General features: G+C 45.2%; 1 protein-coding gene across 1 annotated transcript; it reads left to right on the forward strand.

Moving 5' to 3' along the window:
- Positions 1-33,505: 33,505 nt before the first annotated feature.
- On the forward strand, positions 33,506-99,369 carry COL17A1 (collagen type XVII alpha 1 chain). The gene is made up of 57 exons (XM_032786115.2): positions 33,506-33,616; positions 42,749-42,814; positions 44,343-44,387; positions 45,593-45,688; positions 47,664-47,798; positions 48,205-48,252; positions 49,075-49,110; positions 51,257-51,304; positions 52,385-52,528; positions 53,664-53,819; positions 54,649-54,720; positions 55,747-55,818; positions 56,471-56,539; positions 58,174-58,338; positions 58,966-59,055; positions 60,275-60,319; positions 60,873-61,022; positions 62,706-62,921; positions 64,528-64,566; positions 64,831-64,857; positions 67,013-67,039; positions 67,883-67,945; positions 68,169-68,273; positions 70,652-70,714; positions 71,885-71,920; positions 72,063-72,116; positions 72,511-72,546; positions 73,241-73,276; positions 73,753-73,815; positions 74,190-74,225; positions 76,377-76,448; positions 76,752-76,778; positions 78,319-78,354; positions 78,901-78,936; positions 79,175-79,255; positions 80,723-80,758; positions 81,489-81,569; positions 83,932-83,985; positions 84,131-84,172; positions 85,066-85,128; positions 85,309-85,368; positions 86,968-86,994; positions 87,091-87,132; positions 87,314-87,379; positions 87,799-87,849; positions 89,087-89,209; positions 89,790-89,927; positions 90,722-90,811; positions 91,737-91,865; positions 92,834-92,923; positions 93,758-93,895; positions 94,207-94,359; positions 95,164-95,511; positions 96,478-96,609; positions 97,317-97,379; positions 97,646-97,717; positions 98,784-99,369. Exons 2-57 carry the CDS (start codon positions 42,760-42,762, stop codon positions 98,831-98,833), a joined length of 4,527 nt encoding a protein of 1,508 aa, XP_032642006.1. The 5' UTR covers positions 33,506-33,616; positions 42,749-42,759; the 3' UTR covers positions 98,834-99,369.
- The last annotated feature ends 3,691 nt before the right edge of the window (positions 99,370-103,060 follow it).

Below are 103,060 nucleotides of genomic sequence, written 5' to 3' on the forward strand. Positions count from 1 at the left end.
GAATCACCCCATTAACACGGGGTAACCCCCCCATCCCCCTCCCAGACAATAGCAGTGCTGGGAGTGGAGAATCACCCCATTAACATGGGGTAACCCCCCCATCCCCCTCCCAGACAATAGCAGTGCTGGGGGGGGAATCACCCCATTAACACGGGGTAACCCCCCACCCCCTCCCAGACAATAGCAGTGCTGGGGGGGGGGAATCACCCCATTAACACGGGGCCGGGCCCCTCCCACCACCTACACGGAGAGGTGGGACTCGAAGGGGCTGGACTAGCCCCCGGTAGCTGGAGCCTGACCCCCAGGCAATGGAGGGGGTGGCTGAGGTGACCCCCCCCGCTGCAGGGAGGGGGGGCTTTCCCCTCGGTACCTCACGCTCCTCAGCGGGCGCCCGCCTCTGCGGCCCGACGCTCGGTCGCTCGGTCGGGTGAAAATGGCTCCAACCCAGTCTCCCGCTCCCGCTCGAGGGGAGGAGGAGCCGAGTTTGAGGCGGACGCGGAGAGGAAGAAGCGGTCGGGCGCGTGAAGGAAACAGAAACTCCGAGTTCGCCTGCTCCCCAAGGGGAGAGACACGGCGCGCGGTCGGGCGCGCGAAGAAAAACTCACGTGCCGTTCTGTGGAGCGGGCAGCGGATGGGCGCGGCCAGCGGGGAGAAAGATTCCACTGTTGAGCGGGCGGGCGGGAATAAAGAGAGCGGAAGGGGGCAGGGGAAGGTTGTGGAGCTGCCTGGCCCAGGCTGATTGGGGAGACAGGGAGGGGATTTCAAAATACCTAGAGGGCGGATGTAGGGGCTTAATTTTCTAAACCCCACCACCACCTCCTAGCATCATGCAGTGCCCCGCCCCCCCAGCTAGGTAGCTGGTTATTCCATGACATAGTGGCAACAACAAGTCATGCAGCTGGGTGATTAATTATACCCCTCTCACCCCCTTCCACACCTAGATGTGCACTTGCTCAGCTTCTCAGTTGGGCTATTGCCCACCCCAAATGCCAGCAGTGTTCTGGAGGTTTCACTAACAAAACTGGCCCTGGGCATCTCACTGAAACTCGGGGAGCTTCTCCCTCACGCGAGGGAAATGCTGCCTGAAAACAAGTCTCAATGGGAAACCATCTCTGCTCCTTTGGCCTGAGGGCCGATTCTTGGGGCAGAGCTGACAGAACAGACTAGAGTGCTACCACCCCCTACGCACGTAGTGAGTCTAAAAAATATCCCATGGAAAGATGGAGAGAAGTTCAAAAGAAACAAAAGGGCAAAGACAGGAGCAATCAGATTTTCCTAAAGTCAAAACTAAATGAAATCGTATGACAAGTGAAGAAAAGAGAATATGAAAAAAAGCCTGAAAATAAAGCTGCATGATTGGAAAAAAGGGCTTTGAGAAGCAGAAAATCAGAATCATAGGGTTGGAAGAGACCTCAGGAGGTCACGTAGTCTAATCCCCTGCTCAAAGCAGGACCAACACCAACTAAATCATCCCAGCCAAGGCTTTGTCAAGGCAGGCCGTAAAAACCTCTAAGGATGGAGATTCCACCACCTCCTGAGGTAACCCATTCCAGGGCTTCGCCACCCTCCTAGTGAAACAGTATTTTCTAATATCCAACCTAGACCTCCCTCACTGCAACTTGATACCAAAATATGAATAGCTAGGCCATAAAGGGAAAATCAGAGGACCAAATAATTTTTTTAAAGAAGTAAGTGAGAGATGGATGCACATGTCTATTCCTCACACCAAAAATTAATCACAATATTGAAGTGGTCTTCTGTTAAAGAGCAAACAACCCAAAACAGAACTCCACTTGCCCAGTTTAAAATTAGATTTAAGAATGGCTATGCCTCTAGTTCCTAGCATCTAATGGCAGAACTAGCCACTAAACTGTGCATGCTTTTTATATCACTGCACCCTGCATAAAGTTCTCTCTGTTCCATGCTCTTGTATTCTGCTCTCCCCCTTTGGGTGTAGATCTCTCAATGACATCAGAGCAGAATCTTGTATCCCATCAAGTAAAAAAAGTTCAAGTAGGATATGTTATTCTTCAAGCACATGAATTTTTACTTATCATTGAAGGGATCTTGACACATCTGGTAAGCCCAAAATGTGGCCTATGCATCTTGTATCTGCAATAAAAATCATCATTTTTTAAACTATGTTAAAATCTGTCTCTTTAGACCTACACTGAAAGTTGTGTGTCATGTTTTAGCAAAACTCCTAATACAATTGCACTTTTCAAGTGGGTGGAAATTCAAACGTATAGTAACCATATAGCATGTCTCAAAGTTCTCAACAGGTCTTCTTCCACCTTAGTGATAACTTTTTTAGATTACTCACTCTTTGTTATGCAGACATCCTGATATTTCAGTTGCACAAGATGAACGAAGTTTTAGATTGTAGATAATCTTAACTGCTAAGATTCCATTAAGATTTTACAAGAACCTAATGTGAAAAATGTAGATACGCAGCAGAAGCATTATATACTTAATTATTATTACAGTAGTGTAACACGTAGTAACTGCAACTCAAATCAAGATTCTGTTGTGCTAGGTGTCTATGCATGTAGAAAGTAAAACAGCTGTGTGTCCAGAAGAATTTATAATCTAAATAAATAGACAAGACAAAGGGTATGAGAAAAGAAATATTATCCCTATTCACAGACAGAGAGCACAGCTTGGTACTTAAGAACATGCTTAGTTCCCCTGCAGTCAATTGACTTGCCAGGGTCACACAGGAAGTCTGTGGTAAAGCTGGGAACTGAACTGCAATCTTTGTGTATCCCAGTCCAGGGCCTTAATCATAAAACCGCCTGTCCTAATGGCTAGTATGGCTATTCAGTACTTCAGGGTAGCAAGAGGGATAAAACCAAAATCTTCCTGCTTGAAAAGAACATGTACCTATTACTTGAGTTAGAGGAGAATCTTCATGATCCCTTACAGGTATTATAGGGTTTATGGCACATTGTAGAGCACTTCTAATTGCATCCAGTAGAGGGCACTGCAACATATACACAATTAGCCATCTCATTACAATATGCTAGATTATGAATTAATAGTGGCTATTGTTTAATTTTATTTTTTATTTCATAAACAGAATGATTTTGTTTAAGCAAAACAAGACAGAGGAATGAAGTGAATTTGCAGGACATTCCTCACCAGATTATAACAATTTTGAGGTCTAATTGCAGAATATGATATTGTCCCTGGAACCTCTTCATGGATGCTTTGCTGCCTAAAGAACAAAGGACCATATGTAGCTCCAATTTAGTTTCCTCTCTTCCTTGCCACTTTAATACATAAAGTGCCATCTGACTCTTCTCTCTTCAATTTATACCAGTTTACCCCAGAATCTGATTGTACATGTTCAGAGCAGTGTATGACATGATCTCTCTTGTTAATCTTACATTCCTAAGAAAGCACTAACATTCAAACACTGACACTGATTGCACAAAAGCATCACCCATATTCTATTCCAGTATAAGATCTTACATTGTCCATAATAGCAAAACAGTTAATGTTTGTGAGATATGTAGGGCATAAATAATCTAGACCCAGGATTTAGAGGACTCAGATTGAATGTCATGGATCCTGCATTCTAAAAGTTCCTGCACCATTACAAAGCCTATTTTGAAACCAGTTGCAAGGCAGAAAAGCTAGGATCTTCCCCAAAAGTCTTGTTGATGGGTCACGCTGATATTATTCATCATACTGAGCAGCAAGTCCAAATGCATGCATAGGTTAACCCCTGTTCTAATTTTCTGAGATCAGTAAGTCTTATAGAAAGCCATATGATTTATCCTGAGACATAAAGCACCCTGCACACTCTGCGTATTTTCTATAGCTGGAGGCAGTAAGGTAGAGTGTTTTTATGTGCTCAACCACTAGCTGCTGCAGAAATTTCCAACGTACTTCCCATTACAGTGTGGGCCGAAGGCTGTGTTTTCACTGGCTGCACAGATCTGAATAATATTTTCTCCTTGAAAAGTGTTCTGACTTGTTTATACCCATACGAGTGTATTAAAAGATGACTTTATAGGCCACATTCATGGAGTTGTACAAGCTGATACCAAGTCTAAACTTGACTAAGTGGGTCAGAATCTGCTCTCACAATGGCATAAATGGGTAGCAATTCCACAGAGATCAATGGAACGACAGTGTAAGACGAACACAAGAGTAGAAACCTACCTTCTCTGTTTTGGGTTTGAAGTTTGTTTGGGGTGTCTTTTACAATAGTCTTCAATTTCATATGAGATCCTTTCTGGAAAGAAAAACAAGTGTAATTTATTATAGCTGTGAGGCATTGCAACTCCTGATTAGAAAGGATAAGCTAAATGCCAGCTAAAATGAACTTTCTGATTCCTATTACTGCTTTACCTCAGAATACCTAAGTGGGTGATGCCAGGTGGTAATAACAGGGAGTAGCAGCAGACTATGCTTTCTCTTTCTGTGTTTGTGAGATTTTCTCTGGTGTGGTCATGCAAAAAAATGTTTGAAGTCTTTACAAGATTTTAAAGGAAGAGACAATGAAGGGAAACAGTAAAACAGACCTCCAGTGTTTCTGTGCTTGGCAGGGAACTGATTGAGCATCATTTTAGGAAAATTCAAACCTTTCACATTTTAACTTCAACCCCTTGCCCAAACTAGGCACCAAGCTAGAAATGTAGACACTTGTGATGGTCTAAGCATATTCTTGTTGTGTTAAAGCTATTTGGTAGAGGTTGGTTTTATTAAGAAAGATTCAGCTTTTGCATTTTAATTCACAGCCCAGGAAAATGTTAAATCTTAGTTTTGCATTCCACTTTCAAAACTTACTCAAAAACAAAAAGTGGCATTTCTAGGGGATGACCCAATGGATATACCCTGGGGTAACTATGTGAGAAACAAAGCTTTCGCTTTCAAGCTTGACCCATGTTTCTTTACTTCCTTGATCGTAGATTTCAAGGCCAGAGGGAACCATTTGATCATCTACTTCAGCAGTTCTCAAACTGAGGGTCAGGACCCCATTTTAATGAGGTCACCAGGGCTGGTGTTAGACTTGCTGGGGCCCAGGACTGAAGCCTGAGAAGCCCACTGCCCGGGACCAGAGCCAAAGCCTGAGAGCTTCAGCCCTGGGTGGCGGGGCCCATGGTTACAGGCCTCTCACTTAGGGCTGAAGCCCTTGGGCTTCAGCTTTGGCCCACTCGCCCAGAGTGGTGGAGATCAGGCTTTGGCTTTGCCTCTCCCCACCCCCAACCGGGGCAGCTGGGCTTGGGCGGGATCAGGCTTTGATCCCCCATCCTGGGGTGTAGTAATTTTTATTGTCCGAAGGGAGTCACAGTGCAATGAAGTTTGAGAACCCCTGATCTAGTCTGACTTTCTATATAACACAGGTCATAGAATACCCCAGAAATAATTCCTTTTGAACTAGAGCAGATCTTTAAAAAAAAAAAGACATCTAATCTTGATTTTGAAATTGCCAGTGATGGCGAATCCACCATGATCTTAGTAAATTGTTCTAATGATTAGCTAGTCTCATTGCTAAACTCTTTATTTCCAGCCTGACTTTGTCTAGTGTCAACTTCTAGCCTTTGGATTGTGTTATACCTTTCTCTGCTAGATCAAAAAACCCATTATCAAATATTTGTTCCCTGTGTAGATACTTTTAGACTGTGATCCAGTCACCCCTTAACCATCTCTTTATTATGCTAAGTAGATTGAGCTCATTGAGTCTGTCCCTATGCAACAAGTTTTCTAATCCTTTAATCATTCTCATAGCTCTTCTCCGAACCCTCTCCAATTGATCAAAAATCCTTCTTAAATTATGGGCACCAGAACTGGACACAATATTCCAGAAGCAGTCACACCAGCGCCAAATACAGAGGTAAAATAACAGCTCTACTCCTACTTGAGATGCCCCTACTTATGCATCCAAGGATCACATTAGCCCTTTTTGCTACAGTGTTTTATCAGGGTCTGAAAGAAAGACACTTGCAATCTGCTAAACCTCTGTGGGAGGGGCTGCTTTCTATTGCTCTTGATTGATGTAGGAGCAGCATTAATGTGCTCTGAAAGGAGTCCCATCTGACATTCCTCAGCCAACCAAGATCACCATGACACCCTTTGGAGAGGGCTGGGTGAAAAACCAGGAGAACAGAATCCTTCATTGAGGATAAAATAAAGGGACTTGCAGTCTATCTTTGGATTTTCTGTAGCACTATACTATCTAAGCAATGCCCAGATAGATTTGTATGGTGCAGACCCTAATGGATTCCATGGAGTCTTTTGATCTTCTCACATCCCTAGTACATGAGATTGTTATTGGGATTCGTAAAGTCTAAAAAGTCTTGGCTACCCTTCGAAATTCACATCTTGCTGACAACTGGTGTAGCTCAACTACTGCAGGACACGGTTTAACAGCAGTGTAAATAAGAGCAAACCATGTCCACCTTCGGTTCAGCTGCAGTTAGCAAAGCGTAATTTTCATAGTGTATGCAAAGCTATAGAGTGCAGCACCTCCCTACAGTACTGCAGTGTCAGCAGCAAGCACGATTTAAAAATGCACACCCTGTTATTAAAAAATATATATATATTAGATTACTTACCTGAGGCTACAGAAAGACACGTGGTCATAAAACTTAAAAAATGTGTTCTTTGTTTGAGACATACTGAAAATTTGCCAATCAAGGGAGTTTTGTGTCTATGCAGACAGTTGACCAGAAAGGCTCATTTAAAGTAAAAAGGGGCCAAGGTGTCAGATAGTGGCTACTTTGAAATCTTAGGCAAGGCTCACAGTGTTAAATATTCTGGACGAGAACATTAAATACAGACCACTGCCTGGGACTTCTCCCTGTTTTTTCTGTCATCTGTTTCAGGAGTTTCCAAACTGTGGGCCACAACGCAGTCCTGGGTGGTCTGCCTTGGGTGGAGCTGGAGGGGGACATGAGAGGAGTTTCCTCCCCCCAGTGTCTGTTGGCAGAGTAGCAACCAGTGATGACCCCTGCCCAGGGCCGGAGAAGTCCAGCACTGCTGGCAGGTGGCAGAGGGCAAAGTGGAGCCACCAGCCAGTGGGCTGTCCCTGAGCGTTGGCAGCTCCCAGGGTGGCTGCAGGAGGCATTAACTTCCCAGCAACAAATTTAGGGACCAAATCCTACAGAAAAATATCAAAATATTTAAAATCATTTATTTCAATGCTTATTTAAAAGTGAAAGAAAGAACTGTGAAAAATGGCTTCTGAGTTGTTTTATCAATTGAAAACGCTTCCTAATATGTATCGTGAGCCCTGATTGAAGGGTGATAGTCACTACAGAAATGAAGATAGAGATTCAGGGCTGCTTCACTGGATTTAAGTGATTATTTATAAGACTACTAATTTGTATTACTGTCGCACTTGCAGTCTAAAAGGACATATTTTAAGGAGATCCCAACATCACCTATCATTTTTCTGAACCTTAGGAATGATCTTTGTGACACATAAGTCGATGACAAAACTGTTGATTTCAGTGGGAGCAGGGCTGGTCTCCCATTCTGTAAAATAACTGAAATGTAAGTGATTTCATGCAGGGCCATATGCTATACTGATTATTGTCAGAAAGGGTGCGGCATGGGGCATGCAAGTAATGGTACTGTTACTTGTGCTGCTGAGACCCTGGAACTGCATCTTATTTGAGTTAGTATCAGCATTTCACATTGTGTTCAGTGTGTATGAGTGTTTGTCCCTAAAATGTAACCGACCTAGCTATCTCAGGGCATGAAGGAAACTGGAATATGGATAAAGAGTATCTGTCTTAAGTTGAGCTCAGGGAAGCCTGACATGACACTGACAGGAAGAGGGAAATTCTCAGGTAACTGGCAAACACTGCCACATCATCCTTCATTGAAGACATTTTCCCATCATTAGCAAAGGTAGGTACTGCCCAGTCTGGGGATCGTGCTGGGTTGATCAGTGACCCTAGACACTCACATAGGGACAGTCACTCAAAAGCCTTTTGTCTGACTCTTTCTCTCTGCTAATAGTGTGGCCGTAGTACTTCATGTGTACATCACCTCTGGGCTGCTCCAGTGAAGTTCTTAATTTATGGGACTACATAAGAAGTGCACAGAAAATCTACAACTTGTGTGATTCATGTAGCAGCCAACACCCTGAATGAGTTAAGCTGAAGACACCATATTGTGCCAGTGCTTAATAGACTGCACCTACTCGCCACTCACTGTCAAACCCATTTCTGAGTTCTGGTACTGTTCCATCAAGCCTTTAAAATGGGATGGAACCATCAGGGACAGCCTCTCCCTCTACAGCTCATTACAATAGCTCCACATAAAACTGATACTGCTTAGGTATGAACTCAAGGGAACCTGGGCCTAGCTACTACAGGGATAGGTGGTTTAGAAATGCTTAGATCGAAAGCACACTCAGTCTTCTCTCTTCTCCCTTGTCTCTACTTTTCATTTCTCCCTCCCTCGTCTATTATTTCTGCAATTCTGTAAAGCAGTTCAGGATATAATGGGGATGAAAGACGTTATACAACATCGTACAGAAAACCTCAGTGGGTTGTTGAGCTGACACATGTCCCTTTTATTGTGAATATGAGCCCATGTGTTCCACCAAACATGTCAGTCTCGGTGCTTTGTCATATTTCACAAGACGGCCAGATGGGTATAGTCAGCCTGTGATTCAGTCTTAACCCTCGGGTGTGTCTCTAGGAGAGCAACATTTGAGGAAGGCGAAGGAAATAAAGACATTGCTCATGGTTATATCTTTGCTCAGAAATTTCTTGCTTTCTTTTCTAAGCAGGGCTATAAACAAGAACTTTCCTTAGGGCTGGTGATAGAGAAGTTGGAAACCTGCAGCGTCATAACATATTGTATCAATAGTGTTGAGTTTGGAAAGTCACATCCCAGTTACACCCAAAATAAGTTTTACTCAGTGGAAGCTTATTTTGAAAAAGCAGAAAACATTATGGGCCAACTTCATCTCTGATATAACTAAATCTATGGGCATCAGTGAAGTTTCACTAGCCTCACCGATTTGAAGACAGTCCTCTAAACCTTGGAACCTGAGCAGAGAGGAAGGAAGGGAAAGTAAGATATAGGATTCTTCAAATGCTTTTCTGCCATAGGAAAAAGTTAAAGAAGAAATGTAGCTCACTCCAGAAAGCCACAACAGAAATTAAATAACTATAAAATAGTAAGTTATTAGTCATGCGGCAGCCTATAGTTATCAGTATTTGCTAGGTGAGGCATAGATATAAGTTAAGGCAATAATCTTTAACAATCCTCAAGGCCTGTAAAACAATAGTTTAGTTAAACTAATTAAGGCATAAGGCCCCAAAAGCCTTAAACATAAGTAGCTAACCAAGAGTAACCTTGGATCATAAGATTCTTTCCTGGGTGTCTGGCTGGTGAGTCTTGCCCACATGCTCAGGGTTTAGCTGATCATTATATTTGGGGTCGGGAAGGAATTTTCCTCCAGGGCAGATTGGCAGAGGCCCTGTGGGTTTTTCACCTTCCTCTGCAGTGTGGGGCACGTGTCACTTGCTGGAAGATTCTCGGCATCTTGAAGTTCTTAAACCATGATTTGAGGACTTCAATTGCTCAGATACAGGAGTGGGCAGGTGAGATTCTGTGGCCTGCGATGTGCAGGAGGTCAGACTAGATGATCATAATGCTCCCTTCTGACCTTAAAGTCTATGAGTCTATATTACAAAACAGAATGCTGTAATAATTGAAGTGTTGACACACAAACACAAGATGGTAATTTATACCAGCTTGGGATATTTTGAGTTAGGGACATCAGCAGATGTCTGACCACAAGAATACCATGGTAACTGATTCACACTGTGGCAAGACACTCCTTTGCCTTGCAGGCCTTAGCATTTCTCCCTCTGTCAGTGAGGGCCTGGAGTAAATCAGCCCTACTTTGGAGGGGTTTTGTTATTCATTCTAGGTTATTTTTCAGTATTTACGAAGTGGGCCTCAAGGTAGGCCCAAGTAGTATTCCTCAGCCAGAAGAAAGAACCAACCTCATAACACAAAAAGAGAATACCTTTCCCTGCCCTCTGTCTGGGATGTTGCCTTATTATGCCAGCTTCTGGGTGTCAGTCCTTCCCCAGAAAGCAGTTAGCTTGGTTTCATCTCCTACAGGATGGAGTGCAACCTTCCATCCAGGAGAAGAAGCCTTTTCTCCCAGCTGCTACTAACCCTACTACAACTTCTCTCTCCTTCTTCCTTCTCTCTTACCAGAGAGAGTGGGGTATGGATTAAATGACACAGATAGCCCTTATTTGGATTCAGGTGTCTCTAGTTAACCTGAGGTAATCTCTTTTCAGCTCATCAGGAAGAGGGCATTACCATTCTAAGGCTGATATATCTGCCTTTCCTCACACTCTCATTGCTGTCAAGTCTGACTTTGTCACAACATATATTCTAATAAGCTAAAAGGAAAAAAGTTAGTAGCTTACGGGAAAAGGCCACCCCAACTTTAGTAGGGTGAGGAACTACAAATAAGGAAAAGGAGCTAGACACCCCTACTGAATATGCATTAGGCATAGTGGCATCAGTGAAACACATTATAAAAGCTGTAAACCAGCCTGAGTGCCTGGGGAGATGCCAGGATAATGACCACTGGGGAGGATGATAATAATTAGGGGGAGAAGAGGAAGATAATCACAAACACTTCAGATTGTTTTGCAAGGGATGGTGTTAAGTATAGAGACGCTCACCTCATTCTGTTTTATCTTTACCTTTCTGAGCTACAGTGTTTGTAAATTTGCTAAGCATATTAATAAAACTATTATAAATATAGTGTAATTTCATAGAATCAAAGAAGTGAAGTACTGGAAGGGACCTTGAGAGGTCATCAGGTCCAGTCCCCTGCACTCATGGAAAGACTAGGTATTATTTAGACCATCCCTGATAGGTGTTTGTCTAACTTGCTCTTAAAAATCTCCAATGAAGGAGATTCCACAAACTCTCTGGGCAATTTATTCCAGTACTTAAACACCCTAACAGCAAGTTTTCCCTAATGTCCAACCTAAACCGCCCTTGTTGCAATTTAAGTCCATTGCTTTTTGTCCTAACCTCAATGGTTAAGGAGAACAATTTTTCTCCCTCTTTCTTGTAACAACCTTTTATGTACTTGAAAACTGTTATCACGTCCCCTCTCAGTCTACTCTTCTCCAGACTAAACAAACTCAGTTTTTTCAATCTTCCCTCATAGGTCATGTTTTCTAGGCCTTTAATCAATGTTGTTGCTCTTCTCTCGTCTTTTTCCAGTTTGTCCACATCTTTCCTGAAAGCTGGTACCCAGAACTGGATACAATACTCCAGTTGTTCTTATTTAATGTCATCCTGTTTTCTTCAGACCATTTCTCCAGTTTGTCCAGGTCATTTTGAATTTTAATCCTGTCCTCCAAAGCAGTTCAACCCCTCCCAGCTTGGTATTGTCCACAAACTTTATAAGAATACTGTCTATGCCATTTTCTAAATAATTGAAGATATTGAACAGAAAGGACCCAGAATTGATCACTGCAGATCCCCATTCAATATTTAAACCATTTAAACCAGCTTAACGGTGAACCATTGATAACTACTCTCTGGGAATGGTTTTCCAACCAGTTATGCACCCACTGTATAGTAGCTCCATCTAGGTTATACACCGATATAATGTGACCTGATATAACACGAATTCGGATATAACACGGTAAAGCAGTGCTCTGGGGGAGCGGGTGCTGTGCAATTAAGCTGGCCCAGGATGTATTTTCCACCCTATGTAATGCTATGAATTTAGTCTCCAAATCAACAGGGCACTTAAACATGCATATAGCTTTAAGCCCATGAGTGGTCCCCATTATTGCCAAGGGAAGTCCTCAAGTGCTTGAAATTATAGATATACATAAGTCCTGCGCACTCTGGCGGATCAAAGCAAGTTCTATATAACGTGGTTTCACCTATAACGCGATAAGATTTTTTGGCTCCGGAGGACAGTGTTATATCAGGGTAGAGGTGTATTTGCCTTGTTTGTTTATGACAAGGTCATGCAAGATAGTATTAAAAGACTTACTAAAGTCAAGATATACATCTATCGCTTCCCCCATATCCATTTGTTACCCTGTCAAAGTAAAAAAGTAGAGATGAGTGTGAGTGTTGCAACCATGCACACCAGGGCTCCAAACTGAACAGTAATTCTCATAATACTGGGCCTGCTCTTGGGACAAGAATCTACCAAATTTCAGAGTGCTAACTGGGAAAACTAAATCATAATATAATCAGTATTCAAGCAACAGTGCTAAAGCACTGCTTTATGTTTTCGTCCCTTGATTCTCTATTTCTCCTTCCCATTTTACCTATCCCTCCTTTGACCATGTCTGATATTGCATTATTGATATAATAATATACAGTTTGTGCATCTGACTGGAATCATCTCTACTCTTTTACAAGCAGACAGTGACAGTGGCAAGAAATATCTTCTTCAACCTTTAACTACTCAGTGACCGTCCCTCTGAGACAAGGATGCAGCCACAATATTCAGACTTCTATCTGAAATATCTAGGTAGTCGATGCAGAACCTGCCACTCACACAATATTCAGGATCCTGCCTTTTACTCAAGAAAGACTGATGAGAGCACATCACTCCTGTGCTCCACATGCACCACCGGCACTCCTTCAGTTCCTAATCTAATACGAGGCCCTGGTCCTACCAAGGCCATTAATGCTTTGAGAGCTGACCATCAGCTCAGAGTCCTCCTCTCCATCCATGACCCACTGAAACAGCTATGCTCAATATGGATGCTGTGGATGATGGAGCCCTGGCTGAAGCTTTCACAAGCTGAGGCAGAGTGTTCTCAGCAGATGTCTCTGATTATGGAAGCCATTGCAAAGAGACTAAAATGTGCCCAAGCCTTAGTATATTCAGAACATAATCCTCTATTGAGGATCACTGCCTTCCCACACCTGACCAGCTATATGTCTTTGACATTACTTCATGTGAGACATTCAGCAATTCAAAGCAAGTTTATTAAAATAATCTTAACTAGCAAACTTTAGATGAAGCATTGAAGATCTGCATTAAAAGGGCACAAAGTCTTTTTCCTAATTTTAAAAGGCTTTTTTATTCAGTCGCCCATGATAACTCTTGAATAGTTAACTCTGAAATCTGATTGCTCAGTGTAATTGCTTCTCTGTCTCTCTCTCACGTACACCACTCTATTCTACTTGCAAATGTGTTTTTTATTACTGAGTTGCTTATTGCTGGGCTGTCACACTGCTTTGTTATTGCAGATTTGCTCAGAAGTGCCGGGCTCTGTCCAGTGCTTTATTATTGAAGAACTGTTTGTGAATGCTAAGTAGCCGACAGAAAAAGGTATTGGAGAATTTGTTTTGGGACACATTAAAGAATTACATGGATTCTTAAAATAGTTATAAAAATAGGTATACGTCATGTGCAGAACCACCTAATGCTAATAGTGCCCCTTTCAAACTGACTCAGTCACAGCGTACTGCCCTCCTTTAGATGAGCTGATGCCCTCAATTGTATTGATAATTGCTTGGTCTCTGTTTCCAGTCCATCACTTCCCACCTGGTCTCTTTCCTCCTAATATTTCATTATGGTATTTCAAATGCTTGTATTGGTTTGTTGTTTTCTTTGTCTTGTTGTCACTCCCCAATCTTGGCATGTATTAGCTACACCAAGTCTTGTTCTTCCATTCACACAGTGTGTGTGGCGAGGGGGCGGTCTAACTTATCACTGGTACACAGATGGGGGCCATGCAAATTAATTATATATGAGTCAGTTTTAAACATTGGAAATGCCATGTTATCTGGCAAAAGGCACAGCTGGGATGCTGGACACATTAAGAAGACAGGTTTAGCTATTAAAGCATTTGATATTTACGTCCATGCTGTTAAACAAACACTTATGAAGCCATGCACTAAACAGAGTCCATCAGTAAAGTAAATGAGCTCTGCCTCCTGTTGGCACAGCCTGCCTTTCCTCAGCACAACAGAATATCTTGTACCTGCAGTTACAAGTTTAAAGACTCCTGTAAGACTGCCAAATCGTTACTGTCAAACCAATTATTATCATGAAGCGCTGTGCAATTAAGCTGGCCCAGGATGTATTTTCCACCCTATGCAATGCTATGAATTTAGTCTCCAAATCAACAGGGCACTTAAACATGCATATAGCTTTAAGCCCATGAATGGTCCCCATTATTGCCAAGGAAGTCCTCAAGTGCTTGAAATTATAGATATACATAAGTCCTTTGCTAAATCAGGATCTTAGTAGGCAAGTACTGGTCCATTGATTATTTAATTATTGTAAATCCCCATGGTAATGTTTTTGTTCCCAGGTTTTCTGTTTCCCATCAGACCACAGGAGATGACATTCTCCTGGTGCAGATTTCCAATCTGTGAAACTGGGGACAAATATTTATTTTTTATTACTTTAATTTATGCTGTGAAGCAAACTTCTTTATAGGCTGAAGCTACAAACCCTTCAGCTGATTAGTTTAATTATGGACATTAACAAAGAAGGAGCCAGGGAGTTGTTCCTTCACAGGTGCTGGAGAAGTAATACATCCCACAGCAACACAGGGCTGGCAACCCTAAGGATAACAATAAATTCACCCAGCATGATTCATCCCTACAGGACATTTGAAATTTGTAACACGTGGAGCGAGGTGGGGCCCTGGGGTGCCTTGATGTTGATAAGTGGATGCTGCATGTTATCACAGGTTTCAGAGGCTGAGCTTGAGAATAAGATGAATTAATGAGAATCTGCATTATTCTGAAATGAAACGTTTGAATAATAACTAAGTTTCCATCCTTTCGGCTTTCCAAGATGGCAACATATGAGGGGGCTGGCCTTTTGGGAAAGGCTGAGCTTGTTGTGTCCTTGGTAAGAACAGAGATTTTTCAAGGAGAGACATTTAAAAGTAGCTAGAGATGGGTCAAGCCACAAAGTCCAGACCCAGGTCAGAATGTCCCCAAATTTGGGAGTGTTTGAGTCTGGAGTTTGGTTCTGCCTATTATGGAAAGAGGGGACCAGTCACAAAGCTTGGACCTGAGCTTCCTCAAAGTTTTGGGTACTCAGACCCAGACTTTTGACTCAGACCTGTTTGTAAAAATAATCTATATTATGAGCAAGATGCTAAAGTCTTTATTAAGGGTGAAAACAAAAGCTGCTTTGTCCCAAAGTGTCTGTTTTTCCTCTCAGTTGCTGGCTGGAAAGCAGGTACACACAGTGTCACACCTTAGCCATCACTCTTTACCTGGTCTCTCTTTTCCTAGGGTTTTGAAGACACACCTCCTGCCTGGCACTGGATTCAAAATGGAGGGCAGATCATTTGCAAAATTACATCCTGCTATAGGTAAGGTTATGCAAAGAAGATGAATAAGACAGGGTGATTCCAAGTGAGGCGTGTCTTTTACTTGTAATGGTTAGGATTAGGATCTGGAAAATGGCAGAAGCTGATATGAGAGCACTTATCTGCATAGCTCCAGAACCATATGAACCTATCTGCACTCAGCTCTGGTTTATACCAAAAATCGCAGAAGTTGTCAACAGACTTTTCTTATCTTTTTTTCCCCAAGAACCTCCTCTCTCTCTGTTAAATGTAGCCTTTTGGAAATTCTTTTTTACCACTACATTGCTACATGTACACATTTTTTGACACTCTATGTCCTTCCTATCCAGAGGCAATATACTGATGAGAGCAGGACATGGGTGTCATATATGCATTTAGCCAAATTATGCATATAAGTAATATGCACTTACACTGAACGGGAGCACATGTATTGTTCTGGGTCATGAAGCTTCTCTTTGCATACCATTCACCTGAACAGATTGTGTCTGACATTACTGTAGAGTTTGAGGCTACGTATAGCAAAGGTTTATCTGGCTAGGCCTCTACTTGCAGAAGCATGACCTCTGTTTGAAAAAAGGAGAAAAGGTGGGGGTTGCAGGAACATAGAGAAAAAGAAAAACAAATGATACTGAGTACTTCTTTCTTTCAACCCACATGACAGGAAAGCTGGAGACCACTAAACACTTGACAAGAACAAAAGAAGAGCAACTAAAAAGGATTAAAAAACAGACTTAGAAAAAGTTGTTAGCAAGCGGCCAGCTATGAATAAGGAGTATTTTTTAAGAGTTTTCTGACAGTTGCTATGAGATTGTGTTTTCTGTGGCTCTGCACATTGTGAGCCCAGTCTGTAGTTTTTTTGCAAAAAAACCTGTCAAAGCAAATTTTAGCTGATTGGGATCGCTGCACCAATGGTGTAATCAGTGCCTTATGAGGGCTGCTGCATTGACAGCATGATCAAAGTATCGGAAAATCCACATTAGGAGAACCACATGCACTTTAATAATTAAAATGCAAACATGATCTATAACTTGTACATACATTTATAAAGCCTTAGAGATGAAAGGCACTGTGAAAAAATAAGTTACTATTAAAAATAATAATTCTTATACAGCAACAGAAGCTGAACATTATGGAACATGTACAAAGAAAAGGAGGAAGGGCAAACATTTTATATACAATTTAATATGCAGGAATGATGCAAAGTGTCCTTAATGGTATTAGTAATTTACAAGCTTGTCATAATAGACTCTTCTTATTATAAACTTGACTATTTTTCATGGATTTGAGGTCAGCTTTCTAGCTCATAACTAGAGATGGTCTCAAGCCATAAAGTTTAGATTTTTCCAGGTTGAATATTTCATGTGGTTTGGATGGTGTGGTCTACTACAGAGCTGTGGCCCAGCCACTGAATTTACTTGTAATCAAATTATATTTCTGGTCTATATTTCATACCATTCATGTTAATAAGTATGACCTAAAACTACCTACCTGACAAACCTTCCCTATGCTGAATAAGAAAAGCTACTGTCAACATGTTGATGGTGATTGGAGAGAAGGTACTCATGCTAAGTAAAAAATACATTGCTAACCTAATTGTTAAGTAAAACATTTATCTGTCCCTCTTACTCTGGCAACATGTTAAATCTGTAGCCATATCATCTTGACTATAGTTATGTCAAATATCATCAGCTAAGCAGAGCTGAGCCTCATTTGTTTTTGGATGGAAGATTGTTGAAGAAGTCCCAGCTGCTGATGGAGGTAGTGTGTGCCATTTCAGTAGGTGGCACTCTTTTTCTGAATGGGCCATGGAAACTGAGCTGCCTTTTCAGCTACAGAATGAGGAACATTTGTGAGGGAAGCTTGCAATGCCAGGGAGTGGCGGATTAATGATTTTGCCACCCCTAGGCCCTGAAATAATTGCCGCTCCCAGCCCCATATGAACTTATTAAACATCAATATTTTCAATATCAACATCAATATTTTCACTTTTTACTTTATTACTATTTACAACTATTTTTTCTGTCTCACTGTCAGCACTAACTGATACAACAAAGGAATCTATTTTGCGCATTTTTGCTATCATTTCATTTTCCCTTGCTTTCTTTCGTATAGCTTTTTTTTTTAACTGAGAACCACTTAATTTCTTCCTTCTAGTCATATTATTAACATTTAGAATTCTCACGAGTATGTTTACTAAATGGCATCACGCCATCATTGGTGGTTTCAATACGCAGCATGATTGGTAGAATCGCGGCATCACTGCCATCAATTACAAAAATGCTACTATTATAAATTTGCCACCCTACGCCAAGGCCTTGTTGGCCTAGGCAATAATACGCCACTGATGCCAGGCTCCCACTATACCTGTCCTGAGGTTAAACAGCTCACCACATTCTTCTGGGCTCCTCTGTAAATGCTGAATTCATTTAAAATGTCAGAAGAAAAATATGTTCCAGACAAAGAAGCTTATGCATCCCGTATAGGAATTACATCTTAGCAAACACTGACTCACCTTCAGATATGATGTACAGTATGACTTTATTGCCTGTTCTTGATCTGCAGTTGGAGAGTCTGGCATTAATTATCATGCCAATTCCATGATGCTTGGAGTCACTCTTATGACTGATGACAAACAGCACAGAGCCCATTGTCTTGCAGTGCCATCCAGACAGTACCTCCTCCACAATGCTGATCAGAGCGGTGTCTCCTGTATTGTTCATAGATCTGGTATTTAGGGTTCAGGTGAACCTCCCAGCTCAGGCTGGAAAAGAATAGGTGAATGGATTTGATGTGTCTTGAGACCCGAGATTGTTATATGGTCTAAGGAAGGCAGCATAGCCCAGGGGAGAGGTCCGCACGCTAGGACTCAGGGGACCTGGGTCTTGTGACAAGCTTTATCACCAGCTCGCTGCATGAGCTTGGGCATCATGTCAAAATCTGTCTGCTTCCCTCAGTATAACAGGAGCAATGGCATTTTGAGATCTATGAATGAAATGTGCTGTGTAAGTGCTATTGTTATTAGTGAACAAGTATGCACAACGTTGAATGGACCTTCGTGTTCTCCTGCTTTAAGGGGGTGCAGTGCCAGCTTTTTTGTAATTAAAAATGCAGTAAATAAGGGGTTAGTTCAGGATGTCTCACGTGCTGTGTCCCTGCATCGCTGCTAGGTACAATGTTGAAAACAGAGGCTTGGAAGGTTTCATTCTTTTGTAGCATCTGATAAGTACTGAAAACAGCATTTAAATAAAAAGATATTTTAAAACGTTTATGACTCTTTTATTCTGGGGCCAGCTTGTTGTGTGCATGCGATAACACCATAACTCAGTTTTCACAAATGCCTGAGTCTACATTTTATTTATGTTTAATAAGCAGTAAAGGTAAAAAGCCTTTTCTGCAAGATGGGCTGTCCCCTTTGTGATCTCTCCTCATACATCATCTGTGGCACAGTCCAAAGACATTTATTTTATGCTAGGTCTGTCTCATAATTTAACTATGTGCATTTATTTTTTTAAACCATAAAATATAGACAGCAGCTTAAAGAGCACCACATTTTCATACTTTCAGATATACTTCTATTGCAGTTGAGGTCCCTTTGTGCAATACCTGGGATTTTGGATAAAGGAATTTCACTCCTACCAAGAATAAAAGAAAATCACTAAGACTGAAATTTACCCCTGTGTAGAGGTCAATGCCCCACTTAAGGGGTTGAATTTCATTAAGTGATTTTGTTTTATTCTTTGTGGGAGTGAAATTCAGTTATTTCAGCATAGGGCCTATGCGTCACCTAAGGCCTCAAAATAGGTTTTAAGTGGTGCATTAGCTTTGTGCTGGCCCTCTGCACAGAAGAGAATTTCACCCTAACAGACCTGGGTAAATACTGCGAAAAAAAACCAAGTATTTGCAAATGTGAATTCATTTCAACACCTTTTGCTGCTCTTTGTATACATTCTCCATTAACAATTGTACAGCCTTAGTGATTTTTTTGTTTTCAGGAATATTCATGGAAAGTGAAAGTCTCACAATCACTCGGATGTGCAAGTAGTTTCATGAGATCTTGAAATCTCTTGAACTTCCCTCTTGTTTATTAAAGGTTCAATCATCCTACTGTAAACTGCTGACAATGTCGTGTAGCCGATCTGCAACTGCCAGCAGCAAATATCTCCAACGGCCAGTGATGGGACATTAGCAGGGGAGGGCTCTGAATTAGTACAGAGAATTCTTTCCCACATGTCTGGCTGGTGGGTCTTGCCCATGTGCTCAGGGTCTAAGTGATCACCATATTTGAGTTCTCCAGAAGGAATTTTTCTCTAGGTCAGATTGGCAGAGACCCTGAGGGTTTTTCATCTTCCTCTGCAGTATGGGGAATGGGGCACTTACAGGTTTCAACTAATGTAATTGATGGATTCTCTTTAACTTGAAGTCTTTAAATCATGATTTGAGGACTTCAGTAACTCAGCCAGAGGTTTATGGGTCTATTACATGGGTGAGTGAGGTTCACAGTTGCCAACTTTCACGTGGTAAATAAGCACCCTGGCTTTCATAATAAGCCAAAAATCAAGCTAATGCCATTTTAAAACAAGGCCAAAACAAGCCAATCCCTAAGAACCCCAACACTTTATGTGACTAGATCCCCCTCGGCATGCAGTCTGGGACTGTAGTGAGCCTGCTGTGCTCCCCGACTCTCTCCCCCCTTACCCCTGCTTGCCGGGAGCCTATCAAAAAAAAAGAAGCAACAAGCTACAACAAGTAACAATCATCTACAAGCCAAAAACTAGCCAACAAGCAACTCACAAGCCAATTAAGCCAAAAACAAGCCCAATTTCTGTGTTTTTTTCACAGGTTTGGCATGTCTGGTGAGGTTCTGTGGCATGCAACGTGCAGGAGGTCAGACTAGATGATCATGATGGTTTCTTCTGGCCTTAAAGTCTATGCATCTTTCCACTAAGGTAGCTAAAAAAATACCATGTAAATCAGATGTCCAATCATGCTTTAGAAGTTGCAAATAGTCAGACATGGCCGAGTTGAACAGAACACGAAAAAGGACTAAATAACAAATAAATTATTCAACATCAATAGTTCACCCAACTCAGTTAGTAATTATTTGCATTTATCTGTAGCATCTTTCCTCCTATGATCTCAAAATGCATCAATTAATTAAGCTTTAAATCCATCCTCCTATCCCTGCAAGGCGGGGAAGTAGAGAGAGAGAAGATATGTGATGTCAGCTGGAGCAGATCCATGGATGCTCAGATATTTAAAAGAAAACTCAAGAGGTTGAGTGGAAGAGGAGGAAAGAAGAATGGTGATAGCAGTTAGTCCATTATCACAACAAAGCATTCCATATAGAGGAGGCAACATCCAAGTTGTGTTGCTCTCCTCTTATTATTAACTCATTTTTACTGCAAATATTTGTACAGTGGGAGACACCGGTCTCTCTAAGACAAAACTAAGAAGTGTGAGCTTATGCTGAGGAATAAAGTGTCCAGTTATCATGTGAGATGCAGGCACAGATAGGAAATCTGCTGACAATCTCTCATGTCCTGTCTTGGGTGCTGATTGGTGAGGGAGGTTAGCAGTCTGCTCCCAAATATATATTGGGTGATAATATTTTATACCTCTGGAATGTATTGTTTAATAAGGGAGTGCCATTAAGCTAGGGTTTTGCAAGCCTGTACATGGCAGATGAGGCTGAATGCCCCAGGAAAAGCAGGTGCAGCAATGGCAGAAGTCAGCAAGAAAATTTCAAACCTTTCAGCAAACCAAGTAAACTACTACATATGAACAGAAATAAGAAGGAAATCGGTTAGATTATAGAGTGGTTCCACATAATCTCCCAAAGCAGCTAAAACAATAATAGAAAGTGACCAAGCTTAGGTATAACTGTGCACCCTGCACCCAAATTTGAGCTCATTTGTCCCAATGTAAATCCTCCCTTGCTCCACAATCAGTGGAGTTAAACCAGATTTAAGCCATTGTAACTGAGATAAGACTCTGGCTTTACTCTAATGTAACTGAGGTCTGGTCTACGCTAAAGACATATATCGGTATAACCACGTGGCTCAGTGACATCGTTATACTGACCTAACTCCCCTTGTAGAGCTTCTCCCGCTGATATAGCTACCACCTCTCGTGCCAGTGGATTAACTGTGCTGACAGGAGAACTCTCTCTTGTAGGCTTAGAGTGTCTTCATTAAAGTGCTACAGCAGTGCAGCTGTGTCAAAGCAGTATTTAAGTGTCGACTTGCCCTAGATGAGAATCTGTCCCCCTTTACTTAAAACCCTTATTGAATCTTCACATAAAGACTTGCCTGAAAATGACTTTGGTTTGTAATATGAAACATCTGCTGGAATAAGAAGCAGCTCTACGGTGAAATCACCCACAGTGATGGATTTCACCTGTAGTCTCCATGTGACCAGCAGTGAAATCCCAGTAGAAAATGATTCAACGTGACACAACTCTAACAGCCCTTGTAATGCAGCTGGGATTTCTCACTTCCTTACCTGTTCTGGGTGGAGTAGTGAACCCCACCTAAAAGAGAATGAATGTTTTAGCACATAATAACAGGAAATACCCACTCACGGGAGAAAGAGAGAGTCCAACGAAGGATACATCTACACTTAAAACGCTATAGCGACACAGCTGCAGAGCCATAGCACTTCAGTGTAGACACCACCAAGAGAAAGGGGAGGGGTTTTCCAATCAGCACAGGTAATCCACCTCCCCGATGGGTGATAATTAGGTCGATGGGAGATTTCTCCCATTAACCTCACACTGTCTGCACTGGGGGTTACGCTGGCATAGCTCTGTCTCTCGGGCATGTGAATTTCACACCCCTGAGGGACGTTTTAGCCCACAAAAGCTTATGCTCATATAAATGTGTTAGTCTCTAAGGTGCCACCAGGACTCATTGTTTTAGCTATGCCAACGTAAGTTCCCAGTGTAGACCAGTTCTAAATTAACAGGTGACTGACTAGGCTAAGATGGATGGTCTCTGGGACAGAAATCTCACAGTACTCTTTACACCATTATCTTCCAGGGTTCAGTCATAAGAATTGCCGAAAGTGGCTGCTGAGGGCACGCAGGACTTCTCAGGAGGCATGCAGCACATTGCAGGATTGGGTCCCAAGAAATCTGAGCCACTGACCATTTTGAGACCTGGATCCCAAACAATATGGCATACTGGGCGTCTGCAACAAACCATGCCACCTCAAATCCGAGGGTTGTGGTACTTAGAAAAAATGAAATATTTTCTTCTGCAGAGGATCCAGAGCCTTGAGAATGAATTCCGTGGTGATTCCAGTGCAAAATGAGAGGCCTTGGCTAGCCCATCATTGTTAGAGTCCCATCAGTTTTTCAACAGCCTTCCTAAAACTATCCAGCATTTGCATTCAGGCTACCTGTAACAGGGTCATGCTACTCACTGCTCAGCAGTGCTGCCTTGTGACTCCTCCAGGGAATTAGCTCGCCCCTGTCACTGCCCTATCCTGTAGTCATTCAGCCCTTTGCCCCAGTCAGTCGCTCTGCAGCCCCTCTCTCGCTAGTCAGGAGCTAAAGTGCCTCTCCTTCGTGGCTTAGCCTTCCAGCCAAGTCACAAATATTCTCCCCTCCTCGGGTCTCATCAGAGTCTCTTTCCACGAAGTCTCAGGTAGTCTCCCTGTCCTCTGTGCTGTCTGCACCAATCCTGCAGCAGCTGGTAGGGGAACCCGAGCCCACCTTCTGCTCTGAGTTCCAGTCCAGGGACGCTCAACCCAGCAGTTCAGATCTATAATCCCTCCGACTTTACTGCTCCTCCCTGGACTGCTTCCTACACTGCCTTCTTGAGGCTCCTACTGCCAGGGAGTGTGATTTCAGGATAACCTCACTACAGGATAACCCCCTCCATCCTCAACTCCTAGGCTTAAAAGCCCCTGCCTTTTCCTGCCTGGGTGAGCTTCATTCTCACTCCGAATCATTGCCCCTTAGCTCCCAGCAGGTGTGGCTTATAGCTACTTCTCCTCTCTTGCCACCTTAACCCAGTCAGAGCTGGTGTAGGGTGAACACCCCATCAAACTATCACTTTCCATACTGTACCTTTCGACATCAAGCAAAATAGGCTTAAGAAATCATACTCTGCCAATGCCCAGTCAAGTCACCTTATACAACACAGATAATGTGAGAGCACACGCGTGAACGCACACACACACGGTATTGCCTTGTCTCAGTCCAAGTTCTCCAGACTTTAAACTTCAATAGAAAAAATCAGTCTGAGCCCAAAATCTGGGATGGTGGTGGTAGGGGAGAAAAAGGTCCTGATTCTCCACTTTATCATACTAGGTTTACACCAGTAGAATCACAGCGGCATAGACCTGGTGGAGTGGACTGGAGAATAAAGCCCAAAGTCTGTACACCGACTAAATCTCTGTATATTTTTTAATTTTCTTTCTTTGCCTCTCCTAGAAAAGAATGAAACTATGGTATAATGTAGCTTTCTGCCATCATCCTCCCCTTCCTATTCAAAGCAATCCTGAAAAAAATGCTTACTAGGACAAAATTTAGACCTGGAAACTCAACAGAGTTGCATCCACTATACCAGATCTAGGTCTAGCCCCGTGCCCTGTTTCATTTGGGAAAACTAATATGCAAGTGTTCTGCCTAGAACCAGAATTTGGCCTGAAGAAATTAGCTAGTAAAGGTGGTCTAGAATGGTACATATATTTCACCATTTTCAATTAAATGAAAATTTTTAATTTTCTTTGAAATTTTCTGTGAAAGTTTTCATTTTTGAAAAAAAGAATTTTGATTTTTTTTAAATTAAAAAATGGAAAAATCTGTTTCACTGCAGTGGGAAAACCTCACTTACTGTCACTTGCTTACTTTTTTGTTCACTGTCAAAATACAAAGGGGAAGTATAAAAGTCAGAGAAAGTATTTTTTTCCTTTACAAAATGAAAAAAACTTACCTAAAATAAAAGGTGTTTTTTTAAAAATTTTGTTCACAGAGGCATTTTGCAATGAAAGAAAGTGTGACAGAAAATTTTTAACCAGCTAGAAATTTTGTTCCTTCGTTTGGGTTCATATCCTGTTAATACTGGAGAGAATTACTTTGATTCTAGATCTGTCTTTTTGTCCTTTCTTCTGACTGACATAAATTCTCAGTCATAGGATCAAAGCCGCTCATTGGAAGTTGGCTTTTCTGTTACCTAATAATACATGTCAAGGCCCTGCCAAATCTACACTTTCTTGCTTGGATGATCTTCCCTGATGACCTTCCTTATTTTCTTTCCAGGGAGCACTCAGCTCCTTAGCGCTTGTGGATGTCAAACATCTATAGTAATAGAGCAAGGGAATCCCAGAAAAATCTGTCTGGCATGGAGGTTATTTATTTTCTAAAAGGACTGGCATGCCACATAAGGTGGCACAGCTGAGACCTGTGTTAAGAACATACACTCCAGTTTTGGTCACCACTTGCTTTCTACCAGGAATTCAAAAACAGCAGGTACCTTAAGTAGAAGTATTAGAAAGTATCATTGCAGGGTAAAAATAGGACAGGAGTTTAAATGAAAGAGAGGCTGTATGTTCTGTGCATTAGCCATATTATCTCTGAAAAGATGGGATTAGAGTTTTTCCATGATAGGGCCCATAACTCTGAAGTTTGTTTATTTTTTCATTTGAACATATGTTTTTTCTAAATCTCCCTTGGATCTCAGCTACTATACTTTCCAAGAGGATTATTTGTTTCTGTGTTAAGTTAAAATACCCACTTAATCCAGGAAAAGATATTTCCTGGGTGTCCTGCGAAGCCATGTCATTGTGAGACGTCCTCAGTAAGGGGTTCGTTCTGTACACCCCTACCCTGGTGCTGTGGGCCCAGCCTGCAGTGGAACTGGTGCGGTTTTGCTGTACAGGGGTAAGTTCAAGGCCGCTCAGAGGATTCCGGGGGTCTGGGGTCTTCGGCAGCGGGGGGCCCAGTTTCGGTGGTAATTCGGCAGCAGGGGGTCCTTCCGCTCCTGGACCCGCCGCCAAAGTGCCCCGAAGACCCACGGTGGGGGCCTCCCACCACCGAATTACCACCAAAGCGGGACCCACCACCGAAGTGCAGCCGGGTCTTCGACAGTAATTCGGTGGCAGGGGGCCCCCACAGTGGGTCTTCAGGGCACTTCGGCAGCAGATCCCAGAATGGAAGGCCCCCTGCCGCCGAATTACCGCCAAAGACCCGGCTGCACTTCGGTGGTGGGTCCCGCTTCAGCAGTAATTTGGCGGCGGGGGGTCCTTCCGCCCTGGAGAAGAAGGACCCCCCACCACCGAAGACCCAGGGCGGAAGAAGCTCCAGGGGCCCAGGCCCCACGAGAGTTTTCTGGGGCCCCTGGAGCAAGTGAAGGACCCCACTCCAGGGGCCCCGAAAAACTTTCATGGATACCCCTGCAGGACCCAGGGTCTGGGGCAAATTGCCCCACTTGCCCCCCCGCCAGGCAGCCCTGGGTAAGTTTAGGAGAGGCAGTGCATGGGGGTGAGCATTGTATCAAGTATGGCTCTTCAGAGGCTGTGGTGGGGACAAGGAGAGGCTGAGAGTGGGATGGAGATGATGGATCTGCCATAATACAGATCCACTTACTATTGGCCTTCCTCTAAAAGCTGGCTTAGCTCTAAGGCTCTAAGGCTGGAACGGTAGGTATGGAGCAGCTATTACTTATTTTGCACTTTAAAAATGCCTTATAAGGAGAATCCTCCTCCCTTGCCCCAGGGGATTTCCCTGTGTCTAGTCAACTTACCGAGACCGGACATGGGGTATAGGCTTTGTCCTTTATTTGGTGTGCAGGGTCTTGCACAGGCCCTTTTCACTGGGGTGAATTTCATTCTCAATGCACAAGTACCTCAAAGAGTTAATCTTGGATTAAAGATGTTAGGTGCAATTTTCAAATGTGCCTAAATGATTGAATGTCAGTGGGCCCTGTGCTTCTAAAATCTTTTGAAAACCCATCAATTCTAGAAAAGAATCTATGTTATTAATGGAGAAGGGGAGTTTAAAAAAATAATTTTCCATGATGCCCTCCACTTAATGTCATGATTCCCACGCATCTCCCATCCTGCCAATGAGAATCCCCATCAGAACGCAGGAGGTGCATAGCCACTGAATGAGTGTATTTAGCTTTGGCACAAATTATCCATGGCGGGTGTCCCACCAATGTGGATTTTTATTGTTTTCTGATGGTGGTGTAACCCTGGACATTTCTTTAAATCTCAGACACTCAGTATCTTATTTCCCATGGAACCATTCTAAGGGTATGTCTACACTACCTGCCGGATTGGTGGGCAGCGATAGATCCAGCAGGGATCGATTTATCGTGTCTAGTCTAGACGTGTTAAATCAACCCCCAAGCGCTCTCTCGTCGACTCCTGTACTCCACCGCCACGAGAGACGCAGGCAGAGTCGATGAGGGAGTGGCAGCAGTCAACTCACCGCAGTGAAGACACCACGGTAAGTCGATCTAAGTACGTTGACTTCAGCTACTTTATTTATGCAGCTGAAGTTGCGTAACTTAGATTGATTCCCTCCAGGAGTGCCACCAGCTTTTCTGGCGCCCTATGCGGCAGAAGGTCCCACCCCCGAAATGGCACCCCCGACAGAGGCGGTGAAGGTGCCGCCCCTGAAATACCGACAACGACCAGGGCAGCCGAAAATCCAGCCACCACGGTCGCTGCCCCCCAAATGTTAATGCCCTAGGCAACCGCCTAGGGCACCTGATGAGTTGCACTGGCCCTGATCCCCTCCCCCGCAGTGTAGAGCAGGGCTAAGGGATGTACCTTCTCAGGCTGCTGTCCAGCTCTTCTTGTTGGGATTGGCCTATCCATTGCATAGTCTCCGTAATGATTTTTTTAACAACTGTAAGACTTGTAGCATGTGGCTAGGTAGACAGCAGAGCTGGTGAATTTTTCGTTACCAATATATGCTGTGAATTTTGGCCCTTTTTGAACCATTGACAAACTGATCCTGATTTGCTTCAGTCCTGTTAGTTACTTGTAAGTGCTCACCTAAGGATTTGTATGAACAATTTTTCAGACTGCAGGTTCTTTGCAAACTGTTCACTTTGAGTGTTCTCCATTCACTATTTTTATTTGTGTTGTGCAAGTTGGTTGCCTAAGTCACATGGTATTGATTCTGACCACCGACTGGATGACTGAAACATTTTAAACAGGAGAATCACTTTCCGGCACAAATTTGTGAACTAATAACAACTTGTGCTCAAATTTGTGAAACTTTTGGGGTTCACAGGAATTTCAGCAAATTACCGGAAGTTGTCTAAATGCTAATGAAAAATGAGTTATGTGATTCCCTTGAACCAGACATGTACTTTCATTCATGGAAGCATTGGTGGATCCATTTTTTCACTCTTTGACCAGTTCCATTAGGTAGCTTTTGACCATCACGTGTAACTAATGGCATCAGATCAATGTCTTAGCTATAGTGACTGATAAAAGTCATATGCATTCAACACATGTTTTAGGGGGCTCATTTAACACGAAGACAAGGTGAGGGCAGTTACTTATCACTCATGCCCTGCAGTGAAAAGAAGGAAAATTAATCTCAACCTTTATCCATAGCACTTCATTACAGAGACCCAGCAATCAGATTCATTTGTTTCACTGATTCATCCCCAGGCAGCTTCTGTGCTTCACTGGGCTGCAGTGGCAGGTTTCTAACCAGCAAACTCCCATTGGAAGATTGGAACATCATTAGGAATGTCTGAGGTCATGAGGAAAATACTATTTGCCCCACATGCTTAGTTCACTGAGTAGTTCAGAAATAATTAACAATCGAAACTATATGCCGCACTAGGCAACGATGGCACAGGTGATGACGTCTGGCTCTGACAGTCAAATCCCACCATGCAACCTGACACCTGTCAGGGCATAAATGTGCCAGCAGAGGCACAAAGAACAAAGGGCACCAAGAGAGGCACAGATCTATTTTGTCTCCATCACAAAGGCTCATATTATCAGAGCCAGTTCTGTAGGTATGAGACATTGTGCAGCACTTCAGTAGCCAAAGCATCTTTCCCCAGCTAAGGATAAATTGTCTATTATGATGATGATGATTATTATTTAGTATATATTTGTATTGCACTAGTAGCAGTGGTCTCAAACCAGGGTATGTAGCTGTATTGTTATTTATTGGAATTGCAGTGGCAATTTGGAGCCCCAGTCATGGACCAGGAGCCCTTTGTGCTAGGTGCTGTACAAACACAACCCAAAAAAGAAGGTCCCAGCCCCAAGGACCTTACATTCTATAAGAAATGAACATAGAAAGAAGATAAGCAGCATTCCCATTCTTGAAGGTTGAGGTCATGGAGTGCTTTGGCAGCCCACAGCTTCACTGTGTGAATAGTGTTGTTCTTGTATCCTGGCCCTGTGTGTGGAGGTGTTCCCCTCCAGGTACCCCAAAGGCAATGGCTAGTCACCTACAGGCTTCCTGTCATGCCTTGGGTTATTCACGATGAATTTCTCAAGTGATGCATAAGATGTGGACTCCAGGCATTGAGTCAATGAGTGAATAAGTGAGTGAGGTCTGATTGGTTAAGTTGCTGCCATGGCTTGAATGTGCAAAGCAGAGGTACTTTAGGAGCTGTAGTTGCTAACAGAGATAGGTGTGGTCTTCTTCTCCTTTTGTTAACAGTCTTTGTGCGGACATGCAGTGTTATAACCAAAATCCAGTCTGAGTCACTGGCCACAAACCCCATAGAAACATGTCAATAGGAGCAGAATTGCCTGAACATTTTTCTGCAAGCATTACATCTTCATCATGTGATATACATCTCTCTTTCAAGTTGAGGACAACAATAATATTTGGCTCCCAGGCACATTTCCAGCATATGAATGTACCATGTTTTCATTAAGTTATGAGAAGAGAGCTAACAGCACACTGTGACCAGACCAGTTAGTTCAGTGTAAGTGATTTATCTTTGAGCACACATTGTGTATGGAGAAAAAGGATATAGGCATGCCCTGGCAAAGTATGGAAGCCCGTTTACAGATATCGTCGTGAGTTTTACCGTATGTGACGATAACATTCTTTTCCGTGCAGGATATAAATTGCTGTAACTCCACTGACTTTCACTACATCTGTACTCACAACAGATGCAGCGTGACACATTTATTTTATTAACATAAGAACACAAGAACAGCCATACTGGGTCAGACCAAAGGTCCATCTAGCCCAGTATCTGTCTTCCAACAGTGGCCAGTGCCAGATGCCCCAGAGGGAATGAACAGAACAGGGAATCATCAGTTGATCCATCCCCTGTTGCCTATTCCCAGATCCTGGCAAACAGAGGCTAGGGACACCATCCATGTTCATGCTGGCTAATAGCCATTGATGGATCTATCCTCCAGAAACTTATCTAGTTTTTTTTTTAACCCTGTTATAGTCTTGGACTTCACAACATCCTCTGGCAAAGAGTTCCACAGGTTGATCGTGTGTTGTGTGAAGATTGACTGTGCGTTGTGTGAATTATTCTAATTCAGCGGTAGGCTTCGTACTGTTTATGTGCTCATTGATTTATATTTCCAATATATTCGTGCATCTGACGTAGGGCCAGATTACAGGTCCTGCCCCAGTTGCTTCATCACTACTCCAGTGACCTAAAACATCCAAGCCAGTGTATCCTGCCACCCTGTGTAGGGGAGCCTGCACAAAGCATAGGGCTGCCATAGTGGTTCCTATGTCACATCTCCGCCAGCCCCAGCTCTGGTGTCACATACATACCCTGTAGTCCTCAGCTGCTAGAATGAGTCTTTTTCTTCTGCTGCAATCTTGTCAACAAGATCAGCGGAGGACCCAGTAGAACCCCTAGACTGTGAACTTGATTAACAAAAGGCAGGTGTGCTCCCATCATCAAAGGAGTCAATGTCATCTCTGCTTGTTTCATTCTTCCCATTAGCATCACCTGTGTTTTATCTGAACTGATCTTCAACCAATTAACACTCATCTAAGCCCCAGTTTTGGCCAGGTGCTGGGAAAGTTGAAAGGTCAGAGTGTTGTCAGGGGGCACTGGGACCCCCAAACACCTTTCTGTCTCCCTGGTGGCACATTGAACTGAGACATAACAGAACCCTGGAATATTTCCCCCTATTGAGAGACTCTTGAGGCAGATAAGCAATAAGACAACCCCATAGATGCTTTCAGAAATGAAAAGAACCTCTCAAGAGTGATTCCATCTATCCCTGCCAGGATCTGCAAACCTATTGACATGACATAGTCAATGGGATCAACGCAGCTGAGGGAGCTAAAAGAATCAGCGGATGCTTGAGCTTTGTCCAGTCATAGAGGAAGATCAGAGACCAAGAAGTCTAGTGCAATCTGCATCTCACACCCAGGCCTGACACCAGAGTGAAAGCAGAAAAGGAAATCTGAGGATAGTGCCAGAGCTGCTTTGCCTATAACTTCTTCAGTAATTCTCCCCACAACAGAATGGTTAGAGACGGGTCAGTAATGGGTGAGATTGTCAGCACTGACAAGTGCTTCTTGATCATGAATCTAGCAGTCTCTCATCTGAGAATTCTGGCATCTTGCCCTCCCAAAAGGATGCATGAAAAGTCTCCCTCAATGACAGACCCAATGTCCCTCCACTGGATTTTGCCAGTCTGGAGAGGCAAGTCTTTAAATTGGAGATTGCACTCAGGGGAGAAGAAAGCTTTATTCGCATCCATCACAGCCAGAAACTGTTCATATCAGAGCACAGTCTTCTCCTTTCCATCTCATCTTTCTCTGCATCAAGTGGATCTGTGAAGATGGCTCAAAGAAAGGGAATGTTCAGAGGCCACTGTTGGACTATTCAAGGACAAAGACACAGATTGACTGGAATTTCCCCAGGGTAAATTGTCAGGATCATTTTTTTTTTCTGTACTATGGACCAATAAGTGAGAGATACCTGTTAGAAACAGGTACACCCAATTTCCTGCTATTGCAAGGGCAAGGGGTGAGCATTACTAGATCTCAGTCGTTCCAATCTTTTTGGTTTATGTTTGTCCAGCTCCATCAATTATGGCACTCAGAAAAAGCTAACATGGAACACATTCCAGGAAGCAAACTTCAGAAATGTCCCATGTTGTAATAATCACATCGTGAACAGATCTCAGTTACTGAATGCAAGTTGCTCCTCCACTCCAATACAAATGTCTCTTTTCCTTATCCCGAAGGGACCACCTGTATAGGGTGACAGTTGAGTTCAGACTCGAGGACCCACTTAGTCCTTAGGCTCTCTGCTGAGGCAGTCAAACCAGGAGGCAGGTAAGCCCCGATTTTCAGCCGTGCTGATTAGCTATCGTTCCCATTTACTTTAGCTGGAGATGTGAATACTCAGCCCCTCTGTAAATCAGGACCCTGTGCCTATTGTGACCTTGTGATGAGTGATATGAATGGACACCTGCCTGTCCACTAGGAGCTGGACTGAGACCATCAATTTATTTCACTAAGGCCATCAAATAGCCCTCAGATGACAATTTTACCCACCACCTAAGCCACTCAGTTCCTCCCAAATCTTCCCTTTTAAGCCCTGAATCAGCGGTTTCCAACATGTGATTTTTTTTTCTGTTTCCTTTTAAAGAATCTATGTTATCTCCCCCCCACACACACACCTTTTGGAAGTTCAATAAAAAATGGACAAAATGAGTCATCAAATTAGCTCCACAAACAGTCTGTTGCCAAGAAGCATGTATCCGGTTTCTTAGTCATTGTCCTCACCAGATGATCCAAAATATGTACTTTTGTTTTCTTAGTTTGGCAAGATTTTTATCACAGCTCATTTAATTTATTTCTTTTATAAAGTAAAAAATAAAGATTGGGGGAGCGAGGGGGTATTCCAGTCCTGGAACAATTTTAAAATGAAGGCCCAGATCTTCCACTCCAATGCAGTTCCTTTGTGCAGCTCCAGTGACTCAGTGGGGCTGGGGAATCCCTTGGAGTCATAACCCTGGAATAACCAGCTGTATGGTGGGCCCTCTCGCCCTGGGCAGCAGAACTTGGTTAGAGCACACTGCTGTAACTTGTGCTGGAGACTAACACTGAATGAGAAGTTTGAAGAAACAGGGTCAATGTCAGCTCGACAATAAAAGTGAGCAATGAACCGGATGGCTGTAAGGTACCTTCCCTCATCAGGTCCTGTGCTAAGTGCGGTTTGGCCAGACCCAAAGGATTAGGCCTTATGGCTCCTAAATAAATTTAATTACTGTATGCAGTTTATCAGGCCTGTGCACTGGCCATGCTTCTCATGGGATAGGGTGAGTGCTTTGTAATACTCTGCAGTGACCATTCTGAATGATCTAGGACCTGCCTTGATGAACTCCAAAAAGATTTCCACCCAGCTCTCTGAAGCCAAAAGGCAGATGAGCTAGCTTTTGGGGTGGCTGGAAAGCACTGTGTCCCGACCACTATCCTATGCACTGCAGAAAATTTACTGTAAGGAACCAAAGATAATGGACCCCAATCTCCTCTCCATTACACTGGTGCAATTCCATTAAAGTCAGTGGAAAACTAAAGATGCTGGGTTGAGTTCTTCTATTGATTGCACCAGTGCCAATCCCTCACTCAGTTGGGTTGCATAAGTGGAACCTGGCAGAGATGTTTGTCCTCATGCATTTTAGTGCATCTTATCCATTATCAGAACTGCCTCCTGAATACTGGATAAATATTGATGGTGGCTTAAACACAGTACGGGGCCATGATTTCACTGGAGCTATGCCACTTACCCACTAGCAGTGAATCTGGCCCATTGCATACAAGTTGCATAACATTTGGCCTCACTTACCCATGCAGAGATGCCAGCTAGAACTCTACAAACCTTCTGTAAGAAAAAGCTAATGCAGATGAAATTCACACCTAAAATGTGTAGATCATGTATGAGAAAGCAAAGCCATAATAGGACATTTCCTCTGACATCAGCCTTTGTTCCTCATGTATCTAAATGGTTAATCATCTAAGCAGATAGGTAGATGCTTTCTTGCCTTCAGTAAAGTTTGGTTCCTGGAGGCAGACTTTTTTTTTTGCTGAGTGGCAGATAATTAGAAGGGTGGAGCGAAGCAGGAAACCACCGATACACCTTTGTCAGGACTTGTTTGGAAGCGAAGAAATGGGAAAGGACAAGCGGGAGCGAGATAGAATACATTAACTACAAGAAGAAGTGAACATTCCTGGAGGATCACTCAGACTCAACACACCTTTGTAGGGATGTGGTATAAAGAGTAGGTGGCCAATTTTGATAGAAAGGAAACAGTTGAGGAGAAAGAGGGATTTCCAGTCTTTAACTGAAGAACAGTAGGTAAGTAACGTAAAGAAGAAGAAATAAAGTGTCCTGTTTTTTTTCTAGGGGGAAGTCTGTATTCCTACAGGGGAAAAACCTGTATTCTCAAGTAAAATATAGGAAATGTACATTCTGCTATGGGACATACAATGTAAAAAGACTATCAAATCTTTATGTTCTGGGTTACTTTGGTTTATAAATTTGCAAGAGAGGGTTGCTTTTTAAATGGATGCTAAGTGAAAATGGTTGATGTGCTGAGAAGTGGGAAATATAAACCAAGACATAGGTACTTTTCTTTGAATACTAATTGTGAAATCATTATCCAAATAGGATGGTGCATAGATTGATGGTCCATGTTAGGATCTGGAAGAAAGAGTGTCTACACTGCAAAATGCAAGGAGCTTTGTGATTGCTTTAAAAAATAAGTATACTTGAAATGCATCAGAGGATTACGATAGGCTATATACTCTAGTGCTGGATGCAGAATCTGGTTCAGGATATACAAAGGCACCAGGTGCATTGATCTGCAGTTCAGACAGCAACAGGTGCTACTTTAAAATGGTGTTTTGTGCTGGGAGACTCCAACTTTGCTTTAAATAAAGCAGTTCCATAAAAGCAGAATTATTTATCAGTAGTGAGTCATTTAGCGTGAACTTTTGGACACATTTGTTTGCATTTAAGATTACAAGGCCAAGAATTATATCGTACTTTTTAAAGTTAGCTCAGTGAAAATCAGCAAATGTTTGTTTACCAATCACTTTTAATCCTTGGCACTGCATGATCTGCTGATTAGAGCCTAGTACTGTGAGTCAGGAGTCCTGTGTTCTATTTCTGTGTCTGAAACTGATGCTCAGTGGCAAGTCACTTCATCTTTCTGTGTCTCAGTTTCTTCATCTATAAGATGGTGATTACAGCAATTACCCACTTTGAGATTCACTGCTGGAGAGTGCAAAGTATTATTGCATAGGAATTTTTAACTCCCTCTTTACAATAGGAATGAGTGACTTGTGCAGAACAAAATGTTCTTACTTTGAATTTTGGATCTGCTTTTTTTTGAGCAGCGCAAGTTTTGTTTACATTGTAAGTGAAGAATAACTGAAGCTTTTTTGGTTTAAAGTCACTTTCCCCCAATTGGGAATTGAACTCAGGTCATGGTAGTGACAGTACCAAATCTTAACCACTAAACCACCAGGGAGGTTAGCTGGACATCTTATGCACTGCAAAGAAAATCCAAGCAGTGCCCCAAATTCTGCCATCAGAAACAACACACATTGACTTCAACAAGGCTGCTGCTGGGTGTTAGTGAGGAATCTGACCCTTACAACATCTCTAAATCTTGGTCGTGCCCTTCCCCCGATTCATCATTATTATCAACAATTAAATTAATCTGTACAACAAGCAAAAAGAACACAGATAGGGTCTGCTTCTGATCTTGCACTTTTGTAAATGAAGAATAACTTCGCTGAAGTCAATAAAGTTATTCTAGATTCATACTGGTCTGATTGAGAGCAGAATTTGATCTGCATTTCACTTAATTGAGTGATATTATAGTATATAGGCTGGTATATTTATTTTATTCACCAAAGCCTGAGCAGCATACTCACATTATCTGTGAATCAGGCACAGACGGGGAAGTATAATACACACCATGCAGTGGATTATGCTTCCACTGAATGGATGCCATTAGCTAAGGCAAGAGTTCATGATCCTTTTCCCACTTAGACAAACCAGCTGTCTGCAGACTATACACAAATACTGCCTCAGATCCTGGAACCATTGAGATAAAAAATGACTTGACAATCAACTGAAATTGAATGACTTTTAAAGCGGAATAGGATAGTCAGATTCCTAGACTGTTGGGTCAAGGTAAGTATATTGCTGTTTTGTTCTGATAGTAATCCAAGGACAGTGAAACCTGAAAAGGTTTGACTCGCAGTAAGGAAACACCTTGAAGCATGTTAGACATCAGGGAAGGAGTGGCATTTGTTTCTAAATGAAATCCTCAGTGTTGTTTACACAGCCTGTTTTATCCACAATCAGTGAGTTCTGTGAAATTCTTCACGTAGAATAGGATCAAAGGTTTTTGGCTCCATTAAACATTAATCTCACCATTCGATGAGAGTGTATTATTGCAGAAGGAATACAGGTGGGGCTAAACGGATAGTAATAGGATGAAATTTAATAGTGAAAAGTGCAAGGTCATGCATTTAGGGATTAATAACAAGAATTTTTGTTAAAACTGGGGATGCATCACTTGGAAGTAACAGAGGAGGAGAAGGACCTTGGAGTATTGGTTGATCACAGGATGACTATGAACCAGCAATGTGATATGGCTGTGAAAAAAGCTAATGTGGTCTTGGGATGCATCAGGCGAGGTATTTCCAGTAGAAATAAGGAGGTGTTAGTACCATTATACAAGGCACTAGTGAGACCTCATCTGGAATACTGTGTGCAGTTCTGGTCGACCATGTTTAAGAAGGATGAATTCGACCTGGAACAGGTACAGACAAGGGATACTAGGATAATTCGAGGAATGGAAAACCTCTTTTATGAAAGGAGACTCAAAGAGCTTGGCTTGTTTAGCCTAATCAATAGAAGACTGAAGGGAGATATGATTGCTCTCTATAAATATATCAGAGGGATAAATACCAGAGAGGGAGAGGAGTTATTTAAGCTCAGTACCAATGTGGACACAAGATTAAATGGATATAAACTGGCCATCAGGAAGTTTAGACTTGAAATTAGACAAAGGTTTCCAACCATCAAAGGAGTGAAGTTCTGGAATAGCCTTCCACAGGGACCAGTGGAGGCAAAAGACATACCTGGCTTCAAGACTAAGCTTGATAAGTTTATGGAAGGGATGGTATGATGGGATAGCCTAATTCTGGCCTGTGATGGGATGTTAGATGGGGTGGGATCTGAGTTACTACAGAGAATTCTTTCCTGGGTGTCTGGCTGGTGAATCTTGCTCACATGCTCAGGGTTTAGCTGATCGCCATATTTGGGGTTGGGAAGGAATTTTCCTCCCGGGCAGATTGGCAGAGGCCCTGGCGGTATTCAACTTTCCCTTGCAGCATGGATCATGGGTCACTTGCTGGAGTATTCTCTGCACCTTGAAGTCTTTAAACCACAAGTTGAGGACTTCAGTAACTCAGACATAGGTCAGGGGTTTGTTACAGGAGTGGGGAGGGTGAGATTCTGTGGCCTGTGTTGTGCAGGAGGTCAGACTAGAAGATTGTAATGGTCCCTTCTGACCTTGAAGCCTATGAGTTTATGAGATGGTTTCCATCCACCTGACTTGAGAATGCAATAATATCTGATGTGAGAACAGAAATGATCAGTGTAGGAATTAACAGAATGTGCAACATCCATGGCTATTTTAAATTGTTTCCATTACAATATGCTTACATAAATATAAAATAACTTAAGATGTTCCCCTGTTGACAAGAAGTATGGGACAATGATTGTTAATGTTGCATGCAAGTAATATCTAGTTCCTAAAATAAGCAGAGGGATTGGAATATCCATCTAATCAAGGCACCTGAGATTGGCTGGACATACCTAGGTGCTTTATCATTTGAACTGTAAAGTAAGCATAAGGGCCAGCTGCCGTGGAACTTTTCTAATGTTGATGAGTGTACATCGCATACAAAGACCAGTTAAATAGCTTATAAAACTGTATATAAAATATCAAAGAGAAAGCGTGAGAGAGTGATTATCTGCAATATATTTGCATGGACACCCAGTATGGCTCAACCATTATAATAATAATTTGCACACTAAGGTTATATCTACACTGCAAAGAAAAACCTGTGGCACCAAGTCTCAGAGCCCAGGGCAATTGAGTTGGCATCCCAGGACTCAGGCTGTGGGGCTGGAAATAGCAGTGTAGATGTTCCTGCTTAGCCTAGAGCCCAGGCTCTGAAATTAGGGTGACTAGACAGCAAATATTAAAAATCGGGACAGAGGGTGGGGGGTAATAGAAGCCTATCTAAGAAAAAGACCCAAAAATCAGGACATCTGGTCACCCTATCTGAAACCCTCCCCGATCCCTGGGTTTCAGAGTGTGTCTCCATCCTGAGCAGGAATGTCTACACTGTTACTTTTAACCCCGCAGCCTGAGCCTGGGTCAATTGACTGTGGTTCAATGCCATGGGTTTTTCTTTACCATGTAGACATACCCTTAGGTATGTAGAGCACCCTCAGTTCCCACTGAAATCAAATTGAGCTGAAGGGTTGCCTCTCAGAGAGCACTCAACCGCTCACATGATGGGACTCGTACATTGATGTCAACGCATTTTACAAAGGTGGGCAACTATCAACATCCCCATTTTTACAGATGCACGGAGGTGAAATGTCTTGCATGGGGCTCATACTGTAAGCCAATGACAGAGTCAGTGAGAGAACTCCCAGTCCCATGTCTCTTCTTCACTTGCCAGATCCCTGGGACTGCTAGGGGCCAGTACAGTCTCCACCATAAGCCAAAGCATTCTTAGGGCCATTACGTGAGAACTGTGATGTTTCACAAGTCTCTTCTTGTAGCTCAGAGATAGCTGCAGATGGTTTCTCTGATTTAACAGAGCTATTCCATTTTGTCTCATACATTGCCCGCAGCTATATTAATGTGAATCCAGACAGAACGAGTTGGTGCAGGAAGTCAGCCCTGGCAGCACCTGAAGGTCAAGTTCTGTAGCTGTGCTGGAGAGAGGGCTGGTAATTATGTTAGTGCCACTATTTGGGGGATAAACCTGGTATATGAAGCAAAATGCTCCTTCTGGTATTAGGAATTTATGAGTTATCTGCAAGGATATATTTTAATGTGTTCTCCTTATTCTACCTGTACAGTGTTAAAGCAGCATGTTCCCAATTCTTGAGAGGAGGGGTGGCTAACTTACCCCATGTTTATGTTGTTTTCTGCCATTGTTAAACTCTGGGGCAGATTATGGGTGGTGGAAAAGGCTAAGATGTTGGAAAGCCAGGGACAACAGTCTCCAAAAGTCAGTGGTGCTGGCCAGAAAGCTGGCCGAGCCAGGAAGTGAGCTCAATGAGCACATCCACAGCTTCCACCCGCTGAGCTGAGTGCGGTGACATTTAAAGCTACCCGCAAATGTTGGTGGAAATTCAAAGGAAGGAGGGCGGTGGAGACACCAGCCTCTCCTTGTGGTGAATGGTCAAGGGCTTCCCTGGTGCAGAAAGGTGTAAGTCACACCCTGGAGAAGGAATAAGTCTTTTTTTCCAAATGTAGGCCCCAATCCCACTAAACTTAACGGGAGTAATTTTACTTATGTGAGTCAGCCCACTGAAGTCTCAGCTCCTGGTGATTTCAATGGGAGTGGTGAGCCGTTGTGTGGAGTGGATGTAGTTGTTGTGTAACGACTTGAGTGTGGTGGTGGAATGGCTCACATCTGTACAGGTATGCACATGCTAAAATGAATGTCCTGGGTTCTAGAACAGAATGCCAAACTTTTGAGATTCCAGATCCATTTCTTTCTGGGAAAATGTGAACTGCCTTTAATTCCCCTCCACCCTACCCCTGCTAGATCTAGAACTAGAGGCTGAGCCATTCATAGCCACATAGGTGATTTCCAATTCCCCAGGCAGCTGGAAATCTCAGCGTGAATATTTATTTATTTGGTAGCACAAATTTCCATTTCATGTGAAAAATATCTTGTTTCAAAATTAAATTTCCATTGGAGACAAAATAGTTTAAATTAGATGATAGAGGAAAATTATTTCACCAAACCCTGAACTCAAACTAACGTCATAGGGGTTTGCAGAAACCAAAATCCCCCTGAGCTTTCTCTAGCCACGATACACAAGAGGCCTGATGCTGCGAGGTACTGGCCCCATGTGACTCCCACTGAAATTGCTAAGGGTTGTGTGCCCACTGCAGTTGACAGGATCAGGCCAATGGTTTGGTTGTTGGTTTATTTGTAAGAACAAAGCAGACAAGGGGATTTCAGTGGGAGGTACACCTCTACCTTGATATAACGCTGTCCTCGGGAGCCAAAAAATCTTACCGCGTTATAGGTGAAACTGCATTATATTGAACTTGCTTTGATCCGCCAAAGTGCGCAACCCCACCCCACTGGAGCACTGCTTTACCGCGTTATATCCGAATTCGTGTTATATCTGGTCGCGTTATATCGGGGTAGAGGTATATGTGCCTAAACAACTTTAAAAATCTGGCCCAGGTTAACTGATGATTGAAAGAGGGCACATTCTCCATGAACATGCTATCATTTAAATTGAGCTGTGTAAGGCCATTCCTAAGATCTGTTCCGAACAATTACATAAAGTATAAGGTAGAGGAATAACTACCCTGTTTCTAATCAGAGTGACTGATCGATATTTTCCTTTCTAAACCCATCCTGTCTGTTTTCCTAGGCAGGAGTTATTTAAAGACAAGCTATATCAAATGAGAAAGGTGAAATTTGTCAGTGACATTACAGCACCTTCTCCGTTCAGGTATTGTGTCTGATTCTCCACTGCCTTTTGCACAGTGGCATCATTTACATGTGGGCAAAGTGAGGATAACATGCTCTCCTGTCGAGGTGGTGGGTTTCACCCTCGCTTTTCAAAGGTGGAAGTAAAGACACCATGTGCAAGGCACTGAAGAATCCACCCATAAAATGTAAAGCGAACCACATCTGTGCTTGAGGGCCTCATCCTGAGCTCTCGCTCAAACCAAACACCTGTGAGCTTGGTGTCGAATTTTGCCTGAATCTTGTGCAGAATCAGCCCTTAAATATGGTGCTTTCTATACATCCAAGTCTTCAGATAAGATGGAGTCCCTGGCAGCAGTGGGGAGAGTTCACCTGCAGATTTGGCTCCCATACTTTTCACAGCTTAAAATTTCATTTCTAGCATTTGAGACTGCTCCTCAGACGCAGTGGAACCTCTTCTGAGTAAGACGGGGACTGAATAACTGCATTGTTCTTCTTCACAGGGGGATTTTTCTCCCGCTGATGTTTGTTTTCCTACCAGCTGCAGTATTCTTGATAGTACCGGTGTGTTATGAAACCTAGGCAGACAGTACTATGGCTGCCTGGGATTATATTTTTGACTAGAGAAGGATACAAGGCATTAAGTTGGGGTGGTATTTCAGTAATGAATACAGCTGTCTCTGCACTTCAGTTATTTGGCAACGAGTTCCAGTGGTAATAAGGGTGGAATCAGTAGGGTAGACAAAACTTCTGCAGCTGCCTGTGTTTTTAACCCTGCTCAGAGCAGATAAGTGTGGCTGGGGTCTGGATTTTGTGTTTTGATTTAAGCCAGTGGCTCTCAAACTTTTGTACTGGGGACCCCTTTCACACAGCAAGCCTCTAAGTGCAACCCCCATTATAAATTAAAAACACTTTTTTATATATATTTAACACCATTATAAATGCTGGAGGCAAAGCGGAGTTTGGGGTGAAGACTGACAGCTCACGACCACCCATGTACTAACCTCACAACCCCCTGAGGGGTTCTGACCCCCAGTTTGAGAACCTCTGATTTAAGCTTACCTCAGAGACAGGGCTGGAGATAAGCAATTACAGAGATACGTTAAAGTCATGAGATTTGGATTTGATCCAGATCTAAACTCTCCCTATGTTTCAAGCCAGTTCACTCGCATCTCTGTTGTTGGCTTTATCATTCTATCCTTCTCAGTGTGCCTTCCCGGCATCCTCCTGGAACGTCAGGGCTTGTTGTGTGTGAACTGCCCAGGATGGCTCATGAAGTCATCCCTGAGCTTTCTGGAACACCGTGGGCTCCTACTGTTTCAGAGGGAGGATGATGCCAAGCAAGCCAGTAATACTCACATGGCACTGTTAAATGGGGGGGAAAGAGCGGGGACCAGCTGGAATGCCCTCTGACTGTGATGATCTCTCTGTGGCTAAAGTGACCAGCCATTAGATGTCCCTGGCACTTCACACACTGAAAGACTGTCTATAGGGCAGGAAGAAAATAACCCCACTCTTTCACCCTTAGGCCATGCAATTGTAAATACCACTAAACTTCCTTAATTCATGCCATTAATTTCCACTGGATGCCAAGACACATGGGATGCATTCATAGGGACCACACAGGCACATCTAGAGAGCCACGGCGCCGTATGGGCATCAGTTTGGTGGACATACTTGCGATGCTGCCTGGCTCTGGATAGATATAGCTTATATAGACATACCCTGTGCTTCTATATAGGGTCCTGCATGAGCTACATTACTGAACCTACACTGTGTATCCATAGAGCTATGCATGTAATGGTCAGAGGCTGGATTTCTGTAGGGTCATATGGATGGATCTACATTGTACATAGGATGAACTGTACAGGGTGGATCTATATTATACAGTGTGGATCCACTATTGTACATGGTCCATAGAGCAGTTAACAAAAACCTAATATCTCCAGATGTTCCCATTTCCATGGAGATGTTGAGTGACAAGTGAGAAAACAGAAAAAAATGAATTATGCTGGCTTTTAAATATTATGGGCTGCAAAATCTTCAGCTGGCAAAGATGTAAGCTGGTAGAGGGGGTGAGTGAGCGCATCAGATAAAGTCCCCCAGCAAGTCCTTGAGCACTAAGCGGTATAGGTAATGACAAAAGAAACAGAGATTTGAAAAAAGTAAAGACTCCCAGTCAGGCTCCAGCCCTTTCAACAACTAGATGGGGTGGTCGGCACTAAGGTCCTTTGAGTGTCTGAACAAGCCATCATCACTGCTTCATTACCCACTTGGATATGTTTGGAGCTCTCTGATAGCATGACCAGGCCTCTACTTGCAGCGGGGTAGGCAACCTATGACACATGTGCCAAAGGTCGCATGCGAGCTGATTTTCAGTGGCACTCACACTGCCTGGGTCCTGGCCACCAGTCCAGGGGGCTCTGCATTTTAATTTAATTTTAAATTTTTCTTAAACATCTTAAAAATCTTATTTACTTTACATACAACAATAGTTTAGTTGTATATTATAGACTTATAGAAAGAGATCTTCTAAAAACATTAAAATGTATTACCGGCACACAAATTAGAGTGAATAAATAAAGACTTGGCACACTACTTCTGCAAGGTTGCCGACCCCTGACCTACAGCATGTCCTAGTGCTGATATTGAATGACTACAAAACAGGGTCCCTTTCAATGAGGTCTCTGTGCTTTCCCCTCAGGCAGTGATGGTATGGACTCAGTAACGAAGAAAACCAAACGGGATGGAACAGAAGTCACCGAAAGACGTAAGAAAAGCTTTTAAAACAAAATCTCATCATCAGAGAGGGACCCCAACCACAAAACCCAGATCCGAACACCCTGAACTTTAGAGGGAGTTAGAATCCAAACCTGGATCCAGAATTGAATTGTGCAGCTATTTCAGGTCTCAAAGCCTGATTCTTCCCACAATATGGAACAGCATGAAATTCTCAGAGGCCACATCGTACATTCTGGAGTGTAACCCATGCCTGCTTGGTGTGGCTCTCTGTCCCCCTCTAGTGGCAGCTAGACCAGCTAGAGATTTATGAGTCTGCCACACCCTTAGCTAAAAGAGAGGTCTCTTTTAGCTTATGCAGTAGACAGGGGCAGCTCCAGGCCCCAGCACGCCAAGCACATGCCTGGGGCAGCAAGCCACGGGGGGTGCTCTGTCGGTTGCCATGAGGGCAGCAGGCAGGCTGCCTTCGGCAGCTTGCTTGCGGAGGGTCCACTAGTCCCACGCTTCGGCGGACCTCCCGCAGGCAAGCTGCTGAAGGCAGCCTGCCTGCTGTACCTGGGGCGGCAAAATGCCTAGAGCCGCCCCTGGCAGTAGAGATGGGGTAGATCACGGCCAAATCTGGGCCTCCAGATGCTTTTGAACAGATCCAGAAATCTTTTTATTTACTTATTATTATCATTATTGTTGTTATTATTTTTTCATTATTTTCTCTGGAGTCTGGACCTTGACTATACCTTGTCCAAGAAATGTTGGACCTTGAAAAAAAATAGTTGAGTACCCCTGCAGTAGAGGCTAGTATGTTAAGCTTCAGAAATGCCAGGTTTGATCCCAGCCAACAACGACCGGGGTCTAGCAGCATTACAAGTGAGGGCTTGTCAAGGATATCAACTGGGAAGTCTCTGAAGCTTGGGCTGCACTTCCTCAACTACGAGAAGTACGTAACCCATGTGTGCTTGGTGTGGCACTCTGTCCCCCTCTAGAGGGAATGAGACCAGCTAGAGATTGGTGAGTTGGCTACAGCCTTGGTTAAGAGAAAAGTGTCTTTTAGCCCATGCAGTAGAGGGTCATGCATTAAGCTCCAAAGGTCCCAGCTTTGATCCTGGCCGAAGACCACCAGGGTCTGTTGGCATTACAAGAGCATTTAGAGGGCCCTTTATAATTCACCACAGAGATAGCCTTGTGATTAAGGCACTAGCATGGAACTCTGGAGACCTGAGTGCTGATTCTGTCACAGACATTTTGTGTGACATGAGGCTTAGATGTGTCAGTGCTATATCTGTAAAATTAACATAATAATCCTTCCCTTTTTCACAAGGTGTTGTTGTGAGGCCAAGTTGATTAATGTCTGTGAGGAATTCAGCTACTACAATGACAAGCACCAGAGCAAAACCTACAAACAGAGTGTGTGCTACCACAAAGCTGGCTGGAAAGCCATTTGGCTCTATGGTCTTAGAAGATTTTTCTTTATTCAAGTCCCATTATTCCATAGACATGAAATAAAACTTGCACCTCGCTTGGCTAGATTTCAGGGCCATAACCTCACCATTTTCTTTCCCCAGTTATTACAGAGTCAGTAACCACAAGACTGACGTCCTTACCACCAAGTAAGTAGACATTTTACATTGTGCTGTCCATCCTCAGTGGTGTGTGTGTGTGTGTGCAAATGCATGAAATTTGTGTGTGTTGGTGCGGTTTTCACAAGTCCTCACGTATCAGTGCATCAGCCTCAGAGAAGCACTGTGCAGGTCTGAGAACCCCCGCCTCCCAGAAAAAGTGCTTCTTGATCATTAGAATAGACAGGGGTCCCATTTGAGTGGGAAAGAAAGGAGCAAGGGATGATCTGTGAAGGCTCCTAGACCAGATCTATCCAGAGATTACGCCAGGGTGCGGGGTTCCAGAGAAGGAGTGGCTCCTAGGGATGAGGCTGAGAAATGTTAGGCCCATGGGAAACTAAGGACGCCCAAAAAAGAAAACCAAAAAAGGGTGCCCCTGGCTGCGAATGGGACAAAGACAGAGTGGCTATGGGGTGTGCTGATTTAGCTCATCTCCACAGCAGCTGCCGCAGGCAGGGCTCCTGTATCTCCCCCAGCTTCTCTTCCGCCAGCAGAAAAATGTCTACACTACAGCCTATGTCAGCAAAACTTACGTCGCTCAGGGCGGTGACACTTCCACCTCTCTGAGTGACATCAGTTATACTGACATAAGTGCTCATGGGCACGTTGCTATGTTGGCAGAAGAGCTTCTCCTACCGACACACCTTCTGCTGCTCGCAGAGATTGGGTTTCTATGCCGATGGGAGAGCTCTTCAGAACATGCGCTGTCTCGGCACAGCTGCACTGCTGCAGTGCTGTACATATAGACACGGCCTTAGGGAGCGCAGCAACAGCAAAACCTGCCTTCCCTCAAAATGAATCCCCTCGGGCCACATAAAGGGTCAGTTATTCCTCCCTTTACCATCCTGGGTGAATCTTGTGTGCTTTTGGCACCAGCGTGCAATTGATTGATAAGAGACTTGCTGAAACCAGGATGGAAAGTGAAGATGATCTGAGCACTTTTCTTGCTGTGGCAGCTGGATTGTCAGAGCCAGGAGAAAGAGAAGAGGTTCTGGCTGGCTGGCTTCCCCACCACTGATAACTCCTTCCAACTACTGTACATGGTTCCAAAGACACCTCCTCAGCCACAGCCCTGGCTCTGTAACAGAGTATAACACCAGCTGTGGGTGCCTGGTGCCTCATCCTGCAGCTTCTTTTGCTCTTGTCCTCATCTCTTCTGGCCACAGAAAGTCTCACTGTGTGCTTGTCTCTCACAGAAGGAGGGAGCGGCACTGGGCACAAAACAGCCCATGGCGGAGGGAGTGGAATGGAAAAGAGGACTTTCACCCATGGCAGCAGCTACGTGACTTCAAGTAGGTCATGATGAACTGGAGAGTGAATGAACATAAAGCAAAGGCAGCTTCACGGGGGTGGGGCAAAGGGGTCCGAGCCAAGGGAAAACACAGAAAATATTCATGGGGAAGTGGCGAGGGCACTTTCTGTGCAAGAGCCCCATCCCAGCAAGGTGCTGAGAACTTTCTGTTCCCACTGCAGTCAGTAGTACAGGTGCGGCACCTTGTAGGATTGGGTCATGCAATTTTTACACATAAAAATTTCCCATCAGAAAATGTGGCTTTGTCAAAATTGACATTTTCCATGGGGAAAATGTTGTTTTCCATGAAATTTTTCAATTTTCCTCTCAGAAGGATCAAGAGAAGTGTCATTTCCACATGTCGGAGTTTTGTTTCATTCGCAAACCAGTATTGTCCTTTCTGATGTTTCAGTTCTAACCTTTGGGGAATTTTTTGTTTGGCGAACATTTCCAGCATTTAGACTTTTTGTTCTGGTTCAAAACAGAAAATCACCTCAAAATTTCCCATGAAAGGCAGATTCCGTCTTTCGAACTGCTCGAGCACTTCAAAAGGTTGGGCACCAATTATCTGGAGATTTGCTTTCTGTGCCACAATCACATTTTCTAAAGGCAATTGTGCAGTATGTGGAGGGACTGGGAGGAATAGAGGAGAAAGTGAGTACTCCTGTCCTGGCCCTTGCTCATTCTCTATTGAGATCCCTAGGACAAATTCTCTATGAGCTAATGAAAAGATGACGTCCACTGTCACCCTCACTGATCCCCATGAATATATCATGCTCAATCACAGCTGACACTCTGTTCTCGGTTCTGACTCGAATGCCAATGTTAGAATTCACACAGGGGTCAGGTCCTTCCACACACCACAGTCAGTGAAAGAGATGCAGGCCTGTCTCCCTTCTGCTGCAACTCCGATGTGAGTAGGAAAGGAGCCCTCTCCTAAGCCTGGATTTAACAGCATCCAAGTTCCAGATTCCTTGTTGATGACTCATGTTCACCCCATGCTAGTTCTCCAGGAAGCAGAGTAACTGAGCAATGGCAGAGTAAGGACACAGGTCCTCATTCTGTCAGGGGAGCAGTCTCACAAATATACACACCGTCTCTTGGATTTATGGATGTTTTCATTTTCATTGCCCCCATTTCATGGAGCTTCTGTTCCATCAGCATCCCCTACTTGCTGAGATCAACTTAACAATTTTTGTGGTCTGTGTCACACTGACCCTTAAATTTACAAAAAGAACAGGAGTAGTTGTGGCACTTTAGAGACTAACAAATTTATTTGAGCATAAGCCTTCGTGGGCTACAGCCGACTTCATCAGATGCATAGAATGGAACATATAGTAAGTTTTTTTTCTCCTGCTGATAATAGCTCATCTTAATTAATTAACCTCTTACAGTTGGCATGGCTACTTCCACCTTTTTGTATTCTCTGTATGTATATATATTTCTTACTATATGTTCCATTTTATGCACCTGATGAAGTGAGCTGTAGCCCACAAAAGCTTATGCTCAAATAAATTTGTTAGTCTCTAAGGTGCCACAAGTACTCCTGTTCTTTTTGCGAATACAGACTAACACGGCTGCTACTCTGAAACCTTACATTTACAGGTGGGCCTGAACCCAAACCAACCCACAACCCTAGCCAGATTCCAAGATCTCCCATCTATGGGGATGTATCTGGTTCCTCAAACCTGGGCACAAACCTGCTCCTATTGATGTCCATTGCAAAACTCCCATTGGCTTCAAAGGTAGCAGGGTGTGTCTCTCTACAAAACCACAGATATAAGCATCCCCTGAACTTTGGAGAAGCTCAACAGAGCCAGATCCAAACTTTGTGGCTTTAGCCCATCACTAGCCCTAACCTACCTCTGTAACTCAGTGTGAGGTCCATCCATGCCAACACAGAAGAGTATAGGGCACCACTTTACATGTATGAGGCATTATCTTTACTTTCTATGGGGCTTTTGTTTTACCTATAGGTGGAAGTGGTCGAATGAATTCGTCCTCCTCCTCCGGCTACAGGCAAACCCCTTCTCCCTGCTCTACTCTCCCCAAATCACCTGGCTCAACCTTCGAAAGAAAAACCTATGTCACCCGCAATGCAACATATGAAGGTATCGTAGAATCTGTCATAGAGATGGAGAATTAGAGGTGCCCTGCTAAGTTGTCTTGTCAGTTCCAACCTGCTAATGCAGGATTGTCCCCTGGAGCATAAATCTCTATATGGGACAATTATGGAATAGACCACAAGGATGCACATTAATGAAAATTACCCACAGAGTCCTATTTATAATTATGTTCATCCAAATAACATTCATATATTATTGTGGTTGGAGGATGACAGCAGCTCATCGGTATAATACTCAGTAGTTCTTTTTAAATGGAAATCTTTGTTACCCCGTCGCTGCCAATACTTAAGATTTGGTAGATACGGACATGATATATTAAACAATCTCTTAATGACTTTGGGGCATAAATATTTGGCAAAACTTTAACATGGAATCTTTTCTTCTTCTGCAGGGAGCTCCAGTGCAAATTCTTCTCCTGAATTCCCTAGAAAAGAGTTCGGTATGTTCTTATATTACTGTTACTGTGAATGTCAGGCTAAGGGCATGCATGCTGGCTGCTCTATGGCCTCTGGCATGACACATTACTGGAATACATTAACCAATAAAAATAATGCCATGCACTTGATGAATTGTGGGGAATAATGACTCTGGAAAGTCTGCCCATTGGGAAGGGGTTCGCAATGTCTTATTATGCCCACAACTTCTCCTCTGCTTGGGGCTTCTCATGCAGCCAGTACAGACATATACGTCTCTATGACATGAGTGGAGTTACTCCAAATTTATATTAATGTAACTGAGAGCAGAATTTGATCAGTGTTTGTCTTTAAAGACCATTTCTATAGATGCTCTATTGTAAATCTGCTATCCCCAACTTTGTGCTGGTGATCTCCACTTTAAGGGGAGATCTCATTGAGTTTCCTGCCCCCTAGCTGAGTATTAGCACCCGTCAGTGCAATTCAGGCATTATTATTATTCAGTGAGATATTGTTGTATGCACACATCCCCTGGTTCTTTTCCAAGTTGGCTTCTGATTTACCATCAAGTTTCTTGATAGGTCATTAGGGGCATTTGCCAACCATGGATGTGTTGAGGGAATTATTAGATGATCCAGAAGTACTAAGAACTGTATATTTTCAGTTAAACATGCAGTGACCTAAGTGATGGTGGCCAAAATATTTGGGGTTTAGTGTCTCCATGCCATGCCCCAGCTAAACAGAGCAAGTGTACAACTCACATAAGAAGCTTCATCCCTTGCATGACTTTTCAAATGTGTTTCAGTTGATGGAGTCCAAAATTGCTTTTCTCTGATTGGTTTTCACAGCATCGTCCAACACCAGAGGGCGGAGTCAAAGCCGAGGTGAGTTGGAATGTGCTTTTTGGTGACCCCTTGTTCCTCCTCCTGCTTCTCTGGACCAGTCCCTCATCTGATGTATATCAGTTTGGCTCCAGGGAAGTCAATGAAGCTACATATATTTATACCAGCTGAGGGTCTGGACCCCTGAGATTTGGGCAGTTGTACAAACAAGTGCAATGAGCAAAATGGAAAAATCAACAAGGTGAAGAAGTCAGGATTGGAGGATGTGTGGAGTTCTTCATAAGGATGAGTTGGAGAGTTGGACAGCTGAGGGTGTGAGAAATAGGTCAAAGAGATTTTCATCTTTAGTTCAAAGTTGGGCCAAGGTCATGATCCGGGTTTTGTGTCCAAAATCTGTCCGCACTCTCTTTGTCTTATGTACACATCACCTTTAATAAGTATCAGAGGGGTAGCCGTGTTAGTCTGGATCTGTAAAAGCAGCAAAGAATCCTGTGGCACCTTACAGACTAACAGACGTATTGGAGCACGAGCTTTCGTGAGTGAATGTAGCCAACGAAGTGGGTATTCACCCACGAAAGCTCATGCTCCAAAACGTCTGTTAGTCTATAAGGTGCCACAGGATTCTTTGCTGCCTTTATACCTTTAATAAATCTATCTATCCATCTATCTATCTAGCCATTCATCCATCTATATATGACCCCATCACTATAATAGCTCCAAAGTATTTAAATATGGAAATAACAATAACCCCCTTCATCTTCCTTTCACTGAGATCTGTTATATGAGACAGTAACTACATTCCCCTAAGAGGTATGCCCTAGTGGATGGGATGGCTAGGAAATCACTGAAGCAGTGTGGTCCATTTAGACACCTTCTTGTAAAAACTTGATTTGCTTAAGCTGCTAAATAGAATTTCCCTCCTTTTCTTTCACTAATTAATCAGCCGTTTGGGGAAAAGTTGGATATAATTGATACCGAAGAGCTTGATTTATATTCCCAGCCAGTGAGAAAGCAACAGTACAAATCATTTTACCAAATTCATATGAGCTGTGGCTATAAATCAAAGGGCATTGTTATAGCTCCTCCAGGAGAGCTTAGCAATTGCCAATTACTTGTACCTGAGATCTTTGTAGTCTCTCCCAGCATTCTAGAAACCTGAGATCTCTGGGGAATCTTCCCACACATAATAAAGCGGACACAGTAGGATCATGCTCCAGCTTTTCATATTGCTTCAAAAAAATAGCCCCAATCTATCATCTTCTCCACACAACTGCCAAAAGAAATGTTTCTTTCTAGTACACATACTGTTAGGTTTCATCTGGAGGAACATGTGTCAGGCACTCCAGCTGGCCAGTTGGCTCCTGGACCACCAGATTTAAAGTTTGTTTCAACTCAGTCAGTTTAACCCTATATTCTCTCATGCTGGAGAGTAAAATCCAGTAATAAACTATCTTTTGCAACCTGGCTATTTTATTTCAAAGCACTTTTGGATCAAGCAGAACCCAATAAAAAATTGCACGGGAAAGTCTACACGAAATGAGCCAACAGAGAAGTCATCAAATAGTAACAGACCAGTCCTTACAGAGGTAAATCTCCAAGTGAAGAAAATGGGAGTTTTGTCTGAGTGACAGCTGGAAGGACTAGAGGCCCAATGCAACTAGTAATCTTTAAAATTCAGAAGTCCCTTATGACTCTGTTTGTTCTCACATTAGGATAATATAAGAAACTAATTATAAACTATAACATAAACTAAACTAAATATAAGAAATTAACTAATAGATGTCAATGAGAATATTCATGTGACTAAGGAATCCAAGATTGGGCCTTATATTAATGTCACACCTCCCTAATGAGGTACATAAGATGCTATGCAATGTAACAAAAATCAGTCCATTATGATTATTTATTAATATATTTATATGGTACCAAGAATGTCTAACAAAACATTGTGAAAACTTAAAAGGCAATATTTCTCAGTGGGAGTGAAAGTATCAGAATCTGGCCCAAAAGTCAAAAGCCACTTCTAAAAATTCAGATCGATAAAACCAATCCATCAAGTTGTGCAAGCTGCCCAAAGCTAACGATTAATAATGTGTATAGACAGGAGAAGTGGGGAATTAGCTTTTGCAGCCTGCTCATGGCACCAGTTCATCTCGCTCTGTATTCATGACCCTCTTTTCTTGTGCAGAGAGTGAAATCCGAGTACGACTCCAGAGCGCTTCTCCTTCGACCAGATGTAAGTGTCCCTGCTGTTGTTTTAGAGTGAACGTGGGACCTGGTTTTCCCCTCCTAAGGGGTAGCCCTCAAAAGCCAACTCCAATGCCAATTTTGGCCTTGAGGATATTTCTGCTCTAACTGTGCAGTGGCTTCTCTGGGGCTGAGCACTCAGGGTGTCACATGGGGTGTCATAAAATGTCTGTGCGGTGATGAGAAACTGCCTTCCTTCACTCTCTGCAAGTAATTTTAATTTAAAGTGTGAAGAGTGAGGAAGTTTTCTGGGGGCTAGACTTGTATTTTGCCAGGGCAGTTTTATTTAGCCTGAATGAGTCGCTCTTGGGTAGAATCATTTTGCCAGTTGCTTCTCTCTTCACTAAGACCCCAATCCTGTTCCCATTGGAGTGGCTCGCAAACCTCCTATTGAGGTCAATGATGAAGGACCCTAGCTCCTCACTGCTGCCTTCAGTTGCCTCCCTATGAAAGAGAGGGACTTTACAAGAGTTCTTTGGTCTTTGGTGTTAGTGCTGTGCTGTTACTAGCGTGAGCCTGCACTCTTGTGGGTGGCTCTGTACCCTGCTGAAAAGTGCATTCGATTTAGATAGGAATTTGTGCATTAACAACAAAAGAGCGCTTCATAAGCAGGTTCAGCGCCTTGCACATCCTGAAGGGTCACCAGTGTTCAGTGATACCCCAGCTGGAGTCCCAGAGATATCCGTACCTCCTTCCAGGAATTGGGGGCAGCGCTAGGCCCAGAAACTACCCCTCTCACAAGACAATCAGACACGATTAGATGATAATTTCATGGAAAAAGATGGGAAAGTCCTACTGAGGATTCCGCTACCCCCCAGCCAGTTTAGGATTTTGCCCTGGTGTATATCCTCTGGCATTTTATCCCACCTAATCCACTTTCAGGGGGAAGTGCTGGAGATGGGACAGCCGTTGGCCAAATGCAGAGTTCTAAAGAGCTTTGGGAAATGGCCCTGTTTCCCGCTGGACACCACTTCTCTTACACATGTTAAAGTATTAAGAGTATCTCTGGTTGCAGGCTATATTGGGTGGTGGCTTTGGGCTGAGTCTGGACATCTGTTTTCTCTGCCAGGGACCGAGCTGGATGATGTGAAGCGTTTGCTGAAGGGGAGTCGATCAGCCAGCGTCAGCCCCACACGATCGTCATCCAGCACTCTCCCCATCCCCAAGAAAGCTGTAGTGGAAACGAAGATGGTGACTGAGAGTTCCCAGTCAGGTGCTTTGGAGAGGGGTGTTTGCGATGCCGGCTGCGCAGGGAGCGAGGAATGATTCATTTAAAGCATGTGGCTTGTGACATAGAAATTCCAGCCAATGCTTATAAAACTAAAGAACAATGTCAGGAACAATCCAGGTTAAAAACATTTGCTGTCTTTTCCAGAGTGTATTAACAATACAAAAAGGGGAGTTACAGGGATGCCCAGATACTGCCCAAAGCAGGGCCATAATTGCCAGGGCCCCTTTAATTTTCATAAAACAGAGCAGATTCCAGCTGCCATCGTCTTTAATTCAGAGTTGAGGCTGATGGAGACTAAAGGCCCAAGCAATCCATTCTCTGTCTTGCTCTAAGCAGCAAGATGGAAGTTACCACAGGCCACCCTGTAGAATGTCCTACATGTGGCCCAATAGTCTGCACCTCACAAACCCAACATGTTCATTGGTCAATGGAGCTATGAGAGGAATGAAAATGGGCCAATACGTCATCTTTCATTCGTGTACCCATCCCTGCTATAGTGCTTTAGGCATCGTGGGTCAAATTCACCCGATGTAAGACTACTGAACTCTACTAGTGTTTAACAGAACAAATAATGGCTCAACTCTCATATTTATCTGGGTGCAGTGGTTCAAATACCCTACTGAGAAGCTGAGTCACCTGGTGTCTTTCGTAGTCGTTCATTAACAATTCAATAGTTGCCCATGTGTGGAGGTGTCATAGAAGAATCCGGGGATCCACATCCAATGTTGATTTTCTCTCCAGGATGTGGACTGAAATGCGTTTAGTTTGTATTCCGGTATCATCATATGTGCCTGTGGCCTGTGATTAAACCCTTGAGGTGCTTTGCAAGTGGTTACAGTGAAGTGACACAAATTCAGGCAATCTCTGTACTTGTCCAGTGGGTTCAAAATTGGCTTGGCTATAGTGGGCCAGGTGCTAATCTCAATTACACAGGTGTGAATCTGGAGTCACTCCACTGAAACTGAGGGAGTGACTCCAGATTTGCACTGGAGATCAGGACCTGATCAGAAACTGAGATCGAAACCTGGCTTTGTGTGTCCTCTGCCTCTGAGTAGGTAGTCTGATTTCTGTTACCAGAGCCTGCTCTCACTCAACCTCATTACTGTTTCCTCTCCAGTGTCAGGGACATACGACACAACCATACTGAATGCCGCCCTCCCTCCATACATGTGGTCCTCCACCCTGCCTGCAGGGTCTTCCCTTGGCAGTTACCACAACAACATGGCCCAGGGCTCTTCCCTGCTCAACACCATGTCCCATTCAACAGGATCAGGTACAGTAACTGCTCCACTGCATTGGCCACTTGTGCTGACAGGGCACGGACTGTGGGACTGTCTTTGTCCTGCTGCTGGTGTTTTGTGCATGGGATGAGGAGATGTTGAGGGTAGGGGAGGGATAGTGGAGGTTGGAGCAAATGCACTTGATTGTTCTCCATAGATTTCTGCCTCTCTGTGCCCCCGGAATTACTTCTGCATTGATTATGCTTTGAATCCCTTATTCATGAAGATCAAACGTCCACAGTGCCTGATCCTGTGCTGCTGAGCTTTACCACTGACTTCAATGAGCTCAGGATCAAGCCTCTTAGACAACATTGGATTGGAATATGGACAGTGTTTGCGTTATTACAGGGTTTGGATTCCACATTAGGACTATTGGGTGTAGTCCTGCATTCCTTGCACATCCAGAACTCCCACTTAAGTCAGTGAATGCTGGGACTGAATGTTGTGTCTCAGGCCCATTTCTGAATGTCAGGAAGTGTCCTCCTCAATGCCACTGTTTCCTAGCTGCGAATGGAACGGTGAAGGATATTCTGAGGCTTAAAGGACTTGGCTTCCTAACCGTGTCCAGTCACTGTAACTTTTTTGAGATCAAAACCTTCTCCCTTTTTTAAAATAGAGTAAAACAGAGTGTTTTGTGCCATGGTTTTAGATTTTCCCCAGTGTGTTTATTGTACAGTTTCTAGCAGAATCTGTTTTTCATGAAGGAATGAAATTTCCTACTGACCTATTCACTCTCAGGCTTTAGGGGGTAAGCCATCTGCCTGGATGTTCTGGGATCTCATTTCTCTGCTGTGCCAAATCATCTTTTTCCTCCTCTTGCAGTGTTTGGCGTCCCAAATAACCTGGCTCCCGGCTCTTCCACTCTGAACACAGGGCTGAGCAGTTCCTCAACAGGTCAGACTTCTCTCTTCTTCCCTTCTTTGTTTCATGGAGCTCAGCGCATCAGCTGAAATGTATAACAAAAAGACGCCTAGATTACCCCCTCTGTTCATTCTTTGTGCCGTGTCCTGATCTCAGTTACGTCAGCATGTCCTCCTGGAGTAACTCTCTTGGCTGAAGTGGAGTTACTTAAGCCTTTGCCTTGTGTCATTGGCATTAGAAAGTAGCGATGGAATATTTGGGGGGATGGAATATTTAGGGTCTCAGAAGAAATGTCATTTATTTGGAAAGTATCTGTTAGGCCAACTTGTCTGTCCTTGTGAGACAAATTCAGGATTGTGTCCTATAGGAAACTCTCAAATGTTTCATTTCAAATAATTTGAACTTCCACTGCTTCCCAAGGGAGTAAAAATGAGTGTCTGTCAGACCTTGTGTTTCCTGATGTTCAGCCCAGTACAGTTCCCTTTGCTCAATCCCATCCCATTACTCCTGACTAGACCCTCCTACATAACCCTAAACATTTCTCTCCTTTCATGGTGTCTACACCTTTCACATACTCAGTGTGGCTATCACATTGCTCCTCGGCTCACCCTTAGCCAGTCAGTGAATTTAACCCTTTCTTTACAAATCGGTCCCTCCAGAAATGCATACACAGCACAGGGACAACAGCAGGTCTCTTCACAGTCTGTTTAAGCCTAATGTTCCAAAATGGCCACCTTTATTTATCTTGAGCTGACCATGGCTTCCAGGACAGGATGATATTGGGGGCGATGGGGTGGTGGGGCAGTTGTGGAAGGGAAAGTGACAGGTATGCAAAATTCCTATTGAAAGTAATGAACACAAATATGAAAGAAACATTCAGCTGGCCAGCTGAGTTCATTTAGAGTCCCCAGGAGGGTCATCTCAGGCCTGTTATGCCACCTTTGCAAGCAGCAATCACTGTAATTAATATTATTTTCATTGGTCCTAGTTTTTGTTTGTCCAAATGCCAGTTGCAATGCCGACTTCTTGTTATTCACCTCAGAGCATTTTTCTTTGCAGTGTTTGGTGTTCAAAACAACCTGGCTCCAAGCTCTGCAGCCATGACTCATAGTGCAACCACAGCCTCCACAGGTCAGTGACATTTTAATCATAGAGAGGAGAGGCTGGGTAACTGATCTGCAGGGCTTTGTTATGCAGTAGCACTTCCCAGGTCCCAGTAACTTCTTAATGATCAAATAATTCACATCAGTGACCTTTCCCAGGATGCACAGTCTAAAAGACAGGACAGTGCAAAGAACAGAATCAGTGCTTTACATGAAATGGAATTGGGATTGGAATCGAGAAGAAAATGTGTTCAATTCTAATTGCTCCTATTAAAGAAATATGAACACTGGTTCCCTCTGGCAGTTTTTCTGGTGTGTCATATGGGATGGGATGGGGTGTTCCCTTCAGCCCTGCAAATGTGAGGTCCAACTGTCAGCACACAAGGCAAACAATGAGCCCACTCCTGCACGCCCTTAGTCACTGGGGAAGCTCTTAGCTGAGCAAGTTGTCTCATACACTTTGCAAAAGAACTTTTCAGATGGGCAAAGTTGCAGGACCAAGTCCAAGGTGAGTTTGGGTCAGTAGCTCAGGATCCCTGGCCTCTTTCCTTTCGGGAACCATTCTATTTTTTCCCCTTCGCTCAGCCTGCTTCTTTAGCATCTGCAATTGTGCGGCTCTTCCTCTGGCTAGGAATGCTCAAGCTCTGTGGTTTTAGTCTCTGCTGATTTCTGTCTTGCAGTATACGGAGTGAAGAAAAACACTTCCCAAAGCACTGGTATGGCTGGTAGTGGAGTGTGCACTTCAACTGGTGAGTCTGCAACTCATGGAAGTCCAGGGCTGACAGTATATAGCTGATGATTTGTGTGGGCAGTTGTCCTCATGCAGGCAGATCATGGTTTGAAAGTATCGGAAGGTATGGTTGCAGCTGGTGTGGACATACCCAGCAGATTGCAGCCCATGTAGACATACCCAAAGGCACTTTAATCTAGCTAGCTCAGGTGCTGCATGTAACTGCAACAGTGTGTGCTTCGGCATTGACTGTACGAGCCGAGCCCACCTGGAACTCTGGGTTATCACACAGCTGCCCATGCTGAAGCTCGCACCGCTGCGGCTTCACTGCTCTAGTTAAATTAAAGCTCACGACAGTATGTCTACTCCAGTTGCATCCCCACCCCATGATTACGGTGTAGACATAGTCTCGGATTCACCCTCTTGGTCCACTGTAACACATGGAATAGCCTCAGAACAAATAAACACAGATCACTAACCAAAGTGTCCACTAGAGGTCACTCTGGTTGTTCACAAATAATGAAAATAAAGGCGCAGCAAGTTCAGTGCTAGGAAATCAGAGGCCCGAGTCTGACCTTCCCCATGCCAAGGTCATGTTGATGTAACTCAGTTGGCCTCACTGGCATTAATCCTGATTTAAACCAGAGTAACTGGAAGCAAAATCAGGCCCATTATCTTTAATATGGAACCTGAAATTTTGCAACGTTAGTTTTGAACATAATTTTGCAGCACTACTAGCCCCAAGAATTCAAAATTTATGAGATTTTAACAAATAAATTCTGGGTTCTTTTGTTTTGCCTTCTTGTTTTTGAGCCTTTAGGATTCATGTTTTCTCCCCCAACTTTGAGCGCTAGAAACTTTTTTTTAATTACAGCCCAGCTTGTGCTGTAATCACAGGACTCCAGAAGGTGGGGCTTTAAGAAAGCAATAAAATATTGCAAAACTCACAGGCAGGCAGCAATAACTACTCCAGATTCACACCAGATAACAGAGTAAAAGCAGGCCTATTATCTTCAAACTGAACTTTGTGCCGGTACATTTGCAAGTTTAGTTTTGTACTCCGTTTTGTTAGAAGACCAAGCAATTCAGTGGATCTACTTTCCATTTGCATGTGAATGTATTATACGCCTATACCAAATCGTATATATAGTTCTCAGCAGCAATCAGCATAAAGCTAGCATAAACAGAAAACCTGCTCAACACTCCTGCTCTTCTGCTAGCCAGGGGACTGATTGTTCCATAGTTCAGTGCTTATGGTATCCATATCCCCATCACCAAAGGAGCCTGGGCTTTACCAGACGGTTTCATTTCAGCAAAAGCTTCCTCAGCAAAAGTACACTCTGTGTCTTAGCTGATATGGCTGCCTTACTGGAATATCGGAGTGCCTCACAATCCTAAATGTAGTTATCCTCACAACACCACCATGAGGTAGGGCACCACTGTGATCCCTATTTTCCACATGGGGAACTGTGGTATAGAGAGGCAAAGTGACTTGCCAAAGGTCACACAGGAAGCCTGTGGCAGAGCAGAGAATTGAATCCAGGTTTCCCAAGTCCTAGGATAGCATCCTAACCACTGGACCATCCTTTCTTCCCACTAACCAATCTCTCTCTCCCCCCTTCCCCTCACCCCTCTCTCCTTCGCACACCCCAGTTGGCAGCACTGTGAACTCCCAGAGCGACGACATCCTGCGTAAAGACTGCAAGTTCCTGCTGCTGGAGAAAGAGAACGTCCCTGCCAAGAAGGAGATGGAGCTCTTGATCATGACGAAGGACAGCGGCAAGGTCTTCAGTGCTTCCAGCACGGGGCTCAGTGGAAGTATGTTCTCCTCCAACCATCTCCCATGACATGCATGCTGGAAGCTTAGAAATTAATATTAATTACTGGGAAATAGTCCCAAAGGTGAGAGTCTGGCAGGTTCTGGGAACCTGCTATTGCAACCTATCTGGTTGTGGAGCAGTCTGCCCAGGGGAGTGGCGAAACCCCTACCCCTTGGGCACATTTAAAATGACACTGAACAAAACCCTGGTACCACAGGGACTAAACCTGTGTGAGCAGTGAGATGGACTCAGTGACCAAAAGAGGATTTTCCGTCTCTAGTGTTTTCGGCTCTATAACTTTATAAGCCACGGGAATGCAGAGTAGACATTTGGGCGGCCATGTCATCTGTTAACCACTTGAGAGCAGCCTCCCACACCAGGTACATAGGGACAAAGTTCATACTCTCCCTTTGAAACTCCATGGAGAGCTTTACAAGGCATGCCCATTAGCCAGCTTGCTTGTAAGACTCAAGGGCTTAAAAACCAAGGGCCAGAACTATAGTTGGTGTAAATCCGCATGGCCCCATTGACTTCCATGGAGCTATGCCAGCTTACACACGCTGAGGATCTGGCCCAGTCTGACTTCTCGTAAGACCTATTTGACTCCTCTTTGGACTCCACACAGCGTCCTTTGCGGAAGACACCTTGAAGAAAGAAAAGCAGGGCTTCTCTTCCTCTTATGCTGCAGACTCCTACCTGAAATCTGAAACAAATGGTAAGAGATGGTCATTCTGGCACCAATCGCCTGTTTGTCCCAGCACACGTTCTCCTCACTATGTGTCAGAGCTTCCTCATCTGCATGATCTAGGACAGCCTGCCTAGCTCTCTCCGCCTCACCTGCCCTCCACATCTCCTTTCCAGTCCCATCTGAACATATCCCTTGCCTGTGCCTCTTTAATTTCCTCTCACTGTGTGTTAGCCTGGTGGCTGAATGCATTGATTCACAAACCAGAAAGGGACCTATTCCATGTTGATGTTAGTTACAAAGTTAGTGGTAAACTAGGGATCGGGAATACTGTACGACCTATTTAAAAAAAAAAAAAAGAACAGTGTCATATTATTAAGACAAAGTCAATCACATGCTTGACCTCTCTGTTTATATGTTGTATTCCCTTCCCCCATCCTCTGTCTGTTTGTCTGTCTTTAGATTTTAAGCCCTTGGGGCAAGGACTGGAACATCTTCTCTTCCTGGAAAAAGCGTAGCACATTAGGGCGCTACTGGAAAGACATGCTAAATAATAATAATTAATAATAAATAATAAATGCCTTGTGCTGGCTTGTCACATAAGACTTGATTCAATGGTATCAGAGGAGTTACACTACTGGAGTGACACGGTGTTGAATCAGACCCTTGGTGTGTAAAATGAGGGTGAATTATATGCACTGGGGTAAAGACATGTGCATGTAGCAAGAAGCTACTAATGGGGGTAAACTGACCCCTACTTACACTTTCCGATTAATTGCTTTTCCTGCTACACCATTCTCAGGGTGTGTAAATTTCACTTGTTTTTCAGACTCCAGGAATGCGAGATCAGTACACGTGACACTACATCACTTTCCTGCTTGCACCCATGTTCAGCTCAGCTTACCTGCAATATGCAATTTGCACTAATTTTGTTCCACTATTTCCTGTAGTTTATATTATTACCTGCTCATGGCCTAGCATGATTTCATTCTATTATGGGAGAACATACTGCAAGCAAGTACAGTCTTAGAATTCTGTCTGTAATGGAAGTAACAGAGGGATTAGATCTACCCAATTTATCCAAGAGATGGATATCAAGGTGGTTAGCATAAAGCGTTGTGGAACACAGCTTGCACTAAAGACACAGTGGTAAACAGAATTGTATTTTAGCTGTGTCCATATTCTCCTGGGTGTGGTTGACCACTGTAAAGAAAGATAATTAAAATCTCTTTTGTTGGTGTAACAACAGGAGGTCTAAAATCCGTGTCAACAAAGGACAAAGCAACTTATGCAGGTCAGTAGCACTTTGAAGGTTCTTTAGTAGGAGGGGATATATTAAAGCATAGTTTACTTTCAATGGAAAAAATAGTTACCCAGCTGTCACATAAATAATCCATATGTGATCAATGAAGCGGGGAGGCCATTTTCATAAGGGTTGCTGTTTTAGGATGAGCACAGTCTGCACCTGCAAAATTTGCACCCATAATTCAGTTGTGGGTGCAAATCTGGGTAGATGTGCTTCTTGACTGCAGAGACGAAACAAGTAGTTAGCAGAACAACTATACAGAGCTATGGCTGCAACTCGTGTCGTCGCTGTGCAAGCACAGAAATGTAGGGGCAACCAGCACCTGCGAACTGGAAGTCAGCAGTTTAAAAAAACATTAGCCCTGTTGAAGTCACGGGGAGTTTTGCCATTGAGATCAGGATGGTCTGAATTTCACCCATTGTATGCAAACTGAAACGGAAAGGTTTTTCCGTAGCGCTGTATTTAATGGGCCTGCCCCTGCAGGCCTTATTCTCATATTGAAGTTGTTTATTAACCTTGCTGTTGTCCTTTCCCACTTTAGAAATTGGAGGCGATCATGGAGGGGGAGGGATAGGGGCAGCCCCAGCTTGGTGTCCCTGTGGTTCCTGCTGTAGCTGGTGGAAATGGCTCCTGGGTTTGCTCCTGGCCTGGCTGTTCCTCCTTGGATTGCTCTTCGGACTCATCGCTTTGGGTAAGAGATCACAGCAAGAGCAGGCCAAAGGATGGACTATATAGTCAGATAGTAGATGGTTCAGTGAATTCCAGATGTAATTAGTGATTGGCCTGAACCAAACCCCAAATCTAAATACCCCCCAAACGTTGAGGAAGTTCAGATCCAAATCGATAATGAAGGAAAGCAAAACCCTCCATCCAAACCCCCTTTAGAGGGGACAACACAGAGGGAAACAAAATAATGGATGGTAGAGAAAATGTAGTAATATCTGTCCCATGCAATACCTTTTTGCAGAGCACATAATTAGCCTGTGAAGTTACTTTCACTGAGTGCTTAGCAGGGGTAAGTAAAAGATAAGACAAAGATTAGGATAATGAGAACAACAGATATATCAGATAGGATAAAAATAATTTGTAAGGGATAGAAACCCTCTTGCTTCAGGGCAAAAGCCAACCTCTAAGTGACCAGGGCTAGGAAACTTCTCCTCTGGGCTGCATAGGTGCGGGAACTACGAGTGCAGGGGGTGCTGCAATACCCCCAGGTTTAGCATAGGGTTCCACTCCCAGCCCCGCACCTGCGCCTGGCTATGGCCCCAGCCTCAGCCCCCTTACTTCTGTCCAGGTCCCCCACTCCTGGAGATACGGCCCTGCTTCCAGCCCCAAACAGTGCTGCTGGGGTCCGTCACCATCTGTGATGTGATCTGTGTCACCTCCCATAAAGAACTGAACAGCGTTTGACACAAATGCAGCAGGAGGATACTTGGGAGTCCATCGGCTCTCCCATGCTGTACCAACATGGGTGCATGCTATCCCCAGAAGCAGCCATGTTTGATCAACTTAGCTTTCAAATTTTCTTGGGTCTAGTATCGTTCAGTTGTGTGGATTTAGCTACTAAATGCGCATTTCTTTGTCTGTGCCTTTAAGTGATAATTAGAGAGCCCTGCACTTCTCTTGTGCTGTCCATCAAGGATCTCAAGGCACTTGACCAGCATTAGCAGATTAGGCTTCACAACAGCCGTGAGAGGGATAGAAATCAGTATTGTTCCTGTTTTACAGATGTGAGGAATGAGGCAAACAGTGTGCATCTTCACTAGGAAAACAGTTGGGTCTTAACTCAAGGTAACTAATGCAAGGTAAAATCCTAGTGAAGACAAGGCAGTGTGTCGTTTCCACGTGTATAAATAGGTTGAATTAAAGACTATGAATTAAAACCTTAGGCTTTGCCTCAACCAACTAACTTGTGTAAATGCTGCAAACTGTCTTTTCCACCTTAGGATTTTATCTCGTGTTAGTTAACTTGGGTTAGGAAAACCCCTTTTTTCCCTAGTGTAGATGAGACCAGATAGGGGGTATAACTTGTTCAAGATCACTCAGGAAATCAGTGACAGAGCTGGGAGATGAATTTAGCTCTGACTCTCACTCCTATGCTCTGACCACAAGATAATTCTTCCCCTTAGAGGCTGATAGGTTCAAAAGATGTCTTTTCAGTCCAGTGGAAATCCCTGGTAAAAAGTTACCAGTTACAAGGAGCTACAAGGTACACAGAGTAACCCTACCCTATCCTCCCATCCCCTGCCAAATTCAGTAGCAACTGTTAGTTGACAAAGAACTTTCCCCTGCTTCTCCCTTTAGAAATAAATGTTATGGGGATCAACCCACCACTCCTTCCCCTTTCATGGTTTACTTTAATTTAACCTTTCAGCGGAAGAAGTGAAGAAGCTAAAATCTCGTGTGGAAAACCTGGAGAAAACCCAAGCTAACTACCTGATAATTAATCCACACGATGGGGATATTAACCAACAGTACCGATTTTCTGATGTCGGGAAAAGTCCAGACTATGCTACAGGTTTCAGTCATAAAGATCAAGAGGCTCTCTGGCTGTTTATGAGGAGCAAAATGGCTTTGGAAAGAGGACAAGGTAAGAAGGGCAAGACTCCAAGAAATTCCATGAGACTGGATTGCTAAAAGATGCTTCACCAGGAAAAAAAGGCAGATCTGCCATTTGCACTGTCCACACTGCTGTGCGACTTAAGATTGCAATTAGGTAGCAAGGAATGTCAGGGTCACCCGGGGGAAGGCAAGTGAGGCAATTTGCCCCGGGCCCCACAGGGGCCCCCACAAGAATATAGTATTCTATAGTATTGCAACTTTTTTTTATGGAAGGGGCCCCTGAAATTGCTTTGCCCCAGGCCCCCTGAATCCTCTGGGCAGCCCTGAGAAAAGTGGAACATGGTGTTACCAGATTCCATATATATTATTGAAGAAGAGGTAGATTCTGATCTCATTTACACTACTGTAAACCTGGAATAACTTCACTGGCTTTAGCGGAGTTACTCCAGATTTACCTTGGTGTAACTGAGATCTGATCTTACTTCATTTCAGCCCCACCCTTGTCCCTGCAGTCAGATTGCACTGACAAATGTAAACCCTTGAGCCATTATCTTTCTCTTGTTTCAGATTTTCCAAATTCACTATCTAACTTGCTCATGTATCAGAGGGGTAGCCATGTTAGTCTGGATCTGTAAAAGCAGCAAACAGTCCTGTGGCACCTTATAGACTAACGGACGTATTGGAGCATGAGCTTTCGCGGGTGAATGCATCCGACGAAGTGGGTATTCACCCACGAAAGCTCATGCTCTAATACGTCCGTTAGTCTATAAGGTGCCACAGGACTCTTTGCTGCTTTAACTTGCTCATGTAAAATTTGCATTCACGCAATCTACTCTTACATTCGGAAAACAGAGAGATGCATGCACTGCCCATGCAAAAATAGATTTGCTTGCACAGATGAATAGTTTGAACATGCAAATGTTCCATATGCAAGTTTTGCAGGAGCAGTTCAGGGGGCCATTTTTTGAAAACATGCCCTGTTCACTGTCCCAGATAAGTGGAAAGATTTGCAGAATAGTCTTTCTTCCCAGGTAAGGCGTGTGACTCCATATCTGAGTTGGCAGAGGCCTTCAAAGTGCAGCACACTATAGCCAAATTATGAACCCTTCCTATTATGGGAGAGCATGTTGCAAGCAAGTACAGGTCTTAGAAAACTGCCTGCAATGGAAGTAGCAGAGGGATTAAATCTACCCTACTTATTCAAGAGAGAGATATCAAGTGGTTGTAAAGTAATGTTCCGTGTAATTATGAATCATACTTACAGCACTGATAAGACTTATCATTTTTAAAGCACTGCACAAAAAGTAACTGATCATTCCTTACAGAACCCCTGTCAGTATTTTACAGATGGAGAAAATAAGGTTACATGATTTGCCCAAGGTCAGAGAGATTGACACTCAGAAAGCCTTATTCTCCTTCCTCTGCAGGAGATGAGTGCTGCTGATTTCAAAAGGAGTCACTCCTGACAGTCTCGGGAGCTTCTACTTTCCAAATCCATGCTCTGCCCACTAGACTATGCTGTCTTAGCCTTGAAATCGAGTCAAAAGCAGCCTTGTGTCTTCAGAGAGAAAGAGAAATTGTTTTACTTGAAATCATGTAATTAAATCTAACAACCATTTTACTTCCCATTGCAGGTTTCTTCCGAGGGGAGAAAGGGGAACCTGGTCTGAAAGGTACAGGAGAGTTGTGTTTCCCTTTCTTTGTTCTGTGTCTCAGGTTCTTCTAATAATTTGCACGATGAATCCAGGGAATTGACTAGCACAACTAGTTAAAATGGGAAAGGACCGATCCTGCATTCCACATTCACCCCAAACTCCCGGGGGGTCTCACTGAGAGTTTGGAGTGCAATAAGGAAGAAAGGATGGTCCCAAAATGAGCAATCACTGGGAATACCTCTTGGATCTCTCTTGACTTGATTTTTTTTTCTCCTTTCTCAGGCGATATGGGAATGAAAGGTCCCAAAGGTGAGTCTGAAATTAGCCATTTTCTCATATACCTGGGCAATGTGCTGTGAGAACTCTGAATTTAGAAGCCCTTAGCTGAAGAAAGGCCTTTTGTCTTGAAACATGAGAGACTGATTTAGAAAGATTGGAGAAAACCTGGGTGTACGTCTGGTCTCTCTTAGCCCCAAGAGCGAACAACCCCCAAAACGAAAAGCACAAACGAAGACTTCCCTCCACTGAGATTTGAAAGTATCTTGTCCCCTGACTGGTCCTCTGGTCAGGTGTCAGCCAGGTTCACTGAGATTCTTAACCCTTTACAGGTAAAAGAGACATTAACCCTTAACCATCTGTTTATGACAGAGACTCAAAGAAGTTAGTTCTGTTGAGAGGCTGATGAAGTGGTGCCTGCTTCTCACTTTCTAAATGGTTCCCTGGGACAAGTATGATAATGACAGAGTTGGCTGTTCTCATGGGCGGTGGGTGAAACTTCCCCTGGGAGAGGCGAGCTCCTTGTCCTGCCTCTTCTGCCCACAGCCCCGCCCACACTCCACCCGTGCTCTGCCCCAGGCCCCACCTCTACCCACCGGTGACTCGCCACTCACCTCTTCACTCCCTCCCGAGATCCCCTCCCTCTGCTCCCCTCCTCCCCTTTGCCTGCCGCTCACCCACCTGCTGCTCCCCTCCCCCCGCCAGACCCTTTCCACGCCCGCCACAAGATCCCCACCACCACCTGCTATGCAGCTGGCTCACCGCTCGCCTCCTTACCCTGCTATTGCCCCCTCCCCCCAGTGGCCCTCTCCCCTTTTCACCTTCAAGCACAAATAACATTCCCCAAGGGAACTGAACAGGCAACAGGTGTAGCTACATTGCCAGATAAATTCTCCTGTGCATGGCCAGGAGTTCAGTGTACGCTGGACAGAGAGAGATGAAAAGCCAGGCTACCTACACCAACCGGAAGCCTAATCTCTCCTTTTGAAAAAGCGCTTGTCAGTGAGAGCCTGCATTGAGGCAGTAGTTAGATCACCTTACCCAGAATTCCCTGCCAGACTCATTTACTTAAACTAGGTTTGAATAAAACGACTAGATCAAGAAATAAACTCACTGGCTAGGTCAGCTCCTCCTTGAGCCAGGTTAACAGTTACTTCTGCTGGGTACAGAGAATAACTGAAAGGTCGTCATTTGGAAACTGGTTTTATCCCCAATAAACACATTTTCCTACAACATAAAGCCAGCTGAATGTTGCCAAAGGCTTCCTGGGGGTTGGCAAATGCCTGTCAAATGGCTTCATTACCACTTCGATGGCCGTTTAACAGTTTCAGTTATCTCTGCTAGTAAGTCTCTGGAAGGCTTTTTCACTGCCCATGTTACAGCACAGTGACATGGGCAATGTAGTCATGCTTTATCGCCAAGGGAGAGCTCTTCCGGTGATAAAAAATAACCACCCTGAACGAGCGCAGGAGTGCGGCTCCCTATGATAAAGTGGTGTCTATACTGGCTCTTTTCAGCACTAAAACTTTTGTGGTTCCACTTTTAGCGCTGAAAGTGGCAGTGTAGACACAACCTTACTCAGGGATCCCCTCCACTCTCCTCCTCACTCCCCCAATCTGCCACAGACTCCTTGCTCTCATTCTTACACACACACACACAGCCCATGCCCCGTGGGGAGGGGGGCATGAGGAGAGACGCAGCCAGCAGCTGCGGGAACTCGGAAGGGAGGAGAGGATGGGGTGAAGGAAAAGAGAGGAGCAAGATTCACCCCAGACAGCAGCAGCAAGCCGTGGGAACCTCGGGGAAGGCTTAGAGCAGGGAGGGGAAGAGGTGGGGGGCACCACGGCCCAGGTGTCAGGAGGTTGGGTAGTTGTGCCAGGGGAGGGACCCTCACATGGCTGTTCACTTGTCAATATTATCCCCTGGCTAAGATCTGAGTTTAGAGAGCATTGTAGAGGGGATCACAGGTATTGCTTTGTATCCAGAAATACACTCACCTGTTTGAAAAGCAAGACAGAAATTGTACAGTATCTGATTTAATCAAAATGTGCGTTAGAGGAATGTTGGGGTCTTTGATTTGTCAAAGGCAAGGCACCTACCTTTCTATGTTTTGGCAGAAGGGTAATAACTAGCAAAAAGATGAAGGATGAAGGTTTCCCATTAATGGTCTGTTTCTTTGTTCTAACAGGAGATCAAGGACTTCCTGGTGCACCAGGTAGGCTGAGTTCAACAAGTTGCCAGCCTCCTTGGCGCTTCGACTGAACCTTGCGCGCAGTGACATTGCAGTCAGCTAGGATTAATTTTGTGCATCAAACCCCTCCAGGCTGGCTTTCCATGGAGTTTAACTCTTGTGCCATTGCAAATGTCTTATACTGCTTGAAGTTTTTATACCCTTGGTGTTTAAATACAGGCAGAACCACTGCCCTATAGCTCAAATGCCTAATTTGCCGCAAGGCCTCATCCTGTCCTGGCTTGTGTGTAAGCACATGTTTCCCTGCATGATCTTGGTGTACTGAGGCCCGTGGGCACGTTTGAAAGATTCTGCCCAATAATTGCAAACTGGGTTTTGCCTGGGACAATTCTATCAGCTGCCTGCATGAGTGATCATGCCCTAACAATGTGTGTGCAAAGGGTGTGTGCATGCAAAGCTGTGTGCGTTACAAGTCGGTGTTCATCATGCAGCTGTTACCACTGTGTTAAATAATAGTGCAGCACTCACACTCAGCTGGTATGTGGCCTCCAGACCCTACATGTTAAATATTTAGAACTATTTTATAGACAAATCATGCATCTTTCAGTATCAGCCATATTGGACAGGAATAGTCTCAGAGTCAGAGAATATTTATTGTCACACCCTACCGTACCATGCCTGCCATATGCTGCTAAAGAGACCCCTGCACACATACAGTGCTTAGCAAACAATATATTTTTTCAGCCCGGCCACCCTAAATCTGCAGTCCTGGATTTCCAAATCCCTTATTTTCATATTTCCTAGGCACCCACCCTTGGTCCATAGTCAGGGAAACTGCAGATTTACTACATTGTGTTTTGCTTACAGGCATCCCAGGTTCGATTGGGCACCCAGGACCCGAGGGACCAAAAGGACAGAAAGGCAGCATGGGTAAGCAGCACTGACCCATCTTGCAGATTACTCTGAGCGTATCACAGTTCAGTTACAGGGGGAGACTCACCTACTATGTGCATACCCTCGACGTGCATGTGTGAACACAGGTCTTCAGCGTGGCCCTTGTTGTCCTGCTGCAGGGAGTGGGGTGTAGGGGAGACACAGAATTTCACCGCATGGAACGTATAAAGTTGTATTACAAGCCATTTGCTTTCCACAGGTGATCATGGCATGGAGGGACCCACGGGCCAAAGAGGGCGAGAAGGGCCACCAGGACCTCGTGGGGAACCTGGGCTACCTGGATTTGGGGAGAAAGGAGACAGAGGTAGGAGACTGTCCTGTCCCCAGTGCATAAAGAGATGAGCCATGAAGGATGGGTCTTGGTTCTGGTTTTGCAAAAGCCTCAGTGGTCAGGATTTAATTTTGATAGTTCAGATCCAGGTTTCCTTTTATCTGCCTCTCCACTTGGAATAGGGCTGAAAGGGCCACTTCGACAGTGGCCAAACCAGATGGCTTTTGTTTTGCCAAAGCTTATCAGTCAGGGTTGGGTTTTGCAGAACCCGAAGTGGTTTGGCTCTCAGCTCATTTTTACTTTATCCACACTGACCACGGTGAGCCAAGAGTCAAATGAAAGGCTCTGGCCCAAAGCTTCTACAGAGTTGAATAAATAGACTAAACCAGAAAACTGCTGAGTGTGTGCAAAAAGGCAAAAGGGTTGGTGCTGGATGACGATTCTGATTGTGTGTCCTACCAAAAAGAATCTTTTAATTTCTGTAGCTTCTGCAATTAATTACAAAGATCTGTCTGTTGCATTGGATTCATTCATCTTTTAGCACAGAAATGACTGATAGATTTTTTTCACACTAAAATATTCACTGACAACAGAAGACAATGACCCCAGGTGGTGTTGTGAGATAAGTCCTGGGATATTAGAAGGATTCAAACCTCAGTGTGTCATAATGCCCAATGAGATGGGCTCGTTTCTGGATAATGCGTTCTCGGTTGTCTTAATTACTAATTAATCATGACACTGAGCGACGGGGAATCAGAGCCGTATACCACAATCAGATCCTTACTAAATTGGCTGCTAACCCTCAGTCATTCAAAGTGACTCCGAGAAGAAAATAGACTAGAGGTGGCTGGTGGTTTGGTTTGTAGCTGTGTAAACATGCAATACCTGTCTGCAAAGCAGCATTTTCATGGGTGCGCATGGAGCTGGGGGTAGGAAGGTGAAAGAGATGGCTGGATCTTTAAACAGGGAGCCCAGTTTAGGTTCATGGAGACAATTGGTTTATAGCAAGTGGATCCCACAGGAGCAATTTTGTCTTGCTGCCCAGGAGGACAAGAGAAGCTTAGTGTGGTGCAGGTGATCCCCATGTTGTGGACACATCTCTTTGAATCTTAGAGTTCCTTCTTGCAGTGGAGGATGGCAGCTGGCAGGCTTGTAAGTCCCTACTCCATGGGTGCTGTGGGGCTGGAGCACCCATGGGGAAAAATTAGTGGGTGCTCTGTACCCACTGTCAGCCAAGTTCCCCACCTCTTCCTCCTCTGAGCATGCCGCATCCCTGCTCCTCCACCTACCTCCCAGCGCTTCCCACCCGGCTGCCGCCAAACAGCTGTTTGGCAGCGTTAGCATGCTCCGGAGGGAAAGAGTGGAGTGGGAACATGGCACATGATGCTTCCGGTGTGGTGCTCTGCTCTTGTTCGATGATGATAACAGTTGGCTGCATGCGTGTTCCCTCTGTATGCTGTCCCGGCTCTGTGCAGATCGCTGACCCAGCAGGCCCTGAGAGAACCCCAGTGACCACAGACTCTAGTAAGGTATAAAGGCACCCGGGCCAGGTTTATTGTCAAAGAGAAACAGTCTCCAACTCCCCAGCATAGAAATCCAAGATGCTGCTAGCTAGTAATTATGTGCTCCCTGACAATGGACCAGCTCAGTCAGTGGCAAGACTTTCCACTGCCCCCTAGGCTGGCCAAAGACATTCACTCGGGGTGTGTTCTTATACACAGGTACAAACAAGTTATACATCACTCCTGACATATTGAGGTGCAACCCCTGTACGCAGTAAGGGGCCGCCTCTCACCTTGTACATGTTGATTCGAACAAAACAACTCTATCCATCATATTCCCCTTTTGGCCCTGTCATTGGGATGGGTCAGCCTGTTCCTTGTTATCTGTGTGGAGTGTACAATATGCAAATATTCTGATATCTGATGTCCAGCACCTTTAGGTGTGTCTCTTTTTGCAGCATCAGCCCTTTCCTTGCCAGCTTCTGTGAGCAGGGCCTGCCTCTGGCTCACAGCTTAACTTTGCTTTGTGTTAGCAAAGTCTTGACCATTACTTTAGTTCAGGCCTTAGGCCTCATACTGGGCCTCCGATAACGGTTTACGTTTCAGGGCCTCCTCTTACTACAGCGGGCTCAGGGGAGGATGCAGGGAAGAGGCGGGGCCAGGGCGGGGATTTGGGGAAGGAGTTGGAATAGGGGCAGGTAAGGGGCGGAGTTGGGGCAGGGACTTTGGGGAAAGGGTTGGAATGGGGGCGGGGCAGGGGTGGGAAGTGGTGGGGTAGGGGCAAGGCCTCATAGAAGCAGTGGAGTGGGGGCAGGGGGCAAAAGGGGCTTGAGCACCCACGGGAAAGAGGGGAAGTTGGCGCCTATGGGCAGGCTGGTTAATGACGTGCTCTGATGCTTTACTATCTAGGTGCTGTTGGTGATCAGGGACCTGCAGGACCGCCTGGGCCACCAGGGTCTGTTGGCCTCAAAGGTAAATACAGCACTGAACAGAAAATGACAGCCAGGTTGCATTGGCAATAGCCCTGATTAGGAGCTATGGGAGGATGTGTGGAAGGTTGTGGGTCCCACTGTTTTGATTTGTGCCACTCCACAGACACCAGCAGGAGCTGACCCATGTAACTGAGAGGAAAAATTTTGCCCATAAAGAACAGCTCCCCATTGAAACAAGCTGGAACTCTGTTCCTCCTGCCTTGGGCAAGGAGGAGAGGACATGGCTTGGACCACCAGGAAAAGCTGTTTCCTATAGATTGCAACAATCCCAGCTCAAGACTAAATTGCTCTGATATATAGGATGTGTGACAAAGTTCCTCCTCTACCTTGGTGGGTCCTGCACTTATTGGCAGATTTGCTCACCTCACAGATTCACCCTGTGGATCAGGAAACAGCCCAGAGACCTTCCCCTCTGGTAGAAGCCACAGTCCAGGTCAATTCCTCCTGAGTTTGATCAGGAGTTGGGAGGTTTGGGGGGAGCCCGGGCCCGCCCTCTACTCCGGGTTCCAGCCCAGGGCCCTGTGAATTGCAGCTGTCTATAGTGCCTCCTGGTACAGTTGCACGACAGCTACAACTCCCTGGGCTACTTCCCCATGGCCTCCTCCCAACACCTTCTTTGTCCTCACCACTGGACCTTCCTCCTGATGTCTGATAACACTTGTACTTCTCAGTCCTCCAGCAGTATGCCTACTCACTCTCAGTTCTTGCACGCCTCTTGCTCCCAATTCCTCACACACATACACACTTCCTCTCCTCTGGCTCCCTGGTTCCCCCTGGCCTGATTGGACTGAGCCCTTTTATAGCATCAGAGGGCCTTAATTAGAGTCAGGTGCTTAACTGCCTCACCTGACTCTTAGCAGGTTAATTGGAGTCAGGTGTTCTCATTAGCCTGGAGCAGCCCCTGCTCTGGTCACTCAGGGAACAGAAAACTGCTTATCCAGCGGCCAGTATATCTCCCTTCTACTACTCTGCTGTTCCCAACTGGCCTGGGTCTATCACAGTTGAAAATTATGTGAGATCATCTACTGGCTGGAGGACCTGGTTTAGTTAGGGGCACTCTGGAATCTAGTCACCTGTTGGCAAACCCAAGGAGATGGGTTCTCCTTCCCATTACAATATAGCTGAAATATGGTGCACTTCTTATTTACAGGCATGACAGGTTCTCCTGGCCCACAAGGTCCACCTGGTGAGTGCCACATTCTCCTTTTATAACATACAGGAAACAAAAAGACAGAGTGACAACACTCTGTGTGCTTGGCTTCCTTAGAAAACTTGCTCAGCAGTGGAGTAGACTGGACATGATTAAATTATTTCATTTTTTCTTGCAGGTTCTCCTGGTCTTCAAGGATTTAGAGGTGAAGCAGGTCTCCCAGGGGCCAAAGGTAAGACTTAGAGCCCAGTTTCTGCTACACTGACCAGTTATGGTGGCTCTAACAGATGTTGGTGTTTTTCCACTACTGCCCAGAAGAGAACACCCAGCTGTGAATCAGAGACATATCTGAGAAAGGTTCTGACCCTGGGACCCGAGGATAATAGGAGAAAGATAGGAGGACAAAGAATATACTCAGTGATGGTGATAGATACCCTGGAAATACCATAGATAGGTAAGAGCATGATGGATTAGATTAGATTAGATTAGATTAGATTAGATTAGATTAGAAGAAGCATCAAAAGAAGAGGTGGGTCATGTTCTGTCTCTAGAGAAGAATGATGGAGGAAGACCTGCCCCCCCTCTACAATATTTATTCTTTAAGTCTTTGCCTTTATATATTTTAGGTGAGAAAGGAGCTTTGGGAGCACCTGGACCCAAAGGTATGCTAATCAATTAAATTACTTTTGTCAGTACTTTCTTCCTGTTGGATTACTCAGGATATTTTGTCCTGGTTCCCCCAGTGTCAGATTGGGATCAATTACATACCTCATTGGCTTTGGTTATTTGATGCTTTTGTCATCAGGTTTCCCTTTTCTTTGACAGTAAAAGGATGTTGATAAATTGGACATGGTCCAGAGAAGAGCCATGAGACTGATTAAAGCATTAGAAAACATGCCTCATAGTAATAGACTCAAAGAGCTCAATCTCTTTATCTGAACAAAAAGAAGGTTAAGAGGTTACTTGATCACAGTCTGTAAGTATCTACATGAGAGAAGAATGTTTAACAATGGACTCTTCAGTCTAGCAGAGAAAGATATCACAAAATCCAATGACTGGAAATTGAAGACAGACAAATTCATTCTGGAAATAAGGCATAAATGTTGAATGGTGAAAGTAATTAACCATTGGAACAATTTACCAACAATGGATTCTCCATCACTGAAACTTTTAAATCAAAATTAATATTTTTTCTAAAAGATCTGCTCTAGGAATTATTCTGGGGAAGTTCTACGGCCTGTATTATACAGGAGATCAGACTAGATGATCACAATGGTCCTTTCTGGTCTTGGAATCTATAACTCTTAAGAATCTGTGAATTACATGAAGTTATATTTCCTCTTGTGTTTGCTTTAGGTGACCATGGAGAGAAAGGACCTCGTGGTCTGACAGGTCAGTATATAAACATTTGTTATCTGGGGTCCTGGAATTAATACTGTCTATAAAATATGAAGTGAATTATTATAAAAATGTGCATGCAGGAATATAGTCTGCCATCCAAACTTGCTCCGCTTATTTTTTAAAGATAAAAATATTGTTATTGTTGACATTATTTTTGTTCATTAGAATATAAGGTGTGCCATATCTGATCGTATTCTTGATTCATATAATCAGATATCCCTGGGTAGGGATCCATACCTATTACTTCAGAGAGATTCCCCCTCACTTGGAATGCACTCGGTTAATTTGTACGTTTTGGAAAACTCCCTCCCAGTTCCCAAAGGTGATCACGTGGCACCATGAATCACGAGGCCTGAATGTCCTATCAATACAATCTTTAGCATGCAAAGCTGCAAATGTTGTTGATCGTCATGAAATCTATCGTCACCAACATTATTTTTATTCACTTTAATTTAATTTGATTGCAGGCGAGCCAGGCTCAAGAGGATTGCCTGGTCTTCCAGGGGAGCCAGGAGCTAAAGGATCTGTAGGTAAATAACAAAGAACTGATGCAACATTTCTAGAGAACACACATAGGTGTTGTTTCTACTCGCGGATATTCCATTTCTGTGAGGACTGGAATGGAGATAACTGTGCAGTGGAATTGTACTGTATGTATTGCCAGGTCTTTCCCACAAATCTCTTTCTGGTTAGATTATATTTGCATAAAAGTGGTCCTTACCTTTAAGCTTTTGGTGAAAGTTACCGAACCATCAATGATCCCAGTCAAGGTCTTATTCAAACATAATATAATAGAAAGCCGTAGTCTTGTGTTCAGCTATACACTATACAGGGAATATCCACGATACCGGGTATACTGTGGGACCATTCCAGCATTCCCTAATGAGCTCTTATCTTTGGGTAGGTCCAGCTGGCCCCGACGGACACCAAGGCCCAAGAGGTAGGTGACTATTTTTTTCCTTTTTCTCCCCCATTACCCCTCATCAGAGACAAAAGATCAACTACATCATGACTTGACTGCAGCTTGAGATGGTGGCTGATGATGTAGTAGCAGAGTCAGTGGAGCGATGGACTTGGGGCCCTGGCCTCTCAACATAGTAGTAAAGGAGTGTGCCATCAAACATCTAACACTGAACTGAGAGATGTTTACAGGAAGCTAAATGTCCTTGTGCCCCAGTTCTCCATCATGCTGACCTCACCTGAGATGGGCCGTGTGTGTGTCAAAGGCACTAGAATGAAGTTAACAATGAACTATCATATTCATTCTGTAGCATGAGCACCAGGTAAAAGTGTCAGGTTTCAGTGGTAGCCATGTTAGTCTGTATCAGAAAAGAAAAAAAAAACCAAGGAGTCCTTGTGGCACCTTAGAGACTAACAGATTTATTTGGACATAAGCTTTCATGAGCTAGAACCCACTTCATCAGATGTATGAAGTAAAAAATACAGGAGCAGGTATAAACACATTAAAGGATGGGGGTGCTTTACCAAGTGTTAGGTCAGTCTAACGAGATAAATCAGTTAACAGCAGTGTAAGCCGGTCAGGCTGGGGCTCGTCCCCCTCAGGCACGGCGGTGAGCCAGGGCGCCTCCTTACACACAGCAGTCCGCGTCTACGCCTGGCCCTTGGGCAGAGCGGGGCAGCGAATAGTTCAGGCTCAGCTCAGGGGCTGAGCAAACACCGTCTATAGCCCAAGCCCTTGGTCAGGGCGAGGCAGCGAATAGTTCAGGCTCAGCTCAGGGGCTGAGCAAACAGTCTCTAGCCCAAGCCCTTGGTCAGGGAGGGGCAGCAAATACAACACAGTACAAGCAGTGAGTCTATACAGAGGGTCTCCTCAGGTCCCGGAGCGGGGGAATCTGCCACCCTTGGACGGGTGGCAGGGGGGACGCAGGCCCTCCCACTCCACTGCGTCCCAGCCCGGGGCCCTAGCAGCAACAAGGGTTCGCTGCAGTCAGTGGGGAATCCAGGCCGCAACACACTGACATGGGTTCACAGTCCCCAGGAGCCAGACTGGGGTTGGCTACCCCCGGGCTACTTCCAATTCCCCCCTCTCCCTGGACCTGGCCTCCGCTGGCGTCGTTCGGGGGGTCCCAGACCATGGGTTCCTCTGGATGCTGGGAGGCAGGACACTCCAACGGCTCCTCCGGATAGTGAGCGCAGGGCAGGGCAGGTTCGGGGTCCTCCGGATACCAGGCACGAGGCAGGTCCGGCTGGGGATCCTCCGGATACCGGGCACGAGGCAGGTCTGGCCAGCGCTCCTCCGGATACCGGGCACGGGACAGGTTGGGCCCAGTGGGAGCTTGGGCCTCAGCATCTGTCCTCTTCGGCGGCCGGGCCGCAACTGAGCTCTGGGGCCGGGCTTTTATACTTCCTGTCCCGCCCCTTGACTTCCGGGGGGTGGGGACAGGCGGCGTCGGCTCCGCCCAAGGAGGTGCCTGCTCTGGCTCGTCCCCCTCAGGCGCGGCGGGGAGCCAGGGCGCCTCCTTACAAGCAGGAAACCAAGGGAGGAAAAATAACTTTTGAAGTGGTAAGAGAGAGACCCATTACAGACAATTGACAAGAAAGTGTGAGTAACAGTAGGGAGAAATTAGTATTGGAGAAATTAAGTTCTCCCAGTCTTTATTCAGGCCTAATCTGATGGTATCTAATTTGAAAATTAATTCCAGTTCTGCAGCTTCATGTTGGAGTCTGGTTTTGAAGTTTTTTTGTTGAAGAATGCAAGTGTATTTTCCTTATTGTCGCACAGTCACCTCCCCATTTCAAGCAAAAGCCCGAGTGACTAGACATACCTTATGTGATCTCCTTGAGATCACCTAACTCGTGCTGTGTCACAGCAGTGGCCTTATATCTTACATTTGAAATAAGAAAATTATGGCACTTCAAACTTGGTTGCCCGCCTCCTAACTCTGGATGCTAAAATTGGGCATTTAGGCATGAAAGTACCTGCTTAATGTGCCAGCATGCCCACTGACTTATGGGTGGTGCCTACAATTGAAACATTGGCTCTTTTCACATCGACAGTCTCTAGACTGTAAATGGTTATTGTGCTACATTAATCTGAGTATGTTTATGTTGTCTTGATAATCATTCCTAGGGGAACAAGGTCTCATGGGAATGCCAGGATTGCAAGGACCGCCTGGGCCCACTGGAGATGCAGGACAGCCAGGTAAAAGCAGAAAGGAAAAAATGACTATTGTTAGACAATGCCATTGAGTTACACATCCCATCTGGAGGGATTGCCTGCTTGCCAATGCTACATGGCTCTGTGGCAGATAGTCATGCTGGGACTTTGTGCTGAAATGCGAAGCTATGTGGATGTTGGGCCTTTTGCAATCTGCAGATTACACACACATATATGGATGCTGATTTGCACAGCTGAAGATCTGCCCATAATTATAAACAAAATTATTATTTTTCCCCCCAAGACATTTTCCCAAATCCCTTAGAATTTTTGCCTTTATTTTTCCAGGTCTCACAGGACCGCAGGGACCCCCAGGTAAGTCATTTAGCCATGTTCTGATTTATCACCAACACATTGTAGCACCCTAACTTTCCTATTAGCCTCACATTTGTGAGCCTATTATCCTTACATGAAACACAGGTGCAGGGACCACTAAAAGAGCCAAGATATGAGACTGACAGCATATATTCGCACATGCCCAAGTCTCATTTATGAAGTTAGGACAGCTCATCTGACCACAGTTTTTAGGTTAACACAGATATTTTTTTAAATGCTAGGAAAGCCCAGTTTGAAATGCGCTATAGTAATGAGGAATGGGCCTTCATGAGAGACAGTTTTTCTTTAGTACAGTTTAAATCCACATTACCTCTTCACTAGTCTGGTAGCTGTCCCAACCGCACAGCATTTCACACATGGAATCCTAGGCAAGACAAGGATACATCAGCAGGCTGGAATGTCCTCTCCCAAATGCTAGGATCCACTTCCAGCCCAGTTTTGTAGTGACCAAGCCTTGTTATCATTTGGTGACTGCCCAATGGTCTTTGTGAAATCCGTCGATTGTTTCAGTCTAATTCCATATCACCAGATATCCACATCACCAAAGCTACCATCACAAATGTCTTTAGCTAGCCCAACTGTTTACATTTCCAGCCAAGGGGTGAATTATCATGGTATGAGTTACTGTCTGAATCTTAGAGGCTGCACCTCCAGAACAGGGTTCAGTCACATTGGTGGGGTGCTAAGGGGAAGAACTTTGCATTTCCTATCCCCATAATGTAGCTGTCCTGTGAATAAATGAAGGATTTCAACCTCCAGGGCTGTCAGCCTAGAAATTTTCATCAGAACTAAGCTCACTTACTTTCCTTTTTGTAAAACGTTGGAAAAATGACCTAATGCTAATCAGCTGGTGAGGAGATGATAAGAGCTACAAAAGGCCATGCAATCTCAAAGAGGGAGTGTGTCCCACCGAGTAAAGCAGAATACTGTGAGCTAGGGAAAACTTTGGGCAGTGCTATGGGTAGGTCACTTGGAGAAGCACCTGGGCTGAGATGTCCTGAGTCAATAAACAACACCCATATGATAGAAAATATATTTCTGCTGGATGATAGTTCAGGAACTCCTTGGAATCTTCACCCTCATCAGGTCGAAATAGGGATTTTAAAATGGCGATTCACAGGTTTCTGAATCAAAGTGGATGTTGAGATAATTACTGCGGATGGGATTTTCACAAGCTATTTAGCAGCACAATGTCCCACAAGGCTTCTGAAAATCCCACCTTGAGTTACTAGGAAGGCATTCCAGGTCCTTGTGCCTAATTGCACATCCCTAGAAATCTGGGGTTTTCAGATAATGCGGCACTCCTCAGTGCACCATCCTGCAATGGTATCAAGGGTCCTCTGATAAAGCAAAGGAGTTGCAATCAACAGCAAGAAATCTTTTTAAATGCACCCACTACAAATATTGGAGAATAAATGGTTGGATCAAGTGACTGCATGGGGTTTTTTTCTCACTAGCTGGGAATTACCTGGAAAAAAAATATTTACATTCATAATTTTGAATTATTTCTTCATACCAGGACTCCCAGGCAACCCTGGTCCACCAGGGACTAAAGGTAAGTTGGGATTCAAACCAGATATTCATTTATTCTCTAGGTACTTTGCTTTAGTGAGGATTTTCTTGTCTCCTGACCAGTGCCTGGATCAACAGTGGCACCTAGTGGTTTCAGAAAAGAAAAAAGAAAAATGGATATAACAAAAGTCTCCTGAAGCACATAGAAACAGGGTGTTCTCCAGAGAAGTCATCAGCGTAGCTCTCCCTCTGAAATGTATATATTGGACCCAACTCTGCCCCTAGATACATGATCACAAGTCCCAGTGACTTCAGTGCAAGCTGCACACTTGTATGTAGGATCAGAACTCAGCCCGTTATGCATTTTGACAAATGTAGCATTTGGACATTCGATTAAAGAATCTTTTGGAGTTAGCTGAGTTCTCTCTTTTCTGACTCTTTCTTCCCTCATTTTCTCCTATCCTTATAATTTCGCTAACAAAAGATTGAGGGGAACGAGAACAGAAGCCAAAATGCCATCAGAAACTTATTCAAAATGTTTTGTTGATCTATTAATTGATCCCTCTTCTTTTGTCCCTCTCTCTCCTAGGTGAACCTGGTGCTCCCGGCCGAGTTATAACTGCTGGTACGTATGATTTCAAACAGCCCCAGTTTTTGATGATTTCCTCTAATTTCTATTATCCCTTCTATTTTCATGGTTACCTTGTGCCTACAATGGATCAGGGTCTCTTTGTGTTTGCATCATTTAAGTCGGTTGTGGCAATGTAGACAATAGAACTGGTCAAACTGTTCATTACAAATGATATTTATGGCAGATTTACTCCTCTTCTCTGTTTGCCAACTGCCTCGTTTTTGTGTTGCAGAGGGCTCATCAACTATTGCTCTCCCTGGCCCTCCAGGCCCACCAGGAGCAGTCGGCCCACCGGGCCCACCTGGTGTCCCAGGTAAGGAAACCCTGGTCCTTTGCTACAGGTGCAGCCTGCATTGCTGTTCGTTGTGAATTCACTGAGCACTGTGCTTGGGGTTGTATGAAACACAGAGAAAGACAAGGTCCCTGCCGTGCCACGAACTTAACAATCTCAGGGTAAAATGCTGGTTCATCTTACAGCTGGTATAGGGGACACAAAGCAGAATTGGAAAATGCTGCTTCTGAGCTGTAGGTGGGGGCCTAGTGAACGTCCATGGGGGTGCTTCATGGGCCTACAGGAATATGGTCAGCCAGCTTGGGGACATGGCTAAGGTTCCCCCGCTCTCCCAGTGCTGGGTGGGGTCCACACTCTCCCTTTCTGGAGGAGCGTTAAGGAGCATTCTGGAGTCTATGGTTTCCTATCCCTGCCAAGCTGTCCTGTCCCACAGGCCACATAGATCAGGGACTCTCTATTCATTAGCTTCCCCGTCTTGCCTGCCCTCTGTGATCTCCACAGTAGTAAGGCCGGGGCTTGGGCCTCACTTAAACAGGCTGCACAATGGGCATGTGTAGTTGAAGGAGGGATTTTTTAAAAGGAAGACAGGTCGTTTGGAGCACAGGGAAGGGTGTGAAGATGGGAGTGGGAGAAAGACACAAGAGGGGCAGGTAGGAGGGCGGCTTTGGAAGAGCTGGAATAAGTGAGGTTGTGCCCTGGAATCTTCCATTACATCTTGATCTAATGCACACAGTCTAGCAATGGGGTCAAACTTGGGATCTCACATCCAAGCCCCTTTGCATTTCAAGAAGTAGGGGGGGCAAATACCCTGGATCTGAACCCCCACACCCACACACACCCCATAGTTTTGTTTTCAGATCCAGATGCAGAAGGGGCTTATCTTCCAGTCTGGAATTGAGTGGGGGTGTCATCAAGACAGCAGAAATCTCGCAAGAACAGCTGACAAGCTTTTAGCAGTGCCCGCTCCAGACCCTAGTACTAAGAGTCCCAGGCTCCATGCTAAGCCCCCGGCCTAAACCTCTTCTGAACAGTCCTAATGCAGTCACCGTCCTTCAGTACAACGGAGACAGTGCAAAGCTCAGAGGTGCTGATTCGTCTTGTACCTGTCTGCCTCTTATAATGGTGTAACTCCTTTGGCTTCAGTGGTGTTATTCCTAAGATTCATCAAGGGAAGGGACAAGGCAGAGTAGATCAGGCCCATTGTCTTTGTATTAGACCCCATACCTGCCTGGTTATTTCACCAGTCTAAATGGAGCATGTGCTTTATTTGCCAGGTATTGAACTAAAAACCACCTCTCCAGAACCTCCAATATCCACTGGCATGCTGATTAATTCATGCCCCTATCCTGATTTAATTTACTTGCATGGACAAATGTATTATTTGATGTTCTCAGCTCTTTTCAAAGGCCTACTGATTTTTCCCTGATACTGTTAAATACAGCCATGGAAATCTAATGCAGTCGTTTTTTGTTTATCCTTTGAAACCAGGTCCCGTTGGGCCAGCTGGTCTCCCCGGATTGCAAGGTACACAGTCTGCCTAGCATACTGCCTGCCTCTGAATGAACTGCATTCATTTCTTTTTTTTTCATAAAATCTTTCAGTCTCGCTCCTTATTTCTCAGCTTCTTGCACAATCTCTTTCTCTTTGTCTGCAGATCTTTTCATTTTGGCTCATTCATCTGCATTCATAGTTTTAATTAAACTTCTAAGAAATTCCCAATTTTCATATCTCCCCCCCACAGCCCCCAGAGAGGAGTGAGTGGGGAGTACCCAAATATCTTCTGTGTGAAAGCTACAGCCATAGATACATCTATTATTATTTTATCTAGTAGAGCACTTTCCAATCAAAGCTGCCTTTCTGTTATATGGGCCCAGATCCTCAAAGGTATTTAGGTGCTAACTCTCATTGGAACTGATTTCAGTGGGACTTAAGTGCCTAAATATCTTTGAGGATCTGGACTATGGTCCTGATCTAGGGGTCCTGCTGTGTAAAAAGGTGGGAGCTAGAGATGGACCCTGAATTGATCTTGTTAATAATGGCAGATTATGCAGGAATTTCTAGATTTGGATGAATGTCCATCAAGGATTGAATTTGTGTCACCCACCCATCTTACTGTAACAAAAAGCAAAATCTGAAGCCATGTCAGAGGAGATCAGAAGCTGGTACATTAGCCTGCAGCCTGGCAGGTCCCCCAAAAGGTAGAGCTCGTCCTCTATTGGCTAAATAACCCACACTCTCTCTGTTCCTGATGAAGGTCCACGTGGCGAAAGAGGGCTCGCAGGTGAAACCGTTATGGAAACCATCAGATCAGAAGTTGCAACTTCATTATCTCAAAGTAAGAAGAGATGCTGCTTCTGTTCTTTATTGGCACTGTGAAGAGTTATTGGGTGAGACCAACCCAGGAGGAGGGTCCTTCAACTTGAGATGCCTCTAGCTCAATATGTTGTAGACGGAGTGGGCATGTGGTTTAGTTGAGGCTCATGGTATCTGTACGATGACAATAATACTATCTAGCACTTGTTATTGGTAGAGCTCAGAACACGTTACAAAGGAGGGCAGTATCATTATCCCCATTTTACAGAACTGAGGCACAGGGCATTGACATTGTCTGCTCAATGGTCTAGCAGGCCAGAACCAGGATGAAACTCAAGACTTTTTGAGTCTTACTGCACTGCTCTGGTCACTAGGCCACAAGAACATGCAGCTGCCCTGTGCTCACAACAAAACTAAGGGTACGTCTACACTGCACGATTATTTCGAATTAGCTTAAACCGATATTACAAAACAGATCTAATAAAATCGGTTTAGCGCGTCCACAGTGGGATCCCGAAATCGATTGTTTGCGTCCATGGTCCAAAGCTACCATCGATTTCAGGAGCGGTGCACTGTGGGTAGCTGTTCCTCAGCTATCCCATAGTTCCCACTTCCGTGTTGAGAGCACAGTGCCTGATGGGGCAGAAAACACTGCCCCGGGTGGTGCTGGGTACAGCCTCACCCCTCCCTTTGTGAAGGCAGCAGACAACCCTTTGGCGCCTTTTTCGCGGAGTGCATTGAGCAAACGCCATAGCACAGCAATCTTTCCCTTTTTTTTTTCACGTGGTAGTGGGGGGGAATAAACTGAGGAGCTGTTCCCTGAACCACGCCAGACACTGTGTTTGAACCTACAGACATTGGGAGCTCAGCCAAGAATGCAAATAATTTTCAGAGACTGCTGTGGACTGTGGGATAGCTGGAGTCCTCAGTACCCCCTCCCTCCCTTCATGAGCGTCCATTTGAGTCTCTGGCTTCCCGTTACGCTTGTCACACAGCGCTGTGTATCCTGGAGTTTTTTATTCAAACGCTTTGGCATTTCGTGTTCTGTAACGGAGCTGGATACAACAGATTTGTCTCCCCATACAGCGATCAGACCTAGTATCTCCCGTACGGTCTATGCTGGAGCTCTTTTTCGATTTCAGACTGCATCGCCAGCCGTGCTGATCAGAGCTCCACGCTGGGCAAGCAGGAAATGTAATTCAAAAGTTCGCAGGGCTTTTCCTGTTTACCTGCCCGCTGCATCCGAGTTCAGATTGCTGTCCAGAGCGGTCAGTGCTGCACTCTGGGATGCCGCCCGGAGGCCAATAACGTCGATTTCCGTCCACATGAACCCTAATCCGAGTTATCACTATCGAATTTAGCGCTACTCCTCTCGTTTGGGAGGAGTTCCGAAATCGATTTAAGGAGCCGTTTAACTCGATATTAATGACGACGTCGTGTGAACGGATACAGCGTTAAATCGGTATATCGGCCATTAAACCGATTTAAAGTCGCAGTGTAGACCTGGCCTAATACTAAGCCCGCTGCAAAGAAGTAACCAGTCTAAAGTGACATATTAAATGGATGTGGAGGAGGACCAAGAGCCAGAATCTCCCAAATATTTGAGGACAAAAATCAGCAGGGAAAGAAATGTAAATTTCAAGGCAGAAGTGACAGAAACAGAATTAACAGCAGTATCCTCTGGGGAAAATCTATTTATTTTATGTAATACAGTGTGTATTTTGCAACCAATTACTATTACAATTTTTTATTATACCTTGGATTATTCTACTATGCTCTGAAAAGCTTTTGTAAGTATGTCTGGGATGTTGATCAAGGATGGATTACGACTAAACGTGGTCCCAATCTGCCCCCCATATGCAAACACTAAATTTAGAGTAATTCAGATCTGGAACAGAATTTTGTGACTGCTCCATAGCTCTATAATGGGCCGAACCCAAATCCTGGATCTGAACACCCCCGAACTTGGGATTCACATCTCAGCTTTGAGGCTGGAGTCCATCTCTAAGTAAGATTATCCGGGGCCCAGATTCATCAAAAATTGGCCTTCTACCCCACTCACCAAAAAATTCAGGCCCTCTTTTAAAAACTCTTCCTCCTCCTGAAAAGTTCCATCATCCTAGTCCAGCATCTTTGGCCTCCCTGGTCTTTCTCACAGGTCCTCACTGTCCAGAGAGATTCCTTGCTGTTTCTTTGTCCATCCCAACCTCACCTGCCCCAGTTCTTGCTGCCTGTTCTCATGGTCCCTAAGGGACTAGCAAGGGAGGCACTACACTGCCCTCTCAGAATCATGGGTGTGTCAAGGTCCCCTTTGACTCATGAGGCCTTGTACCAAGGATCTTGCCTTAATCCACCCAGAGCAAAAATATTTTCTTTTTTTTCAGTTTCATCAGATTTAATGGGACGAGCAGGCCCCCCTGGCCCTCCAGGACCCCCAGGTATATATATTATAATAGAGTATTACATATGGCGCAGTAGAGAGGAGAGATCACAGGGGTGGAATAAAGCCTGCAGCATGCTTTCAACTTGTTCATTTTGCTGTGCAAATATTCTTGAACGCATCTGATTCTTTTCTTTTGTCAGGCGCTTCCATCCAGGGACCACCTGGACCTCGCGGCCCAGCAGGTAAAACCTTGTTCCCCTTCGTACATGGAAGCGAGGGAAGGGGCGGCTTACAGTCGATTTGTCATGTGCCCCCAGATGAGTAATTCTGAAACTCTGTGGGAGAAATCTTGGTCCCATGGAAGTGGATGGGAGTTTTGCCATTGACTTCCATGGGGTCAGGATTTAACCCTGTGTGTTCACACAGACACACTTCACTAGAAGGGGAGTTTTACGATAATGGGAAAGGAACTGTCTAACAAAATCCCCTCACACCCTGGATTTGCTGGTGGCCCTGACCTCTGGGGGAACGATGGTGGGGAATCTTTAGCCAGGAAAGTCATGTCTTCACCCTGAAAGGCGAAAGAGTGCCAACTCTTCTTTGCAGTTGTAGCATCTTCAGTCCTCAACTGCCCAGCGATCTAGCCTGGTAGCTACGGATGCCTCCTTGTTCCCCTTTCAGTGGTCTAGTGGTAATTTCCCTTCCTCTTCTCAGCCATAGCAGAGGAGGCGGGGGAGGTGACAATCCTTGTGCAATGCAGCACTTAAAAACTAGCTGGTAGGTGGTGATTGCTGCAGCCCCAGGAGCTGAGCAGCGTGGGCCCTGTTTATTATGGAATAAAAACTCCTCTGTAAGTAAAGCTTCACTGGATGAGGAGTGAAAAGGCCATTTGAATGCACTGAGGCACTCTGGGATTTTTCCTGCACCACACTGTAAATGGAGTTTCACCCTAACTGTATTGTGCTGTGATCCTCCAGTATTACAGCAGGGCATGACTGACTAATGCGGGATACGGGTGCAGTGAGAATAAGGAACTGGCCCCAGGTTTGGCAATCCAGCGACTCTGCTATGCAGACTGCTGTATTCATTGGCCTGTACCCTCCCTTCTGAGTATTGTTCTATCTCCCTGGCTTAGGAGAAGGATTACCAGGCCCACCAGGCCCACCAGGAAGACCAGGCTCCTTCGTGCCCAACTCAGGTAGGTACTTTCACTTGATTCTTGTGTCAGATCCTTCTGAAACCTCTCTGTCCCTCTGTGGGGGAATTCCCGGCGATCCCTGGCTTCAGGAAGTTGTAGACAGGGGGACATGTCATGCTCCTCCACTCCATGGCTATGTCTGCTTGCGTACATTAAACAACCCTTTTTTCTTCATTTCAGAAACATTCTTTGCAGGCCCACCAGGTCCACCAGGCCCACCAGGGCCAAAGGGAGACCAAGGTGAGTCCATTCTCTCAGATCCTACTGCTCCGACTCATCATGAGCCTTCCCCAAGAGCTGGCTTTTCAAGTCACTGGTAAAGTGCCTCAGCGCCAAACCCTCATACTGATAAGCAATGCAGAAGCTCTCTAGGGCAGGAACTGTCCTTTTGTTCTGTGTGTGGGGCTTTGGGCCATGATGGTGCTCCAAGGAGCTACCACAGAATAGAATAGAATAGAATAGAATAGAATAGAATAGAATACCAGGGTTGGAAGGGACCTCAGGAGGTCATCTCTGCTCAAAAACAGGACAATCCCCAACTAATCATCCCAGCCTAGGCTTCTTAGCATTCACCAGATCCGCCTAACATTAAACCTTCTAAGGAAGGAGTATTCCACCACTCCCTAGAGTCTAACCATCTCCGGCTTCCACACACCTCCCCTAGGAAAAATGTTATGCTTCCCTAATATCCAACCTAAGACCTTCGCGGCCGACTGCAACTTGAACCATTACTTCCTCTGTTCTGTCATCTGCATCACCACTCAGCACGCTCTAGATCCATACCTCTTTGGAACTCCCTTTGATAGTTGAAAGCAGCTATCAAATCCCCCCTCATTCTTCTCTTCTGCAGACTAAACAATTCCAGTTCCCTCAGCCTCTCCTCATAAGTCATGTACTCCTGCCTCCTAATCATTTTTGTTGCCCTCTGCTGGACTCGTTCCAATTTTTCCACATCCTTCTTGTAGCATGGAGCCCAAAACTGGACACAGGACTCCAGATGAGGGCTCACCAATGTCGAATAGAGGGGGATGATCATGTTCCTCGATCTGCTGGCAATGCCCCTACTTATACAGCCCAAAATGCTGTTAGCCTTCTTGGCAACAAGGGCACACTCTTGACTCATATCGAGCTTCTCGTCCACTGTAACCCCTAGGTCCTTTTCTGCAGAACTGCTGCCTAGCCGCTCGGTCCCTAGTCTGTAGCAGTACATGGGATTCTTCCGTCCTAAGTGCAGGACTCTGCACTTGTCCTTGTTGAGTACAAATAATAAATAAGATTCTCCCTTGGCTCTGTGGCAGCTAATTAGATTCCAGTTCAGGAGCCAGGGCAGTGACAAGCCATGACATTCCGATCTAGATTTCAAGTGCCTGTAAGATTCAGGGATGTTTGGAACCAGAGCTTTGGTTCTGCCATCAAAACAACAAGATCCATTTGCAAAGCGTGGCATCCGACATGGTTTGGGTTATGATTTGGGGGCGTTCATTGATCTTGTCCAGGCCCATCTCTGTTCTGCCTTAGCCACAGAGCGATTCCATTCCTTCAGGACCTGCCACTGACATGGTCACAGATGGTGCTCATCCTCCCCTTGGCTTTGCTGACCTGCAGGGTCTTCTGGGACTCAGATGTACTTAGTAGCGTGTGTGGATGTGGGAGTGGTAAACATAAACCTGTGCTCTGCAGGAAGCTGGCTGTTGTGGAGAGGAGGGAATTCCCTCCCTTGGTGGGGTTAAAATACCCAGTTCAGCCCTGAGAATCAGATGCTGTGATTGTGTTCTGTGTACTCGATCAGGGCCTGTGGGTGTGAACAGTTTAACAATGCCTCTGTTTTCCGGTTCACAGGTTCACCGGGCCCACGAGGATTCACAGGTAACTAGGATTCCAGCGTACAGCTCTGCTGTCAGGTGAGGGGATATTATAACAGCAGGAATGTGTGACTGGCCTCTCTCTGTGTGTTTCATATAGGTGAACCAGGTCAGCCTGGCCTCCCAGGAATCTCTGCTTCAGGTCAGTCTGCACACATGCCTTTCCTTCTCTGCATTAATTGCTCTGGAGCCAGGCGATGAAATCCTGGCCCAGCTGAAATCGATGGCAGAACTCCCATTGACTTCAGTGTGGCCAGGATCTCCCCCAAGGCTTTTCTGCCTGTGCACTTCTGACTCCTTTTCCTGGCATTCTGGTTGGGCAGGTGCTGGAGTTGCCATCCAGGGACCTCCTGGACCCGCAGGGCCTCGAGGACCCAAAGGAGACAAAGGTTTGTGAAAAGAAAACCCTTCCTCCTCCTCATGCCCTGAACCTGCAGTCCTTTCACACCCAGGCCTCTCACTGAGGCAGCCTGCTCCTCCTGGGCTGGTGCAGGGTGAAAGCATGGCCCTGCCGCCCTCTTTGGGTACACCAAGGGAACAGTGACTGCACTGCCCTGAGCTCAGGATCTGCCACTGCTGCTGGCCCTTACTTGCCTTGCTGCATGGTTGTCGAAGACTGCTTGTGCCCTGTCCCTTCACCCCAGTCTCCATGATCATGCCTCTGAGTGTGGGATGACCCCATCTCAGACTGAATCAGTGCAGGGCCTAGAAGGGGACATGCACATCAGCCATTATAAACTACCCAAGGGATGAGTTAATCCCTTGCTGTCCGATCCAGGCTACCTGTGCCTCTCTCCCTTGTTTCCAGGTGATGCAGGCGTGCCAGGGGCTCCCGGCATCCCAGGAGGGTCTTCAACAGGTAAGGGGATCAGACTCTATCTGGTCCTGTGTAGCAGGAAATGCTGACATTAATGAGAGAGAATTTCAAAAGGATTTAGGAGGACTGGTCCCCCTGAAAGTCAATGGCATTTGTGCTCCTAAGCCCCTTAGGCACTCCTGAACCTCTCCCAAAGTCTCTCCCAAAGTGGACAATTTCAGAATCGCACCTTTCCATTTTCTGCATCGCAGGAACCAGCCAGTCCTTTGGGACTGCATTGCCTCAATGGCCTGATCGCTGAGATCCAAGCGTTGTATTCGGATCTCTCTCTTTACACCAGTGTCACTCCATTGACTCCTCATTTACACCAGTGTGAGAGGAGACTTGGGCCCAGTTCCTTTATATGCCATGGGCGCCTTGTAGCTCCATCGTGGAGGGGATGCGTTGGCAGAGTCCCACCAGGGATGAATTTGGCCCAGTATCTATTGCCAATGTTAAACCACAACACAGATTATTCCCCACTGTTCCAGTCCTCCACCTTCTGACTAAATGACCAGTGGCCTAAATCAACCATAAATCCGATTCAAGGTTCCCATAGAGGGGCACTGGCAGATTGCAAAAAGGAGCAAATTCCAGAGCTCGGAGCTCATCATAGGAAATGCTCTGCCCAGGATTTTCATGCTGGTGACAGACAGCAGGATCCTACCAGCTGATGGTGATGTTACAGGCTGTGGGAGAGGTGGCTCAGAGAAGGGCATTTTGGGAGGGCATCGAACGGAAGCCTGATCCAGTGGTGAGGGCATGAACCTAGAACTTGAGAGACCTGGGGTCCAGTTACTGCTACACCACAGGCTTCTTGCATGACCTGGGACAAGTTGCTTTCTGTGCCTCAGTTTCCCCTCTGTACAATGGGGATCAGAGGCCTGCCCTGCCATATAGGGGTGTTGTGAGGAGAAATGCATTAAGGACTGTGGGATGTTCAGATGGTGTGGTGATGAGTCAGAGAAATAGCTCAGATAGATTTAAGATTTTACATATAATAACAGCCAATACCCAGAATTGCACTCAGAACTGGGAGCCAGTGCAAAGCCTGGAACTCCAGTGTTACGTGCCTCTATCAGCCTGATTAGGTGATTTACTAGGGGTCCCTCTCAGCCCTTACCATACTAGCATAGCTTTTCCCACACCTAGGTGAAGGGCTCAGTGCCTGCTCCGACCTTACCAGTCCTTGGTCTGTTCTCTTGATGCTAAAAACTATTGGCCTATTTTATTTCTTCAGGCGGATCTTCAAACTCAAGACACAGCCAGGGTCCACCAGGTCCTCCCGGCCCTCGCGGTCCCCCCGGCCCAGCTGGAGGCTCACTGCAGGAGATTCAGCAGTACGTTGCGGAGTACTTGCAGAGTAAGTAAAACCAGGGACGTCGGGCTTTGACAAGGGCCCATCACTCGGCTGCTCCTGGCAGTCCCACTACCCAAGATCCATGGGCCATTGGGGAGGTGAAATTATTCAGTGCCCCCATCTCCAGCATGGGCTGGCAGGGGAGGGGGAAGCTAAACAGGACCCAGATCCACCAAAGGTTTGGGTTCCCTCAGACCCACCCTCTCCCATCCTCCCTGGATGACTTCCAGCCTTCCTCCACTCTTGAGCCCTTCATAATTCTCCCAAGTGTGGCAGCCAACCCATCATGGGCTGCAACCCAACCTGCTGCTCTGCATCCTATACACGGGTCAGCACTAGCCCCTCTGATATGGGCTCCTCTACTGCAAGGATCTTACCTAAACCCACCCACGCTTCCATGGGCCAAGGAGAGAGGAGTCCAGTGAGTGAAGCAGTGTTGTGTGATCATCCTCAGATGGTCCATAATATGCAACCAGGGAGGATCCACATGACCAGGCTTCCTTCAGACCCTGCCATACAGTCTCTCCTCATGTCACACCGTTCTCACACAGCTGATTTGGCTTTCACCTTTTTTCCTCATTAGGTGACACCATTGGGCGTTATCTGATTGGACCTCAAGGCCCACCAGGACCCCCTGGGCCACCAGGAATCATCACCACCATTGACGGACAATCTTTGGACTATGCCGAGCTGGCCAAGCGTGTTATGAGCTCCATGACGAGTAAGTCCCAGGTTCTCGTTTATCTAAGTGCTATGCTCCAATCCTGCTCTCGTAATTGAGATCAGAATGTGACCTGCCGTTGAGCTCTGTGCTGGAGCGGCTCCTGGTGTCTATGGAGCAATGCTCCAACGTGATTATAAAATGTCTGACTCTGTAATCAGTCCAGTGGGGCAACTCAAAGAATGGCGTGCGGCTCCACATGAGTGAAGGGGGCAAAATTGAGCCGCGTGTCTTGTCTCATTTTTACATTAGGTTTAGCCAGTTCTTACTGCCTTTTAGATAGTCTCAGTTTGAACGCTAGACCCTCAACCTCCTAAACTCCTGGAGAGTCAGATGGGAGTGTAATCTGCCATTGTCACTATGGGCAGCATGTATGTGACAGTATTGCAGTCTGTTTGCTGGGATTAGACTGTCTGCCATTGTCTTGTCCTCCAAAGACTAGGGATCTACAAAGAGACGGAAGCTCCTGCGCTTCTGGCTGTCTATATAGAATCCATTCTAGGTCAAGAGAGCAGAGACTCATGTTTTCCCAAGTGGCAGGCCATTAGTTTCATTTCTGTTGTCCCATGGATGATACTTACTGGTTGACCACGCTGTGATCCAGCCCTAGATTCATCACCCTGCGCAAGAGTGGGAAGTCTTTCCCACAGAGCCATGTTTTAAGCTGCACCCCCTGGTCCAGTATGAGTCCATTTCTTTGTCACCGCCTGGCACATCAAACAATTTCCTTTCAAGCTGCCTCTCCTTATGTCAGTCTTCATCCTATGTGACATGAAACATTTCCATTCTCACAGGCTCCGGTTACAATATTGAGATGTCAAGCTCTTCATCCTCCTCCTCCTCAAGATTCCTGACTTACGAAGACATCCTGGCCATGCTGCAGAGTGAGTGTCTCAAGCAGTGAGGGCTGCAGATTCCATTGCTGCTTGGGAGTGACTGGGTCTTGCTTAGGAACATAGGAATTGGGTCAGACCAGTGGCCTGTCGCTGTCACCAGCACGAGCTGTGTCAGAGGAAGAAACCCTGCAGCAGGCTGCGATGATGAAACCTGTCTTCAGGGAAATTTTCTTCCTAACCTAAAATTAAGGGTTTCTATCCCTTGGTTTGGGATGATTTAACTCTGGATAGTCTTGGTTCCTGTTTGAGAGTAAAAAGCTATAATCTCTGTTATTAGAGTGCTCATCATGTAATCTCATCATGCCTCAGAGCAGAGGGGAATCCCAGGGCAGAGATGTGCAGTAGGTTTAAATCATGGTGACAGCAAGGGATTGCAGAGAGCTCTACTCCTGGCTGAGCAACTGACTGCCTGGGGGAAAATCACTTGACCTCTCTGTGCTTGAGTCAAGCCAGCTGGAAAATCCAATTGAAAAGCAGGAGCAGGCACTGCATCTGAGCTTAGCTTTCCCTGCTAGAAACCAACCACAAAGGAAATACAAACTAATTGTGAATTGTAAGCAGGATCTTGGTATGGGTGGATTCTGGAGAAACAGCTCAGCCTGCTGAATACAAGCAGAGCAGATCCCTGCAGCAGCTCAAAGAGAACAGAGCTGGTATGTCTTTCTCCTGGGGACCCCCACCTCGAAAGAGGTCCAGACTCTGTGAGCTACTCACCTCCTAATACAATATCCAGGCAGATGTGCATAGGGAGCTGGGATGTGTGGGAGCATCCTGCCGGTAGGTTTGAGTCCATCTTTCCGTGCAAGCCCCTGGCTAGGAAGCCTGTCAGACTGTGAATGCTTGCACCTGATTCCTTCCCACTCTTTGGGGGCAACCAGCAGCACAAAAGACTCATTTTCCTTTTCCGTTTCAGGAGAAGAAGTTCGTCAGTATCTAGTTGGACCACAGGGGCCCCCAGGCCCACCTGGACCCGGAGGAGATGGCTTGGCTCTGTCACTGAACTATGACGAGTTGACCAGCCGGGTTATAAGCTACATAACAAGTAATGATTCTTTTTAGTGTGTGGTTCTCTGTATTCTCTCCAAGGGCCTGTTCAAAAAGCCATAGAAGTCAATGGCAAGGCACCCATTGACTTCAGTGGCCTTTGTATCAGGCCCTAAGTGATGGCATGTATTGCTAGCGTATATATAGTGACAGCCAGCATAGAGGTCTCCTTAGAGAAACTTAGAAAAGAAGGATGATCCAGTGGTTAGGTTAGGACTAGGGACACCTGGTTCAGTTTCCTGTTCTGCACCTCTTACAATCAGACCCTGAATGATTGGACCCTATAAACCAGACAGTTCCGGGGGAAAAGCTACTTTTTGTCATTCTAGTTGGCAAGTGGTTGTTTAGTTGAAACCCCACCCAAGAGGATTCTAATGCCCTCTAGGAGCAGATCAACCTGTGTGGCCAAGTTTTACTGGCAGAAACATTTTGGCAAAGCAAATTTCAAAGCTGCGAGCTACTGTTGTTTGCAGAAACCAAATTTTACATCCACCCATTTGCGCTGAAAGCATGGTGTGCTTATCCAGTCAGGGAACAGGGGAGTAATACCATGCGATTCATTGGCTCAATCACAGCTAACCCAGACAGGTTGAATATGCACGATCAGGCCATAGACTAAGAGATTTAGAGAGCTACTTGCTGAGGAAATCTGAGGCTATTCCAGGAGCAGAGAAAGAGGCTAGATTCACAGTGGGTGAAATTCCCATCTGGTGACGAGGGGCAGCACAAGACCTATCCATCAGCTGAGGCCTGATCTGAATGGATTGTAAGTGGTACATAGGCCTTAGCCTTCAGTTAACCTTCTGCATGGAGGTGAATTTCACCCTATAGGAATTATTGGTTGTAAATTAGCCACCCAACTCTTTCTCCCACTGCAATAGTGATCATGTTTCAGTGGCACATGTGATGTTTAGCCTGCCAATGTCGCTGTTATCCTCACATCTAAATGTGTTTAATTTTTCCTAGATAATGGACTCAGTATTGGACTCCCGGGACCCCCAGGTCCTCCAGGATTACCCGGCACATCTTACAGTGACCTCATAGCTTTACTCCAAGGTAAGTCCTAGCTATCAGACCCTGCTATCCACACGCCAGGTAGTTAGTCAGTGATATTCTTTTATAGGCCGATATACACTGATAGATTCCCACAATGAACAGCTGAGGGAAAGGCATACTTTCCTGGGGGAGGATGTTATTACTAAACTCCTCCCATCCAACCATCATCTATAGGAGAGTCTGTTGGATTTCCAGTGTCACCTATCATCATGGTTAACCCTCTGTAACCTCTGATGAGCAGTTCTACTCTGCTTACAGACATGCTGTTGTGTTGAATGAATGTCACAGTTCCATTAAACGCAAGGAATCCCTAATATACTGCGTATGGCTTGTACACAGTCAAACCCATGAGTGTCTCCTTTGGGCTCTTGCTCCATCTGATGCTGAGCATCAATGGCAGGTCAGGGGGTTCTGACCGGAACCCCACCTCTGTCTGAGAGCTCAGGAAGTGAGGACTGAAACACAGACAGAGATTGCCCCCAACCCTCATCAAACTATGGAGTGATGAGTGGAGCCTCTACTGTACAAAGCAAATATAAATCCGGTCCCTTATTCTGCACCGCGATGGACTGACCACATGACAGGCCTCTGTGCCCAATCGTCATCCGAGTGTCGTCAGTGCAGTCCTCCAGAGGCATGCGCTTGCGCTGGCAGTTCCCGATGCAGGCCATTCACAGCACTTTCTCCTGGATTTCCCACACACTCCTACTGCAAATAGAAGTGCGGGAGTGAAGCCCTTTCATCAGCAGAGATGTTACTGCCAGGGGAGCGATGCTTTGGATGCAATGGGGTGGGAGCCTTAAAATGACTCTTTCTCTTCCATGGTACTTTCAGGCTCTGAATTTAGTGGCATTGTTGGACCCCCAGGGCCACAGGGACCCCCTGGAGTTCCAGGAGCCCCTGGAATCCCCGGAATGCCGGGCAGCTCCCTCTCCACGTTCAGCCTAGAGGATGTCACCTCTTACCTGCAAAGTAAGGAGTTTGCTCTTCTCAACTGCTGCTGGGAAGGGTTTGGGCCTTCAGAGGAAATGGCATTCAGAGACAGCAGGAAGATTTAGGCTGCGACTTAGCTGCCCAGGAGATTTGGATGCGTCATTCCCATTAAATGGGACTGAATCTCCAGGCAGCTTGCAAATCTCATCCACATCTGCGTTTTAGGGCACAAAGAGAGGTGGAATTTGGGGTTGGACTCTTGAAACAATCAAGATTCCAAAACAAGTGTAATTGGCAGGTCACCTTCCATTCACAAAAATAATATTTCTCCCCATCCCTACTCTCCCCAGGTGTGGGATACGCTTCCGTCTCTGGACCACCAGGACCCCCAGGACCTCCAGGGCCACCAGGGCCACCAGGTCTGTCAGGAACTGGCCACTTCTCCTACACTGACAACGTGCTGAGCGACACATTTAGGAGCGAGCTGATCCAATATCTAACCAGTAAGGAGACTCGGTATCTGATAGCAATCTCACCACCCATCTACTCTGCTTACTGTTGGCTCTGGTCAATGTTATAGTTGGCAAGTCTGATCTATGACCTAGTAGGATTCATTCTGGGTGAAATTCACTGCAAGGACTAGGTACCATTTAAGTCCCCCAAAGGCTGAAGTGGGACTTAAATGGTACCTAGACCCTGCGCCAGACCTCTGCCCCGGGCTGAATTTCACCTTTTGCACCTTACCTATTCTGCACCAGACTGGGGCCTAATACAGCATCTGGTGATCCCAAGATGCAAGGCATTGGAGAGGCAAGGAGTGTTTACTACTGTTATATTTAAAGGTGGACTTGTTATAAGTTTTTTACTGTCATTTTTTATGGGGAAGGCATTTTCCTAACGAGCAAAGGAAGGGGATATGGGTCTAGTGGACTGAGCCAGCAGCAAGCACACCCTGAACCCAGCCTTGCCTCTGTCCTGCGCTGGCAAGTCACTGAGGGCAACCTTTGAAAAAGTGTTTGTTAATCTGGGGAGCCTCCATCTTTGGGCTCCGGGCCTCAGTTTCCCCATCTGGGGCTCAGGATACCGGCCAGACTCCTGGGGCAGTTTGCAAATGTAAAGTGAAGTGCATTGCTGCAGGCTGCATTCTGAAGACAAATCAGGTTGCAGACCCTTCGCCACTGCCCAGTGTGCCCAGGCTGTTGGCCACCAGTGCCAATGCCCCATGGACTCTGTCCTTGTGAAGCAGGATGCGTGTGGCGTTTGTGTGTCTGTCTGCTAGCACCATCAGTGCCTGTTGTGTTTTGCAGGTGATGATGTTCGAAGGTTCATCTCGGGACCTCCCGGGCCCCCAGGGCCTATGGGCCCACCAGGGCCAAAAGGAGATAGCGGCCTCATGGCTGGGTCCTATGGAGGATCCTTGGGTGCAGACGGATCATATGGTGGATCCCTGGGTGCAGGAGGATTGTACGGTGGTGCCATGGGCAGCGATGGGTCGTACGGTGGCTCAATGGGTACAGGTGGATCGTACAGCGGATCCCTGGGAGCAGAAAGAGCAGAGAGGAGATCCATGAGTTCGAGCGGATCCTACAGCGAGTCATTTGTCGGATCGCTGGATTACAATGAGCTGGCACTTCGGGTGTCGGAGAGCATACAGAGTGAGTGCAAAGCCTTCTCCCGCTGCATGGTGCAACCTCAGCTCCCTCCCTCTGTGCCCTGCAAAGCCCATCTACCACCATCCCCCACTTTCCGTTCCTACCCCCTTCCCATCAGATGGGACAAAAATCCTTCCAGCTGAGCAGAGCTGGATGCAGCTCTCTCCTGAGCCCATCACCACTGGGAGCAAGGCATCCCTGTCACCGGCAGTGCAAAGCACTGACCTGCTGAACCTGCCAAACTGTGAGTCCATGGCGAGGTTTGCTGTGCTGCAGGAGAAAATCAGACTCAATGACGGTGCTACTTCTTCTCCTGGGCCAATGGGAGCAAACTACTGTAGAGCCACAAACACTGGGTGCAGATTGATGTTTGAATTCTTTGCCAATTAAACATCAGCCGGAATTAATTGATATTCATTATTGCTAGCAATAGGCAAGGGACAGCACTCACCTGTCCAGGGAAATGAAAATAATCTGCTCAGGTCAGACACTGAAATATGGCTCTGGGGGATTTGCCTCCCTCTGTCTTTGGGTGAAATTGACCTCTGTGCAGAGGTGCCAGTGCAAAACCAATGCACCACATAAGTCCCTCTTAAATCCTCAAGCTAGGGCTCGCGTGGTAGCTGGGCTCTTGTGTTGGTCCCCTGCACAGGGGCTGTTCTCTGGCGATTTAGAAGGGAAAATAAAACCGCACTCCTCCAAGACTTTTAGTACAAGCCGTAGCACCAGCTCCACAAAAAAGTGAAATCCCATGCAGCGCGGACCTTCTAAGATTCATCTTCTCCTGTAGGAAGAGAGCATCTCTAACAGGATCTCAGGGTTATTCCATGGAATTCACCCTACAGGGCTGGAGATATATTAACGGGCCAGGAAAGTGCCATTCAAATCATCCTAGGCACAGTGCTCGTCTGGCTGAAGGGGGTTCTCTCCTCTGTCATGCTATTTTAAACCCTGCTTTTAATTCCCCAGGCCGAGGCCTCCTCCGGGACATGGTCACTTACGCCACACAAGGGCCACCAGGACCCCCGGGGCCGCCTGGGATCAGCAGGGTGTTTGCAAACTATGGCAACGTCACCGAGGACCTTGTGGATTTCTTCAGAAGTAAGAGACACGTTGGTCCCTCCTTGGTCATCCCAGAGCATCGTGTGTTCCCACACTCTCCCCATGCTGGCCCAGCTTTCCTGGCTGGAGCGCTCAGCGAGGGTGGGGTTCCCAGTGCTTCTCTAATTGGCAGCATCCCCTGACCTTTGCATGCTGCAAGAGTAGGAACCTAAATTGTCTGTCACCTGTGCCACAAGCAAAGGGAGGAAAACTTGTCCCATCTTCTACCTCCCTTGCCGACCAGCACAGGGTCAGGACCAATCTAACCTTGAGCCAGAACAGCCACATTTGCCCATCATGTTTTGTGAAACCCTTTACAACAGCCCCAGCTCTGCAGGTTCCAACTGCATCAATGTATGTTTAGCTAAGAAATCCCTGCTCAGCTTTCCACCTTAGTGACATGAGAGTGGCCCAGGCTCTGCACTCGATGGCATCAGTGTGGAGCCGGAGAAGCTCAGCTGAAGCCAGCGGGATTATTCTAAGGCAACATCAGAGGAAATGAGCTCAGAGTCTGGCTCAGTGTCTCTTGAATGTACAAAACCACAAAAAAGACCCAACCAGCCCATCCCATACTGTTTAAACTAGGTAAATGTTCCAGAAAGCCTTGATCTGAGGCTCATTTCAATGCTGTTCAGTGTCACTGAAACAAGAGTAAGGGCCTGTTTGTTGGCACATCCCACTGATGCTCATATCATTTTCCTCTACAGCATATGGTACCATCCCAGGGCCACCTGGTCCGAAGGGAGAGATGGGCTACCCAGGGCCCAAAGGTAAGAACTGCAATCCTGCTGCCTCCTTGCAGTCAGTTCCCATAACGTCTGGCAACCAGCTAGCAGCACAGGCTCTGTGAAGAGAGGTTTCCCTGAAGAATGATCCTTCTAGTTGAGCATTATATATGCTACCTTCAGATCTGATCCCTAGTGTCATCCTCACCCTTGTCCCTCTCGTCCCAGCCCACTTCTTGCTTCAAGCAACTGGGGACTGACCTGCAGAATAATCATGATGAAATGCAAACACATTTCTCTTGTTCTTTCAGGTGAGACTGGACCAATGGGGCCTCCAGGACCCCAAGGACCCAGGGGCCCGAAGGGGGAGAAAGGAGAGAAAGGTATGAACATCCTCCCAGAGCGAGATGGGAGCGCTGCACTTCTCGTAGGTAGTGAGAGAGCAAAGTGTCTTCTGGTGGTTTGAGTAAGGGACAGGAGCCTGGGTTTGAATCCCGACTCCAGCGCTGACTTTCTCTGCACCATCAGGCGAGTCACTTGACCTCTCTGTCTGGTGGAGAAGCTGAGAGGTGGTATCCACCCCTCTTACCTACATAAAGCCAGACTAAATGGCTGGGGGCAAACTATGCAGAGCAAATAAAACAAAATCCACTCCTGTCCTGTGTCAGTGAGCCCATCCCTGGGCTATAACAGAGGCAGCAGACACTGATTCCTCCTGCAGACAGGGATAAGCAGCCACTAGGGGAAACACATAACCACAATCCTAGTGGCCATAATGTTCCCTCTTGCATGCTTCCAACCCTCCTCTGAGGGGTGCTATGCAGAGCTGTCATTTTCAGCTTGTACGCCCCACCATGTCCTTTTGCTGCACTGAGAAGCTTCCTTCGTCCAGCCACTGATGGCTGAATTTTAGGGGCCACCTTTTTGCATCATTCCTTTATATTAACAATCCAAAGTAACTCACACGTGACAGAATCCTACAGGTTTCCATTGCTGAATTCTAACCCATGGACTGGTATGGCCAGGAACAAGAGGGGAGGTCTGCGTAAGCCAAAACTACCTCTCACTATACAAGAGATGTAGTGTAGGATAACAGCTGTGTTCACAAAAGGTGAAACTAAGGCCGAGGCAGACAGGCTGCACACAGCCCTGGGCGCTCAGATACCATGGTGATGGGCAACCTGATGGAAACCTACATAAATAACCACCACTTAAACCCTGCCATAGGGGCTTAAATGTTGCACATGCCCTCTGCACTAGTGCAAATGTCACCTGGAGGGTATATTCTTATCAACAAATAAGGGTGATTATTCATCTGAAAGTGAAAGGTAGGCGAATGCTGAGTTGTCACCAGAACCACCAATCTCCTGTAACTAATGAAAAACTCACTTTGCCGTTTTAATACACAGCATTTCACGCACTCGCTCTCTCTCTCCCTCTCTCTCTTAGGTGAACAAGTATTTGTTGGCAGAAGAAAAAGAAGAAGCGTTGGGGTCTAAGTTAAGCACCAGGATCAGTATTCCATACCGCGGGATCCACAGCCACCATTTTGGAATCCAATAGAGAATTAGTCTGAGTCTTTATTGGTCTCCTGTTAGAACACCTTCCTAGTCAGTCAACTAACTACATAGACTTGGTAGTTCAGGATGTGTCTTTTCTTTTTATTCGATGTTGTTGGGCTTTGAATGACTCTAGTTTGTACATGTCCAACACAGAACTACCAGGTGGGAATATGCACCCATTTGTTCACAGTGTATTAACCCTACACACACTGTCCACTGATGAGAAGTGTATTCAAGTTCCCGCATTCATATATTAGGTCTTGTAAGGATTTCCTTTGTCAACAATCCAAGTGTCTTGCATTAGTGCCAGACTTAGTTAAATACAGTGAAACCTGCTTTAACCAACTCAAGCCTCCTGGAAAAGAAAAATCCAGCATCCTGGAGATTAAGGCGGCAAGCAGTTTTTCTGAAATCAGAATCTGAGTCAAGGTCTTGAACTGAAGCTTGGACAAAAGTGAAGTAGGTTGTCTCAAGACACTGGGGTGATATCCTTCATAAGGGTTTCATTGTACTTCCCACCAGTCGCTGTTGAATGGCTATGGAGCGTCTTCATTCTGCTGTGTTCTATAGCGATGTTGGGTGGTCTGATCAGCAAGCACATTTAATGAAGGCAGCAAGGTAAGGAACTAGGCCAAACTTCTGCAAGGATCAGGATTTCTTGGAGGGGAAGCAGGTGGATGGAGGCAATCGTGGAATTCTCTGTAGCCATCGACATTCAAAACCTGCGGTGCAGTTATGCGTCAAAAACTGGAATACGTAATTCAACAGGAATGGAAGCAGGAGTGTAAACAGAACTCAGACACTTGAGCACACAGTGAGAGAAATATCTGATCCCTGTCTATGTTACAGCTTCCCACCTGCACAGCTGCAATGGTGGGACGTTACCATTTGATTATTATCAAGGTAGATGCATCCTTTATACATTTCAAAACCATTTTCTTGGCATCGCCCATAAATGCATTTGGAGTTTGTTGATATGTCCATGTGATTATGCACCAGAAATGGCTACCACATCCTGTCCTTTTATAGGCCAATGGTACAAAGGGAGTTCATACGACACTACCACATACTGACATACATACACCCACAGGGTGGGCATCCATACACTATGCAGGTCACATTCCAAAGACTCTTTTAATTTCAGTTGCTAACAGCATTGCCAAGATGTGAAGGGTGTGGGGCAAGTTCCAACTTAAGCACTTTTGTTAAAACATAATTTGTTGATTTTTAAAAAAAATATTTTTATATGGTTTTTTTTTTTAACGTTGGGGGAAAATATTGCATTTTTAATGTAAACCTCCCAATTAAAGTGTGTTTTTTAACCCTGTGTTCTCCGGAGCAAGCTTACATTTGGAAATCAACACTAGACTCGGTGTCACAATGGGTAGACACATCTAACAACGTCAGGGTACATTGTCTCAAACAAAGCACAAACCAGCATGCGGCAGGATGATAACTCTGGGCACAGCTGAAGAACCAGGCCTGTTTTCTGCACTTCCATCTCATCATGGAGAATTATCAATGTGAGCATTCTTGTGCCAAGCCGTCACTGTCCTAACTGATTGTACACTGAACAGTCAACCTAAACAGCCAACTGTCTGAGCACATGATTTCCATTAATGTTAGCAGGGAATTACACACACTGCTCAAGGGGAGACTGGCCCCTTTACCCCGCTGACATCGTCTTCATTTCTTCAGCAAGCTGATTATTTCAAAATCTTAAATTTATCACATCATTGCAGGGCTAATTTGGCAGACAAAGGGTCAGCAAAACTGGCCATGTGATGGTTTAACTAGAAGGACTTGAACTACAGAAATTAAAGAGCCAGTCTTTTTAAGGCTGACTTGTATGCATTTTTTCATTTGACACACACACACACAGTTTCATGTCACCATTTTCATTGTGGGACATGTCAATCACAACCCCTGCGCCCCCCCCCCCCCACACACACACACTATCTGGTAGGGTATACTCACTTCCAGAATTACCCTGTGGCTAATCCCAAGAATATATGCTAGCAAATGCTGATTTTTGTCCATTTAAAGGTGTTAGACTGGAACTGGGAGCCTATCTGCTAGACAGGTTTGGTATCTAAGCTTCAAAGACACAATCATATATCTTACTGAAATCAACCTTATTTTCATTCAAAGCTTAAACACCAGCCATTGGTGTCATTCATTAACTCTAGTGAAGGCCATACTACAAAGCCGACTTTAGCTGGTCCATTTATTCCCTGTGTCATTTTGTTCTGAGGGTTTAGACCAAGATCTGTGTTGAACAGGCCGGCTTTCTGCATACACAGAAGCTTGCAATGTTTTTAAATAAATAACGTCTACTATTGGGTTGTACACACAATGCCTGTACTTGATAAGCTGAGGCCTTCCCTTTGTAATAAAAATTCCCTTTAAAAATGTCATTTTGTGTCCTGGTTAACTACTGCAACAGTGGTTCGATCTGTAACTGTTTTTACTGTCATACTTGGCAAACTCCTTGTGGCAGGGGTGCTGGAATAATTTGTATGGGGGTGGGGGTGCTGATGAGAGCCATTGGACCAAACTGTAAACCCGGTGGAAACTACTTCAAGCTAGGGGGTGCACACACTCCTAGTTCCAGCACCTATGCCTCTTGGGATGGGAGAAAGTTTTGTAGCTTCCAAAGTAGTTTAACCAGTGAAATTCTGCAGCCTTAACCATATACTGAGAGAGAGATGGTTGTTCGTGGACCTGTAACACTGAATTGCCTCGCTCTTAAACAGTTATTGGTTATCCTGTAAACACTGCTCTGGAGAGGATTTGGCCAAGGGCCAGGAGGAAGATGCTTACCCAAGATGGAAAGGCTGTTTAGGTGGCTACAGCACTTGGCCTGGCTGTTCTTGATTCAGGAGCGGCATTTGGGGGCAGGGGTTTTGGCCAGCAGCTCGGCCATGCCACCTGGTTTCTCCTCATTGGTCACTAGAGGTTGCTGCACCACAGTGTCTGCTCGCCAATGTCCTGAGGGCGAACAGGGGAGGTAGGCACTTGGGGCAGACCACATCCTGCCAAGGCGGCCCCCTCCCTGCCCTGCAGGCCAGAGGCTGGGGGGCAGGCGAGCGGGGTGCTGGGGTAGAATGAGAGGGAATTTGCTGGGAGGAATAAGGGGGTTGCCTCACGCCTGGGGTTGGGGGAGGGAATGTGGGGGAAACTCCCTCAGGAAGCTTGAGACAGACCAGGGGCTGCACAAGGGGAACTGGCTGTCCAAGGAGGGAGGAAGAGTGGGGGAGGCGCTTCCCCTCTCATCGGTGTGTGCTCCTGTTTGTGTTTCTTTTCAGGTTGAATTTTGCTGTGAGACGTGCAGTCAGTCAGGCCCTTGGGGGAGGGATGTGTTCAACTTCTGTGGCATTTAGAAATCAGGATCAGTCCCCCAAACGCTAATTTTAAATCTCGTGATTTTTAAGCAATTCACATGATTTTAAGGGATTGTCTTATGATTTTTTTACTGAGGCAGCTGGCAATAATTGTGTGCGTGTGCAGGTGTAGGCACCGCCCTTGACGCTTTCTGGATGCCTCAGGACACTGTCTGCAGAGCTTTTCATCTGTAGATCATTGGTATTAACCTACCCCAGCTCAATAGGAGTTTGCATGCAATGGAAGCTTGGTAGGCCCTATATGACATGAGTTTGATGGGTCTCTCTGCTCCAGCTTTCACCAAACAAACTGCAAAGCCTGCTTGTTAGTAATTGTCCAACTCACCAGAAAGCCCAAGAATCACATGGGCCATGGAGACTGCCTGAAGCTGGAGGGCTTGTTGCTGTAGATTAATTCCCAGGCTAAAGCATGCTGAAAAGGCAGGGTTTGGGAATCTTGCTCTGCTTCTCTTCTGCAGTGGAGCTCAAAAGCGGCCTTCATTTACCAGTGCCGTAGCAGGGCTGTCCTTCACCATCAATAAATCCACACTATTGTTTAAAGTGAAAGTTTTTTCTATACAAATTATTTGTAAATATGCAAAATAGCTCATGAAATAATTTGCATCACAGCACAAAGGGAGCTGTGCAAAATGGGGTCGCTGGGTGTAGTATGTCTGACACACGTTCGCTATGCAGAGGAGTGCTGCGGGCACTGATGTTGCTGTATAAAATCTGAACAGATAGTGGAGCTGTTGCACTCAGTCCAGAAACGATGACCAAG

The sequence above is a fragment of the Chelonoidis abingdonii genome, chromosome 16 (assembly GCF_003597395.2).
Source record: "Chelonoidis abingdonii isolate Lonesome George chromosome 16, CheloAbing_2.0, whole genome shotgun sequence".
Lineage (NCBI taxonomy): Eukaryota > Metazoa > Chordata > Testudines > Testudinidae > Chelonoidis > Chelonoidis abingdonii.

What these genes read in the sequence shown, in the direction of transcription:
- COL17A1 (XM_032786115.2), top strand. Translation starts at nt 42,760, where the DNA reads ATGGACTCAGTAACGAAGAAAACCAAACGGGATGGAACAGAAGTCACC. An exon ending in CTCCTTCGTGCCCAACTCAG is followed by an intron (nt 85,129 to 85,308) that starts GTAGGTACTTTC and finishes TCTTCATTTCAG; the next exon opens with AAACATTCTTTGCAGGCCCA. An exon ending in GGTGTCGGAGAGCATACAGA is followed by an intron (nt 95,512 to 96,477) that starts GTGAGTGCAAAG and finishes TTAATTCCCCAG; the next exon opens with GCCGAGGCCTCCTCCGGGAC.